Below are 144,179 nucleotides of genomic sequence, written 5' to 3' on the forward strand. Positions count from 1 at the left end.
TTAAAGGACAAAAATAAAAAGATTCCAATTAAAACCATTATCATTAGCAAAGAATTAATTTTATGTACAATATTTGGATGGCACCAAAGAGGCCCTTCTACTCTTTTTTCGCCCTTGCATAGCATAGTTTATTCTGAAAGGAAAAGGTGTGATGGGTATGTCTATATTATGAATAATAATGTTCATTAACAGGATTATTTTCTCTGCCCTTTTAACCGTTATAGGGTCTTATTTTTTTCCATCTTAATCCACCAGTCTGGAACTGAATCCATCTCTTTTTTTTGTCAGAATACTCAGCATTTTGAAGATACTATGTAATGCCACCTTTATCATTCCATATTTTAAAATATAGTCCATGGGGGGGGGGTTTGTGGCCCCTAGATGCTCAACACCACAACTACCAACTATCTGAGCATAACCAATGATGAGAGATGCTTGCATCTATAGTTCAGCATCTTTGGAATCATGGATTATTTGTCCTCAATATAAATGAACAGCATTAGCCCTGCAGATAGCTTCTTAATAGTTTTGATATCTACTCAGATGCCATTCTAAATGAGCTGCTTTATTTTGCTTCACCTACAAAATTGATCTACAATATATAATCCACCATAATGTGAACGTGACTTGGCCATTTCAAGAGGTGTACTTCTTCTGTCATGATTTTGAAAGAGGTACTGTTCATTCTCCTACATTACTGGAACTGACAGCCTCCCCATAATGTGCAAAAAAGCATCTTTACTTATGGACACCAACACCTAGCACATGGAACTAGTGGCAAGGAATGCATTCATAGAGTCTGGTCTCATCCCTTTAAACCAGTGGTTCTCAACCTGTGGGTCGGGACCCTATTTGGGGTCGAATGACCATTTCACAGGGGTCACCAAACAACGCAGTCCGCCATTTTTTCCCCTTTTCCTTAGCTGTGCTACTCCCTTTTATTCTATTGGCTTTTGAAAGCCAATAGAATAGACTCTCTTGAATAGAGTCTAATTCTATTGGCTTTCAAAATCCAATAGGAATTGTCCAGGCTGTCTCTGCCCTGCTGAGCCCACCAAAAGTCCCATTCTGCAAATGGTGCTGCACCAGTTGAGTAGTCCTCGACTTACGACCAGTTGAGTAGTCCTCGACGTATGACCGGTTGGGGGTCACGGCATTAAAAAGGTTGAGAACCACTGCTTTAAACTCTTAGAATCATTTTACCCCACTCTGTCAATCTCCATGCGGATTCCACTCTTGTAACCATCAGTGTGCCCAACAAGCCAATCAGGGGTCTATCTGCCTGACCAATGGGGGAATGATCTCCCATGCTTTGGTTGCCTTCCTCAACAAAGGTTAAGTCAAAAGTTTAATTCAATTTAAAAAGCATAAGGAAGTGGTGCTTTGGGACTGCGGGGCCAGGTTCTTGCCACGATCAGATATACTAAGAGTTTGCACACTGTTTCAAAGTTTACAATAAAGCTTCTCAGGTTCTTGTTCAGAAAGCAGGAGAGTCTATAAGGAAATCAACATACAGTCAGTATTTCCAATATGAGTTCAGGGAATTTAAATCCACATACCCCCCCCTTTGCCAAAAAATTAAAAGGTGAATATGGATTTTGAATTTGTATGGATTTTTGTGCAGCCTCATGTAACAGGATGAGAAGCTATATATGAAGGTGGCCATGAGGAGGCTATGCTGTGATTCAACTTTCATTCTCCAAAGCTGCTTTGAGGTATGCAGCAGCAGAATAATTATTTAACATAGTCATGGGTTTTTTCCTGTATTGAGCCTAAAGATGCAGCTGCTTTAAGGAACTTAACTCCAAAGCACCTTTTTAGAATCAAACGTGCTAGATGCATGTGCATATTTAAGGTACTCATATTTTTCTTGTCACATGATGGAAATCCTTGCAAATATATATCTGGCTCCTTCCCACTGGGCTTCACAGATTAGTGGACCTCGATAACAATATGATTACAATTTCTAGTCTCAATCTCAGGTATCACAGCAACCTAGTGGATACATCATCCATTTTGCTTCTGGCTCAGCGATGGGGAAACAGGAAAGTGCAGCAGAAAATATATCAGCCTATCTTAGCCACTAGAAATCATGAGCACGCAATACACTTTTCCCCTGGTAATGTAGCTTTATATAGGGATGCACAGGGAATCTGGGGCAACTAGAAATGTTACCTATTAGCCAAATAATCTTAGTTTTATTTGCATCTAATTCCTCAGGTGCTGCAAGTGCAGTTAATACATTAATGATTGCAATGATTTTCAGTAGGGCTATAAGCAGTGGTGGGATTCAGCCATTTCGCACCACTTCGGCAGAGCCGGTAGCTAATTTTTTGTTGCCTAGGCCCAGAATGGACTTCCGGAAGCGGCACCCACACAGAGAACCGGTTGTTCACATATTTGAATCCCACCACTGGCTGTAAGTAATCTCTATTGCTTCTCCCTGGTAAATTAACACAGGAAAAGCAATTGATTGTGGAAACAGAGGCTTAAGTAGATCAGAAAATGACAACTACATACAAAATTGTCTGCTCAATTTTGAACTCGAATCAATTACTCCCTCTAGTGGCTTTCTCTGAAAGTATTAGTTAACATACAACCAATAATACAACTGTTTGTAAACCGTCTTGCATGCATTCATGCATATCATACCTCCAACTAGCACAGGTCTGTGGACAGTGTCAAACTAATATACATCTCTCCCAATCAATACTCAGACATTTAAAATTATGTCTTTGCTAGTCTGCATGGGATAATTTGCATTTTAGATTTAGGCATGGACATTCTAGGCTTGAGCATAAATCTTTAGTTGTGCTGATATTTATTTTTTTATTTATTTATGAGACTTATATACCGCTTTAAGTGCAAGCACTCTCTAAGCGGTGTACACCAGTAAGCAATCTATATATATATATATATTTACATTGCCCCCAACAATCTGGGTCCTCATTTTACCTACCCCGGAAGGATGGAAGGCTGAGTCAACCTTGAGCCGGTGTGATTTGAACCGCTGACCTGCTGAACACAGTCAGCTAAAGTGGCCTGCAGTACTGCACTCTAACTGCTGCGCCACCTCGGCTCATTTAAAATTTAGGATTTGTCTCTTTAAAAGGACCAACTGTGGAAGGCTAAGAAGTCTGGTTGCAGCTAAGAGTGTTTTATGTCCAGCTGCAAGCTATTTCTCCATTAGGGGCTTATGGCATCTTTTAACTAAAACATGCTCGCTGTGGAATTATAGGAGTTGAAGTCCACACATTTTAAAGTTGCCAAGGTTGAAACAGGATTATCCAGTCAACACTGTGCTACAATTAAATAGGGGGAACGTCAGTAGAAAAGGAGCAGGATTTTGACTCCATCAATATTTTTGGTAACCATTCCATCTCATTTTTTTTTATTCTCTGTGGATACTTTTGTCCTAAGGTTAATTCATTGGTGAGTCTGTAATATGAAGATTTGATAAGTCTCCCCTCTACTGTCTCCTCCACAACTCTGATACAAATGTTAAAGAGTAGAGGCCCATGGATGAGTTTTGAGGCACTACACTTGACATCTTCCTTAATGAATATTGTACAACTACATCTTAAATAAGCACATTACAGTATTTAAATAAACTTATTTAATATGCTGGGACTGAACTATGTCAGATTCATAAATCAGGCGCTATACAATTGGATATTTTATTTTTTTCAAAATAATTTGCAACAACAGGTGATATGCAATGAATTCTTCTGATTGCAAAAGTCTTATTTTCATAGTCACATTGCTTTTAAATGAATATTGAAGAGAACTAGCGATATACCTCTGACATTTTGAGTTTCACCCAAAGTATCATAATTACATGGAGGTAACATCTTAGTCATCCAATCACAATCTTCACATTTTTGTAAAAGATATACTGCCTTTGATGAAATATTTACCAAATTGGAGCTTCTATATCGTTGTATTATAGGTATTTCAACAATCCTATTGAAGTTAGAGATTCAAACCTTCTTCAAATTCATGGAGAATTTTAAAAAATGACCTGGAAGTTTTTAGTCAGTATAATTGAGTACTGACTAAGTTATAGTCAGCTGAGAGAGACTACAACCGTATATTTACTTTGTATGAAGAAGTAATTCAGATGAAACTACTAAAGGTCTTTCAAAAAATGTACAATAGGTTTGGGTGTGATAGAGGAAGCTAGATTTACAGATATTTTCTTGATTACAACAGGCCACAATTGGTTTAATAGTGTTGAATCCATATTTAATGAGTGGGCCCATTAAAACAGAGTTTAATTTCCTTAATACGTCTGGGAACTGCAAGTTAAAGGCAATGAACATGAACTATTAAGATCAACATTTTTTTCCAGCAAAAGTTTTGTACAGCAGCCACATCCAATCTCTTTGATGTCATCTAGTAGTCATCCAAATTTTTGAAGCTCAGTTCTATAACCCTGAAGTTTATTCAGTTACATGTTCCGATACTGCATTTTCCTCCTCCTTGTAATTCTTACTTGACACTTGCTGAACCTCTAGGCCAGGAATGTCAAACTCGCAATGTCACTTGACGTGTCGCAACATAATGCTACTTTTTTCCATTGCCGGCAATGAGGTGAGTGCAGTTTTGGCATGATGCATCTGGCCCGCGGGCCAGCAGTTTGACACCCCTGCTCTAGCCCAGTCCTGAACACTGCTGAAAGAGAATGAGGCTTGGGTTGCTCCCATAACAGCAGTTCCTGTTCTCTTGCTGACTGATAACTTCTTCCAGATCAGCATTGTGAAAAGAAGAAGCAACAGAGCTAAAAGAGAATTAGACTCCGCAGTGAACCTCCACTGATCTGAGATTTCCCTGCTGCTACTTCTATCTGGCATAAAAAAAAGTGCAATCGAGACAATTTAGCTATATATGACTTTTGCTCCCTACAGCCACAAGCTGGCCCCATTTTGTAAACTAAGTCTTAGCTAAACACATGCTTAAATTCCTAGTTATGATACATACGGTGGTAGTGGTGGCGAGTATGCAGCTTGTTTGACAAGAACAGCTGATCTGCCTTGAGTCACTTGCTGACAGTTCCTTTCTCACAGAGCATGATCAAGACTTGGCTTTTCCTACCTCTTAAGACCAAAGAGCAGTAGAAACTAGCATATTGGAGCAATCCAAGTAGAAGGCAGAGCTGTGGGGGCTACCTGGCTTCTGCTTTTGTATCCTCCTCCCTTCAACAAAAAAACCCAGTGGTTTTGAGATTAAGGATGCTCCTGAATCATCAGAATAAAACCTGCTGAAGCTTTTGTATGTGAAACATAAGCAGTGAGCGATTTCATTGCCTATGTACTTAAAATGAAACAAAGCAGTTCTACATTTAAGAGATAGTAACTTGTGCCTTATCTTACAAATTCCTGCAGTCTGTTCCCTGTGCACTTGCCCTTACGGACCCTAAGGATCCAAGGGGCATAGAACATAATAACTTAGCTACAGACTGATATTAACTGGTCCACAGAATAATGCCTATTGCGTGGGACTGATATTCCAGGAACAATTTAAGAATGCTGGTAATCACCTAAGCTGTTACCTTCAGGACTGTCTTGTTTTGGTTAGAATCTACCTGTCTAGGTAAAATGAGATGATATTGATATCCACTCCCAAGAGATCAAGGAGGCAGGGAGCCACAAAAACACCTTCTCAGCAGTAGCAGTCTCTGTGGAATTCTCTGCCCCCCCCCAAGGTGAGGATAACTCCTCTATTTTATCACTGAGGAAGAGGAAAATAATCCTGGTATAGATCACCAGAGCAAATCTAGAACGTATAAAGGCACTTCAGATTTATGACTGAAATACGAACAAGAAAGGATATTTTATAATGTTTGGTGGAGGTGTAAATAAACAAGGAAGTTCTGGGTTCGAACACATATGCTGCTTTAGAGGATTTTAAAGATTGAGACCAGAGGTTTTCTTTTGGGATTCATGGACAATCAGAAAAAAGTCCACGGAACTTTGTTTTTGTGCATGATAACTGCAGCAAAATTGTTGTATGCACCATGTTGGAAAGACCCAACACCATCCACAATGAAGGAATGGCTGAATATGATGGAAGTTGCTGAGATGGCTAAATAGACTTTTTATCAGAGAAAAAAGACTCTACATTTCTACCTTTACTGCTGACTGGATACCCCTTAAGGACTTCTTGTGTAGAACAGAAAAAATGAACTTATGATTTATGGTTTAGATCAGGGGTCCTCTGGGCTGTGGGCTGGTACCAGTCCAGGCCTGTTAGGAACTGGGCCGCACAGCTGGAGGGAAGCAGTGGGGGAGTGAAACTGCACAGATATGGGATTTAGGTTGTGTGCTCCTCCTGCTGGTCTGTGGAAAATTGGTCTTCCACAAAACCAGTCCCTGGTGCCAAAAAGGTTGGGGACTGTTGGTTCGATTATTAGACAGGATAGGTTATAGCAAGAGAGTTAAATTGTAACCACAGAGTCAACGGGTAATTTTATAATTGTACTTAAAGCTGTACTTAAATTGTACTTTAAAAAAATCAGTAGCTACTTTTTTCTCCTTCTTGCACTTTTAGCTTTCTCAATTTATTTTCTTTTTCTTTTATATTAATATGTATTAGATTTTAATCTTTTAAAAAATTCTTTAATAAAACGATGGAGAGTCCTTAGTAATTGACATCAGTGGAAGATAATTTCGTTTAATATTGTAAGCTGTCTAGATTCTAGGGAGTTGGTATACAAACTGATGTAATGCATACATACATTCTAATAGGAAAAGTGCAACTTCTTTCCAATATTAACAGAAAGGAATCAGTGTTGAAAATACATACATTACGTCATAATAGTAAGGAATATAACCCTGACTGGTTAATTATGTAATATTTAGAACATATTTTTATTTGGTGAGTTTAAACATGAAAATATCTGCCAGCTTTCCTGTGCTCTAGAAAAGTACAATATTTGGCAGTGTTCCCTAAAAGGCCTTTTGCCACTGGTTGTCCTAGTAGGTGTGATCAGTTAAAAGAAACAAACACCCATTTCTTAAGTCAAAATAATGAGGACATTCCATAGTCCTGCAGGACAGAGATGACCTTTGTCTTTTCTCAGGGCTTCTGTACATATTTTCAAACAAAGCAGGATTTTGAAGCTACCTCTCTTTTTATTTTTTTAAACAGCCAATGGAATTCATCATGAAACCCAAAGGCAATCTTTTAAATAAGAAACTGGTGCTTTGGTTTATGATCTAAAATAATATTAAAGAAACTGAGCTAGATTGGAATTCTGATGTGTCAAGTTAGGTGTCCATAAGCTCATTTAAAATGACAACAGTTGTGAAAATCAATACTTAGCATCCTATATTAGCAAGTTTTTTCTAAAAAAATGTACGGACCTCTCTCAAAAGTCCAAATTCTTATCATTACTACAGGGAAATCCTAAAAATGAGATTTTACATGGTACTGTTGACCCATCTGAGATCCCTCCTGGTCACTTTGTTGAGTAAAACAGGACTATTTACAGATTTCTTTAAAAAAATGCATTCTAACATTTATACTAATCCTCCTGTGGTGGAATAGAGTACTGCACACATAACAATTTTAAAAAATGGGTATTTCATTATTTAAGCTAGATCAAGAAAACACATTTAAGTAGTCTGAATTAGCTTAAAAAGTAAACATGGCTTTGGAGTGTATCACGCAGCAAACCTGACTTTCATGTTGAATTTCTTACTGTGGCCAAGAAAAAATGCTTAGTGTTTTACAACGCCTTTTCTTTCTGGAAGCTGTATAAAAGACATAAAAGTTTATGTTGATGAAATATGCAAACAAATATAAAAAAGAAAAAAATCTCGGTAGCATTGGTATACCTAAACCATGAATAATATTTTGTTTGGAAACTTTACAGTTCTAGATATAGAAACATAAAATTTGTTGTCAAAGAAGTCTAAAGCAAAAGGAACACTAGCCAGAACTATGACAATATGTTTGTAAAGAATATACTTTGAATTATGAGCAGTGATTTTTTTCCCCATAATATGTCAGAGACAAAAAAGAAAAGAAAAAGGAAAAAAGGGGAAGAGAAACGGGATTTAAAAAAATACAATTACTTTACAACTTTTTCATATAAAAATCCAATCCTATCTTATATCGTGAAATTGAAAAGGCAACTAATAAACATAAATAACAACACTAAGCAATCACAAGCAATGAGTCATCAATCTGTAAATTATAGCATACACACATTGAAGGAGACATTTTAATCACTTCGGATATTTGCTGGCTGAACAATTAACAGGTAATGAATGGGGCAAGCCTTAGAAATGCTAGGCGATTATCTGTTAACAGTCATCTCCGTACACAAGAAAAATACACATGCCTTCTTAACAGCCAAGAAAAATTGCAATTTATTAAGTTTCAAAGAATCTTCGTACTCTTGAAAGCAACTTCTGGTGCATGTTTTAACAATCACATTCTATGAGGAGAAATAACATTAAAAGCCACAAACTTTTAAAAACTTTTCATCTCAGAGTTACAGACATCTTGAATTCAAAATGAAAGGCAAAACATTAAAATAAAATAAAAAATAAAAATTCGACAGGAATTATTTTAAAAATGTCCATCTCCAATTTCAAATGATTGTTGAGTTCTTTTTCTACAATTCATTATTAAACTTTAGCATGGAAAATTGTATTGACTATTTCAATCCGCACATAGGCACATATGTATTTTATATATAAATATGTGTGTGTGTGTATTTGTATGTGTGTTAAAAGAGATATATATACACAATACATATGTAGAGTGCGTGTAATGAGGATGAGATGCAATCGCTCTGAGAAAAGAGTATTCAGCTAAATACACTACGAAAACTTGAGAAAACACAAGTCTGGAACCCAATCTGTGCATAGTTCATGATCCTCTTTAAAAAAACCAGCTTTTGTTGATTTGCAATTTTGCAGGACCCTTTTTAATTCGACAAAACCATTAAAAAGCTAACCTTTAACAAAACAAAACGTAATGCACAAGTTTCCTGATCCAAGCAGTCAGGGAGCACAATGTTCATATAATTTTTAAAAACATACTCAAAGGGTATGTTATTCCATTGTCTTTCTTCCTTTCAAAACAATCAAAAACATTGATCATTTTTTTAAACATAAAGCAATTTTTAATATATAAAGCACTCTTCAAACATCTATTTCTTTTGAGTCCATTATTTGGTAAATATGTAACTGCTACACATTAGATTAGGTATTTTTCTTCTTCTCTTACTGTCTTTTTTATTTTTATTTTTTTTATTTTTTTAATAATATCTTCAGTGCTAGGAGTTGGGTTTAAAAAATACATGAAATGGTGTGGAGTTGCTCCTCGGGAAACCCGGCTTTCCTGAGACATCTTCCACCATGTGCAAGATAGTGATCACAATATTTTCGCCACTCTGACGAAGATGAGGAGAAAGAAAAAAAAAAAAAGAGTACACAGCAATGGCCAAAGAAAAGGATCAACAACAACAACAGTAACAACAACAGTAACAACAACAAACACTGTTCAATCCCAGAGCTCTGAAGTAGCATATCTTCATTCTGAAAATAGGTTTCTTTATGATGGAAGTCTTTTTTTTTCTTTTTTTTTTAATTCTTTTTTTTATTTTAAAGTTTGAAGGAGAAAAAAAAAAGGTTTGTAAACAGGCGGGAGCTGAAATCGTAGGCTCCTCCAAAAGCAGTCAAAAACCTATGTCCAAGTGCTTGTTTCTGTTCCAGCTTGCAGGGAACCATCCACTCTTTACAAGTATTTATGGCCACAGTTCAACAAGAGTATTTTTTTTCCTTTTTTTTTTAACTTTATATTCCGAATGGGAAAAAAAATGGTGCAATACTCCGGTAATTATTTTCTTGCATTAGTCCACAATAAAAAGCTGCTAAAGGTAGATATACATATTATTCTCCAGAGATACACACTGTAAGTTTTTAAAATGCAGTAAGAGTCCTTGAGTAAACATTTACACGTGAATTGTCGCCAGCCCCTCCTATCAGTTTTTTTTAATTTTTATTTTTAAAAAAACAAGTAGGATTAGCTACAAGGAGGGCTGTGGACACTCAGTGCAAAGTTAGAAGCTAATAACAATTAAACATTTGACCGATAAGCAAATCAAAAGCATATACTGAAAAAGAAGGAAAAAAAAAAGGTCACACAATTTGTTAAGTTGTACACCTGGCACACGCACACATCCATACATTCATACATCAGTTCAACTTGTCCCCAATGCATACATGTAAGAACCAAAAAAAAAAAAAAAAAAAAACCCTAAAAAAAAAAATCCGAGAGCCTGTTCTTTTGTTTTCTGATACCAACCTGGAAGTGTAATAATAGAAAGTGTTCACATTTTGTTATTGGCCTGCTGGATTCAAGTATAATTGCATGTTTGATATGTTAATTTTTTTTCCTTTCTTTCTTCTTTCTTTCATTTCTTTTTTTTTATTATTTATTTAAAAAGAAGACCTTTGAACTATTTGGGGGGAGAATTAAAAAAAATGACACAAAAAGTAATGAAACAAGTGTAATGTGCATAGGCAAGACCCACGGGAGTAGTGGACCTGGATATTCCACCCCACCTCTCGATCCAAGTCATCCAGCCAAGGGGGTTTAAGATTTGTTCCCCAATAGCTGCTGACAAGCTGGTCAGATGCCACCCCCACCCCACCCCCACTGATTACTGGATCCGCCTCTGGTAATGTGCATAATTATCACAGGCTCATTTTAAATAGGCTTTCTCACCTCCCCTTCATCCCAACCCCAACTTCCCCAAGTTGATAAAATAACCCTTTCCAGCCCAAATTCTGAAAAGTGCCCTTCATGATAGAACTAGTCTAAGCAGCTTGTATACGTCTTTAAAAACACCATACAAACATGAAAATAAAATTAAAAAGCCGTTGGAAAAAAAAAACCCACACAAAAATCTATCATTAGCACATGACACTGACCAAAGGGAGCCCATACTGTTAACGCAAACAGTTCACAAGGGACTCCCGCAGAGTTTCATAGTCAAGATTAGACAGAGGTACTAAAAAAAGGGCTGCCAGTCTGATCTATTAAAGCTGGATCCTTCGTGCTGCCCTGGACTGGAAAGGGTTACTGGTTTTTTTTTTTTTTCCTTTAGTGCTGATGATTGTTACTTCCATTTTGTTTTTCTGGCATCCTAGATGGATTCTCCGCTGAGAAGATCCCCTGGAAGCAGAGTATTCAAAGGCGTTGGGCTTCCGATAACCCTGCCATCATCGGTGCTGGGAGGTCCCCAAAGGCTGCTTGAATACTGAGGGACCCCACCCCAGAGCAGATCACTGCTCCCTTTCCCACCAAGGCAGGGGGTATTCCAGTGGCCTGCATCGTTGCGCACCATTCCATGAGAACTGCTTGTGGAGCCCAAACGTGTCTGAGTGGTTCCAGTGTTGGGCTGCCAACTGGAAGTAGGGGGCAGTGGCTGGCCTTGTGCTAAAAAACGGTTCACTTCCTCCTCTCCAGCAAACTCAGCCAAGATGGTAGTGTTCCCCAAAACGCACCTGAAAACACAAAGGAAAACTGCTGAGGCATACTTCCCAGGACCTATGCATTTGTTCTGACGGCAGTGTAGACATTTCCTTAGATACGACTTAAGAGCTAGAACATTTGATTGTGAAATAACCAAATATTACAGTGGCAAACCTAACCGGGAAGTTTTGAATAGGGGATGTAACATTGTGGACATTTAGACTGATCCCTGAGGATGACAGAGGGAAGTCTTAAGCAGAAACAATCTTGGTTTAGTTTTTTTTTTTTTAAAAAAAAATAGGATTGTAAAATAAGATTCATTAGTCACATAATGCCCTACCGTTCTATATGCCATCTTTCTTTGTTCAGTATTCGTGCTTCCTTTTTACTGTCTAAGGCCGGGATAGGCAACCTTGGCTCTTTTATGACTCGTGGACTTCAACTCCCAGAATTCCTGAGCCAGCCACGCTGGCTCAGGAATTCTGGGAGTTGAAGTCCACGAGTCATAAAAGAGCCAAGGTTGCCTACCCCTGGTCTAAGGCAATCATTAAATATATCACAAGCCCCAAGTGAGCATGCCATTCTTGAAAAAACAGTAAATATTGAATAACATAACATACATGTGCAGAGACTTCTGAGCCTTGGTTGCTTCCTCCTTGGAACTGTATCGGACCACAGCATTCCCTTGAGTCAGATTCAGATGGAATGTAATAAGAGGACCATGTTGCAAGCATAGCGTACGCAGTGTCGAACCATCAATCTAATTGGGGAAAGCGGGGAAAAAAAAGTGAGAGCGATTTCTCTCCTCCCCCCCCCCCAGTTTGGCATTGCTATTTTGACAAAGGAAGAGTAACTCCTTGGTAAAAAGTCAAAAACGTATCTTAAACAAACAAACAAAAAAATTCAATAAAACGAAGTAGATTTCTCCCAGATATTTAGTGTATTGATGAAACCACTATGCCATCCTTCACTCTCCCTACCTGAACAGGCACACCTACCACTGAGCTATTTCTGGAGCATCCCTTCAGGGACATGTTACTTTTCTTCAAACTCTGCTGCCTACAGATTAGAATGTTACCATTCCTAGTTGCCCTCAGAAAAGTGATGGGAGGTCAGAGTTCTGATGAATACACTTTTGAGTGGTACCACCAGCCTGGAAATAGACACTGAGGTGCTTCTTGTTCAAGAAGCCACCATTAGTCTCAGACAGTTTGGAATCCTGCCAACAATTTCAAGCTTCCTTTTGTTGTGAACGTTGTTGAGAAGGTGGTAGGGTTCCAGTTGCAGAGGGCGCTGGAAGAAATGGATTATATGGGTTTTTTCAGCTGGGTGTCAGGCTGAGAGTACTATATTGGGAACACATTGTTTGCTTTTGTCAATGATCTGTGGACGACCAACATTGTGTGACCTTCCTGATGCTCCTTGATCTCTCTGTTGTGTTCAGAACCACTGATCAAGGAACTGTTCTGGAGTTGAGAGTGGGAAGCAAGTGTTACAGTAGTTGTCCTTTCCTGAGAGCCAACTCTGGTTGCTGATGACGGGAGGGAAGAATTGAAGCCAGAAGGTGCTGGGACCCGCAGGGCTCAACTCTCTTTCCTCTACTCCTTTACAGATGCATGAAGCCACTGTGAGAGGTTATCTATTGACATGGGGTCAGGTAGCATCAGTTCACTGATGATACTTGTCTACTGAGGCACTGGACTGAGTAGTAGGTGTGATCCAAGTGCTGAACCATTCCCTTGATGCTCTTATGATCTACATGGGGAAGAACATACACAGTCTCCATCTCCACAAGGCAGGAGTGACTGTGAGTTCAGAGGCCTGGTGAGTCTGAGAATATTTTTGGTTCTACACAGAATTGAGCTCCCTATTTTTAATTGGTTCACCATTCGAGGATCTTCCTAAATTCACTATTCTTGCTCAATGAGCAAATGGCAGCCGTGGCCAACAGGACCTTTGCATAACCCCATCTTGTTCATCAATTTCTACTGGAAAGTACTCTGCATGAGGCTGCCCTTGAATACCAACCAAAAGCTACAACTTAAGAATGCAGTTGCTGAAGTATATGTTGGTGTTCTTCCTGTTGCCTGTGTAACATTTTGAAAACTGCAATGACTAGTGGTGGTCTGGATTTGATTCAAGGTGTTGGTTGTCATCTTTTAATCTCGGCTTGTCATCTTTAAAGGCCTACAAATGACTTAGGATCTGGTTATCTTTAACCGATTTAACACGATCTGCTAATCCAGTAAGGTCAGGGACAGAGGGCTTTCTCAGATAGTCTACTCTTCAGAGAATGTAATCATTAGAGAGCCTGAACCTTCGTCCTCACTATTGCTGCCTCTCTGCTATAGAGTGGCCTCCTCCCTGTAATTGCAATAATCCCAGCCCTCCATAAAGCCTTCAGTAAGTGAGGTGCAGGTGGCTCCGATGCAGCCAGTGCTTATGCCATTCTAGCACTTAATGAATAAAAATGTCAAGTAGGTGAATCCTACAACTTGCTGCTTTAAAAATAAAATGCTTAAAATAGAAAGCTCCAAGAGTTAAGCTACCAAAATTTCACACACACCAAGAGCAGAAGGGTCTAAGAATTTACACGTACAATGCTGAGTATTTTGTATGGCTCTTCCTCTAATTTACTGTAAATTCATTTACCTGGGGAGTGAGGTTACGGAGAACTAGCCAGCTACTTGTTCTTCCTGAGGTGTCAGTACTCCAGGCTGAGCCTACAACCCAACAAAGAAAACATTAGGGAAAGCCCAACCTAACAATTGAAAAAGAAGAGGAGCAGAAGGTACAGGACACAAATCCGATGAATACATTTTTCTAGAAGGACTTCTAACAGGAAATGTATTTTGATCAGAAGATTTAGCAAATGTCTGCTAGCCCTCCTTTCTGACAGATGCAAAAGACTAAAATGCCTCTGCACCACTGAAAGGTGCAGAACAGGTGCATGAGTAAAGCTTTCTTGAGTTTCTCTCCTTCGCTCCCTCCATGTCTAATTCTTCACTGAGGAATTTTGCTTGTCATAAACAGAAACAATGCATAATTTAGGTTTCTCCAATATGATAGTTTACAAATATGTTGGATCAAACTCACAGACTTTCTGGGGATTGTGAACCAGTACGTCTGTAGGATAGCCATGAATAAAATATACATAAGTTTTACTTCCCTATAGACAGCAGGGAGAGAGAGCTTAATGGAAAGCTAGTATGTGGCTACAACAATTAACCTTTTGATTGATTCATAGGCAGTTGCCAAATATCTATTAGCATGCTTGCTATTACAAATGACATTTTAAATTTTGCTTGTATACATTGACTATAAACTTTATCTTATGAGCACTAAGGTTTGAACAGAAAAAAAGCTGAACTCTCTACAGTAATATCCCATGCTTGGAAACCTCTGAGACTTGCAGAAATACACTGAGGATGGGCAAAACATCCATTCCAGCAGTCCTTTGAGAGTGATATAGGCTGACTGATTGACATGAGAATAGTCAGGAACTGAGTAAAACCAGAACAGAATGTGGAAGAGGGAATGAAAGCATGCCTTACCAGATGAAACCCACAATAAAATTACTGCATTTCAGTATAGACTTAACTCATTGACTTTTCTATAGTGTATTCTAAGCCACGCATTATATATCTCTTATCTATATCATCGATATCTATCTATCTATAAAAGGTAGTCTTATTCATAGGTATGTCAGTATAGGATTGTAAAACAAATTAAATAATTCAGACTCTAAACAGAAGGTAGATGCATCTGAACTCAGTGATTGACATTGACAATATTGCACTGTCATACCGTAAATGCCGGCGTATAAGGCGACTTCCGCGAGCGCTGAAATCGGCGCCAAAGACGGGGGTCGTCTTATACGCCGAGTCGTCTTATACGCCGGAAATACTGGTAGTTTCCGGCGTATAAGACGACGTTCCAGGAATGCGGCCCGGCTATAAAGACGGGGGTCGTCTTATACGCCGGGTCGCCTTGTACGCCGGCATTTACGGTACTTCAGAGCAGGGGTCTCCAACCTTGGCAACTTTAAGACTTGTGAACTTGAACTCCCAGAATTCCTCAGCCAGGAATTCCTTAGAAGCAAACCAGCCTTGAGAATCAAAGTAAAGAATGCTAAAGTTACTTTTATTATAGGGTTACATCTTCCCCCTCCCTGCTTTTATCTATACAAGAACAGGGAGGATCAAGACTGATATGTTTTCTCAAACTACACTTTTGATTTACCTGATTCTTGTCTTGGTTGTGGCCCTTCCTCCTGTTCCTCAAGGTTATTTTCACAGTCTATTACATACACTAATTTTTAGATCAACATTTTCCACATAAAAAGTCTAAACACAAAGTAAAATTAGTTGTCCCTTTTGGCCCTAACATGGTTGATTTTGTGGAGAAAAACTGGATGAGAAAGCCTTATGGATGCTGCCTTAAACTCTTAAAGGAAAGGCGGATATAATCTATGCAGTTAAGTCAAAAGAAAAAAAAAAAAAGAACTCAGGAATACCAGAGGAGTAAGAGCTGGTCCAACCCAATGGGCTGGCACCCCAGGTAGATGATGGCTTGGTGTTCGTTAAGCCTGGAGGTGGCCTTGTAGGAGCTGTAGTGTTCCTGGGAACCTTCCAGAGTTCATGTGACAAAGAGGCTTGTGTGTGAGAAATTGGACCAGAAGACCAGGTTGATTTGATGTCTGATAATTTACCTGTAATAGAGAAATACAATTCATTTATTTGTCAGAATGTGGAGTTTTTGGACAATCTGGGATCTCCAGGTTTCTGCTGTCTATATATAAACACAGTGAATTTCAAGCAAACAGTGGTTCATACATTGCTCATCTTTGTTCATTTTGTTGTTCTTAATACCTTTTTTCAGTTTTCTGCTATGTAAGTTTCATTAATCCATTAAAAATTCTCAAAATGGTCTCCATAAGGCTCTAAAATATGAGATTCATCTGGCATCAAAACTTCAGAATAAATCCAATTATTTACCAGTCTCAAGCATATAATACCATTTTACTCTCCCAGCCCCCAACAGAAAAGGAAAGAAGCTGCTCATTTTCACGAAGTATATAGAAGCTACTTTGTGATCCACAAAGATCTTTGGGAAAGGGTCTGTAACTTTTAGTTAACAGTGTATGCTTCACAGACACAACAACTGGCTTGATTCCTTTGGCTACCGAAGTGTAGAAGCTCAGCAAAAACAAAGTATGTTCTACAAACCTAATTCCTGAATTACAGGAATAAAACTGAAAGAGTGTTCCTCTCCCTATTAAAAGAGAATGGGAAAGTGAGGATGAAGGATAAGCATGCATAACACGAGGAAGGCAGATGAGGAAGATTCTTCAACTTGCTTCTTTTACTATTTTCATTTATCCACTTAGATATCACAAAGAAAGAAGAAGAAAGAGGGACATCTCTCAAAACTCTCACCGGGGAGTCCTTATGACAGTGACTTATTCCTGTAATCATATATTTCTGACTAGTTTTTACCATCACTATCTCAAGTGTGCGAACTTGAATTTCTATACCAAATATAGTAAAACATCTGAAAGATGATTAAGGCAACCAAGTAATATATTAAAACAGCAATCATATGAATAAACCGTACTTAGATGTCACTTAATAGAAATACAGAGTAACAGATTATCACTGAAATATTTCCCAAAGTCTATAAAGGAAGGTGATTGATACACAGCTTAAAACTGCGATTCTAAATACAGTTTCTGATAGATTATATCTAGTGAACTGTGCTACAAGTATTGAGTTTCAATAAAAGGAACCCTCCCATTCTATGCCCACCATCTAAGCATGGCTTCTCCTATTATTTTTCTCAGTTCTTAGCCTTTTATGAAGTACAAAGCTGTAGCTTATATGAAGTAGGTTGCTGCCAAGTTGTTTATTTCTGCATTTCCAGAAAGATCAATTATTTGTACAAAACCAGTAAATTCTGAAATTAACTTTAGGATCTGAACCAAGTTTCACCCAAAAGAGAAAAACAGCCACACCAAAGGAAAATGCATCCTAGACAAAATAAATGGCAACTATTTCTTTATTTTAAAATCTTGAACTGATGAGTCAACAGAACTTCCAGATTTTTATTGTTTAACTGACAATTTTAATTAAATCTTAATTTCTTAAAATTTACATTTTAACTGGAATTAAGGGTTATGATGAGTCTATAGAGATTCTCAACCATCCAGGCCAAGGTGCTTTTTTCAAAAGGCAATTGATCTTTTTTGACTTTGAAAAAAACCTTTTGGAAAAAGCACCTTTGGGAAAGTCTGTGGAAGGGGTTACAGATACCGTAAATGCCGGCGTACAAGGCGACCCGGCGTATAAGACGACCCCCGTCTTTATAGCCGGGCCGCATTCCTAGAATGTCGTCTTATACACCGGAAACTACCAGTATTTCCGGCGTATAAGACGACCCCCGTCTTTGGCGTCGATTTCAGCGCTCGCGGAAGTCACCTTATACGCCGGCATTTATGGTAGTTTGAATCAGTGAAGGTAACAATTATAAAGGCTCATGGGATGGAGACAAAGGCACAGATCTATATGTTGCTGGCAATGGGGGTTTCCATATTTTTTTCCAGGTTACGATGAAATCTAAACCTTTGAGGTAATTCAGTCTACAAACTAAAATAAAACAATGTTATGACAACAGATTGCAATTTTGAAGGATTGATGAGATGTTAATTACCTTGTTTTTAGTGAATCAATTACAAAGGCATACAGATAGTCCTTGCTTACAACCACAATAGGGACCGGAAAATTCACTGTTGTAGTGCGGCTGTTAAATGAGGCACCATGTGACCACATTTTATAGCCTTTTTCTGCGACGGTCATTAAGCAAATCACATGGCTGTGATCTGCAACCTTCCCTGATAGCTTCCCCATTAACTCTGCTTGTTGGAACCCAGCTGGAAAGGTGATTGTGTGACATAGGACAATACAACCATTGTAAATGTGTGACAATTGCCAAGCACCCAAATCACGATTGCATGATCGTGAGAACACTGAAAGAGTTGTAAGTCATTTTTATCAGCACTGTTGTAAGTTTAGGACTACCTGTAGTACAGAACTATACTACTGGTAGTATTTTGGATGGCTTCCAGAAATTTTAATTCTAGTTCTAATTCTTTAATTATTCCTATTCTTTAATTCTGGGTCCCCTCCTGGAAATTGGTGTGTGTGTGTGTGTGTGTGTGTGTGTGTGTGTGTGTGTGTGTGACAAATTAGCTATGACTAGCAAAAGTCCCACTGAAAGATGACAAATTCACAAATGCACAAATACAACAAAATTCTTATGATGAACAAGATTATTGTCTGTTATTCTTGTTTTACACAAAAAATATACATTATGATCCCACATCATATATGTCGCTTTATATTGTTGTTTCCACAATGTAGGTGAGTCATATTTTTCTTACTGTTAGGTACATGATGCCTCTTTTAAAGATATTTTTAATCTTTCCATGCTATCTAGAGTTTCTTGGTGATTGAGGCAGCTAAAAATAAGTACACAAAGAAAATGTGATAAAAAGCACGAACAAGAGCACTATGTCAGAGTTTAGAGACTGACAAAAGCGCACATAATAATAAAGTGCGTTGCTACTTTCAAGTATCCTTCTCCCATGTTCTCCTTATAAGTCTCTGAATTCCTACTTGCACTAATAGCCTAAGAATAAAATAGCTGCCAGCACCTTGAAAGCGGGCAGGTGAGCACAGAAGCTGCAGACATTCAGCCTTTCACAAATTGATCGTGACTCTCTTCAAGACATAGTGAGAGAAAGGAAGGGAGAGAGGGCACAGAAGAGCAATAGGCATTGTCTCTTTGGATCAAGTCATTCTCCCAAAATAAAATGCTCAATGTCAGATAGGTGGTGTTCTTTGCTGCATAACTTCTGCTGGCAATTGTGTGTATGCTAGGTATATGAAGAAAGGGTTTATGTCCTGAAATTTTAACAGAAATTAGCACTATACTGAATATCTGTTTCTCATGCTGAAGCAATGCATAGCCTGGTATTGCCAGTCGCATATATATATCCCCATTACAATGTAGGTGAGTCATATTTTTCTTACTGTTAGGTACATGATGCCTCTTTTAAAGATATTTTTAATCTTTCCATGCTATCTAGAGTTTCACTACTGCTAAATTTTTAGGACAATTATTTGAACAAAGGAGCCCAGTATGCAAAAGAAGCACACTTTTTGTACCGACATCACTGCTGCAAAGAGCAGAGGCCTTGTGAAAACCTCCTATCCCACGGGCCTCTTAGGAGAAAGGCCATTGGTCATACCTGCAATGCTGCTGAAAGAGCTACTGTAGCCGGAGGCACTAAGTGGCCAGGCACTCGATGAAGGCAGCGTGGCATTCTGAGATGATGTTGGGGATGACCCTGCAGAACCAGCAAAGAAGCAACTAAGAAAGATGGGCAGAATGGTGTCTACATAGCATATGCAATTCTCACACCATCACATGCAAACCAAAACCATGCAAGGGAAGATGCTAGCCCAGCCCTGCCTTTGACGTCTAACCGTGAAAAGTTACAGAGAGCAGGATCCAATGTACAGTAGGGAGCTCACTATCAAAGAACAACACAGTGAGAAAGATGACGGAGTTCGTGCAGAAATATATGTCCCTTAACTGTTCTTAACTCTGTTCATATTCAAGATAATGATATTCACTGACATTGTATCCACAACTTATGAATTGCATATGAAAAAATATGAAAATGAAGCTGTGTTAATTATGACGAGCCTGCCTTGTATTCTATGGTAGGTATTTTCCGAAGAAAATGCACCTCTCTGTCCCATTTGCCTTGAAGAATCCCTGCAATGAGCACCATTGGCCAATCTTGTCCCTCGACATTCCTGCTGAAATGGGTGTTCTAGTAAGCCTAGAACACCCATTGAGTGGTGACACTCAATATTATATCACAACACGGTAAATTTATGATTGCTGTATTATGCAAGGAAACACTGAAAACCAAATGTCAGATTCTATGCAATAGATTTGTTGAAAATCGTCCACCTTTAAGATGATCACTCTACTACAAACCATCTGGAATTCCAGATCTGTTGTCATGCTTGTTTCAGAAAGTGACACAAATGATTTCCCAATGCATATATGTGCCTTGGCAGAAAATGCAAACATGATTCTTATACCCATGTCTTCTGCCTTCTGCCTGAGCACTTCAAGAAATAAACTTTAGTATAAAGTCTTTCCAAACAATCCAAACTAATAGTGCGCAATTTATGATTGTTACTTTACCAATAAAAACATCTATTCTAATAAGACAAGAATGAAAGAAATATCACTTTCACATTTTAAGTAGTTTGCAAATCACAAACTACTGTCAAAGATCAGAAATAACTGTGTCTGATTTAGGGGATATGAAGAAATCCTTTGTTTGAGATTCATGGTCTGCTTATGAAATATTATTATAAAATCTGTGATTGTTGCACATTAGCTGCAAGTAGATTTTGTTTTGAATTCCTCAAACTTTGAACATGTATGAAATGTTTGTTATATGTATTCTAATTAATTTTAATGGCTTTTAACTTTAACATTTGATGTCTTGAATATTCTGTTGAATGGAAAGTTAGAGTATAAATTAATAAATACATTTTCCACAGAAAACAGATGGCATCATATTCTGCGGAAGCAGCATCTATAAGCACAGGATGCTATTAGGATTCAGTAGAAACTTGTTTTATTCCCACTTCCCACTGCACAGACCATGATGGAACATTAAGATAAGTGACCTATTTCTGCATTTTCCCAATATTCCCATCCATGCCACCTTGTCTATACTATACCTAATTCTAATCATAAGTAACTGGTACTAAATTGTAGAGAGAAAGTGAGCTACAGATAGATTTAAAGATGCTCCATTCTCCCTCATTTATCATGCTGCCTAGGAGAAAGTTGTCTTTTGCATACCAATGCCGTAAATAGATAATATTCAAACTATATAAAAATCAGAAAATAAAAAGTGAAAACCTAGATTTCATTCCAATTATAATATAATTAGATTTACACAATTACATCCAGACTTCAGGTATATAATGATGTGCTTACTGCTGGAATTTAAAAAAAAAAACACATAAATGTATATTTTTAGTCTTTATTTCACTTTAATATAGTTAAATACATAAAACCTGCTTGGAAATCTTGTCCAGAGTATCCCTGTCACTGTGCAAATGTTCTGGATCAGGAAGTAATGGCCAAAGAGAGCTTTTGCTCCATTTCATTGGGAGTAAAATAATTGTGCAGCTGAATTATGAATACCCTCTTTAGATCTCTTCTATATCAACAGAGGGAGGCAAAAAAGGAAGACCTTTCCCCCCCAACTGTACTCTAAAAATCTTGAGCATAGATCCTTTAATGGGTCACATGCTTTTAGGAATCTATAAGGAAAGTTATCAACCTGCTAAAAGGATCTCTGTGATAGTGAATCTCGCTTTCCATATTTTTGCTTAGAGAAAATTTGGATCTATAAAAAACTAACAGGAATAGTAAGAGAACTGTTTTCCTTTGCTAAAAGTATTGGAAAAAGGATGCTTTCAAACACTATGCATGTGTATTACATATTGTACATCTTTTTGTGTATCAGAAAAGGACACTGAAGAGGAAGCTACAGTACTTCACCTTCCCTCAGTTTGCAACTGGTCCTATTATTAAGAAACCCTTCTCTTGAATGTTACAACAAAATGTTTTCAGAGATGGTAGGACAGAAAGACTTTTTTAAGTGTCTAGGCAAGCTCGCAGCAGGCTCTGATATTGCCTGGTGTCAAATTATATGAGCTTTCTAAACAATAGAACCTAAATTAATGTCCCCCAATATTGATGGTCTATCTGGCATAATTTTGTTGATACTGGTTGGCAATGGTTTTTCATGACTTAATCTTGTCTTCTGAATCCAAAAAACTAGAGGTTGGCAAAGTTTCTGTAAGGTTAGGTCAGTCAAATATTCCCTATATGAGTCTCTGGTTTTGCTTCAAATAAAAAAAACATCTTTTTTCTTGCAAAATTAATAAGAACAGTATGGTCAAATATTAAAGGATTTCAACAGTCAAGGAAGATGTTCTTGATTCCTTTTTTAAAAATAAAGTAATAAAGTAAAAAACAAAATAAATGGTGAAAAAAGTAAGGTTCTACATTTAGGCAAGAAAAACCAAATGTACAGGTATAGTATAGTGGGTACCTTGCTCAATAGTAGTAACTTTGAGAGGGATCTCGGAGTCCTAGTGGACAATCACTTAAATATGAGCCAGCAGTGTGCTGCAGCTGCCAAAAAAGCCAACACAGTGCTGGGCTGCATTAACAGAGGGATAGAATCAAGATCACGTGAAGTATTAATACTACTTTACAATGCCTTGGTAAGGCCACACTTGGATTACTGCATCCAGTTTTGGTCACCACGATGTAAAAAAGACATTGAGACTTTAGAAAGAGTACAGAGAAGAGCAACAAAGATTATTAGCGGACTGGAGGCTAAAACATATAAGGAACGGTTGCTGGAATTGGGTATGTCTAGTTTAACGAAGAGAAGGACGAGGGGGGACATGATAGCAGTGTTCCAATATCTCAGGGGCTGCCACTAAGAAGAGGGAGTCAAGCTATTTTCCAAAGCGCCTGAAGACAGGACAAGGAGCAACGGGTGGAAACTAACCAAAGAGAGAAGCAACCTAGAACTAAGGAGAAACTTCCTGACAGTTAGAACAATTAACCAGTGGAACAGAAGCGGTGAATGCTCCAACACTGGAAGTGTTTAAGAAGAAACTGGACAGCCATTTGTCCAAAATGGTATAGGGTTTCCTGCCTGAGAAGGGGGTTGGACTAGAGGACCTCCAAGGTCCCTTCCAACATTATTATTATTATTATTATTATTATTATTATTATTATTATTATTATTATTATTAAATAAAATAATGAGTTTCATGAAAGCCTAGGGTGAAACGGAAGGCAAAATACAAATCCAAAATGGAAATGAGAAAGTTTAATAGGTATTTCCCATATCTTCTTCCTGATAAAAATATTTTCCTAGCTATTATAAGGTTTGGTTGTTGTTTTTTTTGCTCCATGAGAAAAATACATAAGAGCTGCTCTTCACAGTACAAGTAGCAGTGGCAAGAGGAGGCAAAAATGAAAATAGTGAAAAGAAAAAAGTGAGAAAAGATTAAAATAGAGATAATCTAAAGCCCTACAGTTAACATTCTATCATTCCATTCAGAAACCATTAAAACAGTTTAAAAGGCAACAGAAGAAACTCTGACTGTGGATGTCTTTCTAATCTATTTGCAAATTTGGACCCCAGTAACTATAATTCAACAGACCCAAAACAGCCCAATGCAACTCCATCACAGATCTCTGAATTCAGGGATAGAAAGAACAAAACTAATGTGTAGATATGCTTTTATGCTCACTTTCACAGAGGGCAGATGGATCAATTGTATAATTTTTTTCAGATCAAAGGGCAACTTGACCTTTGAACATATGCAAAGATCCTCTTGCAAAAGGTGATTGGGGCTAAGGTCAAACTGATTGAGAATAACATTTAATATATTTTCCTTGGAAAATATTTATTTCCCTTTTTTAACACATTAAAAATTAGGCTTTGGGGCATCTCTGAAAGGCTTGGGAACCGTTTAAAAGGTTTGTGAAAATGTACATACTGTTTTTATCTACTTCTGAAATGTTGGGAAAGTGCTAAAAAACAACAAGCATGCATTTTTCAAATTCCCTCGATCAGCCAAAAGGTAGGCAGAAAAACACAATTAGACACTGTGCAGGAAGTGTCAGAAGCAAGGAAAAGTATCACAGGACATAAAGAAAGGAAAAGCACCAGATATTTACAAATACATGCACATTAATTATTCATCAAGGATTTCAAATCTACGTTCCCCTGTGTCATGTCCACAAAATTCACATGTAATTCATAAAACAACAAGTTAATTTCAAGCTTATCTTCCTTCCTTCCTTGAGCAGACCAAAGACTTACAAATTTAATTTGAACAGAAAATTCTTTCTGGCACATTCTATCTCACAAATACAATATGATTTTGAACTATAAAATAAGGCTAGAGCTTCTATTCTCTTTCTGGTGCCTGCAAGCCACCAGTGCATATAGATTTTAAGAGTAATCCCCGCTCCTCAGTCACTCTGAAATATAGCAACGTATTTTATACCAAGAAGGGAGAATGAATAATTCATGTCACAACACAATAGCACTCTTAGAAGTATTACAAGTTTAAAATAGGCAAAAAGTTCTCTGCAAAATAAAGCAGCTAGCCTTAGTTTTGGTTTCTCCTTGATTACTTCCATTTTCTGAACAAAAAAAGAAATGTGTTCTCTCTTCAGGTCAGTACACACTGTAGATATCTAACATGGTTCTACAGGATTTGGACATATAGTATGACCTAATACCATCATATTTGAAAGAGATCAAATAAGAAAGTGAAAATCTCATTAGAAAAGAACCGTAACATTTTATATTGCCTTTATAGTTCTGGGATCAGAATTATATCTTCTCCCAATGAGAGTTATTACCTTGATTACTGAAGTAACAAGGTAATTGCAGAATATTAGCTTAGATCTGAAAGTATGATTCTATGCTATACCATACAAGAACCGTAGTGAGAGATAAATCTTCACTAAATCCCAAGGAAAACAGAGCAACTTCCAGAGAAAAGAAGTTTAAATGAGCTGTATTAATTTTCTTACAGAATGAAAGCTCCAGAGAGGAATAAAAAAAAAAAAACCCTTTCCATTGAATCCCTTGTATTTAAAAGAGACAAGGCATCAGATATTTCAAGTCCTAGGAAGTACAAAAATATTGTATTTCAACTTTTACAGTAGTTGTACAAGATTGAATATCAAACTAGACATGGCAAGAAGCAACAGCATTTTTTCCCAATTTCTTCTTTTCAAATAAAAATTAAAAAAGTAATTTAGCTTTATGTGCTGTGAAGTTAAACAGACAAAATGGGGCTTAAAACCTATAAATGAGTATAACTTTTTTTAAGAAAAGAGGTAGCCAGGGAGAATTCTTAGTGTACAACCTAACCTACCCCTGCCAAAGAACAAAACAAAATAAAATAAAGCAAACACCCCAAAATCAGTTACAAAAGAAGGGCCTCTAATCACACTATTTCACTGATTTAGTCATCAAAGCTGTTTCGAGGTTTAACCAATTGAAGATGCACACTGCTGTATAACTTGGTAATTCGGAGCCTGAACATAGTTTGGCATGTACTCTAAAACCACGTATGTTAGAAGAGACGCAATAAATGCAATAAGGACAAGTAACTGCGACAATACCTCCACTCTTGAGTAAGTAGCGATTGACATCCTGTATAGTGGTGTTAATTGTAGGACCTGTAGGAACACTTCCAGGGGTAACATCAGGATCATTTTCAGGGTCAATATTTTGTAATCCTTTCCATGGTACTCCAGGATGAAATTCTGCTTGGCAAAAAAAAAAAAAAAAAAAAAGATGAAATTAACATTTTATTTCTCAAGAGTCACAGAAAATAGAGATTTATGGAGAGCCTCATCTATAGAAGTTTTGGTGGGTGGATTTTGCTGTAAATTTCAGAACTACTACACTGCTGTGTGTTGTTACACCAGTGGGATTCCTGACATTCTATATGCTTTGTCCAACAACAGCATGAGATAAATAAAGTGTTTAGATAACATTTCAAAAGAGCATTTATTCATTTCATCCAGTGGATCCTGACAGAAAAAATAATGAGGAAGTGGAACATAAAAAGAACGCCAGCGTATTTTGAATGCTAGGTGAGGAAATGCGTATCTTTTGCCTGAAAAAAACAAAATACATACTACATTGGGTTTCTCAACAACTGTGCATTTCAGGAGACAAAGGACAACTTTGTAAGTTACTTCCAGACAACATTTCTACAATACTTATTGGAGATTACCTGGTGGCCAATTGATGCTGGAGCCATTGGAGATTTTATCATTATCAGATTTGGCACGTGACCAGCTATGAGGAACAGCTACAGGAGGACTGGCTGGTGATTCACTATTTTGAATAAGATCATACCGGCCATAAGAATCATCAATGGAGGATTTTCCTGGAGGGCCAATACTCAGACCTCCAGGGATAGCACCTGGAAATGGAAGAAGAGCAGGCGATAGATTATAAGCTTATTAACAAAATTAAATGTTGGCTGCTTTCCTATTGCATCTCATTATCGAAAACAAAGGAAGCTACACTTGAGTCACAAAAGGCAGCATGATTCTGTGCATTTAAGGGAAAGATAGAAGATTAAATTAGGAAGAGTCAGAAGATTACTACAAAAGAGTCATCCAGTTAAAACCAGAAACCTTTGTAGGATACAAAAAAGACAATGGGACTTTGCTAACCACTCAATCTGTAAATAACACTGGTATTTCTTTTAAATAATACAGTAATAACTGAGTTTCAGAAATATGATTTTGTAACAAAACAAGCAAACAAATAGACATTTCAGTGCTTAGGTTGAAATATAATGATTCTGAATATTATACATTATTTTAAGTGTAGTTATAGATGCAGCTGTTGTAAGCTGCATACAATTTACATTAATAATGGAAGCACGGTTGATGGTAATCGTCTGTTCTCTAGGATGCATTTTGGAGTTGTTCATTTAAGTGAAAAAATAAACCTTCTGTGAATATTTCAAAACATTTCTCCGGATTTCTGAGGAAATTAAATTAAATTTTCTAACAATGCTAAGCTAGGCATGATTGCAAACTCCTACTGAGTTCAATAGGGTGATTCTCAGGAAAAAATATCGTAAAGATCCTATCTATCTAAAATTTTAATTTTCTGATTTATTCCATTCTATTTTTTTATTATGTCAAATATTGTGCCAAAGAATATTTAGAAAAAGAGATCTGTGACCAATAAGTTCTATGTATTTATAAAGCATATGCATTACCATGCTTGCTAGGGTTCTGGTCAAGTGGAGAAGCAGCACTGGAAAGATTATCCATTGAATTGGGGTGTGTCCACTGAGGAAGGCGAGACTGGGACTGAGAAGTATCCTTCACTGACAAACCACCAGGAATGTCCATACTGTTTACATTCATGTTTGGGTTCAATCCAGCTAAAAGGAAGTGGATAAACTGTCAAAGCTTTCTTAATTCTTGGTATTTAATGGCAATTTATATTTCTGAACATAAGCTAACATTATATGTTTACTGATAAGGAGGAGAGGAGAGGAGAGGGGAGGGGAGAGGAAAGGAGAGGAGAGGAGAGGGAAAAAAGCACTAGGAATAAGAAAGAAAATCAAATATCATCTTAGCTCCCTTCATTACTTCTAATAACTCAACATACAGATGTAAAAGGAATCTTTTTTTTTTTTTTTTTTGCTGTTATGGAGTTTATTTTCTATCATTCTGCGATCCTAAATTTTCATACTACAGGATAAATCTTCCTGGTGTTATACGAACAAGAGAGTAATATTTCCTAAGCGATAGGCCTGTAAGAGGTAGAGGATATATGGCCTTTGCACATCTTTTCCTAAATCAACTTTGTAGATATTGAAAAATATATGACAAAATGAAGAACACCAAGGTTAATGGCCAAGATGATTGCCACTTTTTAGAATTATTCCAATATATAGGATCAAATCACTTGCACAGTAACATTAACAAATTCAGTATCAGCTAGGAAGTCCAGGGAAATATTAAATATAGTATCAGAATCTTTCAAATGCCACTAAGAGGTCCACTATATTCACCTCTTCCAAGCTACTTTAATTCTATAAAAAAGTCTAAAGCTGGAAAAAAAGTGTTCAAATACAGGACAGCTAGCTGAAGTCATTCAGAAATGGATATGTATATGTACTGAAAAATTCATGGTGATTTTTTTATCTGTAAATGTCATCACATTTTATTTCTTCTCTGTCTAAAAATGGTTGTTTTATATTAAAGAAATACTTGGATTGGAAACCAATAGAGAATTCATAGTTCTATATTTGCTAGATTGAGAAGTTAAAAAAAATATTCACCCATGACACTTTTATAATGCTGGCAAGAAAATGGCATGGATCCAATCCCTAGGGATTGAGCTCAACTATAGTACATCTTTATTTTTTTAAGACATGATCTATTCTAGAAGGATCATGGGAGATCCAGCATCTTTAGTTGCTGCACTGCTATGTCCTGGATTAAGTAACTACATCACCATAAAAATGCAACAGGAACATGGAGAAGAGACTAAAGGAAGACAGAATGAAAGAATTAGGAATTTTAGTTATCCATGAGCAGGCAATTGGACAACTTTTTGATATTATGGACTGTAATTCTCATAATCTACATGATCAAGGACTGGTCGGAGTCAAAATCCAGAAAAAAATTAGAGGACACCAGGTTATCCGTTCATATTTCCCAAATAGAAAGTTTTGTACTTGCTGACACCTAGTGCTGCGAATAGAAATTGTCTACATTTTACTCTTCTACTGACACAAAATAAAAGTTGCATCTGATAGTGAAGAATGAGGCAAAAAGACTTGGGGACTAATGAGGGGGGAGGGGGAGGGAAAGAATAATATTAGTAAATTATGATTAGTAAAATCCTTTACAAAAACCGCACTTACCAAGGGGGTAAGGAGCAAAGGTGTTCGGTGAAGACTGTTGCTCTTTGGTCTGCAGGTCAGATAGGCCAGGAGCTTGGGGATGGGGTGAAAAGTTATCCATGGCTGATTTGCCTGCAGAGGGGTGCAAAGATAGGTGTGGAGGGGGTGGCTGCTGCTTCATAAGCAGGGCCTGGGCCAGCTGGCGCTGGTGCTGCTGAATTTGCTGCTGCATGTTATTGATTGTACGTGCAACCTACAAAATAATAATAACAACGATTTTAAAAACAGCAAACAACACAAAAGATTATGATTTTGTGCTATGAGCCAAAGAGCTACACTAGCAATAAACTCATTGGTGAAACTGAAATCTGCTATTACAGGTAGTCTTCAACTTACGACTATTTGTCCAGCAATCATTCAGTTACAATGGTGCTGAATGGACTTATGATTGGTCCCCAAAGTTATGGCCTTTGCAGTGCCCCCCAGTCACCTGATCAAAATTCACGTGGTTGGTACCTCACACACACGGGTGCTTCAGCTCTCCCCATCTGCCTATCACCCCGCCATGTATGCCCTTTTGACCACCTGCATTCCATGCCCCCTGGCACCCTAGCTGACCTTCACCGTCTCCCGCTGCTAGGCATGCTTGGTGTGGCCCTACAGTTTTCTTCCCCAGGTCATGCGTGGCTGTTTTCTCACAACATCTGGAGCAGATAGCCTTATGTGGCCAGCAGTTTCATACAAAGGCCAGGCCAGGCATTCCTCATCACTAGTGGGAGGAAGAAGATGGTGAAGATCATTTGAGATGGCAAAGGGCAAGGTGGCAGGAGCCTTGGAGTTCAAGGTAGAGCGGTTGAGTGTTGCTAGGCTTGCTGTAACTTCCCAGGATGGCAAGAAGCCCCCTTGTGCCACCCTGCCGGGCTGGGTTGGACTTTGCACTGCAAAGGGCTTCAAGATGTAGCTTAGGGATTCTTGTAGAAGAAATCCCTTCATGCCATGCTGTTGGGCTGGGGCTGGGCTGCATACTGTGAAGGGCTCTGAGTTGTGCTGTGCCTTATGGATTCTTGCAGGCTCACAGCCATAGCATGCCAGGAAGCCCCTTTGTGCTGTATTGCTGGGCCAGGATTTGGCTGGGCTTCATGCTGCACTGAGGCTTTTTGCAGTCCCAGAGCCTCAGTGTACCAAGAAGCCATAAGCCACAATATATTCTTTCTCTGTTCTGCCTGCGCTCATACACATGGATGCACACACCCTGTACCCCTTTTTCCCAGGCTCACTGCATTCCTGCTGCACTGCAGCAATCCCTAATTTGTGCATAGCCTGTGTCTCCCCCCCCCCAATAACACTCCTGTATACCTTACAAGGAATTCTTTTTGCTTCCCACTTAATGACCTGGACGTCTAGAGTTATGATGTCAATGAAGACTGCCAGGATTGTCATAGTTATGTAATATGGTCATGTGACTAGTGCTTCACAACTGCATCACTTAGCAATGGAAATTTCAGTTCCAACTGTGATCATAATTTGAGGACTACCTGTACAATTATGGATTTATTCTTGGATAAAAGTATGCGGCACAGAATGTTTGTTCTATAAATATTCATTGTTATATACCATACAAAATTCTTTAGTGATGGTATATCTGGAACTGAGTGAAACCTACTTGCTGCTCCTGTTGTCTGATGGGTCCGGAAACATTACGCTGAGCCTGTAACATCTGCTGCTGGATTTGTAAACGTTGGTATGCCTGAAAGATACAAAGAAAGGAATCATATGGTCACAGAACAATACTTACAGTGTATTAATCAGCATTTGAATAAGTTTACTACTTTTGCATTCTGTTGCCATTCACTGAATGGTGCTCCAAAAATCTTAAAATATCCATTGCACGTATAATAGCCACACCAAAGTGATTGCAAGTCTTTAATCTATCTATAACTCTATAAACTAAATGAATGCATGAACCATTTAAATGATAGTTCTGATGGTAAAAATATGCCTGCCTTAAGGCATTTATTTTTTTAATTGCTCAAAAAGATCAAAATAGCAGTGGGATAATTTTATTGGGTATGGTGATCCCCTTTTGTCTATAGTGGCCTAATTTTGCTTAAACAGACCTAAAAATGAACATATTATTTTAAAACATTTGTTAACCATCTTTAGACTTCAGGATAAGCTTACCATTGCCTTTGATCTAACATATACTGAATATAACTTTCTAATTCAGCAAGTCCTTTGATAAATACTCTTGATTCTAGGCACCATTTACCTTTTTCTTTGCCTTTTTGTATACCTCCTGCTTTATTTGGAATTTAGAATACAGATGGATTGACTTGGAATTGGCATGGCTCCTAGGATCATTCCTCATGTTTTTTGCCTAATGCAACTTTTATGAGTGGTTCATCTCATTTCAGGAAAATCTTTCCTTGATCCGCTTTCATGATTTACTCATAGAACTCTTTTTGCCTTAAGGAAGTTTTATTATTTAAGAAGCCACCTAGGTCCAAAGCCCGTTTCTATAAGTGATTGTGTTTGGGGCCACAATCTCCCTTAGGACAATTTCTGATGCTTTGTGGAAATTATATCCTCTATATGACTGTGATGAGGAAGTAGATTACAGAGGATAACAGAAACTGTTAGTTAAGATCTCAAGACAATTATAGGTAAAGAACTATTTTAAATTCTACTTTTAAACCGGATGGTTGTGGCACTAGCTTATTCTCTGCCCAGTTTCCATCATTGCCAAAGCCATTATCCCTCCCTCTCCATAGGTGCTTTTTCAAAAGGCAACTGGACTTCCTTTGTTTTTTTCTTGAAGATGTTTGGCTTCTCATCCAAGAAGCTTCTTCAGTTCTTGCTGAATGGGTGCAGAATGGAAAGATTTATATTCCTTGCAGTCATCTAATTGTTAGCACTCTTTCCGAGAGTCGTTGAGGCTACTTGGAGGTTTGGAATATAAATCCTTCCATTCTTCACCATTCAGCCAGAACTTTAAAGACTTCTTGGATGAGAAGTGAAACATCTTCAAGAAAAAACAAAGGAAGTTCAGTTGCCTTTTGAAAAAGCCCCTTTGGGAAAAAGCATGACCTGGTTGATTGAGAATCTCCATAGACACTTCTCTCTACATCTTTTAGATCAGGATTATAGAATGTCAATGCCAGTCTATAATCAGGCAACAGGAATTCTTTATTTTTATTTGATTTATATCCCAGCTTTGAGGTTTAGAAAATATGAGCTTCTCTGAGAACTGAGTTCCGTGAACCGATGAAGAAAGTGTACTAATCTGCATTATGTATACCACACCAAGGAATGTGTGTTTGAATCTGAATGGTGGATGCCCAGCAGAATACATGGCAATTAACAACAAATATATTTAGTTTTGAATCTGTTTCTTTCTTGCTGTAATTTTGGTTAGGATCTGAAACTAACAATGAAAATGCAATTAGTTTCCGAACTAAATCCATTCCCTGAGCTATTCATGTAAGATGCTGGGAAGCTTTACTGGTTTGCTGCCTTAAGTTATATTTGCTAACTAACCTTACAACTTAAGAGTCACAGTCTGAATGTATAACCATGTTTTAAATATTTAGATGACAAGAGTCCTAAGAGCTTGCAGAAATGATGAACACTGTATGTTTTATATACAGAATTGCATTTTTCCCTAAATTAATTCAATGGCATGGCTTAAGATTCAGCTCTTGATGAATATCTAATATCTTAACATTTGGAGCAATGTGACTTAATATAATGTAGTTTCTGTGCTCTGAATCATATTAAAAAAAACTCTCAAAAGACAAATTGATCTAGTGCAGGGGTGTCAACTGGTGGCCCAAGGGCCAGATGCATCATGCATAGGCCACACCCACCCTGGCTCCACAAAGGCAAAAAAAACGTCATGATGCGTCATGTGACGCGATCAAGTTTGACACCTGTGATCTAGTGGTTCAGGTACCAGACTAGAAACCAGGAGATTGTGAATTCTAGTCTTGCCTTAAGCATGAAACCTGGCTTAAGCATGAAACACCCCTCCTCTCTGTGTCCATTTTACCTTATAGAGTTGTTGTTGTGGGGAAAATAAGAGAAGGATATTAAGCCACTTAAGAGTTATTTATAAAAATAATAAATACAGGCTAAAACATCTAAGCAAAATAATGCACAATTATAATTACTTTGAGAAGAAGTCATGCATAACTCGTAATGATTAACATGTAATAGATAAAATTATAGGGATCGAGTTTTGGTAAAGAGAAAGGCAATAAAAATACAGTGAACATTCTGAGAAACACTAGTGGTACTAGAGGATGGTTTTGGTGATGCTTCTGCTTATATGACTCAGACGTTAAAGTGCAGAAAAATCTGAAAATAATCAGCAAACTAAAAGTGTCAAAACAAGACAGGAAGATAGTACCTTTATTAATTGTATATGATTTTTTTGTTTTTGTTTTTAACTTACCAGCTGCAGCTGATAGAGCTGGTTCAACATCGTCATATGCTGAGGATTAATTGGCGAGGTTAATAGTGCAGGATTGAGACCAATGTTTTTTGCTGCAAACTGCAAAAGCTGTGCTTGAACCTGAGATAGAACAAAACAGTTTATTGCTATAATTTACACAACTGCTATCCTCACTCTCCAGAATTTAAGCAAAATACGTTAATGGCATGTGATCTGACTTGCTTTTCTGTTTATTTTTGATAAATATATAAAAACATCAAGAAATTGATAGTAACTGCTTGTATCAGACAAAATGAAATATCATTCATGAAAATCGAACTGTTAGCTACTCAGAATCACTCAGCTGAGTGATCGTATACATGTGTAAATAAATAAATGGTCATATTATGTAAAATGGGTACACACAATACAAACATTCAAGTTACAATTATGTTTTACATATCGTGCTGGGATAAATAAAATTCTATTTTTTGGTCCATAATGCCTTTCACAGAAATATGTGGGTATTGCATAACAATAAATAAATAATAGTATATTGTACTTGTTGCATATCATAATTAGAGTTTCCTTACTTAAGATTTCTACTTAATATGTATTGAACGTGGTACAGAAATAGTCACTGCTAGAAATATAACAAATCTTTGGAAAACTGAAGAACTGAAGAAAACAGCATCCTGATTGCTTCAGGAATAATCAATTGATTTAAGTGTTAGTGGTTAATGCCACCTGGATTTCTATACTCCTGGCTATCAATAAAGAAATTCTCCCAGTTCTCATTTAATTTAAAAAAGAGTTTTCAAATTTTGATGTGATGTTTCTTCCTATTTAGTTCCAAGGTAGCCACGAGATGTGCATGTCTGTCTTATCTTCAACTGTACTATCCATTGGGGGGGGGGTGTTCTTGCTATTCTCTGAGCTTGCTTGTTTTCTTGCAGACATTTCATTACCCAAACTAGATAACATCATCACTGCTAGTGATGTTAGCACTGATGATGTTACCTAATTTGGGTAATGAAATGTCTGTTAAGAAAACAAGCAAGCTCAGAGAGCACCAAGGATCCCTCATGTCAACCAAGAGCTACAAATATTCTTCTTTATTTGTACCATCCTTTCTCCAGTGCAGCTCCCATTAAATTCCAAGAGAAAGTATCATGAAAGATATCGTCTCCTGAGGCCCTTTTGATAACGGTAATACTGTCACTGCTAACAGGGGGGGTTCTGCCCATCAGAAATAACTGGAGATCTCTCTTTCCCCTAGAATAATCCACCCAATTTCTTCTCCACAAATTAGCAGTGACTTTTGATCAGCCATTTGTGTCCAGCTCTGTTGCCTATAATGCTGTCGATCTCCACCAACCTGAGGGGAGAGAAACTGAGGCACTTGAGCACGAAGACTAGGCTGGGATGAGTTAAGAGGTTGCACTGGCGGTTGCTGCGGCTGTTGCATGGTCCTGGCTTGTGCTGCTCCGCTATTGCCAAACATACCTAGATTGCCACTCGGTATCTGCAGAACAACAAAATTCACATCTTTCAGAAGTGCATTTTATTTGGTGGCAATTATTTGAACTGTTCTACATGTTACCGAACAGGAGCCCTCCTGTACATTTGCTTTATTTTAATCTTACTTGATATGCAAGCTACTCTATTATTTAGTGTCAACAATATTAAAAAGATATGTGTTCTGTAACTGCATAGATGCTTTTTCCTTTTTCCCTAGCTGGCAATCTATGTGATGTTTAGAACAGTTATTATTCCTGGTTTGAAACAGTAATGTGCTGAGTTACAATTTCAGATTTCTCCCAAGCTAAATGGTAATCTCTGTATCTTTTGATTGCTTTACTGTAGTAAATTAGTACAAAGTTTTCCTGTCTAATTTACTGGTCAATGGTATCTTCCACTTGATCTATTGTGGGTCCAAAATTGAGAAAACAAGTTTTCTGCCTCATTTGAGAGAACAGGAAAGCAACTTGCTGAGCTGGCAATAGACAACTGATAGACTTGACCGAATTTAGTTAATTTACTCCATCCAGGCATTCTAATGGATTTTTTCAGGGAGGAAATGCTTACTTCAAATGGCAATGGCAGACAGATATGTATGTATGTATGTATGTATGTATGTATATGGATCAGCTTGTTACCAATCAAGTTTTTAAACCGTTTGGGTTATTGCGAGAGGAATCTGGATTACCTAAAACTGTGAATTGATATATCAGTTATATATGATCATTTTCAATTACACATTTCTTCCTTTCACAATTTGGTTTAAGTATATTGGTAGTGTTTAGAATTATTGAATTATTGACAGTAGTAATAATTTTGAATTATTCTAAATCTATAATACTTATATAATAATTACTGAAATAGATATGACATATGTGGAAAAATCCAGGTATATAAATTTGGAATATATTGATTAATATATTAGAAGGTAAAGGGTTAATAGAATATTGGTTTTTTATTATTATTTTAACCACCAAAAAAAAAAAAAGATTCTGTCATATTTACTATACTCTGAAGAGTATGTTTTTAAATGACTTATGTTTTCTAAAAAGAAAATTTTCTTTTCAATGAAGGAAAGACTTTGCCCACCCCGTGTTTACAATCTTGGATCACTAATATACGTGTACTTTAAACAATCTCTCGATCAACATAATGGAACGACCAATCAAAATTACTGTCTGCTCAAGGTTTAATTATGTGTTTTAAAACTGCTTTTCATATATAAAATAACATGGCTTTGTTGTTTCTTTTTTTTTGCATTTGTGTTGATAATTGTGAGTTTTGTTCTTTTTTTATTTTTCTTTTGTTCCTCTCTTTTGTAAAATGAAGCAATACAAGTAAAATAAACAGAGAAGTCAATGTTTCCCACATTCTAGTCCTTATAGATTTAGACAGATAGACAATAGAGTGATTTCCTTCTAAGTACTTTTGTTTGTTTTTAGTTTTAGTACAACAATTTTGATGAATGTGTGGAAATGGTACGAAGGTACCACATTTCTTTTATTCCCTCCCAAAGTAGCAAAGGTTTCAAAATCATTTCTTACTGTGATGACAATGATTTTATGAGTCTATTGTGAAAATGTTTCAGAATGATTCCTCTTATGATTCTTCTTATCTAAGGATTACTATCTTGCCCTTCTTTCAGAATACAAAATGTTTAACAAAGTTAAAAGGTAAATCTACAAAATACAATACAGAGAAATCAAATGGAATAAGAAGTCAGTGCTACATTGCACATTGTAACACAACAGTATAAAAGGACTCATAAAAAGAAAGAAAGTCTTCATAGCCTCCATATAAGCTACTGTGGACAGAATCAACTACAGTAAGTGTTCTTTAGAAGACTATTCCAAAAACCTGGTACTACAATAGAGAAGACTCTATTCACCACACTGGTAATGATGATTCAGATTTTCAGGTTCTTTCTTTCTTTTCAAGGTATTTTAAACTGGATGGCTAATTTCTTCCTTGCTAATCCTAAATCTGTGCAAAAGAGTCAGTTACTTGGACCACACAGAAAGTTAAGCTGAATATGCTCTGAGGCATCTTCCTTGTACATATTTTTTCTTAACTGTCTCATATTTAAGATTAGCAAAAGATACCTAAGTTAGAGAAGGAAAGAAATATGTAATATTAACGGAAATTGCAAACTTCTTAAGTGATCTGCTGCTTTCAGATCTGCTGCTTGTTTTTTAAACTGTTGGTTTTGCTTGTTTTCTTTCTATGTTACATTTCAGTCTTATCTTGTACTATTTTAATGTTGTGTAAATTGCCTTTACTTGTATACTTGTGGGTACACCCATAACATCTTGGGTAGGAAGTTAGTAAACAACAATAAAAACACAAGTCCTTAACATGCTTCCTTTTCTTAGGATGCCTTTCTCACACTTTTAGGGTTTTTAAGTGAGCAGAACTGTTACTTTTAATTGGGCCTGGAAATAATAGCCCAGGACAGTGTATATCAGTGTTTCTCAACCTTGACAATTTTAAGGCATGTGGACTTCAACTCCCAGAATTCCACAGCCAGCATTGCTGGCTGTGGAATTCTGGGAGTTGAAGTCCATATGCCTTAAAATTGTCAAGGTTGAGAAACACTGGTGTATATGAAAATAAAAAAACTTATAACTTTATCACTACAATCATCTTCAAGCACTAAGGCAACTTGATGCCTTCCATGATGGTTTACCGAGTTACAACTAAACTACATGGAAGGTTCAAAGATTGTCTAATCCTGCTCTAGATATCAGCTTACTATGTAGTTTTTGGCTGACTCAATTTAACACATTAGCAAGTATTAAATGGACCAGAATCAGTATGCAAATTGGCATAATGCATTAAGCAAGGGGATCCCATTGTAGTGCCTACAGGTATCATAGTACCTGCAGAACCTTACTGAGCATAATGCTAGGGAGTTTGCTCCCCCCCCCCAAATAGTCTTAAAATATTTATCAAACTGAAAAAAGCAAATAAATAAATAAGAAAGAGGCATGCTGCAGAGCAAAACATCAGCTACTGGGACATTCTTTAAAAAATAAAAAAATAATTGGTAGATATGCAGGGAAAAAGTAAGCAGTAGAAGTAGAATGGACTTCACAGAGATCATCCTGTAGGTGTGGAAGTAGCGCAATGAAAAATGAAAGGGGAAGACTGAGAATATGTGTGTTCACATGTGCTCACATATGTGTGACTTTTTAAAGTCAACAGTTTGTATTCTGAGAAAGTGGTATTTTGTTTTGCAAAGAAGTATATGTAATTGACAAAATATGTTTCTCAAGAACTGAAAATATATTTAAGGTTTCTGAAAGGACTTATAATACATTCTCAAAATTCTAAATCTGCTCAGTTGCCTAACAGAGCTGAAGACCCCATAAACAATGGCGTGAATGGAAATATTCAATTTCTCTGGTGCTGAGAACTGATTTCCTACTCAGGATTGGCAGCATTGCCAACTCTACTGACTGGATGAATTAAAAATAGAAACTGATTTAACCCCAACTAGTAACCAAATACTGTAGTCAAGAAAGCTGGCTTGGGGACAAAATAACCTTAACACAGTAAACGATAATTGTCTGAGGAGGAGAAAAGAAGAAAAGAAGGATTACAAGTTGGGAGAAGTGTGATTTCTGTTGTCATGCAAGACAACAGAAAAGAATAGCACTATTCAGATATGCGGTGGAAAAGCAGCAGAGAAGAAAAGAAATAGAAGCAGTGGTTGAGGAGTTGTGGAGAGAAGCAGCAGCAGAAAGGCAAAGGCATAATATTCAGCTAAAAGACCTCTGTTTATCTCCTATAGTACCGTAAATGCCGGCGTATAAGGAGACTTCCGCGAGCGCTGAAATCGGCGCCAAAGACGGGGGTCGTCTTATACGCCGAGTTGTCTTATACGCCGGAAATACTGGTAGTTTCCGGCGTATAAGATGACGTTCTAGGAATGCGGCCCGGCTATAAAGACGGGGGTCGTCTTATACGCCGGTTCGCCTTGTATGCCGGCATTTACGGTAATAACCTCATAGGTCTAGATGCCAAATTACGTTTGACTTAGACAAATTTACTACTTACATTTGAAAAAAGGATATTGAAATAGGAAAAAAAACCCATATTCCTTTTACTAAGACACCAACCGACTTTCACACAGTTGTCACTGAAAAGGTACCTTACCTGTCTAGAAGAATTCAAGTTTTGCATGCCCAGCCCTGAGGCAATCCCACCCAGGGTCTGATTAGGGAGTGCACTGTTTGAAAGGGGGAGCTTCAGGCTTGGTGAAGGCAAAAATGGTGAAGTAGTGGGCTCTTCCACTAGGCCGCCATCCTGATTGAAAAAAGAAAGGGTGAGCTGTGTGCAGTGTCCAGGTACAGACAGTGCACAAAACAGTTTCCCATGGAAATATAAGTGGAACATGGATGAATAAAAGATCAAAATATTGTTTAAAAAGGCATGAGGAATACATAATGAAAAGTATGGAGTGGAAGGAAGAAGAAAAAGAGAAACAGAATTAAGATACTGTTTGTCTTTACTTTTTGCTTTGAAATTTTTAAATACATAATTGTAAATATATAATCATTCTCAAATATGAAAAGCAACAAACTCTTGCTGAAGCACTTTTAAGACAGGAATTACATTGCAAATATTATGTGCCTCACTTGCAACAACTGCATACTCCCCCCCCCGCAAAACAAATTACTATTTCTATTTTTAATTTCTACTTTCATATCAAGTTACTTTCTTTTCTATTATTTTTTTTAAAGCTATCCCAAAGATATACAGTACTTCTGAAGAAAACTAACACTGCATTTTTGCAGCATTACTATTTTGGAACATAGTCACTTTGTGACATTAAGAAAAACTTCAGACTACCAAAATGTTAGTGATCTCTTATTTAGCCTCTGGCAATATGCATAATCATCTGTAGTTTAGATAAATTCTAACCTGCAAAAAAGCTGTTAGGAAAATACATTCTACTGGCACTCTATACAATTTCCTGTTCATTGTGTGAATGAGTAAGACTTTAAAATTAACATATTAGCGCAGTACTGAAAGCATTGTAAAACAGTAAAGTTCTTTTTTTAAAAATCAGTAGTTTAAGAAATGGGAAAGAAGACAAGGAGATTGCTATGACAATTCATCTCAAAGTAGGATGCCTTAATTTAAATACTATATAGGATTTCCTGGATAAATTGTCAATTGTAGTCTAGAGCATAAACACTATTATATAGATCTCACTGTTCAGGTAAAAGGACTGAACATAAATATTTAGGCTTAATAATGGTGCATAATTCTCTAGGTAACTATCTACACAGCAGGCTTGTCTCAACAAAAACCAGGATATAATTATGTTTCTAACAATGACAGATTTCTTAAGAAGCTGAAGCAAAAGATACTTTTATTTCAGTTTCAGTGATGCACATAATAATTCTGATCCTTCGAGGAACAACCAATAAAATCTCATCAACTGCCTACTTACTTTGGAGGTTTCTTTGTCCTCCAGACAGGGTGGAGGGGAGAAAAAGTAAAAATCAGAAGTCATCTCCAACAATACAATATAAAGACTATAACAACCACTATGTAGGACAAACAGACAGAAGATTAGTACGGTGTGTCCATAAAACCAATTAGCAGTCAGAAGACACTATGAAAATTCCTTAATCTTACAACCCATAGACAGATTTAACCATAGTTTCAATAGGGAAACTGTAAGCATCCCAGACCAAGCTAAATTCCAGGGAATTCCTAGAAGCTTGACATTCAAACAAATCAGCCATCAAGAGACACACAGTGATAAACTACACTTACACATCATTCAAAAAAGAAAATAAAAAGCTAAGAAGGAAACAAAAAGATGAAAACACATTTTCTTCAGCAACCAATATCCAGATAAGCAGGGATCAATACCAGATAACAATCAAGCAAAAAACAGTGCCCTAATCAAAGGACTAGTGAAGAGAAAGCCACATCCACATCAACAACAGCAGGACAAGCTACTGTATATAAACAGTTAACAAACTCCACAACAACTAGCATTGATGATGATGGTCATTGTGTCCACAGTAAAAAAATGACAATAAAGGTTATCTTATCTTATGTTACCTAATCAGGTAATAAGCAAACAACCAAGCTCAGAGCACACCAAGGACTCCACGGTTCAACACGGAGCTATAAATATTCTTTTTTATAGGAACTACTTGTACAGTTTAAAGTTAAAACCAGCAGTTGGTTTCTACTTTGGTTTGTAGAGATAGTATACATTATAGTTTACTGGTTTGGTTTACGTGTTAAGCTATGATCTGCCTCAAAATTAGAGGAACCATATTCAAGAAGAATGATAGAAAGGACTTTGAAATATTTGCCTCTATTCCAAAAGGAAGTATTCAGCAATAATAATAAATAGGTGAATAAGAGCAAATGTTGAATACAAGTGCTCTCTCCTTCCTCTCCTTTCCTTCTGATATGTACAGATAGTCCTTGTCTATGACCATTTGTTCAATAACTGTTTAAGATTATGGTGGGGCTGAATAAAGGGACATATGAGCCCCCAAAATTCAGGTGCTTGGCAGCCTTCCCACACTAATGACCACAAGGGTGTTTAATTCCCAATGCTCACCTATCACCACACCATCTATGTTCCTTTGGGCCCCAGCACTTTGTGGCCCCTGCTATGCTAGCTGACTTCCATTGTTTTCCTGTTCCCACATCTGATAAGCATGTCCAGCCTGGCCCTTCACAAGACAGCTACTGGCTACACAAATCTTTTCTTCGGGTTATGCTTAGAGGTTTCCTCACGAGACCTGGGGAAGATGGCCTCATGTGGTTAGCAGCTGCTTCTTGGCCATGCATACCTTATCAGCAAGTGGGAGCAGGAAGATGATGAAGGTCAGCTGGGGCAACAGAGGGCAAAGTGGCAGGGGCCTTGGAATGCAGGGTGGTAAGAGCGACTGAGGCTAGGACTGGGCTGGGCAGCTGGGGCTTCTTGGTGTGATACAGCTCTGGGTTTGTAAGAGCCCATGAGCTTCAATACAGCGTGCAGCCTAGCCCCAGCTCCAGTCCAGCCCCAGCCTAGCAATGTGGCGCAAAGGTCTTTGCATGCCACAAAGCAGGCTCTGCACATTATAGAGCTCTGGGAGCTGGGGCAAGTCATTATGCCTAAGCCATAGTTCAATGCCTTCAAATGGACATTGGATTTGCATACTTCCTTTCCTAACCACCTTAGGAAATTGCTTGTTAATAGCTTTTGGATGGCAAGATCCTTAGAAGGCCAAGTTCCATTACACCGGGTGAGTTTCCTTCTATCCTTGAGGAAAGAAGTTCCATGCAAATTTAAGGACTTTAAAAAAAATTATTTTTTTGTTTTAAATGAACAGCAAAAGGGTGACTGGAATGTTGATTTTGGAAAGTTATAAATGGATTAAGGGGCTAAATGGACTTGAAATACAAGAATATTTCCTCTAGATTGTTTAAAATTTTACAAAAATATTTATGAAGATTTTGAAACTAACTATAAGAAATCTTCCCATGGGAAAGTGTTTATTGGGGGGGGGGGAGAAAGGTAATAAAACGGGAATTTTACTGCCATTAAACATAAATGAATGCTAAATACTATCTACAATCCACCAAGCTATTGAGCTGAGTAACAGCCTATCTTTGAGTCTGGATGGTATCACGCTTGCACAGATAGAGCTGGTCTCCAGCTCAGGGTCTTCTCCTGGATTCCTGGATTCTGTTTGAATTCCAGGTGTAGGGTATGACCACAAGGACCTGTGCATATATGCATCTTCATGTGGCCATTCAGGCCATCACTTCATGGTGAATTATTATAATGAACTCTACAAAGCGTTCTACATATTCTAATTTTTTGATGCCTGAATATCCTATTAAGCCGGGGAATACCATCCAACTTAAAACCTGAAGCATGATAGAAAAGAAGTATTAAACTTGCTCTGTACTTTGCAAACAAAGGAGTATCAAGAATACATGCGCTTCATTAACTTCCTAAAAATAATTATTTTACAGTTAACCTGGATTATCTTCTCACTATTCACTCAGATTATCAGGGAATGCTCTATGTTCCTGAAGCAGGGAAAACAATGTTCAATGCCAATTAAATATAAAAGATCTCTGACATTCTTAATAAATCCCGACAGAGGTTCTCCCCCCCACTCTGCTCCCCAGAAGCCTCAATGTTTCTTTATTATCAACCAAAATTGATGTTTATTTAATGCTGGAAAGCCCTAAGGGAAGACCCTGACATTTTCTAGTCATATCTTCAAGGTCTTTCAGCTCAACATGCTTAACATTCTGCAAGGGTATCCATCATGCTCCACAAATTGCAGCTTGCATGACAGTAACAGGTTCAAAGATTTCTTCCAGTTTCTTGAGTCTCAAATAAGAACAGTATTCGGTATCCTATATTTCTGCTAATCACGGGTGTTCTACTTTGTAAAACTAATGCTTACATCCAACATAACATGGAATGTTGTTAAGAAGTTAACATATGGCTTTAAACATAATCTCATTGGTAAGTGCCAATGTAAATAATGGCAGCAAAATTTATAAAAGCTAATTTGAAAGGTACCCAAAACTCCGAAAGAATTAGAATTTAGCACATTTGATGTCTTTGTTTTTATCAACTTTTCATAAGAGCAACGTGAAATTCCAATTAGGTCACATACTGGAGAAATTTAATTCAATAATATGATTATGAATCTTTCTATTCATATACCTACTGACTACATGCCTATTAAAAATCTATACTATTAAAAGGACTTAAAGGCCAACTAGTATCAAAATAATTTGTTTAAAGCAAGCTAGGGAACACACACACACATACAACCCCAAATGGAAAAAAGGCAAAAGTTCCCTTAACTTAGTAGTCAGAAAATATGACTATATGCATAATTTATAGTAAAAAGATTGTTCACATAACATATTTATATAGTAATTTCATGGGAAAAAAATAATGTCTTTTGCAACCACAACAGTTAAATCCTATTTTAAATTCAGAAAGAGTTTATGATTTTTTATATTATTTTTATGCCTTAATTATAGCTTCCTAAGATTAAAACATTTTCTTCCTGTTTTTAAGGAATAGCTGCTCCTAGATTTTGGTCCTTCTGAAACAATGAAAATTACTATGATCAGAGATAGATTTTTGATGTGCCTCCTTCCTTCAGGGTTGGTGATAACTGGGGAAGAAAAGGTCTTGCCCTCAGCCTCTATGTGGGGTGCCATAGCATTCAGCGCTTTCTTCTCTCCTCTTGAACATCTACATGAAGCTGCTGGGTGAGTTTATCCTTTGCCATAAGGTATCCTCAGTTTGCTGTTGACACCCAATTACAGTTCTCTATCCCGGCCAAAATTAAGCAATGCTGGTGTTCGGAGGCTGTGAGGATCTGGATGGGGCACAGGCTTCAGCTGAACCCTTCAGTTGCTTTGGATTTGGGGCCCACTGATTCCAGGATTATACTATCTTTAAAGCTGCATGGGGTTGCATTGCCTCAATTAGACTATATTCACAATCTGGGGGTCTTCCTAGACTTGTGACTTCTGCTAGATGAGCAGGTGGCAGCCATGGCTACAAAGACATGCCTTTACACAGCTTTGTCTTATGTTTCAGTAGTGCTTGTTCCCAGATTGGCAGGCCTTGCTCACAATCATTCATGCCCTTATCATTTCCAGACTGAACTACAGGATGCACTCTACCCTTGAAGAGTATCTGGAAACTTCAGCTCATACAGAATGCAGTGGTGTGAGTAGTTATCTGCATCTTTAACAGCACGTTATACTTCTGTGCTGCGTGCCCTGGTTGCCAGTTTGCTTCTGGGTCCAATTCAAAGTGCTGGTTTTAACCTTTAAAATCTTTCCTGGCATAGGACTGGGATATTTGAGGGATCATCTCTTCCCAATCACATCAGCTTGCCGATTAGATCTGGAAAAGGGGTCATACTCTGGATACCATCAGCTAGCAACCTACATAATAGTGGGTCCCAGGTGACATGCCATCTCTATCATGGTGCCTTTTTATGGAGCATTCTTCCCCTTGAAGTTAGATTAACTTCATCTCTTTTGACATTCTGGAAATGTCCCAAGACCTGGTTATATAATCAGGTCTGGGGTTCCCAGGGAACTGTAGCTATGCTCAGATAGGCTAGGTGATTATTCTTCCTTTGCTGAGGATCTGTATATTTTTTATAATATTTATTTTTAATCTGGATTTTATATTTTTTATATTTCTTGTAGTTCAACTATTGTACACATTTTGTGAGATAAGTGGCTACACAAATTTGACAAATAAATAAATGAAAGATAAATCCAAAAGACTATTTCCCTACTCTAAAAAAGATTAGGTTTTAAATTATAGATAGAAAAGAAAAAGTCATTTGATTGTTTTAACTTGCTGAATCATGCAAGCCCTTCTTGATTAAGGCATTCTGTTGGTTCCTGTATTCTTACTACAGCAAGTTAACAAGTTTAAACTCATCTTCTATTATTATTATTTTTTAAACTCCAGAATGCTGCCCCTACCTTGTCAAGGAAGGTGGGGCGGTCCATGGAAGACTCTTTGGAGATCAGTGGTGGGCGGCAGCCAAGGGGTTTGTTGACCATTCCATTGTAGTCAGCTACTCCCATTCCACGCTTGTCCATTTCCACCTTCTTTTCCAGCAGAGCACCTGTAAATGGTAAAGCAAATATGAAAATGTCACAAGAAAATTAGGAATCTTTATCCAAGTCAAGATGAAATTACGTTCATATTGCTTTCACTACACTTTTCTTAGTATTATTTTAAAACTTGAAATTTAAAATAAACACGATCTTTTAAAAGCACTTAATTAGTATAGATTTATAGCCTACCCAATTCTTACAGAAAATGGTTTTAAAATAATGCAGCTTATTTCACTGAAACAAAATAATCCTCACTCATATCTAGATCAGTGGTTCTCAACTTGTGGGTCGGGACCCCATTTGGGGTCGAATGACCATTTCACGGGGGTCACCAAACCATGCTGTCCACCATTTTTTCCCTTTTCCCTAGCTGTCCTACTCCCTCTTATTGGTGGCCACACCCACTTGGGGGTCACCACAACATGGGGAACTGTATTATGGGGTCACGGCATTAGAAAGGTTGAGAATCACTGATCTAGATCATTTACAAAAATACTTACTCATGGCCTGATCTAGATTCATACTGTTACTCTTTAAGGCCTCTTCTGCTGGCTCTCTCTGCAAAAATAAGAAAATGTGTTTGTTGCTAACTACACAAAACAGAGTTTATAACTACATATAAGAACATTTTACAAGCACCTCAGGTATACTCTCCTTCATATGTTAATAGGTCATAATAATTGATATTTCAACAGTTAATATTCCGAAGTTTGCAACTAAAGTGGGGGAGGGAGTGAGCCTTGTGGTCAAGCAGCAAGTTAATGTGTTGAAACAGCAAACGAAGCTTTTCAAAGCAAAGAGATACATACAAATGATCACCTGCCAAGATCTGCAGATCAAGAAATGATTAGGTAGAAATGAGTAAAAAACTGGCAAACTTAAAGTATCAATTTTAGGTTCAACCACCATTTGGAATAGGAAATAGCCGTGGTGCCGGCTTTCATATTTACTATGGAAAATATAAGTCCCCCAGTCCTCTTTCAGTTTCAGAGCCTGCCTACAAATAGGAAATAATTGCCTATAAATTGAAAATAAGCAGTATGGTTGCCAATTGTTTCTTTGGCAATGATATCTCATAACTTCTGTCATGGATTCCATGTAATAGAAAGAATCTCACATACCTCTGAAATGGCCAGAGCATCTGGCCCATTCTGAACCATCAAAAATGCTTAAATTGAAAACTGTTGTGAACTAGAAAAATTCAGCTCGGAATTGGGAAAAATCCTTGATATGATAATTACACAATTACTGATTTAAAGTCATTATCTTGGATTTTACCCATATTTCCAATAACGTTTTACCATCCATTTTTAAAGTAGAAATTTTCCAAAGAGTTAAATATTCATAAATGTCATTATCAAAAAGTAATCTATGTCCCAATATGGCCTACAATTTCTCATAGTCTGGGAACAACTGTACTTTTTCATACATGTTGTTTTAAGAACTTGTCATAATTGCAAGAGGAATAAATAATAACATTCCAACATAACCCATAGAGGATGATATTTCACTAAATTTTAATTTGCAATGCTAATAAAATATAATCTCAATGACAGTTTTCAAATCAGATAAATTAAAGCCACCATCCTCAAATGGTAATTTCAATTTAGCTAATGGAAACCTTGGTGGACTACTATTGCAAATAAATTAAGTAGCCTGTCAATCTGAAGAAAATGTTTATTTGGTATTCATATTACGATACCTCTAAGGACATAAATAAAATGAAGAATATTAATTTTAATAATATTAATTTTATCCTACAAACATAAGGGGATTTTAGCTTCTCTATTTATATCCCATTCATTTTTTTAAACAAAAATTTTGAAATATTTATTCCCATATCATATATTTAGAAATATTTTGAGAAATTTAAAATGAATGTTTTTTTGATACTCTCTAAGCTTGGTTCTTTTCCTGCAGTCTTAGGTACATCCAATAAATCAATAAATATAATTTTACTAAACAATTACATTTTTAATAAACTATGATTATAGGTGGCCATAAAATTTGCAAATGTATTGTACCATTCCAGTGAAAAACCACCTGGGCCAGGACCTTTACTGTTTTGCAACAATTGTATAGAAATATGTAATAGAGACAGAGGCGCTTTCAGAAGTTAAATCCATAACGTATCCTTATCAAAAATCAAGAATATTTTAAAGTAAACACTACTGGGATATTTCAAAAATGGACCAAAGAACTAGAAAGAGCCAAAATGCCCCTTCAATGGCTTCGTATTCTTATAAATATTAAAATGGTATCAACAGATCTGAAATTAAAGCTAATTCATAAAAAGAAGTATATTTACAGTAAATGAGAACATCCCAAAGAATATACTCAAAAACATCAGATTTTCTTGTTGAAGATGTAAAAAAATTTAAGGGTTCATTGAACATATGATACTTTCTTGAAATATTATTTAATACACATAAGTAGATTTATAGGGAAACCTTTAAATGTTAAAAAAGTTAATGTGATGTTGAATTATTCATCAAAGCTTTAGAATCAGACTATCTATAAGGAATTATGACTGTACAGTGCATGTGGGATGTCTAAGAGTAATAACGAGAAATTGAGAAAGTGAGATTATTCCAGATGTTAGTTTTTAGAAATGTACAACTTATCTGTTCTGGAAAAGATAATATTTTCCACCAAAGGATGAGGGCATCTGATTGTACTATAGTATTATATAATATTTTATAATATTTTCAGTAATTTGGTGACTGTAAGTTTAATATAAAGACCTTTTTCATTTATTTGTTTACTTTTAAACTTTAAGGATTGCTTGGTTTAAATTGGCTCTTGTGGTGTTTCTTGATATTCTATCTGTATCTTGCATGCTTTTAAAATAAAGAATACTAATAATAAAAAGACAAAAAGATCATATGCAATAAAAATAGCAAAATCTTGCAACTATAAATACTAGACTACCAATAAAAAAATCCAAGCTGTATACCACACTCTAGCATAATCTACTTCAAATAATCTGCAGAACAATGGGTTTAATCAGATTTGTCCATACATCCATTCCACTGGTGCTTTAATTTTTTTCTATTTATCTCTCCTTCACTTCTTTTTTCATTCAAGCTTTTGGCAAAGGAGAGTGAAACTGCTCACTTTATCATTCTTGCCAATTTTGATCTTTTATTGATTTTATTGTAATTTCTTTTATTATTGTGGCAACATACAAGTTTAATAGACCAGAGTAGGTATTTTTATCCACCTATAGCAGTGGTTCTCAACCTGTGGGTCGGGACCCCATTTGGGGTCGAACGACCATTTCACGGGGGTCGCCAAACAACGCAGTCTGCCATTTTTTCCCCCCTTTCCTTAGCTGTGCTACTCTCTTTTATTCTATTGGCTTTTGAAAGCCAATAGAATAGACTCTCTTGAATAGAGTCTAATTCTATTGGCTTTCAAAAGCCAATAGGAATTGTCCAGGCTGTCTCTGCCCTGCTGAGCCCGCCAAAAGTCCCATTCTGCAAACGGTGCTGCACCAGTTGAGTAGTCCTCGATTTACGACCGGTTGAGTAGTCCTCGACTTACGACCGGTTGGGGGTCGTGGCATTAAAAAGGTTGAGAACCACTGACCTATAGAGTCTTTCCCAAGCACCTGGGATAGGGAGATGTTGTTTGATAGTGTGAAAGGTATCCTTTGCAACTGATTGATGGTGATTTTGTCAATGCTGATGGTATTGAAGTGGTGCATCTGATGTTTTAGGAGTGCATCCAATCCCTTCTTCCTCTTTCACAAATTTGGGATAGAATATTCTTATTACTTTGGGAAATATTTTTAAACTTAATTTCAATTTACTCAATTTGCTAATACAGGCAGCCCCCAGGTTAAGAATGAGTTTGATTCCTAACTCTCTCATTCACTTGAATTGGTATCTAAGTCGTACTTACAAATGGACTGTCCATTACTACAAATGATGGACGGCATTCACCTTCCTCAAGCCAATGAACGGCTGAAGCTGCGCAATGTTTTAAAGAATTGTTGAAAACAGGCTGTATATTTAAAATGCACAGCTTCAGTAGTTTATAAAAATATTGTGAAGATTCAGCGGTTCGTTGGCTTGGGAAAGGACAGTGTATCTGCCAGTTTTAGTAATAGGCAGCTCATTCATAAGTACAGGTTGTCCATAAGTCAGACGTTCTTAAGCCAGGGACTGTCTGTACAAAATCAAACAAAATATATTAACATTGGACATATTGAAGGATATTTTCAAACAATGGAACCAGAAGCTAATTTTATCTATATCTGAGAGGACAAGGATTATCTGATTTGATTGTGACTACTTTGAAAGTGGATTTAAAAATGACACGACTGGAAGAATGACATGGGAAAAAATGTTACACTGGATATACAAAAGAAGGTGCAAAACTAATAAATCTTTTGTTTCGTAACAAGTTACTAATTTACATTAAGACTTCCTCAGGCATTCTACAACTGATAACAAAAAATATCCTCAGGGGTCTTTACTCTGACTTTTAAAAATCTTTTGAAAGTAAAATACAATCCTCGGAGAGGATAGGATTTAATTTTGTAAAAGGAAACTGATTCTTAACAAGTTACATGCTAAACAATTTTACCTTTAACCAGCTTTCTGCCAATTTTCCCAGAATGAAAATTAAGAGCCTCTAATCCCAGACATCTACAAGATTTATTGCTTTCATAAAAATGACAAAAGCAGCACTGTGACCCAAGCTCAGTGTCCTTCAATATGTACAACAGGGCTTCATTTGGACAAAGGGGACAAAACTTGTTTCATACTGGTTTCAGCTTTTGAAGTTATCCCCTTTCTGTCCCCCACTCCATGCTATTGCCTCTAATCTCCTAAATCTGCTCTGTATCTTTTTCAAAACTTATCAGTTACATTTCTGTCATCTCACCTAGAGTCTGATCTTGATGACATGTTATGTATTACTTAGAAGAGAATCAATTTTATGTTTAGAGTATGTTGCAATTTGAATACAACTTACTGGGAAGCCCATGTCTGTAAGCTGTTTTATCAGACGATTCATGATCCAGGCCTCATCTTGCTTACTAGGTGTCTTCATGCCCTAGGAAAATGAAAAGAAGTAAGAAAACCAATTCTAAAAATATGTACTTAGAAACAGCCTATTGTATTTAATGAACTTTACTCTAGCCCTGTTCTATGTAGCTTGCAAATCTGGACAACTATTAGAGGGTAGCAAAGAAAATACTGAGTTTTTTGTAACTCTAATAGTAGCCCTGCCTCATTTCCTCCTAAGTAGATGCAGAATTGCAGCCTAAATATTTATATTTCCCTTAAATTATCACTAGGGCCAAGTTTGAATATAGTTACTATAGTATATTATTTTGAATATGGAATAGTTTTAACCTGGCAGTAAATAGAAACTGCAGTGGTTTTTGGGTCTACCACCAGGTTCCTCTCTTCTGCTGCTATGGAGATGTTTTTTTATTAATCTGAGCAACCTATCACGTGAGATTAACAATTTTTGGAGACTTATAGGTATTAATATAAACTTTGAGGTCTTAGTAAACTGTAATTAATGAACAAATGCAGTAAATTATAGTTTAATCCCAATTTCAAATTAACCAGCGTTTGAAATCCCTCTGTTAGAGGAAATGTTTCTTTAAAGATGAAGGCAGATACATCTTATTGGAAAAGTAGAAAATGGAAAAGTGGAAAACTGAATTTGCAAAAGCAAGGCATGCTGCATTTTGTGCATCTGACAATAAGTTTTGAGCTTTTTATTTCAGTGCTTTAAATTCATTTTATTCATTTAATGTATTTAGTTATTCTGAAGCAATGTACAAAACTACAGAATAAAAATTAAAGTATAACAACATTACAAGATGAATACAAAAATAATAGAAATTGGAGGAAATGGGGGAGGGAAATAATGTTCCATGGATATTTCTTGTGGGGGAGAATAGTATTCTATGCTTTGATTGTTATTTTGTTTTATTCACTGTAAGCCAATAAGAGTTGATTGATTAAGGTGGGGCATAAACTGTATCATAAATGTAAATACATACAGAATCTATGAACAACTAAATAAATTACAGCCCCCCCAATCATCTTAGTTAGTCTATCAGTGTCCTATATTACTTCACAAGATCAAGATTTCAGTGGACACCTAAACTGTGTTTGTATATATGTTAATTCAAGAATCAGAATACTAAAATTAGTAATATTTCTTGAATAATCTTCCCATAGGTTTAACTAAATAATTCGTATTTTATTAGGTTTATGAGCCATGCCAGTCACAAACAATTCTCCTCCATATATCAAGATGTAATATAACAGTGAGGCTTCCTTGAGAGATAAATGATAATTTCAATATTTATATTCATCCAAATGGGCAAACTAAACCCATAACTGATATGACCTGCAGTAGTGGGAAATGTTCGTATTAAAGATATAAAGCAGGCAGTATCCGGCAAGATTCCGGTTATTATTTATAAAGCCCCTAATAGCCTGGGTCCTTGCTAGTCTTGGGCTCTTCTGCTCCAGGTAGAATCTGCCCATCAAAAAGGTAGGGGTTAAAAGAGCATGCTGTAGAGCCTTCTCTCTTAAGGTGTGATTGAGGTATGGGACTCTGACCTTTTCACCTGTACCACCCTCACTCTGGAACTCTTGTCTGCTGAGATGTGACTACAGGCAACTGTTTAGTAGTCTAATTCTTTTGTATTGATGTGATTGTTGTAATATGATTTTAATAAAAGCTTATGGTTCTACAGAATATATGCTGCTTAGAATTAGTTTTGTTAAGTATATCTACTTTGGAATACCAGGCCCATATAACAACATACAACAAAAAAAACACCTGGAAATAATGGCTATTATTCTTCTATAGAATAATAAAATATGCTGGTCTATAACAATAATAACTGAGTTATTCAATAAAGAAAGCAGTATCATTGCTTGAATCATTTGACTGTTAAATTGTTGGTACTTGTGACCCAGCTGTTTCAGTCCTACCTTCTGAAGTCCTTTCTTAGGGATATTCCCCCAGGAGCTACAAGAGGAATTGCTCTCTTGTGAAGCAGTATTATTCCACATATCTCCTTCTTCATCTTCCCACTGACTTGTACTGAGATTTACTTCATCTCCACCACTGCCCCAGCCTTCTTGCATAGAAGATTTAGAAGCTATGGGGGAAAAAAAGGAAGATTTAAGTAAGCTTTCCTAGTCTCTTTAAATCTTGCCTTCTCTAATCATAGCAACACCATATTTTACTTTACTGGTATAAAATTGGAGAGTCTACAGATGAATCAACAAAAACAACAACAATTCTAAATGCCGACAGATCTTTCATCTTCCACAACGTAAAAGAATACCTATTTAAATTGAAAAAGAATGTAAAAGCAAGAATATTTTTTCTTCCACCTTAGCCAAGCCAATCAATGAGCAACACATTTTACCTGGTTTGCACAGTGCTGGGGCAGCAGCTGGTGCGCTCACTCTTCCATATGTCCCTGCTGACTCAGCAGAGTTATCTCCCCACCCTGTACCACTGCTAGGGGGCTTCCCCCAGGCTGACGTGCCATTATCAACTGCAGCAGAAGGGGAGGACGGTTCTCCCCATGAAGCTTCAGGCTTTGCATGGACAGCAGGCATCTCTCCCCAACCTGCTGAAATCAGAAATTAAAAAGCCATGTTGAAAGCAAAACACAGAATTAAGTGTTAATATGACATGTTTAATCATTTTATTTGAAAAATTATGGACAACGTGAAACAAGCTCAGACAAAGTTTAGTCACCTAAGATAAGATTTGCTTTTCTTAAAAGAAGATTCAAAAATCACTGCATTACAGTAAGAATCCTTTGCTAAATCTTTTCCCATTCAAATATGTTCACAATTTACTAAGTTATAAAAATTGTAACTTTTATAACTTATAACTGAGTTATAAAAAATATTAAGCTTCCATAATAAACAAAAGCATCTACTCATTCATTTGGATGACTGAAATCACAAACATTTTCTAATCCACTCAAAGTAAAATTCTAAAATTCACCCTGAGAAAAACAGTGCTGGCTTCATCCATAACTTTTAAAAGGGCTTTTAAAATACACTTTTTCTCTCTGATTTTTAATAAAAATGTTTTTTCTATGCTATGTGCTACTCTTAGATATTTGATGTAAATTTTACAACTATTAAGTTTAACACACTTATTTATATCTATATATTATTTATTTGTATATCAATTTTATTATTTTTATAAATAACTCAACATATTTAACGCTCTCCTCCTCCTATTTTCCCCACAGCAACAACCCATGTTTCATATATCATGAAACAATAATTTTTAACCCTTATACTGTCTATTTTGAATAAGCCAGTCTGATAACAGGTTTTTCTTTTAAGGAAGCATGTTTAATTTTATTGCTATTTGGGTAGAGAATTCAAACATCTTGTAGTCAAATATATAAAAAGGCAAGTTATTTCTACAGAACGAAATCTCTTCAGTAGTGTACATCCCAAAATTAGGGTGGTGGAAGGAGTTCAAGACCTTTGCCCAAATCTTTGTTTATCCATCAGTTAGAAACATTTGGACAAGTCCTTATCCAAGAATAAAGGAATGAGTTTAGAAGTTTATCACAAGGATAATAGGGTCTACCTAGCACTTTATACATTAAAACTGGTATGGAATACTAAAACAATCACAACAAGAAACCCCAGAACATGGTTGACTGTTTATTTTCAACCATATGGCTATGTTGCATAATGTGGCCTTAAAAAAAAAAAATTGGTACAGACGTAGAAAAGTTTTGAAAAATTGAGGAAAGAAATGAAAAGCAATGCAATAGGGAATAAGGGGGCTTATGGGGAAAATGCAGAAAAGAACGTAGAAGAAAATCATAACAGAATAGATATAGATAGGAGCGTTTTATAAAGTAGGAGCTCTGAAGTAAGGAACAAATATTTATATATGGATTTGAGGTTTCTCCTAACAGGACTTGATTTATTATATAATTATATCCTGCCATAATTACATTACCATTCAGGAAATTAAGTACAATTAAATATTATGAAAGAAGCCACTAAAGAGATAGTAAATACTATGTAAATAGACAAACTTCAAGGAAATAAAATAGTGCAAGTCTGATAAAATAAATCATAATTCACAGGTTACTTTGCCAAATAAGGAGCTATAAAGTGGAATTTCCACTTTACAGAAGGAAAAATATGAAAGGTTATAAGCTACAGATTGAATGGATTCTTCTCCAAAACAGCATAGCATTAGTTTATAAGGGATTTTTTAAAAAATATTCCCCTTTAAGAACAGTTACTGGGAAGATATTAAAATGTTCTAATAGGTATTATTTTAAAATTATTATTATTTTAAAAGCTTTTAGCTTCTCCACTCAATACAATAATAACATTGGAACATCTATTCATTTGTTAAAGAAAAAGATGGGTTTCCCAGGGTTCTCTTTAAATTCAATAATTATTAAAAACAATCAATCTGTAAGGTATAAATAATCACTAAATACATTGTGTATTGAGCCACATATTATGTAAATTATTGCTTACAACAAGGGAGTTCATGTCATGCCAAATTAGTTATAATTATATGACAACAATAACATGCATTAAGACACTCATTGTTTGTAAAGTTCTCCAGAGATCAAACTGAATGCAAAAAAATTGCAAAGTCACAATGATGGTTAATATGAAAAATCTTAAATAATAAGTTGAGTATTGCTGATATTTAAATCCTGGGGGGGGGGGAATCCAAATTCTATTAACGTTTTAAGAATAGCTATGAATATTTACACTATTTAGATATGCTATAAAACACTACAACCAAGCAAAAAAAAATAGGCTTTCATGTCTTTTCATTGGCTCAATATGGAAAATGACAGAACCCCACTGAAGAGGGAAAACTGCAAGATACTGGAAAGTATACAAATTATTCAGATAAAATAAATCAAAGCTGAATTATTTTATCTGGAAAATTTTTGAATGTAATCTAACAAACTAAACTGATTCATATAGCAAAGCATTCTTGCTGATCCAAATAAGAACCATTCCATAACAATTATTTTAACTTCCTTACAATCTTCAGGTTGACTTCACTGTAAAAAGCTATACCTGACAGTTTGATGATATAATAGGACAGCTTTAACGGTTTTTAAAAAGGTAATTAATGGAGACTTGAATGAACTAAAACAAGCAACACTGCATTTATACAATGGTAACCTAAAAAGAAATGTAACCTTACAGATAGTTTCCTAACATTAATAGAATCAATTAATAGAATACAGAATGCTTAATGATTAATATAGTTCATATTTGTTTGAATATGACTAATATAGTTTATATTTATTTGAATATTCTAGGAGTATTCTAGGATTACTAGATATAAAATAAAGTAATAGTATTCTTAACACAATATATCCTATTCTATTGTAATTTAATAATGCTACTTTATTTAGGAATTTTTAGGAAAAACCAATAAAATACTATCTCAAATAAACTTGAGGAAATACCCAATCATCATTCAAAGACATAAAATATATGTCAATAAAGTTTCAAGGAGTCTCATAATTAAATCCCATCTCCATTACTATAGTTTTTAGTTCTCCATTCAAAATGATGTTAAATGATCTTCAAAACCATCCACCCAGCCTGATACATAGTATCAGAAATGTGCTGTAGAAAAGCCTAAGCCCTGTCCCTTCACCATGCCAATAATCATTAAATAATATATTTAGTAAGACTAATATAAAATCAAGGTCACATAATGTTATTTCATCAGTATACAAACTGGAGTCTGATGATCCCCCAAAATGTCAGCACTTTTGTAGCACCAGCTACACAATCTGAGGAACATTCATTTAAACAACTAGACAGTGGATTAGGGAAAGTGACACTGCTCCTGCTCATCGAAATTGCTTTTGTTGTGATGGCAAGTAGTGCCCTCATAGGGTACTTTAATAATAGTTTTAGCTGTCTTTCCTTAGACCAGGAGTAGGCAACCTTGGCTCTTTTATGGCTCGTGGACTTCAACTCTCAGAATTCCTGAGCCTTAGACCAAGACTGGCTAAATATAGTGCCTAATTTGACATAATGGTGGCACATATTACTTCAAGATTGCTGAACAGACAATGAAGGGCTGCTGATGCTATATCAAAGGCTGTCTGATTTTACAAATCTTTGGAGAAATAAGAAATTGCTTTCATGAAGCACCAAAGAGTCTTCAGCTTCAGATGTAGCTATAAAAAGAAGCCTACAGATATGAGTGTGGATAGCTATGATGAAATTTTGGGGAGGGGGTTGCCCTTGAGGAAAAGGGTTGTCCTGCAGCACCCAGTGATTTTCGTTAACAGGAGATAATCTACGAATGTTTACCACTTTGACTTTTACATCTTCTGTCTTTTATATACTAGCTTGATTAAATATTTTATTTCTCCATGTGTTTACCAGAAACACATTTTTGCTTTTTTCCCTACACACTGATGTTGTATATATGTTATTTGCTTTTGAGCTACTGAATACATGTGAATCTTTATCAATTCATGGAGATTGCAATAAGCAAAATAAATATTATATATATATATATATAAAAACTTTGTAATCCATCAGCTTAGGCGATTGGCAGAAAAGGTTTCTTCTGCTGCCCTTACTGGCCTGGAAGTATTGTTTGTGGTGAGGGAATATTTTGATAAATGTATGTAGTTGCCCTAATCTGATCTCAAATGCTTAAGCACATATGCAGCTTATTGGCTTGATCCTTATTCCTTTGATTAAACTATTTAATGCTTACTTAATATGATTTATATTCACTTTTCTGCAGACATTCCATGGACACATTTCTATTTTATTCCAAACTATTAGGTATTTCATACAATTACAAAAATACAAACTGAAAATTCTCCTTCTCAAGCTTGATCCTTTTATTCCAAGCAGAGTACAATACTGCAGCTGCCTATACTCCAGTTCCACTTGAGTAAGTAAATAGATATTTTAAAACTGAAAAGTAATTGGAAGAAGCAGTGGCTATCACATCTAATCAAAACATATTTAATCATTCCTAAAGATATGGCACCTCATATTTAAGAGAAATGGGTAATTCCTATTTATAATGGATGAAATGGGAAACTGTTTGCTTTAAATATTTGTGCTATCTCCTCTGCTTCAAAGGAAACACAGAAAATGGCACAAATACATTTTAACTAAAACTAAATAACAAAGAGTTGTTATGAGCTGAATTCTTCCTGTAAGGGGCTAAAAAGCTAAAACCTGGAGAGAAGAAGAAAGGATTTGGAAGTTTTCATTATGATATTATCAATGTTTTTTGCTGCTATTGTTTATTTAATATAAGTGCTTTCCAATATTACCCTGTAAAAATATTCTTATAAAAGCTAATGAGTTAAAAAAAGTTGACTCCAATAATTAAGCAGATTTTAGGCTAACAATAACTGAAGAAATATTTCCTTGGGGGGGGGGAACTACACAGATGTAGTACCTGATTGCACTACCAGATGCAGTATCTGATAATGACAATCAAAGACTAAACAAGAAACAAGTCATACGAGAAAACAGAACTAAGAAAAGAGGAGAAATAACACAAGTTATGAAGAGTATTTTAGGATCAGTTATGTGAAGTGCTGATGGACTATTATGGTCATATGAAGTTAAATTGAACTGTCAATCTATGGCCCTAAACACATTTATTTGGTTTTATGTATTCTGAAGACAGGAGTTACTAGTGTCTCTACCCAATATGATTTCTTTGCACTTTTCTACTTTTTCTTAGAACAAGGAATTTGTGATGCTTTTTTTAAAAAAAGATGACAGTATTTCACAGATTCATTTTGTTGGACATTGTTTCAATTTTTTTTACAATCCTGCTGATCATTTAAATCTATGTAATTACATTGCTTTCCTAATTCCAGCGACAATCCAAAACACACTTGCCTGAAATTAAGCTTTACTCAATTTATTATTTTATTTTGAGCAGCTATGGATAGAAGTATATTGTCAGCCTTTACCTGCTCAATTTTTGCACTTTGGTTGAAAAATAAATCAGTTTCATGCAAGCAATATATTGGCAACCATATTTATACCTTGTATTTTCATCTTAAATATTAACATATATGTAAGGCTGAGTACATAAGTTAACAAATATTATTACTGCATGCTAAAAAATCAAAATATGTATCCTACCTGGACCAAGCAGAGGGGACCGGTTTGACTGGGCACTTGACTGGTGCGGTGGCTGAGGTTCAGCCATGTTTGTGTTGATAGTGGTGGTAGTGGTGGTAGCTGTGGTACTGCTCTGGATTACAGGATTGTTTCTGTCCCACATATTTACAGTCTTGTTGTTATTGTAATTTGGATCACCCCAAGCTGAGGTACCATCATCTATCTCCATCTTGCGCCGAATGGAGGGTGGAGAGGGCTCTTCCCACCCAGTTGCTTCACTGTTATCTTTCTGTTTGGCTGGGAGTGGTCCACCAACCCATCCTGATCCAGTCTGTTTAACAGAAGCAGCTCCTCCCCAATTACTCACATTGTTGTCCTGGGATTTAGAAGCCCAATTTTGTTGGGGACCAGATTTTAAAGATTCCCCCCAGCTTGTACCTGTATTAACTTTGCTATTTGTGCCATTTCCCCATCCACTGGTCCCAGAACGTGTAGTGTCATTCCAACCAGACCCTGATCTGTTGTCAGCATCCCATCCAGAACCATTCTTTTTCCCATCTCCCAAGTGTCCAGGGATGGATGAGGAATCAACCCAATCTCCACCACTTGAAGTCCAGCCTGGATTTGATTTCTGTCCCTCTCCCCAGTTTTGAGATTTGGGTTTCTGAGGTTCCCCCCATGTAGGCGACTTGTCCTCCTGATTTGTGGCCCCACTCCAAGTGTGGCCACTTTTGGCAGCAGCAGCATTATTGACAGCAGTTGAATTTGTTAACTCTCCCCATCCCCCAGGGCCGTTTGGCGCTTTGTTATTGTTATCTCCCCAACCTGTATTAGTTGGAACAGATGCAGGTGGAGAGCTGACCCACCCAGATACTGAAGAGGTATTTGTACTGTTCATGATGGACCCATCATTCTTGCCCCCTGCATTTGAAGGCTGCGTAGCTGCACAACCCCAGGCCTCAGTTCCATTGTCGTTCTTTCGTTCAGACCTTGGAGATTCTTCAAATTCCCAGGCAGTGTTTTGTTTTACAGGCGTCTGTCCCCATCCAGTGTTGGAAAGAACCCTTGGGTCAAGGTCATTCCTTGGCAGTTGGACTTGTCCTTGGTCTATTATTCCCTTGTCTCTTCTTCGACACTCTCCAGGGCCTTCTCTTCCAGTACTGCCTTCATTTTGACTTCCATTGCTATCATTACTTCCTTCACTACCTGTGTTGCCAGTTGCTGCAGCTTTGGCCCAAGAGTTTATTTGATCATTGCCCTGCTGCATGGCAGGATTCTGGTTGTTAACAGTAGAGCTATCCCACCCTGTTGATCCTTTTCCACTGATGTCATTACTGGAATGCTGGTTTGGGGGTTTGCTCCATTCACCATTAATACCATTGCTAGCGCTGCGGTTTGAATGTCCCCAAGCACCAGAATGCATACTACCAACGCTATTGTTGCCATTGCCCCTGCCCCATGCTAAGACTCCAGGACTGGCAGGATCCCACGCACTTGTTCCATTCCCTTCCTTTTGCACAGCATTGCTGGATCCATTTTGCTTAGCACTTAATGCTGAGTTCACAGTGTCTCCATTCCCCTGACTGAACCCAGAATTGCTGTTTCCTGTGGCAGGATTATTTGGGGATATTCCCCACACTGAATTGCCCATTCCTTCACCACCACCCCCACTGACTTGAGAAACTGATGTCCCATTAGCACCAGGAAGGCTTTGCAAATGGGGTGGGATGATGGCCCCCATGCCAACAGCCATGCCCCAGTTTGGCAGTCCATTTGTCTGCATTGCATTGATAGGGTTTGGTGAAGAGTTCATGGGGTTAGTGTTATTTGGTCCATCAGTGTTAAGGTTCTGAGGTTGTACGCTGAAAGACACATTCTGAGAAGTGGACGTTTGTGGTTCTGTGCTCTCTTGTGGCAACAAGTTTCCCCAAGCACCTAAGGTGCCTGCTGGGTTCCCATTCTGGTTGCCCATGTTCTGACCTATGGCACTGACTGGACTGCAAATACTGGAAGGGTTGCCTGCTCCCACAGTTCCCTCATGTCCAAGTACAGGCCAGGCAGCTGGATTGGCATTGGGGTTAAGGTTAAGATTAATGCCAGCATTTGAGTTGGAAGCACCCCAGCAATTCTGACTTCTACCATCTCCAATCATGTTGTCCATCTTTCCATCCCCACCACTGGCAGAGCAGTGAGTTAAGCCAGAGTTAGAATTGGTGGCAACACCCCACACTCTGGTGGAGTTTCCATTACCATTTGCTCCCCCAGCTCCAAGGGCACTCTGGTTAGAAGTGCTTTGGATGAGTGCTCCATTGGTGCCATTATTGCCATTGGGTTTCTTTGTATGTCCAGTGAAGTTGCCTTGGGCACTCCCTGTAGCCATGCTACTATTCTCAGAGCCACAGTTGGAGGCAGAGTCAGTGTCTGTAGTACATTCTGAGGCAGACTCAGTCTCAGTTCCTGTAATGGAAGGCCACGCTTCCTTGTCAGTCCTGTCTATTATCACTTTATCCCAGCCGCAACTGGGTTCACTTCGGAAAGTGGGCTGCTGTCCCCAGTGAGTATTCTCATAGTTGTCTCCCAATCCACTGTGGCCAAGGTCTGTAAAATCAAATATTATGCAAATTAATCTGCTGATAATGACCAAATATACAAGTATGGCTTATAACAATATTTTCACACACATTTCCAATCCCAAAGCCTGTCGTCACATCTGAAAAAAAACAAAGCCTACATGATGGCATAAAAGATATGTTTTAGAAAGGTGAAGTATAGATTTTTCTGTATATTGAAATATAGTCTTCCATGGTACAGTAATGCACTAAAAATTCCAAACTATTATAAAATAACTCTTCTCTATACTAATACATCCACGTTTTAGATACATTCAATACTTAGATACCCCTTATAAGACTCAACTAATAAAACCAACTTTCTTAACCTATACTGTGGGGCACTCAAGCTCATATATTTTTCTATAACTTACAGAAGTTAAAAGTAAATTATATTAGTTTTTATCAAATGATTTTAATATTTCAACAGATTTATAAAGACAATCAATTCTTATAAGACTGTATAATGTGCCTTAAATCTTAGAAAACTTATTGTTGTATCGCAGATATTTAGGACTTGAACTTAGAAGCAATAGGCCTAATAGATCCAACCATTACAATGATGTTACTTTCCAGATTTTTTAAACACTAACATTAAAAAGATAGAATAATTAGTTGTTTAATTGAAAATTAAGACTTGGATGTAATGCTTAGTATTTCATGTCTTTAAATGACATTGCAATGTGAGCAGAAGGGTCAATAGAATCTTGACCCATGAAGAAAAAAAGGGCAAGCGGTCCTCTTACTTAATGTCTTAATCTAGCAAAGTATAATGCTAGCTTTTGAGACTAGGAAAAGCAAAGAAACTAGAGTAGTAGTTTGAACTACTTGCAAAGAGTTTAGGGGAGGCTGTTCTTGTATGTATACAGGACATTTTAAATATTAATAAATTAGCTATTTCTAATAACATTTTTTCTGCAATGTGAATTACTATTAAATGTAAACTACATTTTCTGTAGTTGTCAGATATTAGTTGGGATTTTGAGAAAAATCTCAAACTAAGAAAAAAAATTGATATTTAAGCTTCAATAAACAACTGGTAATTTTTTATTTTTTTAAAAAAACAGCTTGAATCTTATAGGGATGAAGTGATAAAAACTATATCTAAATTATGATTCATTAAAATGAAAACTTAGCAGAACAATACTCTTTATACTGAACAATTAACTCAACATTTTGTTTCTTATTTATTTAAAAGACCAGTTAAGGCATTTTAAAAGGCAATATTCTAAGTATATAAAGTAGATAAATAAATAAAATTTCTATAGCAGAATAAAAACAAAACTTAGGTATCATAATGTGGATATTCAGGATGAAGACAAAAAAGGTTTTTTAAAATACACAAAGGATCTCTTTTAGTCTGTAAAAGTTTATTTATTATTAAGAGGCTCCCCCTGATTTCTATAGCACATATAACCTGAGGGTCAAATTCTTTTTTGAAAGTGTTAGAAATCTATAAGAATTTGGATTGGGTTTTTTAATAATAATAGATGAAGTATTTATCTCTGTGTTCTGAATTTTGCAACTATAAACATTTAGGTGGAAATCACACGTTCATCCAACAAGAAGTACTGTATAAAATCTAATATTCTAAGATGTGCCAGAAATACTAATGCAGATCTGAAAGAGTTAAGGGATAGCCCAAAATAAAACAGCTTCATTTACAGACAGAGTCCAATACTAAGCCACACAACTGGAAAAACCTAATTTTCTTTTCTTTTTCCTTCTTTTTGCCACGGTATGCAACGAAGTATGCTCCTTCTGAACCTTTAATGCATTCAGGAAAAGAGCTGAGCAGCATAAAAGAGAACATTCTTCATTATTAGATAATGAGTACTCTGTGAAATACTAACACTCCCAAACCAAACAGCAGTAGATAACAACAAATAATAACTTCATTTTTCTGCCTAGCGCAGCATATCTATAGCAAGCAGCTCTTTCTCTGAGGACGCCATTTTATCAAACCTGAAAAGCAGCCAAAAGCTTAGGACGCTGTGCTGCTGCTGCCTCTAAAACATTATGTAATAAACTGATTTAACAGAAGCAGATGCTATTTGCCCCCCTCCCTTTTTTTCCTCTTGTTGCTCTAAAGGGGCCAATGAGTAATAAAATACCTGACGAAAGGTGACGCCCAACCATCCTAGAAGACGCTACATTGTGTACAGAGCTGCCTCTCCTTCTGCATCTAGGTTCGCCTGGACTCTCAGCTTCAATATGTCTGCTGTGTTGAGAGTGAGCCTCATCCTGTAGAGCTGCCAAGAAAACTGCTCACTGCAAGTGTGCACCCAGACAACCTGCAAGCTTGCTCAGGCCTTAGCTCTGCTAGCCTTGGAAAATGTTCTTTCTATACAGGCAAACTCTTCTACTCCCCCCCCCCTCCAGCATATAGCCCCCTTAACTCTGGGTAAGACATCAACAGATGAGGATTTAAAAGCTTGATTATCTAATTGCAGCTGACATTAAACCGATCTTGCTTCCTCCTTAAATTCTTTCAACTGTCACAGAACATTTTCAGTTCGAAACCTAGCCACAATTAGCACGGTGGCTGCTTTTCTTCTGGTTTTGAAAGTCAGCCAAAAGAACAGCCGCATATTGCTGATTGGCTACATGCAAATACATTCCTGCCTCCTTCGTATTTCCACTCTCCTCTTCCCATCCTTAAAAAGAAGAAGATGGGCTATATACTTGGCAAACAAGCACCAGTAATGATATTGGAGGGAAAAGCTGACATAAAACTAGGTAATTCCCCAGAGCCTTTAATTGTTTCTCTGCTTTTATCAAGAATGTAGAAAGTGTGCAAGTGCATTAAACCCCACAGGTTTAGTCTGTGAGCATGTGGAATTGTAACTACACGCCTCGGAATGACAAAACAAGCTGCGGTGCTTTTTCCCTTCAATATTTCCATCTGTTCTACCATAGAGCCGGAAAGATTTGTTTTCTAGTTAAGGCTTTTTAATTTTGTTTCTCATCTTTTACTAAACACTGGGTAATTTTCATATGAATGATGATACCAACATCTGATCCAAAATATAACATTTTCAAACTAAGATACAGAGAAATAATCACTGTTATCTCACTGACTTGGAAGGAAGCAGCCCTGAACCCCTCCGCTTAAGATCAGAAAAAAGAAAAAAACCTTTTTATCTCATTCATATCTCACTAAGCACATGTAGGTGCATATTTAACTTTCTGCAAACTTAGCTATATTTTTTCCCCTTGTTTACGGATCAAATTATCATTATTATCACAAGTTAGCAGAATAGTTAGAGATACTTTCAAAACTATGCAAACATTATTGTGAAAAGACAGAAGTGCAACTGAACAAGATTTCAATAGTTAAAATTGCAAATATTAACAGCAATAATTATTCTGCATAATGTAACAAGACTAAAAATATTCTGAAATTTGCAAGTTATATACATTTGAGCATATGATGGATAATCTTCTAAAAAGAGATATTATTTATCATGATATCTCTGGCTATATAGATAGTCTTAATTTAACAAGCACCTGTTCAGCAAATATTCAAACTTAAGGCTGCACTGAATGAGTGATAATGATGGCTCCTTGCAGTTATGGTCTTCACAGTGTCCATAAAGCTACATAATTGCAATCCAGACACTTGTCAATTACTTTGCAGCATCTCCCGGCCATGAAATCACCATTTATGACCTTTGTTGCCTTCCTCCAACAATGGGGAAGCCAGCAGGATATTGCAAATGGTAGCCATGTGACATCACACTTATTGGTGGTGTAGGATTCACTTAACAACAGCAACCAGAAAAGCCAGAATTGCTGTTGCTAAGCAGCGAAATCACGTGACATTCCTTTTTATGATTATGTTGCTTAGCGATGAAAAGTCTGGTCGCAATTACCATCATTAAGCAAGTACTACAAGTTATAGCTCAATCATGAATTTTGTCAGTAGTTATACTGCTTTTTCTTGGTACCAAAGATTCATGGATATGGTTTTTGTATTTCATTCAGACCTTTCTATTACTTCATTTTTTTTTTCATTTTTGCATTCTACATTTCATGCATTTGAACCAAGAGAGTATATATAATTCAGTATGTTTCCTTCACTGGGGTGAAATAAGTACATTAGGGAAATCCATGTAGAAACCAGAGAAAAATTCCAATAAAAAAAACAAACAAATATTATATAGTATTAAAGTATTTATGCTGTCATTTCCAATAAAGCAAAGGATGACAAGGCAAATATCTTATTGTCAAGTCAATTTAATTCTGTGTATTAAACAAACATTTGACCTCTCTTCCATTTACAAAAGTTTCCCATGGTAAGTTTTTGTTGGCAGCAATGCTAGGAGGATGTAAGAATATCTTTCACAGCATATTTATTCCTGGATTCTTATTTCTAGATTGAACTGAACAGTACAATTGTTGTTGGTTGGATATTTTTGAAAATGAAGCTAAAAAAATATTTTAAATACTAACCATGTTATTTTCATTATTTAAACCACTGGGGAGAGGAGAGATGAGCTATGATCTATATCTAGCCACTGCTGGAAGAATCCCAAGCACTTATATACAATTTTCTGAAAATTTCTTGTAGATTTTCTAAATGCTTGCATTACATTGCCCCAGAGTATCAGATCTTTATATGGGCCTTGCTTTTACATAAAGGGAGTTTGAAAGAATGTTGGCAATTATTTACTTCAGGGCTTTTCAACCTTTTCACCCATTGTATCACTTTTAGGATATAGCAACATCCGAGTACCACCAGTTGCCTAGCAAGGTGTCAAAAACCTGACCCCCCCCCAAAAAGGAAAAAAGTGATGAAGTACAGGTAGTCCTCAACTTACAACAGTTCGCTTAGTGACTGTTCAAAGTTACAATGACACTGAAAAAGTGCCCCCCAAGAACAGCCGAGCAAGACACCTGCCTGCCTACCCAGCGGTGCTCTTCCTCCTGTCCGAGGTTTTCATTGTTGTGAGCATTTCTGTTGAGGATTGGCAGCGGGGATGTTTGGTTTCTGTTGAGGATTGGGGGGTGTTTGGTTTTTATTTCCCCCATCTGCTGCGTGGTTGCAGCAGGTTTTGGTCACTTCACATGACCCTGGGACACTGTAATCGTCATAAATATGAATCAGTTGCCAAGCATCTGAATGTAAATCACAAGACCCTGGAGAGGCTGCAACATTCCAGCTGATCGGCACTTCTTCTGGGCTCAGCAGAAGCGCCAGGATCAGCACTGAGCTCCACCTGGAGCCTGGCACTGATCCTGGCACTTCCACTGAGCCCTGACAGCCCTGCAGCTCCAGACATCTCTCGCTCAGGCTTGTGCAGTGCTGCCACCAGTTTGGCTCGTTCCCCTCCCCCGCTACCACTTTTCTAGGATGGTCGCGTACCACCTGCCAGGTGCCAATGTACCACAGGTGGTATCCGTACCACTGGTTGAAAAGCCCTGATTTACTTATTTCATAAAATCATCAAATACACTATTTATATGCTTATTTGTATGATCAATTAACTGTTCCAAAGGATTTTATATAGCTATCCGTCTCAGTGTGACTATGGGGAGCTTAAAGAGTTCAAAACACATGTGAAAAACAATAATAACACCCCTCCCCCCCAAAACACCCCATACTGAAGCACATTTACAATAATTAAAAACTATTCAAACCTTTAAAAAGCCCATAACCAGTGAGCGATAAAGACATGTGATAAAGAGATTTATGGTGGAATGTGAAAGGAATTTGGTACCAACTCTTCAGACCAACAAACTTCATGAAAAGGCATAAACTTCTGTGAGCTGTAACTCACATCATCAGATGCTGTAGTAGAGTTATTTATGGTGGAAGTCTAACCAAAACATAATATTTTTCATAAAATGTGTTGGTTGGAAAAATGCCAATAGAATTCAGTTTTATCACATGAGGTACTTAATAATATCACATAATGATAACAATCATATAAAAATCAAATATTCTGAAACCAATGATTGTATACAATTAACCTTCAAAGACCTTCAGAAAGAATTATTCTTCAGAGCATCATAAAAACAGTAGCCATCTTTTCCACAGGAGGGAAGTCCTCCCAAAGAAGAATACAGACAAACAAACAACCTGGAGCAGAGATATATAGCTAGGCCTCATTACTGCATCTGTGTGAAAAAGTACTCATGCCCTTAATTTCTGTAACAGATTGTATCACTTTTAAATGTAATAACTGCAATTAAACACTTCCTGTACTTGGTTATCAATCTTTCACACTCCTCTATAGTAACTACTTCATATAACTTTTGACAATTTTCTAGCATGATGAATTCCTCATTTTAAGCCAGCCACAATATTTCTTTAGAATTTAGATCTGAACATTGATTTGGCCATTCCAATTATTATTCTTTTTCATCCATTTTCTTGTCAACTTAATATATCTGAGAACTTTCTCTTGCTCATGTACTTCAATAGATGGGTTAAGGGAAGAACAGATTCTTTTTTGTAACCTTATGTGGAGAAAAATTAAGTTTGTTTGTACTTGTGATGAAAATTGGAAGTCACTTAAATATTATTAAATATGTTAAAGATTTCTTTTCTTTTCCTATTTGTTCCTTTTTGTTCTTTTCTTTTTTCTTAATTTTGCACTTTCTAATCTTCCTTTATTTTTCTTTTTGTTTGAGTTTAGTTCGCAATGTCTTTTACTATTGTTATTAAAATTTTCAATAAAATTATATTTTAAGGAAGATATTTATTTTCAGTAGAGCATGATATTCACTAGGACCCATGTAGTAATGGCAGGAACCAAAGTTGTGACATTTTGGTAGGATAGGCTAGTGCAAATCACCCTTCTTATTTAATGAAATAATTGTACATATGGTCCCAGTTATTCTCTTAATTGAATTTATTGAACTGCTGGAGAGGCGGTGGCAATCAATGTTTCCCATTAGTATATCACGTTTTATGAAATAAAAGAAACAAGCATCTAATGTTCAAATACTGCATCAGTAAGACAAGCTTGGATAACATTCAGCATTAAACATATTGAAAAATGCAGAAAATCCAAACTGGATGAATATTTTATTAACAAAATATATATGCCTCCTACTTTTCTAATTTTGTGTGTGTGTGTGTGTGTGTGTGTGTGGTGTGTGTGTATTTAGATTGCTAACAAAGAATAAAGGGAGAACTGGAATAGCTATTTCGAGACATACCCTTCTGAGATTTGAACCTGGGCTGTGTGCATGTTAGGCAGTTGTATTAACCTCTAGGCCACAGGCTCTTTCTCACTTTGTCAGCTGTATGTATGTACGTACGTACGTATACATACATATATATATATATATATATATATATATATATATATATATATATATATATATACACACACACACACACACACACACACACATATTTGTTTTCTGAGGTTTTCGCGGGTGTTTGTATGTAGGTCTTTGGTTGTTCGAGTTTTCTCCCGCGTAAAATTGGAAGTGTCTTGGCGACGTTTCGACGAAGTCACATTCGTCATCTTCAGGCTGGTGTTTTCAGCTTCTTGCTTTGAGCAGCAATGTGTGGTCTTAGCTGTTTCTTCCTTTTAACTGCCAGTGGGGTATGAACTGATTGGGTGGGAGCTTGGCTGTGTTCTGATTGGGTGGAGGTGTGTTCTGAATGGTTAGGGGCTTGGCTGTGCTCTGATTGGCTGGGGGAGTGTTCTGTTTGGTTGTGCTCAGGTTAGTCTGAGTTGCAGAGGGGTTTAAGATTTTGGGGTTAGGGAGTCGTTTGTCAATAAGGGCAGGTTTCCAAATGGCTGGTAGGTGGGAGGTATCATCTCGCTTGTTCATGCTGTGTGGGCGTTTTTCTATCTCGATGGCTTCTCTGATTATTCTGTTATTAAAATGTTCACTTTTGGCAATGGTTCTGGTATTATTTATATATATATATATATATATATATATATATATATATATATATATATACACACACATACATACACACACACACACACACACATACATATATATATATCTTAAAATCTAAAATGTATTTTTATTTTATTTATCATATTTAGAGACCACCCATCTCTCTCATAGAGTGACACTGGGTGGTGTATACATAGACATAAAATATAAAAACTATATATAAATATTTATCATAAAAAGTTTTAAAAATCCAAATAAATAAATAAGATATTTAAAATTTAAAAAAAAGGCAGGGAAGGGACATCAGGGCACTAGCCAATCTCCTGGTGTCTAAATATGATAAATAAAATAAAATGTGACTGAAATTAGAAAAAAAGTATAAATAACTATAACCCCACTAAGTTCTTCAGATGCAGTAAACCAAGAATCTCGTAAACAAGACTTGTACTATTACACCCCATTGCTCAAGTTTTGGAGTATTTTAAAATCATACCTCTGCTCAAAAAATAATTTATTTCTCTAGAAAAGTCATTTATAACACTAAACTTGATTTGTTTTACAATCATTCCTAACAAAAGACAGCTGTTATATCATACACTTCTTGAAAGAAGATTAAGACTTCAAGTGGACATAAGGAGCAGAAAGAGCAGGTCAACTTCCAACCCGGTTAAAACCGATTAGCTGAGCTAAAAATATATAGTTCCCTTGTGAGATAAAAAGGTTGCCAATTAGCTATCATAGTTTTCATAATCTAAATACAAAATTTAGTCAATTATCAAAGGTGAATTCTTGCTTTTATCAATAGAATACCATTTCAATATAATGCATTTATTACATATTAAGGCTACATTTTCATTTCATTTTTTCATATTTTAACATTAATCAGTTGAATTTCTGAAGCTGGTTTAATTTACTTTTTGTTTCATAGTTTTGCATTCTGAGAATATAGTAACAACTGAATTTTTATTTCACAGAGATTATAACACTTCAAGAACAAAATCAGTTAAGAGAACTGATAGTATTTTTCATTTCTAATGCAATTGGTGTGTTAGGCATTAGCACAGCATACTTTGAACAATCTAATGTTTATACTTATATAAGTTTTATTGTGATGAAAATGAACCTACGTTGAAATTTAGACTCCTAATTATACCAGCTTGTAAATGGTATAATATGTGACAAGATTTAGAGATGCTAATGCATTTATCATAACCAACAGACTATGGTGAATCAGATTCCTGTGACATAGCATGCCGTAGAATAGATGAATTATTAAGTTTCAGAATTCCTAGCTAAGCATCACTAGCCATAACAACCAGGAATTCTGGAAATTAAAATGCAGCATCAATAGAGGCAACTGGCATAAGGATCCCTGTTATAATTATACTTTTTGCCTTCTCAGTGAATTGGCAACTAAGGGATATCAGATATTTTGTGTTTAAATAGGTCTGAGCCAAAAACACCACTGCAGTTACAGACATTGTCATTCTGAAGAAGTTGAACTCAGCTGAACTTTATAGTCTGAGTTAATTTTCAGACTAGCCTTCCTAAGCTAATGACCTCCAGATATTATGGGATCCCAGAATTCCTTGCAATTCCATCACATCTGGAGAGCTCCAGTTTGCTGATATCTAAATATAGTCATGATGTTATCTGAATATCTGCCTTTACTGTATTTTCATATCTATAATACATTGGCATAATATGCAAAGTAATATTCATAATAGCCTGAATGAAGCACAGCTAAGTTGCCTTGAAAGTTAACCACACACAATTCATATTTAAACTGTTCTAGATACTTTACTTAAAGAATGGGTACATATGGTATAATGCTATGATTATTAATCATAAATAATGCACATACAAAAGCATATATTTCACATATTAAAAATAAATATGCATATGTTTTATGTATTAACAAGTTGGGGGGGGGCTCCTTCTGCACTTGTGGTTCCTGCTTAAAGAGCATGTGGAAGCTGTGGCCAGAAGGATCTCTGTACAGCTTCATGATGTATCATTTATGTCCATTTCTAGACCAGGGAGCCCTACTCACAGTCACTCCTAATTCAACTACTACTCTATATGGGGCTGTCCTTGAAGAGCATCTAGAAGCTTCAGCTTGTATAAAATGTGGTGGCATGGGCAGTTATGTGCTGGTCATTCAGCCCCTGTGATATCTCTGCTTTGTGAGCTATACCAGCTACCAGTATGCTTCCAGGTACAATTCATGTGCTGGTGATCACCTTAAAGCCTTTCATAGCTTGGAGTCAGATTACAGACAGGACAACTCCCCAGTAGTGTGCACTTGCCCTTTAAAAGAAAATCTGTAGTGGCTAGGCTATCCATCCTGTTACCTTCAAAAGAATAGGCATGTTCTGGGTCCCATATGCAAGAGAATGCCAGCTGGTGGGATCCAGGAAAAAAACATTTTCTGCCATAGCTCTGATGTTTTGAAATATCACTCCTCCCAAGGTCAGATTTGCCACAACCCTACTGGCCATTTGCAAAGCATTAAAATTCTGATTCTGCTGTAATACCTGGGGCCCTCATAGTGTGGGTGAGCCCATTTCTTCGTTATACTGATTTTGGAACACTGAATTTCACAGTTGCTATTTTTGTATTATTTATAATCTACTGGTTGTTGTTTTATTCTTTTTTTTAAATCCTGTTTTAATTGTTAGCCAACCACAATCATACATAAGATGGGTGAACATATAAATCAAATAAATAAACACAAGCATGACATTTTATGTTGTACCTAAATTATTTTATTATTCATGTAGTTTAATTATTTACTGGAAAAATAAAAGATCACTGTCACTGCCTCTTTGCTCTGTCCTCTTTTTATTTAAGCGTACATCCCGTTCTAGCTTTCTCTTTCCTTCTCCACTTACATATTTAAATTTCAGAAGCGTCAGCACTTACAAATCTATGGGAGGCTCTTAGCCAAACACTGATTTCATTATAAAGACATGTAACTCTTTAATACACAGCTAAGGTATTAAGATCATTTGGTTTTAAAATTAAGTCTTATCTGGTTTAGAATCCAATTCAGAACCCAGATGACAGGTTTATATTTCCATCTAATAAAGTTTTATTTTATTGACAATAAAGTAGCTTATTCTGAATTGTTAAGAGTTAAAAAACTAAATTAAAATATACAATGTTGTTGTTGTTAATTGCGAAGTCGTGTCCGACCCATCGCGACCCCATGGACAATGTTCCTCCAGGTCTTCCTGTCCTCTACCATCTTCTGGAGTCCATTTAAGTTCACACCTACTGCTTCAGTGACTCCATCCAGCCATCTCATTCTCTGTCGTCCCCTTCTTCTATTGCCCTCAATCTTTCCCAGCATTAGGCTCTTTTCCAGTGAGTCCTTCCTTCTCATTAGGTGGCCAAAGTATTTGAGTTTCAACTTCAGGATCTGGCCTTCTAAAGAGCAGTCAGGGTTGATCTCTTCTAGGACTGACCGGTTTGAATGCCTTGCAGTCCAAGGGACTCGCAGGAGTCTTCTCCAGCACCATAGTTCAAAGGCCTCAATTCTTTTGCGCTCAGCCTTTCTTATGGTCCAACTTTCACAGCCATACATTGCAACTGGGAAAACCATGGCCTGGACTATACGCACTTTTGTTGGCAGGGTGATGTCTCTGCTTTTTAGTATGCTGTCTAGATTTGCCATAGCTTTCCTCCTCAGGAGCAAGCGTCTTTTAATTTCTTGGCTGCAGTCCCCATCTGAGGTGATCTTTGAGCCCAGAAAAATAATATACAATATACTATGATAATTGAACTACTATTCTAAAACTACTCATCAACAAAGATGAACCTTATTACATATATACATGTAGTCCAGGCATGTTAAACTCGCAACATCACATGACGTTGCGTGACATTTCAAGACTTCCCTCATTGCTGGCAATGGGGTGGGTGCAGTTTCGGCATGACGCATCTGGCCCACAGTTTGGCATGCCTGATGTAGTCCTTGACTTACAACCATTTGTTTAGTGACCATGAAGTTACAACGGCACTGAAAAAAGTGACCATGGCCGGTTTTCACACTCACAACGACTGTAGCATCCCCATGTTCATGTGATGAAAATTCAGGCGTTTGACAACTGGCATGTATTTATGACAGTTGCACTGTCCCAGGTTCATTTAATGACCATTTGTATCCTTCCCAGCTTGCTTTTGACAAACTGCAGTGATTCATTTAACAACTGTGCCAAAAAGACTGTTTTATTGGGCACAACTCACTTAACAACTCTCTTGCTTAGTGACAGAAATTTTCAGTTCCATAGTGATCGTAACTTTTATGAGGAAACTGATCAAAATAAAGCACATGATATAGGGCTGCAACAGCAACAGTTAAAAGCAACTTTGCTGTTGTAAATAATATATTTGCGAAATACTGTATTCTGTTCACAGTAAAACCACAAGGTAGCAGTTATTAAGTTCAAAGGGGAAAAAAATAAAATTAATGTTAAGAACATAATATAAGTTTGATATTCAACATAGTCAGCTTAGCCTAGCCAGGAAACAAATGAACAATACCAGGAAAATAAGGAAGTACAGATATAAAATTGAAGAACTTGAAAAATGGTTTAAACGTAAATTATAATAAAGACTGGAATATTGTATATATTCTTTTTCTCCCTCTGGGAGAGATGAAAAAAATGAAGAAGACTTTCCCCTGCTCTTGGAAATACTTATTAGTACTTAAGAATTCATCTACGTTGCTATGGCAAACTAGCAAGGATGTGCAATCAGAAAGGGAATCAGTTTATACATAAACTCATTTTTAGATATTTCTTAGCTTAGAATGTTTAATAGCATGCTTTGCTAAATAAATCACAGTAGCCATATTTGTACATGATGGAAAATCATAATGGAAAACCATAATGAGTAGCTACGCATTCTTAGTCACATATTATATTAAGCCCCAAACAAACAAGCCCCAAACAAATCAAGCTACAATATGGCTTGGTGAACCAGGACAACATATTGTGTAAGCGCAAGATTCAGTCCAATATAAATGATGCCAGAGGACAAAACCATAAGCACCACTTCCAAATCCCGTTAACCTTTTGCTGTTTGCTGTCTTGAGTGCTTTTTTGGCAGAACAACCAACTTCTTAGGCCAAGATATTATAACTCATGAATGTAAGAACAGCTCTTTAAATCACACAATTGACTATTGAATCTCTTATAATTTCACAGAAAGTTCAACCAAATGCCAATTGAAAGTCTTCAAGCAAACATGAAGGAAATAACTTTTCCTTAATATTGTCTGCTAGTAACCAGTACTGAAAGATACAGTATTATGAACAGAACAATTCTATTAGGAATCAAGATTATTAACCAATGCCTTATAATTGTCCTATATTCTTACGATCTTGCCTAAATCCTTACTAGTCTTCCAAAGTCAACAGTGTCAACACATTTTGCAGTTGCAAACTCCATAATTTAAGTTTGCAATGCATAGTATTCTCCTTCTCTCCTGCAACTCTTAAAAAGGAACTTTAAGACAATATATTGTTAACGTACAGCCTAAAAATTAAATTTTAAAGCATGGCAATACTACTGGTCTCCCTCTATTTGCTGAACCAAATGGCTGATATTCTTGATCATTCTGAGTGCTGTTTCATATGATAGAAGATGCTTTCTCCTTTCACTTACTTGCTCCAAATAAGTCTTGCATGTAACATTGCTTGATCAATTTCAGTAGACTTTTCAGCTCTCATTTTCTTAGGCTATTCTTAGGAACAAATATACTTTGAGATCCACAAGTAATTCCACTCATCTATGATACAAACTGGACTAAAGCCCATTAACTCTCACAGAAGCCATTCATCAGGCTACAATATCTCATAATACATTTAGAGTATGCATGATTGCCAACTCACGGTCTGACATTTCTTAAAGCAACAACTGCTAAAATCATGGCTTACTTTAAATAACTAATAACTTTACACTCATTTTTTGAGAAGCCAGTTTCAAAGCATTAGCAATATTCTCTGTTAGTTAAATTTTCAAACATATGGACGTAATATCATTTAGTTTTGAAAAAAATATATTAAGACAACACTATACAAATTATTCAGCATTAAGTCTATATTCCTAGCATTCCTGCTTTTGTATGTATCCATACAGATGGATTGATAATTTATAAAGTCTGCATGAGCTACAATAGCATTTCTCAAACAGTAAGTCATGGATATAACTATATATACTTTATACACAATTTGCATGATGCATGTTGCATCATGTATACAATCATATTTTGATTTCAAGCACAAAACAAATCTCTATGAACATGGGAGCCATGCTTTGCATTCAAAACACTCAAAACAATGCTTTTATAGTCTACTCTGATGTTTTCAACTTTGATTTTTTTTCTGCCTCTTCTACAGACTAGCTCAGTGATGGCGAACCTTTTAGAGACCGAGTGCCTAAACTGCAACCCAAAACCCACATATGCATCGCCAGGTGTCAGGTGGGTATGGCCCATTGGCTGAATGTGGCCAATTGGGTGGGTGTGGCATTGGGTGGGCATGGCTGTGGTGGTAACGGCAGACTGGGTGGGACTAAAAAGTTCAATCAATCAATTCCAACTTTGCAAGATCTTTTTTTTCCCGCGAGAAGTTGAAATTGACTGATTGATTGGACTTTTTTTTTTTGCATATGGCGGCAGAGGCCTAAAGCGAAAAGGTTTTATAAAACCCAGCTAAAGGCCTAGGACTGGGACGACGGCGTGCATACCCACAGAGAGGGCTCTGAGTGCCGCCTCTGGCACCCGTGCCACAGGTTCGCCACCACTGGCCTAACTCAAAGAAGTACACAGAAAAGTCCTTTAGTAGATTATGGCAACAAGAGGCCCATATCAACAAAGGATTCCAATGAATCTCCTGTTTAGTAAGATACCAATATTTCTTCATTCAGGTCTTGTCTCTATATTGTCCACCTATACCAGGGGTCTTCAAACTTGGCTCTTTTATGACTTGTGGACTTCAACTCCCAGAATTCCTCAGCCAGCATGTCTGGCTGAGGAATTCTGGGAGTTGAAGTCCACAAGTCATAAAAGGGCCAAGTTTGAAGACCCCTGACCTATACTTTTCAGGTGAAACTGTTTCTGTAACAGAGAACAATGTGTCTTCCTTTCTACATGACTACAGTGTTTTATATCAGAAAACAACCACTATGAGGTAAATATTAACTATTTAGTTGAACACCTGAACAACTGTCCTGCCTAAAACACATTTCTTTCAACCTTATCACTCACCTGTTGGGATCTGAGTCTTACTGGGGTGGTGATGTCCACCTACTCCTGGCTGTGGAGGAGGACTTGTTCCTACTTGTCCGGTACCTTGCGCTGGGCTTGTGCTGATCAGAGTTCCAGCAGGCAGAGGCTGGCCTCTTTTTAAGAGCTGCTTCTGTTCTTGTTGGCGGAAGCGTGGAGGCACCTCACGAGGCAGGTATCGGGATGCAGCTGGCTGCTGCCCATTGGCAGATGCACGCTTGCCATTATTATTGTTGGTAATAGTGCTGGTGGAAGTACTGGTACTGGTACCGGCAGGTTGGGGCTGGCTTAAACTGGTCTTAATAGGTTCTGGCACTAAAAAAGTAAAAAGTTAAGAAAATATTATGAGGGAGAATTAAATATAACTCTTCTTAAATGCACCTGAAATTAAAATTCATCAACATGCTCTTTGGTTGAATAAACAAGTGAAGTAATCAAGCATATGACACAGTGATGGCGAACCTTTTAGAGACCGAGTGCCCAAAAACTGGCCCCGCCCCACTCCATCCCCCACTCCACCTGCCCGCAGGGCCACTACCGCCTCCAGGGCCCGCCGCAGATCACCCAGGCAGCCCAGTGCCATGGCGGCCACACCCTCTGCCTGCACCCCGCAACATCAACTGTACGGGATGAGGTGTGAAAGCAGAGTCTTGTCTACGCTGCCTGGCTGCCATGTCCTTGGCTGCACTGCTCCATGTAGGCCACGCTCGGGGGTGACTCTCCTCCAGGGGGGCTGCTGATGAGGGGGTCATGGGGGGAGGTGAGGCTGGGGCAATGGCATGTGTGCCACAGAGAGGGCTCTGAGTGCTGCCTCTGGCACGCATGCCATAGGTTCGCCACCACTGATATAATACTTAGGAAGCAGAGTTTGATGTACATAAATGTTACATGCTTTAGGTCTGCTCATGTAACTGAAAATTTCTGATTGAAAATTTCAAAACAACATTTCTGGACATCTCAGTGATTTCTAAAAGTTTATATTAGATATTAAAATTGTTTTTCTTCATGTCTCCAAGTGTATGCTATAATGAGCTTTTTTTTTTCTTCTGATATCAAGAGCAGATCAACCTTGGGAAAACATACAATAAGGAAACACTTCAACAATATCCCAGTGCCATCATAACCTCAAACGGTTGTTAAATGAATACTCATAAGTTGAGAACTACCTACATGGAATCACAACTGCTGAAGTTAAGGAACAGAAAAGTGTGTCAGTTTTACTAGTCTTAATTTCTTTTTGCTCCGTTTTTAAGAAGCAATTTTCCATAATAATAATATACTGAATAATTTTTGGAGTAGCAATTAAGGTGCTGGCCTAGAAACTCGGAGATTGTGAGTTCTAGTCCCATCTTAGACATGGCAGTTGGATTGGGTGACCAATCCACTTTACAGGATTGCTGTTATGGGGAAAGTAGGAAGAATGAGCAGTATATATGTTTGTCACATTGATTTTATATATATATCTACACATACACATACATACATTTTACATTCTACCATGATATAATTACATAATAAATTTATTTACAAAACATTTTAATATCCTCTGTACAGTCCAGCAATTTATAACAGAATTTTAAAGTAATATAAATTGGTTATTAAAATGTACTAAGAGAAGCATGAAAAGTAAATTACTTCAAAAGAAAAACTCCACTAAATACCTATTATTTACTTGCCCCATGTTTTCTCTGCGCATTATTAAGGCAAGCAGCAACTGAACTGCTTTCCATAGTCAGGACAATGAATCAACGAGTAATATTTTATATATCCAACAATCTCACTTTTGTAGCTAAAGAACAGCAGAAGAGGCCTCTAAAAGGAGGTGTCCCCCTCCTTTGCCATCTGGTGTTAATGATTTTAGTTGCTAATGATTTTATTGGCTGCATTTCTATTATTGATATTTTTAATGTTTTCAATGCTATAACGTTTGTAATCTGCCCAGAGTCATTGCATACGAGATGGGTAGCAAATAAATTTCATAAATGAATAAATAAATGCTGGCCAGAGGGAAGGCCACACACGTTTGAAAGCAGACAGTCCTTAAGATATCCCAGTCTTGCATTGTTTAGAGTTCTTAAGGGTCCAACTACTACTCTGATTTAGAACTGGAAACAAATCAGTAATTAACATAAATTGCATACTGCAGGGTTATATGCTCCATGTACTGAGATCTTCTTACAAGTCTTGCTTTGGGACTATGAGCAGTGGTGGGATTCAGCCAGTTCATACCACTTCAACAGAACTGTTAACTAATTTTTTGTTGCCTAGGCCCAGAATGGACTTCCGAAAGCTGCATTCAGACAGAGAATCAGTTGTTCACATATTTGAATCCCAGCGCTTACTATGAGCCAACTGATGTTATTTTGAATGTTTCCAGGAATAATGAACCATAATTCAGTACAGATGTAAAAGTTAGTATCTTCAAAATGAGCAAATCATGGCCTTGGTACACACAAAACTAAGTCAAAACTGTAACCAAGACTACAGGCAAATTCATGCGATCCTACTATTTTCTTAACAAATTACAACGAAGCTTTAATTTTGCCTTTCACAAATGCCTTAATTAATTTCTAATTGTAGAAATCAGTCACTTATACTTAAGTGGAAGCAGAGATGCCAATCTTCTTTTCCTTGCTACTCAGAACTACCACAGAATAAAAAATAGCTTAAATTTCCTACAAAATTCACATCAACCTTTGTGTTTTACATTCTTTTCAACTTCATTTGTAAAACTCAAAGTGACTGTGGTGAATTACATTTACATTACATTTGGTGAATTACATTTACATTACATTACATTACATTTAATACAGACCAGGAAGGTATACACTGGGAATATAGATGAAACACTGACTTTGTTTAAATCTTTGCAGCTGCTCAAAACTAGAAACATTTCCTGAATTTTTAACTGGAATAAAACCAGACCCTGATCCCCACCAAGGTAACATTATCCAAGAACCTGCCTCCAGAAGTGGTGAATGCTCCAACACTGGAAGTTTTTAAGAAGAGACTGGACAGCCATTTTCCTGAAATGGTATAGGGTTTCCTGCCTGAGCAGGGGGTTAGAATAGATGACCTCCAAGGTCCCTTCTAACTTTACTACTACTACTACTACTACTACTATCAAACAGAACAAAGATTCTACTAATACATTTGGTTTCTTTTACCATAACCTGCTAAGTCAAAATATATAAAAATAGATGAAATCATACAGAACTTAATGGGGCAATACCATATCATTCACTATATCCACTACTGTGAAATTGAACAACTGATGCAGAACATTTTGCAGCAAGAATTATACTTCTGATTTTTTTTTAAAAAAATCTTATCTTATTAAAGCTATAAAAACATAGACATTACAGGTGAGGCAATGCCTTAGAGATCATATTATCAAATCCCATGTTCAGTGAGGGCATCCACTACAACAGCATGCTATATAGTGGGCTATCTATCTAAACATTTTAAGCAAAATCTATATACTACCACAACTCTCATTGTCATGAATCATGACCTTTAACTGGACAAAGTGGTATTATCACAGGACAACACTTTTTGAACCAAAGTGCCACAAATGGGCTAACTTATAGAATGTGTCCAAAGTTTGGGACCCATAACTCCCGAGGGACTGAAAATTGGGAATGTTGTGGCTCCCTCAGTGCTACTGGCTGCTATTGTAGTCACATGATCTTCCTTTTCAATGCTCCGTGACAGTTTCCCAGCCATGCTCACAATTCCTCTCTCTGTGCCCCACCCAGCAGCAGCCACTTACCTGCTTGCTGGAGACAGGAAGGGAGGGGAAGGAAGGGAAGGACTTCCATTGCTCCCTGCCAGATTACCCCAAGGAAACTCAATGGGAAAGCCAGCAGTTGTTCTTACTCCCACTGCTTCTTTGTCCACCCTTGGTCATTCTGTTTCTCTGTTTAGATAAGGAGATATTTCTGAAATAATGTCATAATGGGGCATGGGTTGTCTAGTAGATTCTATCACCTTCTATAGAAAATACAAGCAGAATATAGGTATTTTCTAAAAACAATTGGAGATGAGGAAGGTGTTCATGGAGATTATTTACTTATTACACTTCCAAACAAAATGTTTTTGCCTCATTTAAATAGAAAGGTTTAGAATATATTCATATGATTGTTACTTGATTAATACTTATTTTTATCTGAGTTGAAGTGTCTTTATGAACTGATCAGTTAGACACAAAGGAGCTGCTCTTCCAGACATTTTTAAAGCAATACTGTTTGCTCAACACATCTATAGTTTGTTAGAATTTAAATTTTTACATACAAAATGTTTTGGGTGTTTCAGCTATCTTCACATGATTAATCCGTCCAAGTATTATATAGCAATTATGCATTACATTACATTTTTACCATTACAAGCTTCTGAGGCTTTTATTTCAAACAAAATAAATGATTACCTGATACAATTGTCAGATTACAATCTTCTCTTCTTGTGAAAGAAATTTGTTAAAGACAGCACTGCTTCAAATGTAAGATACTGCAGGTGCTCATTAGCTAAAACAAAATATTACAAAGCTATCTAAATGGTGTTTTGGGACACAGACAGGGAAATACATGCCTTCAAATACTAACAAATAAATACTAATCTTGCCAGAAATAATAGGACCAAACACACTGGGGTTTACACCAGTTTCTACCCCAGATCAACCAAAGGTATAGACAAGAAAAGGTGATATGCAATACCAATTGTTTCTGCCAGTTTTCAGAATGGCTTAAACGGGAGAAATTTTTCCCAAAAGAAAAACCATGAGTATTCTTGCTACGAAAGTCCAAGTACTACCCAAAGACAGACATTGTAGTTGTTGGCACTTGAGAGTCTTTAAAAATAAGGTATGGAAATATCTCTATCGAGTAAATAAAAAAGCATACCAATAACTGGGGAAAAAAAGCCCACATGGCTGGCTTGAGAAATAACTTAGATATGGCAACAGGCCATCTGCAATTATTTTTATAAAGTGTTTTGCCTATAGGCAATCTGGAAAAACTAAATATCAGATGCACAACAGGACTGAAGATTAGATGGCAAAAAAAATGTGGGGCCAATATCAAAAACATAAAAATTCCTCAGTAGGTAAACAGAAATTTTGCCCAAATAAACTCTTGTTATCTTTTTAGAAATAATTGCCATCTGTTTTTATGATATAAGAAATATCATCAGCATCGTGCAGGTTATTTAACTTTTCTTCTTACAGTTTTAAAACCATTGCTCATCTTCTTCCAATCCCAGCTTCTCTTAATATACTTTCAGCACATACATCGATAAAATGAAATGCTCATCCATTAAAAAAAATTACATAAATTAAGGAACCTGTTTAGCGCCCTGGCTGAGTGGAGAGGGAAACTAGCCCGCTACATGCACCAGTTGAGCTGCACGCACGAGCGATACAGCCAGCTACTCACACAGCCCAATTCCGAATAGGCCACGGCCCAATAGTGAGCCACGGCCTGGGGGTTGGGAACCCCACAATAGAAGATAGAGTAGAATCACTATTAATGTCTTAGATAACATTTGGAAGCTATGGTTATCAATGACTGTTATTTAGAATGGATATATCCAGCGATTTATTTCTGACTGCCAGAAACAGAAATAGTTGCTAAACTATACAAAAGGGTGGGTGCCATTGCTCTCATGTCTGTTCCCCAAAAGAACTTCTGAACCGTGCAGGAACAGAAGGGAAACTTTCTGCCATAGGGTTTTAATCTGATCCAATATGGTTGATAGCAATTAAGCTAAAGTATGTTTCTCTTTTAAACAATAGGAAGCAGAAGCTGACATTCAGCTGAAGTAGATAATAACACACATACATATATCTATGTATAAAACAACTGAACTTCTCCACAATATTTGCAGCACTGACAATTGTATTAGTTTTGTCTCCTCTACACTATTATACCAATCTGTGTCTGAAAAAGAAAAGATTCTATACCCTTATTGTTACTGATATAGCACAAACTAAACTTATATTTCAATCTCAGGACAAAAAGAGTCTATTTTCTTATCAACCTTATAATGGCACAATGATTAGTATATTAAAATATGTAAATTTATTTAAATGTAATCAATCAGTTAAGAGCTATAAAATAATTAAAAACTAATCAGTTGACAGCAATGGTTAAGAATAAAGAGGTAATCAGTTACCAACTTAAAATTAATGACCTTAAAAATTGTTTTGTAGGACTAATATTTTTCAACCATTTATAAAGAAGTTTTTAATGTATTCTGATAGTATAAAAACACAGGCTTCTTTCATACTCATTAAGAGATTGGGAACTACTACATAATAAAAAGAAGTGTGCCTATCAAAAATAAAGTTCACCTGATTATAGAATTTGGAATAGGGCCGTTCAACTATATTACTAAGATAAATAAAATCTTACAGATCACAAATGAATTGGATCCATGACTTCCTATGCTGTACATATCAAGAAATGTACTATAATTATTTGCAAAAGGTATTTTAAAGTAATAAAGCATTAAGTTGTAACATATACTAAGATAAAATCATTTGCATGAAATTTCATAACACCCACTCTTAGCTAAACAGCAGTGGAAATTTCCTACAGCATTGTGGGAAATTGCCAGCAGATTTGAACAAATATATTAACTTTGCAAATATTTTCTTTATGATACTAAATAATTTTTATTAAAAAGATCATTCCAAAACTATATATTGCTTGGTTGTTGTTTTTTTTAAATAAATTGGTCAGGAATCAATTGTGACACAAAACCAGAGTAACATGAAAACCACATTGCTTTGGATTTTTCTAATAAATATCTCCCACATTCCCAACAAAGCTAATTGTTTGCTACTAATAATCCCATATTTAAATTTAAATTTCATAATCCAATGTGAAAGAATTTTTTTTATGTCAGAGACATCTCAACTCCGTGCAAAGCATTAAGGACTTCCATATAATGTCATTAATGTAATGAATGGGATCAATCACTCAGATCTTATTTATTCAGCTTTTAAATACATTTCTACAAAGATTAACATGGAAATAATAAAATAATAAGCCTCACATCGATTTCTTGGTCTTTTGGATCCCCAATTTCCTCACATCTAAGACTGTACAATGCTTAATTGTATGTATGTTGCACAATGTACAACCTTTTTGCTCTCAAGTTGTCCCACATCGCCCACCTTGCCCCACTCTCCAAAAATATCAATGGTTCACTAAGAAGGGAAAGAACAGGAGCACTGCAAGAAGCATTCTGGAGATGGAACAGTTAAACTCAGCAATGCATTCTTAGCCACTGCAGTGACAGGATTTATTTACAACTTCCATTAAATACAGCAAGCTCCATTACAAAGTGCTGTATGTGAGAAGAATTTTTGATTATACAATGCAAGCGCTTCACTGCATTAAACATAGCATGCCAGTGTATTCCCCCTACCCACCCCCTGTAATTGGTTTGGGTCATTGTTTGATGGGTTTATGAATTCATTACAGGAAACAGATGGATCACATAAATCAGAGCTGTTCATCCAGCCAATCAAATGGCCAATTTTTCTCTTCTGTTCTCCTTCCCCCTTCTCTTCCACCTTAAAGAAGCCGCTTCCTTCATGCACAAAATGGTGTATAGAGAATGTAGAGAAATAAGTTGTTAAAGCAACCTTGAAACAGGAAATGGAAGCAGGAAACACCTTTTAAATGGAACTACGCTTACTATGATCGCTATCACCTATCAAAGCCTGATACAAAGAAAACTTACCTAAGTTCTCCTGAAACACTAGAACTCAAGCATAAAAAGCAAGATACTTAAGAATGCACCAAGTTCTGTTTTTAATGGCAATGAAAGAGTTTCATATTGGAAAGGCTTATTTTAACCCCTCAATTCCCATTTTCAAATGGAGAGTTTTTATTCAGAAAATTACTTCCTTTGTCTATTAAACTCTCAAGTTTGACAACAGTGACATCTGCTGGTAAAAGTGAAAGTACCACAAAGGTTGTTATACAAACATTAATATGTTTAACATAAGCAAACCTTTTATCATCCACTATGTGGAGGGAAAAAATCTAAATATCCTATGTTTTATATTAGATAATGAAATAATTTTAGTTGTATGAAATTTCATTGTATGAGTTATTTTACGGGGGAGAAGGAACACGCTTTGTAAAAATAATATTTCAATGGCTACTTTCAGATTTCTGCTGCATTTTTCAAGTCCCTTTTTTTAAATAAATAGGACTATTAAACTAACTCATAACCACACTGACCTAATTCTCAAGGGGTGGTGGTGGTGTCTAGTTATATATGAGTGGTTGGGGAAATAGAGAACATGATCATCAGTACATGGTCTTTGTAGATATTATTATAAAATCAAAGGGCTAGAAGAGACCTTGGTGGTCCTTCTAGTCCAACTCCCCTGTCCAAGGCACAGGATTCCTTATACCAGCCTGGGCAAATGGCTGTCCAGTATTTTCTTGAAAACCTCCAGTGATGGAGCACCTTCAACTCAGGGAGGCAACCTGTTCCACTGTCGTTCTCACTGTTAGAAAATTTCTCCTTATTTCCAGGTTAGATCTCCCTCTGATGAGCTTCCTCCAGTTGCTTCTTGTCCTGTCCTCAGGTGCTACTGAGAATAAATCAACACCCTCTTCTCTGTGATAGCCCTGCATGTTCCAGAAGACGACTATCAGAACTCCCCTAAGCATTTTCTTTGTTAGGCCAAACATAACAAATTCCCTTAGCCGTATTTAATCTCCAGATCTCTTATCATCTTTGCTGTACTTCTCTGCACTCTTTATCGGACCTCAGCATCTTTTTTGTATTGTGGTGACCAGAACTGAATGCAGTATTCCAAATGTGGCCTCACTATACAGTATAGAGTGGTATTATCACTGTTCAAGATCTTGATATTATCCCTCTGGTGATGCAGCCTAGGACTGCATTGGCATTTTTGGCCAATTGACTTTATTTGGGAACAGCTATGTACTAAATTTTCTTGAGCATTTTCAGTAGAATTTTTGGGCTTATAAAGTAGACAGGGGTGGGGGGAGTCTACCTACCAGACAATTCCTACTTTCTTTCCCAGGCTTATCCTGCTCAAACTGCCTGAAAACAGCAATTTCAAGAATTGGGGATGGGGATAGGGCTTGAGCATGGGAATGAGAATATGAAACTTCTGAGGGAAAAATTGCTTTGATTCTCACCCTTAAACAGCAACATGTGAGGGTACAAATTAGGTGTCAGGATGGGAGTCTACAGAAGGAGAGGGAGACTATTCTAATTAGACTTTAGTTTTTAAATTCATGTACTTCTAAGTTTTAAATATTCCAAACAAGGTTTACTAACGATATTAGCGAAGTGTTTTTTTAAGGGCAATGTGATAGATAGATAGATAGATAGATAGATAGATAGATAGATAGATAGATAGATAGATAGATAGATAGATAGATAGATAGATAGATTCATGATGAAAATTCTGAATATATTTAGGTATCATGCTAAACTGGGGCATGTATAGCAAAACACTTTCAGTGGATTAATTAAATTATTCAATATAACATTCACATATTCATTTTAAGAAGAACCATTGTTGCCATGAACCCAAAAAAGATCCAAATAAACTGATCCAGCAAAATAAAATAAAAAGACCAATATGCTATAAACTTAAGTTTTAAATTTTTTAGAAAAGATTACTCTTGAAAAATTTCCAGAACTGAACATTCTATACATATTTTTCAAAAAGCATTCCCTATCACTTTGTACAAATTATACAAATCACTTGGATTTGTCTCTTATTGTCCCTTAAATGTAGGACTACACTAAGAACAGCATTTCTTTCACCTTAATCTTGAGAGCTTTAAACTTTTGCTTTTACATATACTTTTCTATGCTAACCATCTCTCTCAAAGTTGTCCTTTTAAAAATCAATTATTTTTACATCTTTTCAGAATCCCTGGAGATCTACTGTCTTACTGTCTATATTGAATCTTAGTAGAAAATATGGAACAAGAATTGCTATCTTGGTTTAAAATATACTGACTCCTTTCTTTGTTAGCTAGTTTAGCTTTCTTGATAACACACTTCTATTGCCTCATCAATAACTGTCCTCATGGAAAAATGATGCCTATATTTGACCCAATCCTGAAAATGCTGATATGCAAGGAAAGATCCTATATTATACAAAATACTAAGATATACAGTTCTTATGCAAATGTTTGTAGGGTAATAGTATTTTTACAAGTACTTACATAAGAATTGCATTACCAGAATACATCTAATAAGGTAGTTCTTGATTTACAATCATTCATTTAGTGGCTATTCAAAGTTATAACAGCACTGAAAAATGACTGTTTTTCACACTTATGACTACTGCAGCAGCCCCATGGTAACATGATCAGAATTCGGACACCTGGCAAGTAGTGTGTATTTATGACGGTTGAAGTGTCCCAGGGTCATGTAATCATCTTTTGTGACCTTCTGACAAGCTAAGTCAATGAGGAAGCAATTCATTTAACAACCATGTTACTAATTTAACCAACTGCAGTGATTCACTTAACAACCATGGCAAGAAAGGTTGTAAAATGGGGGGAAACTCACTTAACCATTGCCTTGCTTAGCAACAGAAATTTTGGGCTCAGTTGTAGTGGTAAGTTGAGGACTACAGAGGATGTAAAGGGGATTTTAGAAAATACCTGTGAATGGAAGAAAAAAGTATTTATTTTTCAGTATAAAAGAACATACTAACAATTATGAAGTAATCTGAGGATTCCTTTCCCTGCCTCTATTCCTTTTGTAAACTTTAAAACTGGCTCCAATATGTCACAGTGTGATTATATCGGGTCATTTCAACGAATACTATATGAAGAAAAAGACTGCCCCCCCCCCAAAAAAAATTCATTCCATTTTCTCTCATTTTGCCTATAATCCAAATTTTATCTGGAACTCTATAGCTAGCCACAAACACTTCTGAGGACTTTATAGTGGCTACCTCCATGCTATCTGAAAATGTATAACATCAAAATGCATTATAATGCCATGCTTCTAAGGAGGAAGAAAAAGGTATATCTACAACCGAGTTGTTGAAATGTCTCTGAAAATTGCTCTAATGCAACAATTTTGGAATGAACAAACGCCTAACAGCAACAAAGAACAACACATTTATGTTACCTGGTTATATATTTCACGCTCTTTAGAACTATTGTCCAGAAATTTAATTTTAACTTATCATTTTGAATTGAACAAAAAGCAATATTAATAATCCTGATTAGTTAATGTCTATATTAAGTTGATTTTCACTCCTTTCACTGCAGTGAGTTTAATAAAGGAATCGTAGTGGCAGTCATTTGCTTCCATTTCTATGGTCTTGAAATATACAGTACTTATAATATTCGCTGGCTAGGGAGCCAAAGAGAAGCTATCATGGAGAATCTTTGTTTCAACATCATGAAGAAAGTAAAAAAATCTATTTAACTGACTCTCAAAGTAAAAGGACAATGTGAAACATTCAGAAAAATCTCAAGAGTTATTTGGGAACTTTCAACTGTATCTTAATGAAATCTGGACCTTTGGAATTAAGAACTCTGCTGAGGACTAAACTGGCTGGCAGTCAATCTACAGATTAGCAAGAGTTGCTGTTGTACAATATATGAAATCAAGTAGTTCTTCAGCTTATATGAGAATTGAAGTTTATTTTTGTACCTTTGTGGAATCATAGATATATAGGGATGTGGGATACTATTTTTGGCTTGCATACAAAATAAGTATTAATTGTAAGGCTTTTTGAAAGATATGGTTTTGTCCTGGGACTCTGCAATGCGTACCTGTGACAGAACTGATTACATTAATTTGTTATTGGTGCTTTTATTTAAACTTGGCTAATGATTATATTTGTGCAGGGTGTTTTATACTATGTTTTTGTACATTATTATTAGCTGTCCAGAGTCATTAATTTGAGAAGGAATGGAATGGAATGGAATGGAATAGAATAGAATAGAATAGAATAGAATAGAATAGAATAGAATAGAATAGAATAGAATAGAAAACATAAATACCCTGATCATATCTCTTAGCCTTAGACACAAGAGAGTATGCACTGTTAATCACCCAGCTTTAAGAATGAGAATTGAGCCTGCCTTTCTCAGAATTTTTTTTTAAACTACTGAGTCAGAGAATATCCTTTTTCTGTTAGTAAAGAAAATGTTTCCTCTTAATTATTTTAAGATTAACTACAACATTTTGCTGACTTCTTTTTTTTAAAGACTGCCACTCTGGATAATATATTGCTATAACATAGTTACATTTAATTATGATTACATTTTTGTTTACTGTGTACCACATTGGATGCAGCATTCACTTAACACTCATACAGATACGATATGACTGATAGAGTGATCTGAAAAATGACTTTACAGACTCATTATATTATCTGAGTGTTCTGGAGTCTCCCTGTTGTGTGACACATTTCATGATAGACAGTTTCACTATATTTGGGTCAAATTGTAAAGGAAAGGGGAAAAAACCCTGTCCTCTGAATTAATGACTGTATATTTACAGTATATGGCATTCAGACTAGGAACATGAGAACTGCTGGCTTCAACTTAGAAGATTAGAATTCATTTCAGGGGCTTTACCTTTTAACTAACCCCGATATGATACCAAATGAAGTTACAATTTACAAAGCAAAACAGAAATAATTATTCCCCCCCCCCACATTACATCCTTAACAGCAATTCTCATTATTTGTTTCATTTTTGCTTGCTTGCTTTTTGCAGACCATTTTAGTATATATTCAACATATCAAAAGACTGCTTAGATTAATGAATTAAAGCTTAGTTATCTCCATTCATACCCATTCCTACACTTTGTACTCAAAACAAGCATGCAGAGAAAAATGAAAAAGTCATGAACAATATTTTTATCTGAACATATTGATATTTCAATATGTTATGTGTACATAAACTCTATAATAATTCCCACTTTCCCCTCATTCCACCTGCACAGCAAAATGTGGAAGGAATTTAGTTTTGATTAAATATTCATTTGTCTCTAATCTTTCAAAGGCTTAACTTTCCTGTTTTTGTAAGAGAATATCTTTGCTCTAAAATAGTCTGGAATCTCCTGCAGCTGACCATCTACATTTAGTTATTTGTTGCAGTCAGATTATATAAGAATAAGGACTACATTGCCCATGAAAATCTGATGATGAAAAATAATGTTAGACTTGTCTTAGACTGAAATCAAATTCAACTATTGATCCCTATTTACACTTGTCAATTTTTGCAATCAGTCTGTCAGATGTTGAGACCTATTTTGGGGGCTATTTTAAGATCTAGTAGAATGAATAAGGCCTAAAATCCTCCAGTAATTCTAAAAAAATAACTAAATCAGTAGGACCCTAAGTGTTGTTTTCAGATCTGAAACAAAGAAACTAGAAGGGAATGGAGTTCTCCAAATCATCATGAGCTTGAAATTTAAAAAGTACTTCATTTTTTTTTGTCCCATTATGTAGCAGTAGAATTGATATCTTTAAACAAAGGCTGGAGAACTGCTTTTCCAAGGACAGGTGGAAGATGATCTTCCTAATAGGAGATGCTACTATTCTACAGGCAATCAAGATCCTAGTTTCATAGTGTGGCCCAGTACTGTATATTTCACACAACTAACTGACTGTAACCCATAAATTCTGTCATTACAAGATTGAGTTACAAGTGACCATTATCCAATTTAAGCCCACTCTAATACACTACATTCCATGCTAAGACAAGCTAAGCAGTAGCCAAATCCTCCATTCTTCAACCTGAGCTGTATTATGTATACTAGCAGACTCTGTGCTATTACAACAATTCAAAGGATTCTTAAGTGCAGCAGCGTTCAGCTGAGGTCAGTAATCTACTTATTTGAAAGTTCAGCAATATGATCAATACAGCAGCTATATATACCCATGTTAAGCCAGGGATCTCAGCCTTCAAAGGGTAATGTCACTATTATTAACAATTTCAGCATGAACAGCACCTATGACCACTTAGACAGAATCAAAACTTGATACAGCAGTAGTCAAATCACAAGCTTCGGATACATCCTGAAATTATGTGTATAAGTACTCTTGGCAGATTCAATACTACCTCATAATCAACTCAGCCAGATTATAATGGTATAATGGTACTCGGAGTATATTTCAACATTAAAGATAAATAAGGACAGATATAACTGAATTTGGGGATCTGAATGAATGAAAAGGGGCGTTGACTTACCTGAACGCCTTTTCTCAGCACGGAGATGGATAATCCACGCAGTGGGTTGAGACTGTATTCCTGGCCAATCAGATCAGTCAGCCAAAGTTGCCACGCCCCGTCTTGGACCATGATCCTTTAGTCTTGACTCGAGCGCAGCCATTGACTGACAGTAAGACGTTTTGGCTCCACTAAATATACCCTATTATTCTAGTCTATAAGGGTGGGTGTGGATTATCCATCTCCGTGCTGAGAAAAGGCGTTCAGGTAAGTCAACGCCCCTTCTCCAGCACTGGAGATGGATAATCCACGCAGTGGGACATACCAAAGCCTATTGTCCCTTGGGTTGGGGAATAGACTGGTCCCGTGTGCAACTTTGGTCTAGCACCTGCTGGAGAACCCTCCTACCGAAGGAGGCCTCTGCAGAGGAGTACCTGTCGATTTTGTAATGACGAATGAATGGAGAGGGCGAGGCCCAAGTGGCTGCCCTGCATACCTCTTCAATAGAAGCCTGCATGGCCCATGCTGCTGAGGTGGCAGCACTCCTTGTGGAATGGGCTGTGATATGCTTGGGGACTTGCAAGGACTCCGCCTGGTATGCCCCCGTGATGCATGCCCTAATCCACCTACCGATGGTAGAGGACGAGACCTTCCGGCCCCTAGTAGCAGGGTGGAAGGATATGAAAAGCGCTTCCGAGCGTCGGAATTCCGCTGTGCGTGAAATGTAATGTCTTAGTGCCCTGCGTACGTCCAAGGTGTGCCATTGTTGTTCCAGGGGATGAGCTGGGTTTGGACAGAAGTCTGGTAGGACTATTTCCTGTGATCTGTGAAAAAGGGAGTTGACCTTTGGAATGAATGAAGGGTCTATTCTTAGGACTACCTTGTCCCTGTGAAAATGGCACAGGTCCTTCCTCATTGAGAGAGAAGCTAACTCGGATATCCGCCGAGCTGACGTGATGGCTACCAAGAATGCTACCTTATGGGTCAGATAGCGAATGTCACATGTTTTGAGTGGTTCGAAGGGCGCTCTGGTAAGAGCTTGTAGTACTCGTGGTAGTTCCCACGATGGATACCTGTGCACGGTTGGCGGTCTGATGTTTGCAGCCCCCTTGAGGAAGGATCGTATTAAGGGATGCTTGCCCAAGGATTCACCGGGGCTGGCAGAAAGTATAGTTGAGAGGGCGGCGATTTGCCTGCGCAGTGTGTTTGGCGAGAGGTCCCTCTCTAGGCCATCTAGTAAAAATTCTAGGATCTTGGGAATTGTGATCCCTTCGAGTAACAATTCCTGTTTAGAGCACCATGATTGGAAGCTTCTCCACGTGGCCTCGTAGATATGGTTCGTGGAGGGGCGCCTTGATGCCTGTATGACCCTAATTACACCCTGTGAGCAAGCCCCCTTGGCTAAAATTGACCGTTCAAGAGCCAGACGGCTAGTTGTAGCCATTGTGGCTCTGGGTGGGAGATCTCCCCCTGCTTGAGGGAGATCCTCTCCGGAGGAATCCGCCATGGATTCGTGCGGGAGAGACTCCTCAAGTCTGCGAACCAAGGTCTCCTTGGCCAATAAGGGGCCACAAGGATTACCTCGGCCCTTTCCCGCAGAATCTTGCGTACTACCGCCGGAAGGAGAGGTAAGGGTGGAAACGCGTACAGGAGCCCCCTTGGCCATGGGCTCCGTAACGCGTCCGTCTGCTCTGCTCCCTTGGATGGGAATCGGGAGAAGAAGCGAGTTAGGTGGGCATTGGAAGGAGAGGCAAAAAGGTCCACCTGGGGAAGCCCGAAGCGGTGACAGACCTCCCTGAAGATCCTCGGGTGTAGTTGCCACTCCGAGTGATCTATTGTTGATCTGCTCAACAGATCTGCTTGGATGTTTGCCTCCCCCGATATGTGGTCGGCCTTTATGGAGGCCAGATTTTGTTCCGCCCAGGCCCCCAGTAGGAGGGCCTCGGCTGAGAGCGAGCGAGAGTGTGTGCCCCCCTGACGGTTTATGTGGGCCTTGGCTGTCACGTTGTCCGTCAGGACCAGTACGTGCCTGCCTTTTATGCTGCTGTGAAAATGCCTTAACGCTAGGTGAATAGCCCGCAGCTCGAGCCAGTTTATGTTGTGTCGGAGATCCACCGCTGACCAGCGGCCCTGTGTCCACTTGGTCCCCAAGTGGCCTCCCCAGCCGAATAAGCTCGCATCTGTTGTGACTACTACTCTGTCTGGTTCCCTGAAGGGGGACCCCCTGAGGAGAGCTGGAGATAGCCACCACCTGAGGGAGTGTCGTACTCTCAGAGGTATGCCTACCCTCTTCCGGGATGCACTGATTTGTTGTCTCTGAAACGGGAGCATGAACCATTGCAGTTCTCTTGAGTGCAGCCTTGCCCAAGGAACTATTGCTATGGTCGATATCATCTTCCCTAGCAGCTGGGAGAGGCAGACCAGCGTCACTGACTGACCGCGGCTTACCTGTTTTACGGCTTTCTTTATGCTGCTGAGGCGTTCCTGTGATAGGTACACCTTGCATTCCTTTGTGTGTATGACTGCTCCCAGGTGGAGTATTCTCGTAGTTGGGGTTAGATGGCTCTTTGGAAAGTTCACCGAGAAGCCGTGGTCCTGCAGCATTTTTATCACTAACTTTAGGTCCGCCCGAGACTGCTGGGCGGACGATGACTGGATTAGAATATCGTCCAAGTAGCACTGGACTCTGACTGGTACGTTTCTTAGTTGTGCTGCCAGAACTGCCAGAATCTTGGTGAACACCCTGGGCGCTGATGACAGGCCGAATGGAAGTGCCCTGTATTGAAAATGGTGCCCCCTGTAGGCAAACCGTAGAAAGCGGCGGTGAGCCAGAGAGATAGGGATGTGCAAGTATGCCTCCGTGAGGTCAATCGATGCCAGAAAATCCCCTTTCCTTACGCTTCCAAGGATGGAGCGTAGTGTCTGCATTTTGAATTTGCGGTATTTTATGTAGAAATTTAGCCTTTTCAAATCCAAAACGGCTCTCCAACCCCCCGAGGGTTTTGGGACCACGAAGAGGATAGAATAAAACCCCTGGTCTCTCTGGTTCATAGGCACCGGCTCTACGGCCCGTATGTTTAGAAGGTGCTGAACGGCCTCGTTCATGAGCCTTCTCTTTGTTGGGTTTGTGGGACAGGGGCACGGGCGGAAGCGGTTCGGGGGCTTTGAGAGAAATTCTAGAGATAGACCATGACGTATGGTGTTCCTGACCCATACGTCCGTGGTGGTCTCTTCCCACTGGGGAGCAAACCCTGCTAGTCTGCCCCCTATGGGAAGGTCTGGGCGGGAGTCATCTGGTACGGCGGAAGGGGCGGTTGTTCCCCCGAAAGGGCCGTCTTCCCTGTGTTTGCCTATGTCTTGTGTTCTGTCTGTCCCCCTGTCTTTCCCTATCCTGTCTAGCTTGGAAGGGTTGGGAATTTTGAAAGTAGTTGACCCTGGCTTCCGTACGAAAGGATTGTTTCCTTCCCCAGGAGCCGGGTCTCTTGTCCTGCCTTTTAAGCATGTGTTTAAGGACCTTGCGCTTGTCCTTGTTCTCTGTCAGGTATGGCGTTAGTGCCTCACCAAACAGCTTTGCCCCTTGGTACGGAGCCGAAGCCAATTTCCACTTGGATTTGGTATCCGCCTGCCAGTTCTTTAGCCAGAGGATGCGCCTGCTCGTGTTGTTTGCCGCCATTGCCTTGGCTGAAAACTTGGTCGCTAAAGTGTTGCGTCCGACGCATATTCCGTGGCCGCTACCATTTTGCTGAGTTCCTGATGAGTGCGTATATCTTCCATGGGAACCCGGCCCTGTAGCTCACGGAGCCAACAAAGTGTGGCTCTGGTGAAAAAGGACGCGGAGGTAGACGCCCTGGTAGCCCAAGCTATTGCCTGGTGCGTTCTCCTGTAGTTGGACTCACTCTTTCGGTCCTCGGCTTTAAGAGCCTCAGCAAAATCTCCTGATATGGCCGTGTCCGATATCAGGGGACCTATGGGTTCGTCCACCACCGGCACCTCCAATGTTCCCTCTAGCTCCCTTGCTACGTTAAATAGCTTCCTCTCCGCATTGCTAGGAAGCGGTAGGGAGGTTGGCGCTGCCCACTGTTTCCTTATTGTGTTTAGGAACATGGTCGGGCATGGTATGCGGTGTTGAGTGGTTACCTTTTCGGCGAACGTCGGCTCAGCCTCCGTGTCAACTGTGACAGGCTCCGCTGGTGTCCCATGCCCCAGATGGGCTGTGGCCTCAGCCTTGCGCAGAATAGTAACAAAAAGAGAAGGGTTAAACAGGCCGCTGAAGGACGGCCCTTGAGGTGAGGTGTCCTCCTCCTCCTCAGACATTTGAATCCCTTGTGACGTACCTGGCTGGTCCAGGTAAGCTTCCTCAGAGACCGACGAGTCTGAGACGGAGGAGAGGTCCTGATGGTCCTCCGTTTCCTCCCGATGCCTCGTTCTAAGTCCTAGAGGCTTGGCTTTTGAAGTTTGAGCCCTGGCCTCAAATGCACGGTCCACTGCCTGTGCTATTAGGGTAGCTAGCAGATCCCCCGTCAATGCAGGAGGAGTGACCATTGCCTGCGACCCTGCAGGTGCTGTGGTTAGCATGGTCCTCGGGGTTTCCTGTAACCTCCGTGGGGAGGGGGATCGGGAGAGCGATGAGAATTCGCCTATCCCACCCTCTGTTTGGGACTGTGATGAGTTCCCTAATGACCAAATGGCCCGTGGGGATGAAGGGAGACCCAGCGGTAGATCAGGACCTATTCCCCCATTCTGCCTATTTTCAATTCTGGCCCTTTTCTGGGCTCTGTCGAACTCTTTTTCTAGGGCTTGGTGTCTTCTGATTGCCTGTTTGTCAGCCTTCTTTGATGACTTCCTTGCAGCCTTTCTAGGGGCTGCAGAGGATTCCGAATCCTCTGAAGCAGGTGCTCCAGAGGATGAAGGCGGGGCTCCAGTGGAGGGAATGATTGCTTCCTCCATTCTCCACTAACGCTGGGCCGCGATAGGGGGGACCCAGGTAGTAGGAGAGCTCCAACTTTGAGTAAGGACAGGCGCACTACTGGGGGCGTCTGGAACTCAGGAGCAGACTCTGCCAAATTGTCAGAGTTAGTCACTGTGCACGGATAAGAACAGGCACGCTAATGGGAATGCCTGGAACCCGGCTTGACTATGGTGGGTAAGGACAGGCACGCGACTGGGGATGCCTGGAACCCACCACTAAATCCAGAGGCGTACGGGCCACTAATGGGGGACCCGAAGTCTGGAAGGAGCCAAAGGCAACTAAACACAGTTAGTTATGAAAGGTTCTTATTTACTTTAGGTAGAAGACACCAAGTCCTGGAACCAGTAGCTATGTGTCTGATTTGAATGTCTCTGAATGAATAATAGATGCTTTAGTACCCCAGTACTGCTTGCCTATTAATTCACTCCAGCGGCTGAACCTAGCTTTCTTAAGGAACTTTAACTCCCCTGTTTGGACAAAAAATATGGCCGCCGCTGCCAGGAAACTACTGCGCATGTGTTAACAAGGCTGCCTATGCCACGTGCGGTTGTAACAAAGAGCTGCGCGTGCTTCCAGCTGTGCAGACAATGGCGCCTCGTTTAAAAAATCCTGAGCAGCCTGGAGTGAAAAGACTGCTCCTTCGCACGCCAGCTGTTTCCCTTAATCAATCTCCCTCCCAGCATGCGTCCCCTTTGTCCTCCGCTTCCCTCGCTAACTGCTTGCCTTTCTGTCTTTTTTTTTTTTTTTTAAACGCGAGGGGTTGCCCGAGCCTCCCCGTTTGTTTAAGGCGGCTGCCGGCTGCTGGAAGGTGGCTGGGGTTGGTTAGGGAGGGGAGTTAGGGATTTCCCCCTTTTAAGTGGGGGTGGTTTCCCCTGTAGGAATCTGACTTCCTGAGTTTTACAATTTAGCAAGGAAATTTTTGAGTGGTCAATTAAATTGAATTAAATTATCTCTAATTAACTTTTAAACTAAGCAATTTCAGCTACTAGAAAAAATCCCCCCTAATGGAAAGGAACTATACCTGCCCAGGAGCCAAAAGTTGTAGATGTCTCTGCATGGCCAGATCAGTCAAGACTAAAGGATCATGGTCCAAGACGGGGCGTGGCAACTTTGGCTGACTGATCTGATTGGCCAGGAATACAGTCTCAACCCACTGCGTGGATTATCCATCTCCAGTGTTGGAGAACATGTTAGAGGAAAATTAGTTTTGAAATATTGGAGGTTTTGAAGACAACATTACTTATGTTTAACTAATGGCTGGGGATCTATGTATATACTTATACATACATATATACATACATACAAATTATTTATATGACTGCCCAACTTGTAAACTGAGATTCTGAGTAGCTAAAATGGAATTTAAAAACAGACAAATAATAACGCACAATAGCATAATATAAAACAGCACAATTTGAAGTCCAAAATACAACATGTGGAAAATCTATTTTCCGAATGGGCTCACCTGACTTTCCAATCCAGTGCTGCTCAACAGAGCTGGTGTCACAACAGAAAAGGTACACTTCCTAGGCCCCACTAGATGGTATTGTTTCATGGAGAGGACCAATCAGAAGTCTACCTATGCAAAAAAACAATCAGCAACCTGCTTCCAAAACCAGCCAACCAGGAACTGATTCTCTTGGAATTGCTTCAAAACAGACCAATCAGAAGTCTACCTAGATTAGGAACAAATCTGGAACCAGTTTTCTTGGACTCCTGTGACATCAGCCAATCAGATACCAGCTTGCTGCATTCAAATACATAGCCCATTCAGCCTGTATTCAGTTGCCTATGAGCTGCCAAGAAGTACACTACAAAGCAGCTCATTCTGGCTCTGAAGATGCCAATCACAGGTGTTGACACAACACCAGGGCATCAAAAAACTAAAGTATGGCCATAGAGCCTGAAAGCAACTCACTGCTTCATACCTAGTCTATTGGATCCCACAGATAACATGACACCATTCCATGAAGAGCTTCAAAGGCAATAATCATCACCTGAAAGGAATCCAATGCAATTCATTAAGTAGCGGTAATATAGACATACTATGGCAGGGATCCCCAACCCCCAGGCCACAGCTCACTACCGGGTGGTGGCCTATTCAGAAATGGACTGCGGGAGCAGCTGGTTGGTGCATGCACCTACAGCTCGACTCCAGCCTGCCACTTGCATGGGCCAATTCCCCTCTCCCTCCTCACCAAGTCACTAAACCGTAAAGGTTGGGGGACGTAGTACTATGGTATACTCATTACTAACATGCTATTGCATCCTGTACTGCAGCTTTGGTAGACTTTGTTGAAATAGTCCAATTGGGAAGTGACTGCAAGTAAAATTTCCTGATGCAAGAATGGGAGCAACTGGCACAAAATATGGTGCCACAGTATGTCTGTGTAAAGTCTCTCTTGGCCATGACTGTCACCTACTCTTCAATTGGTAGCTGGATACCAATTCTTTCTGGAGGAGTGAACCCTATCCAGAATTAAAAGACAGTAAGTCTCCAAATCCAAAGGGCTCTAAACTCACATCTACTAAGTATTGCTGGGTTTAGTCAAATCCTATTCCTCATCAAGCCCTCCACAGCCCCTAGGTATTGGGAAAGTACTTTGATGGCAATACTTGCTCGATCCTTTTTAGAGATATAAAGCTGTGCATCATCAACATAGTAATAATAAACCAATGCCTGTAGGTAATTTCACCTCATGTTTTCTTGTAGATGTTAAACAGGAACTGTAGTTAACGCCCTGAGAAAGTCTAGAAAGCAATGAACTAAGGCTAGATGTCTCCCATCCTACCTACATCAACTGGAACTCACTTGGCAGGGAACAGAACACTGCACTAGATCATGCCTCATTTCCAATGCCAAAACTAATCCAAATGTATACCATGATCATTGTTATCAAAGGCCACAGAGAGACTGAGGACCATCCTATTTTGGTTCTACCAAAGGTCACCCAAGTGTGATCCGTGTCACCTCTGTGCTGTATCCCAATCTGAGCTGAACTTCAAATTATTGGTTTCTTCTAGAGACCTTTTAAATAATCTTTCCTAAAAAAAGAGAAACTTTGGATGCAAAAAAAAAAAAAAAACACAATTGTCTAGAACTGTTGAATTCAGAGACAGTTTCTTTAAGAGCAGGTGGAGTCTCTTTAAGCTCCGGTGGAACCACTCCCTTCCTAATGGTTGGATTCACCATTACCTGGATTTATCCATATGTTGTCTCCAACAACAGCACAGCTATGGACATGTATAGAAGCCCTGCCCAGCTACCTTTACATAGCTTCACATGTTTAACATGAAAAGATTAAAAATGGTTTATATGCATTTTACTAAAGAAGCTTCCTAAGATTAAAACCCATTCCCAAGTGTTAAGAAACTTGGAAACATGTTTCATTTGAACAAACTTGTCCATTTCTACAACATCTTTGCAGTTTATTCTAAGCATACTTGCACCCAGTGAGATATTATATATGTGACTTTCTTAGATGCATACCCATGTTTAATGTTCCACACATTGCAGCAAATAAATATGTTTGCATTCTATATGTTAAAATTGCTGTTCAATTCTGATCACTTAAACCTAGTACTGCTGCAGGAAAATCTTTGGAGTTCTCTGTTTCCAGCCTTTCTGCCTTTAAGTAACAGAAGCTTTCAAAATATATTCTAAGCAGGGGCACTATTCAACTGATATAAATCTTTCTGACAGTGAGGACAATCAATCAGTGGAACAGCTTACCCCCAAAAATCGTGGGCACTCCATCACTGGAGATTCACCTGTCTGAGACGGTATAGGTTCTCCTGCTTGAGCAGGGGGCTAGACTAGAAGACCTCCAAGGTCCCTTCCAGCTCTATTCTATTCTATTCTATTCTATTCTATTCTATTCTATTCTATTCTATTCTATTCTATTCTATTCCTACTTCTACTTCTACTTCTACTTCTACTATTTAAAAGACGGGCTAAAATGACAAAATAATTTCCTTCTTCAGATGGCTAATCCATTTTTAAAGCAGACACATTCAAGTGTCTAAAAGTGAAAAACTGGAATGATACAGTAGCAGGAAGAGTCATTAATTCATCTAAATCTTAACAGAATGTTACGTCTGTAGGGCTATCATATATTAATGGCATATATGGGAAGCAGCATTTAAATTATTCAGGAACACTGGGAATGCAGATCCAGCAGTTTTTGTAATTCTCACTGCTGTACAAAAAAAAGGAAGGAAGAAAGCATCCTCTCTTTCATCTTCACTCTCTTTTTCTCCCATATATACAAGCATATATACACTCACAAAAAGCTGGGCCAAATCAGTTCTACAGTCACCGAGCTGATGAAAACTAGCAAGACTCCTTTCAGTTGTTACACACATAGCAATGAACCCTTCTGTGCACATATATTCACACTTTTACATAATGAGACACGCCTTCAAAGATATGTATGCTAAATCTTCCAGGGCAATTTTATCAATTATAAATGCATAAACAATGGCTACCTCAAAAAACACTAAAGAGACCAAAATCAAGCATAGAGCAAACAGAATCCATACGTCTGTGTTTACAGACTAACAACAACTGTGCCAATGTGCAGAGCTGGCTTATTCTATTTATTGTTTTAGTTGACAGCTCTTGCTTGAGCACCCATCACCATGGCAACAGTGAGCACAACTCACAAAGCACCCAAACGAACTCAAGAGCTAAATTAACTTATTGCATGTCACCAATGAGAAATGACTGTTCAGAGGTAATTTTCTGTACTAATATGTAATAGAGTTAACTCTCTAAATTGAATTAAATTAATTAAATGCCACTCCCAGTAAATCAGTTTCTATTACATCAATGTTACAATGAATTAAATGTTTTATTAAAACCACTAATAATATTATGCTATTACTTCATTCATTCAAAATTCTTTGCAGTTTAGTTCAAGACACATGCTTTGTATTAAGCAGCAATATAACTAACAAATCAACAGCATTTATTACAGCTTTGCTTATATCAATTTATGATAGGAAGTGAAAAACTTGATTTCAGGGAAGATTTTAGGTCAGTCATACACTATTACTGACCTAAATGTAAACAGTAAGAACTATTTCTAGAAGTATTACTATTTGTAACTGGACCAAGCAGAATAAAACTCCTAATTTGTAAAGCAGAACCCAAAATAAGGATACAAATAAAGTAGGTATTAATGGTCCCATTTCTGGATAAACTATAGATATAAGCAAAAAAGTATTAGCCCCTAAAATGTTTTATTTCAAATTACATACAAGCATTCTAAACCACCACAGGCCGAACTTAAGAATCACTAGTATTTGGTTCAAAGCACAGTCATCAGAGAAAAAAAAAACACAACCCAACATTCTGGATATAAAGAAGTATTCAGAAGCAACTGAAGGATCATTTACAATTAAGACTTTCCCAGAATCACAGAAAGACGCAAGATGTGGGAAATATATGGAGGAAAAGCAACAATGCCCTAATGTAGCTTATCATCCTGTCAATGGGAAAAAAAGAGCTGCCTCTTGAAGCCTTCTTTATGAGTAATCAAAAAGAGGAACGCTTTACAAACAGCAGAGGGAGCACTCCATATTCTTAGTCTGATCACTGTTTCTATGGAGTTTAGTATTGCTTAAAGGGAAAATGCAGTGATCCTTTTATTAAAGGTACAGAATAGTAGATTCTAATCCTCTAGGTTTTCCTCTAAAAATTCCAATTTTTCCAAGGATGTTTTGAGGTCGTTTGATCCTTTAATTTTTCCTATCTAACTGAACAGCTCTATAAACCTGAAATTTCCCTCAAGCATATGAGTATCTTCCCCTTATTTTTCACTATTTTTATTTTGGCTATAATTCTGCTGATAACACTAAGCAGGAATATTAGCAGGAACGGTGAGAGGAAAGTTCAGTTACAATGTTTTTAATGCCTGAATTTCAACAGAACAAAACTTTTCCAAAACCAAAGTATTGAAACAGCTAAAGAAAATGTGGCAGCAGATTCAGGAAAAACAATTTTGTGATAATCATCATTTTATCATGATTATTATCTATTAAATTTACACTATATGCTGCCCAACATTTTATGCTATGGCACATAAAAATATTTTATATGACAATATAAAACCAAGTCTCTTAGCCGAGTTTGACATTTCAACTACTGATGATTTAACAGATATATAACCATGTAAATTTATTTGCAATAGTATTTAACTAATTTGGCTTTACCATCTTGTGGAATGCTTTCCCAGCCTGTACCCCTGTATTCTCTGGAGAACTCTTTTTTTCCTTCTTCCATTTAATCATGTTCAATTTTCCAAGACTGCCTGGAGAAGTCACTGCAGTTTTCTTGGCAAGGCTTTTCAGAAGTGGGGAAAAAAGTGAAGAGTTATCCTATCCAAGTGCTAAATTGGATCAGCTTTCAAGCTTAGACGAGGCCAACCAGGTGCTTCCATCTGTTGAAATTATGATGTTAGTAAAAAGCAAATAAATATAAATGTGTATAGGTGTAACACACAAAATATCATGTCTAGGGACTGAAATTGGTAACATAAAAAATGCAGCCACTGGTATTAAAATTGTCCTACAAAATCATGAAGAAAATGATACTTACTAAAGGATAGAGCCATCTGATCATTCCTGATGAAGATCATATTGCATCAAATGTGCAAGTGAAGTATATAATCTATCCAGAAATAGTTCTGATATTATGACAATCAGCTGAGACTGCTATTAAGAATAGCTCGAGAACATTAGTGACCAAAGATTCGATAGCCATACTTCAAATAAGATTTATCTATTTAATTTCTATGGTTGCCCATCTCAACTGTGTCATTCTGTGAGGTGTATATTTCTTATAACAATAAAACATTTAAAAGTAATACAAACAATGCAAAAATAGGTAGATCAGCAGCCAAGGCAATTATCCAATGTAGCAGCAAAGCCAAGAAATGGGGCCCTGAATACATTCCAAATCCCGACAATAAGTTCTTATAAAACAATAGGTTCTAAACATTTAGAAGTTAAAATGTAACAAAAATGAAAAACAGGATAGAAAGAGATGGAGAGAGGAAGGAAGGAAGGAAGGAAGGAAGGAAGGAAGGAAGGAAGGAAGGAAGGAAGGAAGGAAGGAAGGAAAAAGAAAAGAAAAGAAAAGAAAAGAAAAAAAAGAAAAGAAAAGAAAGAAGGAAAGAAAGGGAAGCAGAAGGACCTGGAGCTTTTGTTGGAAAAACAAAGTAAGAATCCTTGTATGATTATGCCTACAATAGGTAAAATATCTTCATGTCTTGGATTGAGGGTGATAATAAATTAAAGGAACCAGAAGTCTTTACTGTGTTTTTTTCAGTCACAGTTATATACTGATGAATAGCATGAGTTTTATGCTAAGTGGGGGGAAAAGAAAGCTGGGAGGCAAACAATGTAGCAGAATCATCTTAAAAAATGGAGGGCTGTTACTGAATCCAGCTTACCACTAGGCAAAGAAAGGGCATGTTTGTTGAAGCCTGATTGGCCTGTGATTTTGACCTATTCCTCCCTCCTACAGAAGCCCTGTGCATTATATCTGCGCTGTTGCTGGCATAGTACAAATTAGAAAAAAACAGGGAAACAAGATACAGAATCTAAAATCTGAGCAATAGTTGACAAGGTTCACCAGCTGATACAATCTGGATAGGTGTTGAAACACAATATGTGTTTTGGGTTCATTCTGGATGATGCATGGGCGAAACCACTGCATCTGGTACTGAAAATGGCACAAGAGAGGAATTTGGTTGATCTACATAATATCTGTTTCTCAAGTTTCTCTCTAGATTATAAATTTGTGCTGAGGACTTGGTAGTTAAATTACTAGCTATGACCTTGGAAGCAGTCATGTTCTTTGGATTTCAAAACAACTGGTAGCTTAAAGCCTCAAATATGAGAAATGGTCCCAAAAGAAGAATAAGTAATGGAGGCACTGAGGCCAAGCATTGAAGTAAGTGACACATTCAAAAGTTATCAGAGGCATACAGAAAGCACTACTGAAAAGAATTCCTTCTACCTTATTGTATAAGTTTTTGGCTACAGGAACAAGAATCAGTCAGGTAAGGAAGCACGTAAGTGGAAAGTGTGCTACCTCATTGAATTGAAGAACTATCTGTGTCACAATAATTAAATTAAAAGACATATACATCACACAGTTAAATAAAAACAAATACAAGTAACCTGACAGAAGAAAAACAGGGGAAAGATAAAAGAATGTGTTTAAATGTTGCATATTTTTCAAAATGCTACTGATGTGATAATACTTAGAAGAGACTGGATAGAGCTCAGACAACCAATAGTGATATGCCTCCCTTCCCCTGCGCCTGTGGATAGATAGGTAGATGAGTGCCAGTTTTGTGTAGTGATTATGGGTTAACCAGATACCAAAAAACCATGCGTTCTAGTCCCACTTTAGGCATGAAGCCAACTTGGTACATTGGACCAGTCCCTTTCTCAGCCTAGGAAGGAAGCAATGGCAAACTGCTTTCAAAAACCTTACAAAGAAAATGTCAGGGATTAGTCTAGGGCAGGGGTGTCAAACTCGCAAAGTCACGTGACGTGTTGCAACATATCACAACTTTTTTTCTGTTGCTGGCAATGGGGTGGGCGCGGTTTTGCCATGACGCATCTGGCAAAATTTGACACCCCTAGTCTAGGCAATTGTCAAGTGTCAACACTGAGTGAAAAGCAAAGAAACAAATAAACATAGGTAAATAGATATGGCACATCTGTTTTTAATTGAATTAGGAGCAACACATCTGCATGACTCAAATAAAATCTTTATTATAGTCTTTGGTCCAGAAAGCACAACAATAAAATAGATATTAATTAATGAATGTTTCAGAAGAAGTCCAGTAAGCCAACGATGGGCAAATGTAGATCTGCTAAAATATCTTTTATTGCTAAGCTAATTAAACAGGCTGTGGGACATGAATAGTTAGTTCATCTTCCAAGTAAAGGCAGTGACAAAGGGGCTACCACTTACTTCACCATCTTGTGGTAATCTGCCCTTAATATGACCTTTCAATATTCAAAGCAAATTGATTTCAAGAAGTCTACAAAAGGCAAGAACGAAGAATTAGATTTGTAGATGTATTAATTGTATTTCTTCAATGAGACAGTTCAACTACAATACTCATTATTTTAGAGGAAAGTTAAACAGAACTCAATGGATTTACTTTTCAGTAGACATATATAGAATTATATTTTTATTAAAGGGTTTCTGCAGGTTTTGTGGACTTCCTCAAGCCTAAACACACTGGATTTTCCCTATACTGAATACTCCCTCTTATTTTTACTTTTTGATTTATCTGCAGTTCCATTAGCATTCAATAATGGGATTTATTGTTGATGACAGTAAAGTTGATTTCTGAATTTAAAATCAATCAAGTACTACAATGCTATCTGTGATATATGATGTGCTCTTCTTCAGACTTTGGTTAATAAATTCCAGTGCATACATTTGCCACACAAGGTCTTCTTGCTCAAAATGACTCCAAGTCCCTGGTTTATATTTTCAGTTTCATGCAGTATTGCTTAGTCCTAACCACAATTTGAATTTCTGATATGAAGCAATGCTGTTTATGCCATATAAATGCTATGTTTTGCATTTTTACAGGATTATGTAAAGTACAGATCATACAGAATCTACATATAGGACAAAGAATTTGCTATTATATTTTATAAAAACAGATGTGGGGACTAGATGAGTATGTAAGAATCATGGAAAATGTTTCTCTACATTTACGTTAAAATAATACCTAAACAGTAGTGAAACTTTAAATTTTAAAAACAAGCTTCTTTTCTGCTCAGTTTCCAATTTCACTTTTTGGACATGGCGTTAAAGTCTCTGGCAGCATCTCAGCTATAGTGATTTTGATGCAGGATGAAGCAAATTTATTTCAAATTTAGTTCAGAACTTCCTATGTGACCATCTATCATTCTGATTGACAATCTTTGTCACAATTTTAACTTGGGAAGCTTTCCACACAGTTGACAGAAAACCCAATTTTCTTGATTTATATGCAGTAGCAATGTTTATCTCAATCCAAAGGCAATGGAACATGAAGGAAAAGGAATCTGCTTATTAGGCCTAAACTAGATCTATTTCTCTGAGGTACGACAGGGCTAGAAATATTCTTAGGCAACATATTTAGCACAAAGAACAACAAAAGGGTTTGGGCAGTATCTCAAAATTTTAAAACCTAGAGTTTTAAATAATTATTATTTCTGAATACCAGGAATCAGCCTGTTACCTTGCTATTTTAACATTTCCTAGTATTGGGCCCCAATACTAGGAAACATTTCCCAGAACATGCTTGAATGCTCTACCATCTGCTTTTTTAGATGTAGATTAAAACTGTAGTGACCTTTTTAATGAATGCAATTTCCCCCCTATGAGTCCTAGAACTACTGAAATGAATGAGCTTATTATGCACTATTATTTTTAAGAGTTACATGACATGATTTGGTTTTACATTTTTACTGTCTCTTTTTGGACATGAAAATGATAGTTATGTTTTTTCCTGTTATCAGATAAATAAGGTAGTAAAAAGATAATAAAGCCAACAAAAAATTATTGCAATTTTGCTGTTATCTACAAGTTGGCTATATATGAGGGTGAAGGTTCATTCTCCGAGCTTGTGGGTTGGTTTCTGAACGTTTCATTACCAAGCTAAGTAACATCTTCAGCAGAGTTTAGGGGATGTCAGTGGTCAGTGAACAAAGAACACTGACCTGATATCCCTTTATTGAAGATGTTACCTCGCCTGGTAACGAAACGTTCAGAAACCAACCCACAAGCTCTAAGAATGAATTTTCACCCTCATCCTACACCTGAGCTACAGATATTCGCCACTAGTGGCTATATATTCTATGTCCATACCTCATGCAGTTTAAGTATTGTATTGCTGGGCTGGAACTGCTATAAAGTTACCAACTTGCTTAAGAACTCAATTAAAATCAGTACCAGGATTGATTTGCAGCCCTTTTATAATCACAAAATTGAGTAATAGTATGAAACATGTTCTTGTCATATTATTATATACTGTATCATGTTCTTGCTATAATAGCCATGGAAACAATTTAAATCAATATATATATATATTTAATTACCTTTGGTTTTTTGTTCAGCAGCCTGAAAGACAAAAACAACAAAATACCAGTTAGTAGCCAGATTTTTTATTGAAGACAATGTGAAAAAAAAAATTAAAACATATAGCCTCAACAATTAGTCATAGCGTACATAGAACATGATCACTGTGTTTATATAGTCTTCCCAATTTTTGGTTTGATGTTCTGAGCAATTTTGCAGGAAGATCAGCAGTAGATAAGCAGTTTATTTTAATGTCAGCCCATATGTTAATATTTTGTGTGTATGTGTGTGTGCGCGTGTGTGCATGTGTGTTTTAATTTTTATTTCATCTATATATAGCTTTGGTTGTATTTTTACTACTAGTGGTTTTTGAATCATTGTAATATATTGGAATGGGATTTCTCTGTTGGTTATGTAAATATAGGAGTGTTTTCGGAACCAATTTAGTGTTCTAAGGATAAGCAAAACTGAATATTGTTGATTCTGGACTTTCTAGCTTAGTGATATACAAGCTTGAATTTTTCAGGAACCTTCGAGTGTAAACTTCACAAACTCAAGAATTAAGCAATTAAGAAAATATCAGGCTGCACACCTTTCCTTCACCACATATATTTTATTCATAACTTCATTAAAAAGTATAAGCTTAGAATATTTTGTTACAAATAATGAAAAGAACACAGTAAACATGCAGGTAATTTATACTGGCTCTAGTTTATAGCGATCAAAGTAAACTGTAGCTTTGCTACCAGAAAATATTGAATATACGGTATGTATACTAAGGTGACATATTATGAAATAAAATACTTCAATATATTTACATTGAACTCTTCAAATTAATTACACATGTATTTGAATAATTATACAAATTAAGTTATAAAAAGAATCTAGACTGTCAGTGATTTAATTAGTCTAGGTAATGAAATAGGTACATTAGTGGGTATATACCTGTCCATATGCGTATGCCTACATACAAAATTTAGTTTGTAACCATTCTAGGGCAACACAGAAAGGATATAACCTAAGTATCTCATGAATGTTTGAATGAATAAGTGATATTAAACATATTAATATTATAATGAGCATGATTTGGATAGTTTTAAATACATAAAGAGCTTGAATGTATTCAGAGGAGTTCTGGATTCCCTCTGCTGCTTTAAATATTTCAAAACTATTATTATGTGAACAGAATGCAGAACAATATTCAAAGAGAAGTCTGTTGCCTTCTCTCTACCTTTCTTGAACTATTACATTAAAGGCTGTTTTAGATGTTTGATTTTATCAAACATTCTGATGATAATTTAAACTGCCACATTTTCATTTTAGTCTATTATGTTGTTTTATTATTTTACATTATACAGTTATTTTTTGTGTTACCATATGTATGCCAATAAAGTAAATTATTGTCAATAACTTTATGGTAATTTTACCATAATTACCTCTATGAGCACCATCACCATGCCACCAGTTTAATTTCAGGACCAGTTTCCATAGCAGCTTGTAGCATATCAGCTCTTAGGCAAATTGGTACTGAAATTAAAGCAGCTGATGGTGGCATAGTTATGGTTATAGAGGTAGTTATACTACATATAAGTCCTCGACTTACAATCAGAACTGAGCCCAAAATTTCTGTTGTTAAGTGAGACATTTGTTAAGCCCCATTTTATGACCTGTCCCAGTTATTAAATGAATCACTATTGTTAAATTAGTGACACGGTTGTTAAGTGAATCTGGCTTTCCCATTGACCTTGTTTGTCAGAAGGGGATCACATCACCTGGGACATTGTAACCATCATAAATATTCAGCAAAGCATATTGATCACATGGCCACGGGGATGTCGCAATGGTTGTTTACTGTGAAAAATGGTCATAACCACCTTTTTCAGTGTCGTTGTAACTTTGAATGGTCACTAAACAAACTGCTGTACGTCAAGGACTACATGTATACAGAACTCTGATGGAACACAACAGCTGAGGCTGAGAAGGATTTGAAAGTCTAGATCTCAACACTACCACTGCAAGTATCACCTTTGTTCTGGAAGATTCCCCAGTACTTTGTAGTAGGCTGCCAACAAGGACAGAAGCTACTGATGAAGCTTACCTATTCTTCCATTCATCCAGAAAAAAAATTCCACTGAACTAACCTCATATATACCGAAACAGACTGTCATTTCAATGTGAAAAAGAACAACTCTAAATCCATCCCCATTAAAAGAAGAAGAAAAAAGATGATTTGGGTTATAAAATAAAATGATTTTATTTATTTATTTAATTTGTTGGCCGTCCGTCTTACCATATGGTAATTCTGGGTGGCTTACAGATATAAAAATACATCTACATTAAAACAAGAGTAAATTAAAACCAAGATTAAAATCAAGGACATATGGGAAGGGCAGAGGCAGAACGGGGGGGGGGGGGGAGGTGAGATCTGTTATTAATCAATCAACCTCCACTGTGCTGTTCCCCTGTTGGGGCCACAAGCCACCTGGCATGGCCAGGTCTTTAAACCCTTATGAAAGAATAGGAGGTTGGGGCCAACCTCATATTGGGGGACAAGATGTTCCGGAGGGCAGGAGCAACAGCAGAGAAGGCCCGCATCCTAGACCCCACCAGCCGGAATAATCGGGCTGACAGGACCCACAACATTCCTCCTCTGCTGGCACGAGTGGGATAGGCCCATCGCAGTGGGATGAGAAGGTCCCATCCCTCAATATGATGGACGGGTCTTGGTAAAATCTTTGCAACATGTTACATTATGGAATAAAGCTTGTTATTATAAAGAACAATATTTTTTAAAAAGTAAGAAATTATTAACTCTTGCTTTTAATGAAAAGCAATCACTGTAAAAGTTTGTTATTGCCATAGTCCCTTCAGACAAATCTTCTTTGTTAGAAAGGGGAGAAAGGGAGAGGGAATGAATAGGAACTGGGAAAAATCTCAAATTGATCAAAGTAGTGTTAATGCCCAGCTCTGAGATTCTGATGGAACCATTCCCAAGTGCTCCTGACAATTCAGTATTTAACTATGACCCCAACACAGACTTCAAGCATGCAAGAATGTCAATTCAATCCTAAATGGCAAATTAAGGAAGGAGCGTGGGGGTGCTTGATAAAGTATATTGGGAGTAATGATCTACTTGGCAGTTAAGATCTACTCAGTAATAGGCTGTCAGTTCTAAGTAGCCAATTTCTTCAGTTACTGTGTTTCCCCAAAAATAAGACCCGGTCTTATTTTCTTTTGCCTCCAAAAGAGGCACCAGGTCTTATTTTTGGTGGTGTGTTTTTCCAGCACAGACAGCCCCGCCCAGCCAGCCTACTTCTTCTGCGCCTAAAGTAGCAGCTTCATTCTACATCTGAGAGTGGAACTCCAGCCTGCATTTCGCAGTCAAAGGCCTTGCAGGAAGGCCACTGCAGCCGAGAACCGAACTATGGATTCAATCCATAGCTCAGTTCTCAGCTGCAAAACCATTGCAGAACTGAGCTATGGATTGAATCCATAGCTTGTTCTCAGTTGCAGTGGCCTTTCAGAAGGCTGCGAAATGCAGACCTGTGGATGCCACAGAAGTGGGCCAGTGAGGAAAGATCTGGCTGCAAGGTAAGTGGGTGTGGGGGACATGGAGCAACTCCACACCCTGATCCCTGCCCTGGCTTGATTTTTAGGTTGTGCCTTCCCCCAAACTAGGGCTTATTTTTGGGATAGGGCTTATATTAGGCCCCTCCCCAAAAATCAAGCTAGGGCTTATTTTCAGGGTAGATCTTACTTTCGGGGAACACAATAGCTTTGATCAGCAAAACTTGAATGTGAATGAAGTTCAAGTTCTTCCAATATTTAAGCTTCTCCTGAGACCAGTCAAATATCAAAATAATGTTTATGACAGTCTAATTTTCAGACTTGGCTTGACATCTTGTACAACTTTCTGAAAAGCCTAATCTCTGACTTGATCTGACAGTTTTACCATTAACGCTACATCCTGTTGACTTAAATTCTGAACCAGACAGGAACCATGCTATTGTCTGTACTAAGTATTATTTGATTCTTGATTGCTTGACTGCACTTCTTATCCCTATTATGTGAACTTGGAAATGGGACTGACATTTTTAAAAATCTTAAAGATATACCAGACATTATACAGAAAATGATTGTTTCTGGCCCTCAAATCAGAATACAGTAGTGCCTTTATCTAAATACTATAGAAACTGAAAATTATAAAAGCTGAATTTGTAAATTAGGAAAGCAAAATCATCTGTGGTCAATATATTGTCCTAAAAAAATGTATTATCTGGAAAACAATATTTGTTAATAAGTAAAATCTACTAATTGCAGAATTTTATGAAATACTAAAAGCCACATAACCTCTAAGTTATAACCTCTAGCTCTTGTTATGTTGCTGAAATACATAATTCACCTGGGAGTTATTTCAGATGGTAATGTTTAGCTACTGTTCATAGACTACTTAAACTCTGCTTTAATAAAAACATTTGATCAGGCCAGAAGGAAATCTGCTTGTGGTAAAATATATGGCCTGAAGAAGTGAAAATAAGATCAAACTTATGCATAATATTTGGTAATTTTTACAAATAATGAAACCTAATTAGACTATTTATATTTCTCAATATATTTCCAACTCACACTAATGAAATTGGCTAAGTGTTAAATTATATAACTGAGATCTTAACAAACCTTTTTCTGAGCACCTTCCTTCTTTTTCTTTTCTTCCTGCTTTTTCTTTTTCTTTTCTTCCATCAAATGTTCCTCTTCTTGTGTTTGTTCTTTTTCCCTATTTGTAAAAGAGAATTGAACCTCTTTTAGACAATTATATAAATCAGGGAAGCCTGAATTACAGCAGACACTAAATTATCTGCCACCACGTATTTAAATTACTTCCATCACAGAATTTAAATCAACATCAATTTAAATTAACAATCATATATGAGATACTTCTTACATATTACACTGCTGCCGTTTATTTTACTTGTGCTTACTAACTGAACACTAATGAAACATTATAAAACCAGGTCTAATTACATCAGTGTATTTAAAAAATAAAGATATAAACCAGAATTGCTTCTGTGGCTCTCAAAATTAATGTAGCTCTAAATGTACGTCCAATGTATCTCTAAAAAAAATTAGAAGAAATCAAAAGGGCTATGAGCAATTCGCTGCAGAAAGACTGATTCTATATCTAACTCTGCTTTCAAACATTACATTTAACTTTAATTTTTATGTAAAATCTCTGGGTAGACTAATGGAATTGCTTTATAGATTAATATCTAATACAGAAAACAAGAGGTTAGGAGCTTTTTGATCACCCTCTTTTGGGAAGTTGAAACAAATATTCTTTGCCTGTAAACATTATCTACTTTTCCCCAAATTAAAAAAAAATGTAATTTTTACAAGCTTCTTCCCAATGCATGCTGATTACACATTCTGCAGTTTGTTTGTTTGTTTGTTTATCAATCAATCATATGGCTGCAGTTTTCTTACACCTTGTTTACAAAACAGAAAAAATGGATTAACAAACTTTTTTTCTTATTTACTAAAGCTTTCCTTTGCACAAAGCATCTCCTTAAATATTCACTTAAAAATAAAATAGCTTGATCATTAAATTATATCAAAAAACATTTAAAAAGGGACAATTACTCCAAAATCCAAAATGTACAAAGCTGCATAGAACAATATAATTTAATTTGGACAGAATTAGAGAATATATGTTCCGGTTTACTGTTTTATCCTAATTCTTGTGCTGTATATAAAAGCCTAACTTAAAAAATATGAAACAAAAACAATTACAAATTGGAATTGGATGGAAGTCAGAAATCTTGGTAAAAATCATAGCTGATTCCAATGTGCTGGAAATGTAAATCTTACAGGAAGTGTAAATAAAATAAAAATCAGAATGTCTATTGTAATTAGAAAAGGCTAATTTCAAAAATATAAAAAAAAATGGCTGTAGGAAGGAAGTTAATTGGAAAATAATTTTAAGAACTAGCAACAATTCATGTTTTATTGTAAACTCTATCCAACACAGTACTATCATTCCACTGATAGAACATCATCTGCAGAGGATTGGATTCTTTGTTCCCCTTCTGCCAGGTACTTCCCAAATCTTCTTTGTAAGTTATCTTTGTAAGCACGCTGTCTTTTATTTTAATTTTTGAATAATCATTTTTATTCTGTATTATAACATATATAAGGGCTTGAAAATAGGCAAGCATTTTATTATCAAAAGACAAGTTATCAGCTAACACTGGCAGAAAGATATTTCCTACCAGCAATGATTTCCCAGTCTATATTATACTATCCCAGAACAGATTTCAGGGAAACCATAGGTATCTATAGGAAATAAATGAATTTGTATTTTCAGATTGGATTAAAAAATGATACATGCTGACAAATTAATTCATAACTCACATTCTAGTTAATTTAAATAAAATAATTTTGATAAAATAATAATAATAATAATAATAATAATAATAATAATAATAATAATAATAATAATAATAATAATAATTGTTTAGATTAAGCTAAATCTTAAAAAGTATGCTGAATTTAAAAAAAAATTCTGAACAGAATATTGCCAAGCGGCTTTTCAATAGGTATAGTTACAGCTCATTTCCCAACTCTTTCTTGGCTGATAACAAAACTCTCTGTCTCGTGGGCATTGTGCCAGATTTTGTACATTGGCAAAATTGAGAAAATAGGCAGTCTATCATTCTTCTGCCAATTTTATTCAGTGTCAAATATCCAGGACACAAAAACCTGACCTGTTGAGATAGCAGATGAAACTTTTGACCCTGTACCACAGCTCTGAGCAACCAAGATCAATAAATTGTGAATTATGCTGTTATACTGACAGCAGCCATGAACTTAACTATAAATAGGAAATTAAAAAATGTTCAACTCCATTATCTTTCTATTCAATTACAGCTTGATTTTTCAAAAGGGAACAAGAACAGAATACAAAGAAATATATAATATGAAACAAGTTTCTTGTTAAAGATTGCATAACTAGGAACTTTAGGTGCACTTAGTTTTATTTATAAGATATGCAGTTTTTAAAATATTAATACACTTGAACTCAAAGAGTTTGGAAGTAAATGGTTAACCCCCTTTAACTTCAAGTGACAGTTTATCAATTCATATATACTATTTATGTGTTATCCAAAACTTTCTGGAACTAAGATTTTGGAAACAGTTTAGCTTCCCCCAAAAGGGCCAAATAAAAGGAAACACTGCAGTAACCAATTCTTTTTCATCTTGATATATCTTGAAATGACTGTTCCACAGGACCACACTGTCACCAAAGGAGATAAGTGACATGATCACTTTGTGAACTGATAGGATGGCATCACTTGATTCTTCAGAATGGCCAAAGCAAGAAAAATCAGTGATTGGAAAGGAAAGAATTTGACCGCTGGCACAGCTTACAACAGCAACTGGGACTGGGATTGTCATTGCTAAGCAATGTGGTCATAAAGTGTGACATCACATGACCGCATTGCTTAATGACAACAATCTTGGCAATTGTCAGCATTACTAGGTAGATCAAAAAGGAAACATAATCAGATGAGCAAATTCTACTTCATTGTAAAGCTAAATTACCAAATTAAATTACCAAATTAACAATTTTTTGCAAGTCTGAAAGTACAATTCTCCTGCTGTCTTCTTTATAGTCTGAGAAACTACAGAGTCTTTTCTAAGCTTCTTGCCCTGCCCACTATCCAGTTGAGAGATACACTGTCTCATATCTGTTTAACTAGTGGAACAGCTTGCCTTCAGAAGTTGTGTATAGGGCGATTGGTAGGAAGAGGATCATGGAAAAGGGAACTTATGCCCAAGAAATATGCAATCTACTTTTCTCTGCTGCAGAAAATGTGTGTGTGATTCATTCCACCTGCCTTAAATGACCTAATAGAATGCTCTCTGTGAAGAGTGCCTCCCAAGGGTCTTAGTTGTTTTTGACAACTTTTGCTCAGTTTCAGTTTCTTGCAAAAGTGATTGAGGAAGGAATTGGCATATCAAACCCTGCAATTAGATAAGCAACTGAGGGAGAAGGGAGGAGGCAAAAACTGTATGCCTTTGAAGTTTAAGAAACTTTTTCACAGAGGTTTAATGAATCCATGTAGAACGTTTTCTTACATTATTCTTACCCTCACATAAATACACATGCACTCACAAAATAGGATTGTTATTTTGCCCAGTCAAGGGAATTGTTATGCATCAGATTATCCATTAACAACAATTTCAAAAGTACAAGAAAAGATGTAGAAGAAGAAACAAGGAATCTTTTTGATAATATCTAGCAACTCCAAATCAGCACTTGGATATGCTGGCCATGTCCTGTATTCCTCAAAAGTGCCATATACATTGCTTGAAAAAGAACAACTTTAAAAAAAATTGCCTTTCTTATCTAGGAAAGAGAGATTATTCTCCATATTTTCAATACAATAGCATAGGGAAACTTTAAATCAAAAATCTGAAGGATTCTGAATTACATTGGCACTCTGCACGGTCATTTTGACTTTTGTTTCTATTGCAGGAGGGCCATTTGTGTCTTCTATTGACATAACAAATATTATTTTCATACATCAATTTCACACTGCATATAGTTCTCACTTAACAACACACAGTTGGGACTGGCAAATCCACTGTTGTGACATGGTCATTAACTGAGACACCACATGACTGTGACTCACAATGTAACTTTGCGTGCATTCAAAAGTTAATCACCATAGTTGTTAAATGACACATCACGTGACTGCAACTTTCTGGGTTAATGGCCAAACATAAAGAAACAGTGCTATCACTAGAGATACAATTTTTTGAATCAGAATTGTTGCTATGATAGGGCATGTTAATTTGCTGTTTTGTCAGGTGGGGAGGCTTCAGCATGGAGAAGACTTGAATAGTTTCTATTTGTCATGTGAGAGGTTGAGGTAAAAATGTGATTTTTTTTTGTCCCAAAGTTTTGATATTCTTGCCACATGATCTTGATAACTGGTGATCCAAAAGCACAAAGCACTTGAAGCCTAATGCTTCCATCCCATGGTGCCCACTTTCTGGGTCTCTTTACAATAGGCATAGAACACTGCTTCCATTAAAATCCTTAATGGGAGGCCTGCACATGTCTGATTATGCAATTGGACCTATGATGACCTGGAAGCAACTCATACCAACTGGCAAGAGTTAATGGCTAAATTTTCAGGAATTTGGCAAGCCAGTTCACAGCAGATTTGAGCTACAACACCCAGAACATCAGCCATTCTGTAGTTATCAGTACACCACTGAACTGGACCCTATACAAGTTCACAAAAGTGTAGGGTTGTGTAGAAAAAGCTTCTCCCATGAATTCTTGACAACCTTCAAACAGATAGGCAGCATGGTGGCCATAATCAGCAATCAAAATCTATTCACAATTAGTGTAAATATTGGATTTTAATCAGATTGATAGTATTTCTTTATTGCTAAATCATATGAAATGTATCTTTTGAGCTAATTTTTGCTTATTCTCTATCCAGGAGAAAAATTACCAGGTCTTTTGGATCTGACAGCATGAACTAGGTCTCATAAGTTTCATCTTTAGATTCAGTGCTTCAATCCCTCTCTTGATATTGAGAAGCTAATGAAAGTCTTGGTTGCCAAGGCCAATGCTCCATTCTGAATAGATTCTGGACACACTAGTGCTTAACTATACAGCAAATCCAGGCCATTTTATTTCCTGTGTCTGACACTTTTGGCCTTACTATGTTCCAAATAAGTGATGTGAGCAAATGGGCCAACTGTTAGCCCCTTAGTGTTTTCAACACTAGATCAGAATATAGCTCCCCTCCATACCTTTTCAAACTTCCATAGTATGAGCACTTTGTGCAATTCTCCAGCCCCTTTGTCTACTAATAAATCAATGTATTGTGATATAGAGATGAAAAGTATATTAAAGCATTTTAATGTGGTCTAAAAGTATTTTGTTATAAATAAGTTGAATACCTAGATCATGTGACCAGCAATGAAGAATTCTAGAAATTCTAGTACTGTAATATTTGGACCTCCACAAACTTTCTCTTTCTGGTCTAAATACTGGTGTGGTATTCTAGGGGCTTGACAAAGAAGGTAAACCAATATTTTCTGTGAAAAGGAAGCCAGGCAGAAAAAAGGGCACAAAACATTTAAAAGATACTCTTACCAGTTCCAGAAACACAAGTCTCATTGCCTATTATTCAAATAGCCACTTGTTACCTCCATTTTTAATTCATTCTTTCTGGGAAAGATTGTCAAGACTTAGTCACTGAGCACATTAGAGTTGTTCCAGTCAATAGTTCCAAACAGTGGGGGGGGATCAGCTAGCCAGTTGCTGCTCTGGGCTATGGCAAAATTTGGTTTTCTCCTCCAGCTTTTTTAACTTCTACAAAAGTTGTCGGAAAGATAATCTATCACTTCAGGCTGCAGTATTATCAGTATGCTAGATAGAAGAAAATATCAATATCTTATCTGTGTATCAGGAAACTGTTAGGGTCTGGATGGGACGAAACAGGAAGTAGTTGAATCCCAGCAAAAAGGATTTGAAATTCATTCCTCAAGGGCCTTTGACTGTTCCAGCATTGTCTCTTGATGTGGCATTGCCCTGAAACAGCAGGTCTGCGACTTGGGATACTATGTGACTCACTCAGTGCTTTGTATCATGGGGAGCAGGCCTTTACTCAGCTTCAGTTGGTGCACCAGGTACATCTCTACCTTGGGCAATACCATACACCTGGACTACTGTAATGTGACCTACTTGGGGCTACCCGAGATAACTTGTTTCACAGTAACGAACTGCATACCAAGATACATTTCACCCATATATATATTCTCTTTTCTTCATTGAGAGAATGCCTAATGGCTCTGATCTAGCTCTCTGTACATTTTTAATAGGCAAACCCTTAAAGTTATGATGCTAAGATTCTGGTGCTTTCTAAAACTTTATAAACATAATAGAATTATGTAAAATGGAAACAGAGCCATGCTAGATCAAACTAAAATGCTACTGAATGGACTACAGTATGCTTTTATAAATAATTTGGAAATATGCTGCTGGGTACATCTATTTACAACTGTTTAAAGCAACTACATGTTCTCCTTAAATTGCACTGTTGCCAGTTCATCATAGGGAAAAATTAGGCTGCTTAGAGTTATAAAAAGGTGTTACATGCATTCTAAAGCACCTTTCTGAAAGTAAATCTGATGGATCACACAATCCTTCTAGTTAGTAAACCACTCTATTCCTGCTGTTTCCGACCAGATGCATTTGGGAAGCATACAACTGGGATGTGAGTGAAATAACATTCTCCTTTTCTTTAACAGATGGTACTGAGAGGAATATTATTTCTGATAATGGAAGAAATATGCAATCATTAGGACTAAGCCACCTTATTCCCTCTATCTGAATTAATTATTAAACAATACTTATATTAAGAATAAATTCAAATGGAGAGAACAAACAACAAAAGGGCAATGTGACTATCTTCAAAAGGAAATTTCTCCAATCTTCTTTTGAAGACAGCCACAATGCCCATTTGTTGTTATTTTAGAATTTAGTTCTTCGCTGAAGTGAGTATCTGTTGAGCATGATTTCTTCTGAAAAGGGGCGTTGTCTTACCTGAACGCCTTTTCTCAGCATGATGATGGAGAATCCACGGATGGGTTTTCCTTACGTTCCTGCCCAATCAGACTAAGTCTGGAAAAATTTGCCACACCTCCTGCTGGGTGGATCTTCTCCCAGTTACGACAAAAGTGAAGCAACAGAAGACAGTCCAACATGTTGACTCCTCCTACCCCTGGCACAGGACTTGACGGACACTAAAGGGGTGGATGTGGATTCTCCATCATCATGCTGAGAAAAGGCGTTCAGGTAAGACAACCCCCCTTCTTCAGCATGAGGATGGAGAACCCACGAATGGGACATACCAAAGCTCCACTGTCCCTAAGGGAGGGAATCAGTCTGGGCCTGTGTCCCACTGGAAGACACTACTTGTTGCAATACCCTCCAGCTAAATGAGGCATCTGCGGAGGCAAATTTGTCTATTTTGTAGTGCCGTATGAAAGGGGAAGGCGAAGACCAAGTCACCGCTCTGCAGATCTCATCAATGGAAGCTTGCGTTGCCTAAGTCGCCGAGGTTGCTGTGCTGCAGGTGGAATGAGCAGTGATACGGCCGGGCATGGGTAAGGAATGTGACTGGTAAGCCCTGGCAATGGAAGCCTTGATCCACCTGCCTATCGTCGATGAGGAAACCTTCTGTCCCATGGAAGAGGGTTGGAAAGAAATGAAAAGTGCTTCTGATTTGTGAAAGACAGAAGTTCACTTGATGTACTGCCTTAATGCCCTGCGTACATCTAGAGTATGCCATCACTGTTCCAGACCGTGAGATGGACGAGGACAAAAGTTAGGAAGTATCACCTCTTGGGACCTGTGGAACAGGGTATTGACCTTGGGAACAAATGATGGGTCCAAACGAAGGACTTCCCTGTCACTGTGGAAAATACAAAGGTCCTCTCTGATGGAGAGAGCTACCAGTTCCGATATGCGTCTGTCTGATGTGACGGCTACCAGGAAGGCTACCTTCATGGACAGGAGCCGCAGGAAACAGTCCGTAATGGGCTCGAACAGTGAATAGGTAAGGGCCTGTAAGACCCAAGACAAGTCCCAAGAGGGATACCGATGGACCATAGGGGGTTTGGAGTTAATGGCACCCTTGATAAAGGAGCGCACCATGGGGTGCTGTGTTAGGGGGATTAAATCATCGCATGTCAGCACCGTTGACAGCACCGCTACCTGTCTGCGAATGGTACTAGGTGACAAGCCCTTGTCGAGTCCCTCCAACAAATACTCCAGGATTCTCAGGATGGTGATTGACGAAAGATCGAAGTGGGTCCTGATGCACCAGAGACTAAAGTTCTTCCATGTGGAATCACAGATCCTATTCGTGGAGGGGCGTCTGGATGCTTGGATCATAGAGATTACTCTCGACAAGAAGGATTCTCAGGTCAAAAGTCACCGGTCAAGTGCCAGGCGGTTAATTGGAGCCACTAGGGTTCTGGATGATGCAGGGCTCCCTGGCTGAGAGCAATGTGGTTTGAGGGGATTCTTCACGGGGAGGGGGAGATCGAAAGGCCTACAAGGTCGGCAAACCAGGGATGTCTTGGCCAGTGTGGAGCAATGAAAATGACCTCTGCCCATTCCTGGAGTACCTTGCGAATGGCCCCCGGGATCAGAGGGAAAGGAGGGAAGGCGTATAGCAGTTCCCTAGGCCATGGGCTGCGGAGGGCATCTGTCCTCTCTGCCCCTGGAGAAGGAAACCAGGAGAAGAACTGCGGGAGCTGAGAATTTGCTGGAGAGGCGAACAAGTCCAGTGTGGGGTGACTGAACTTGCACGCAGCCTCCGCGAACAGGTAGGGGTGCAGACTCCACTCAGAATGGTCTACTGTCGACCTGCTCAGAAAGTCCACCTGACAATTGGTTTCCCCGAAATGTGTTCCGCCTTGAGGGAGGGAAGGTTGGCCTCGGCCCAAGAATCCAACAACTGGGACTTGGTCATGAGGAGCTTGGACCGGGTACCCCCTTGTCGGTTCACATGGTCTTTGGCTGCTACATTGTCCGTAAGGACTAGGACGTGATGTCCCTCTACACTGTCTTTGAAGTGTTGTACGGCAAGATATATGGCTCTGAGCTCCAGCCAATTTATGCTGTTCTTCAGCTCCGATCGAGACCACCAGCCCTGGGCCAGCTGGGATCCTAAGTGTGCCCCCAACCGAACAGACTGGCGTCAGTCATCAGAGTGAGCCGGGCTGGTTCTCTGAACAGAGAGCCCCTGGCTACCGCTGGTGAGGTCCCCCAATGAAGAGATCTCAGGGTTTGGGGGGGAACTGAGAACCTTTGATTGGAGGAGCTCGTGCTCAGTCTTTGGAACGGGAGTAGGAACCATTGCAGGTTCCTGGAGTGTAGCCTGGCCCAAGGCACTAGGGACATGCAAGAGACCATCTTTCCCAACAATTGTGAAAGGATGGCCAGGGAGATGACCCATTCCCTTTGGACTTGCAGTACCAGGGCTCGGATACTGTCCTGGCGCTCCCGCGACAAATAGACCATGCACTGCTCCGTGTCTATGACCGCACCGAGGTGGAGGAGGCGAGTGGAGGGAACTGTCTGGCTCTTCAGGAAGTTCCCCGAAAACCCGTGATCCTGGAGGGTCTCGTTGCACAAGGCTAGGTCTGATTGAGCCATCTGGGAGGAGGTGAACTTGACCAGGATGTTGTCCAGGTAGCACTGGATTCATATCGGAATTAGCCTCAGGTGAGCGGCTAGCGCGGCCAAGATCTTTGTGAACACCCTTGAGGTGGATGAAAGGCCGAACGGGAGGGCCCTGTACTGATAATGGTGGGCACTGTAGCAGAACCTGAGAAACCTCCAATGGTCGGGAAGGATAGGGACATGTAAGTATGCCTCCGTGAGGTCGATGGACGTCAGGAAGTTGCCTGTCCTGATGCTAGCCAAGATAGATTGTAGCGTCTGCATTTTGAATTTTTTGTACATCAAATGGGAATTTAACCCCTTTAGATCGAGTATGGCTCTCCATCCTCCCGAGGCCTTTGGCACCACGAAGAGGATGGAGTAGAAGCCCTTGTTTAATTGTTCGGCGGGGACTGGCTCTATGGCCCTTATTTCTAAACGATGGTGAATGGCCTTGTTCATGAGGCTTCTCTTGGCCAGATTCCGTGAGATTGGACAAGATCTGAAACGATCTGGGGGTCTGGACAAAAGCTCTAGAGACAGACCATCCCTGATTGTATTGAGGACCCAAGCATCTGTGTTGGTGACCTCCCATCTGTGGATGAAGAGGGCAGTCTGCCACCTATGGGAGGACCCCCCCTGAAGTCACTTATGTCTACTAAAGGGGCAGCCTCCCGTGCCTCGAAAGGGCCACTTTGATTGGAATTGCTACCTAGGCCTAGGGCCAGGGCGGTCCGACTGGCGATCGGGTCTGGGAGGAAAGGGGCGGGGAGGCTAATTCCACTCTGAAGTTGACCCCGCACGGAAGGACTGCCTGCGGGAGTAAGGGTTGACCCGTCTGTCCAGCCATCTGGCGATGTGAGATATCACCTTGCACTTGTCCCGGTTCTTTGAAAGGTAAGGGTTAAGGGCCTCGCCAAAAAGTTTTCCTCCCATGTAAGGGGTGGTTGCTAGGTGCCATTTGTATTTCAAGTCTGCCCGCCACTGCCTGAGCCATAGGAGCCTGCGGGCTTTTACATTGGAGGCTATGGCTCTGGAGGAGAACCTGGCTGCATGTAGTGATGCATCTGCCATGTACTCCGATGTCACCACTGGCTTACCCAGGTTCTGGTGGGCGCGTACCTGCTCCGGGAGAATCATGGACTGAAGCTCTCAAAGCCAGATGATGGCAAAAAAGGAGGTGGACGTGGATGCCTTCACCGACCATGCAGAAGCTTGATGGGACCTGTGTAGAGAATACTCAGATTTCCTGTCCTCCGTATTTAAGGCCTCCGCCATGTCTCCTGACACTGCGGAGGAGGAAAAAAGAGGTGTTAAGGAATCCTCCACTACCGGAACCTCCAACATGTCTGACAAGGAGGGGACCACGTTGAAAAGTCTCTTTTCCATTCCCCTGGGTGTAGGGAGGTTGCCAGGCATTGCCCATTGCTTTTGTGCCATACTGCGAAAGAAAGCAGGGCAGGGGATATATCTCTGAGTGACGACGGGTTCTGAAAATAGTGGAGTGGAACCCTGGGAGGTGGGAGGCGGCTGTGTCTCTGGTTCAGGATCGATCTTAGCGGCAGAACTGGCTTTGAGCAGCAAAGATTTAAATAAAGCAGGATCAAATAGTCCTACAGAGGGGGGGAGGGTCCGGGGATGATTCTTCATCCTCAGAGAGTTGAATCTCCCCTTGCTCATATGCCTCAGAACCCAATTCCCTGTCCTGAGAGGACCAGTCCAAGTATAATGAAGCCTGGTATTTGGGGGCTTCTGTTTGGGAAAAAGACGGGGCCAATGGAACTGCTGGTTCATGCCGGGTCCTTTGGTAGAAAGAGGAGGCCATGCCCTGAGCAAAGGCCTGGGCCAATAGGGCCTGAAATTGCTGTGGCCATGCCCCCTGAGGCTCAGTAGGGCAAAGTCCAGCTGCCGTGGGCCTCTGGCCCGGGCGGATCCCTGGGCGAGGGAGCCACCCTTTGAGGACAGGGGCCCTGGATGGGGGATGCCCCTTCCTCTTGCATGGCCTCTCCCTCTGGAGACCAAGCTCATTGGGTTAGTGAGCTGGTGGGAGGGGGTTGTGGCCCAAAGAGTGACACCTCAGGTGGAGCAGGGGAGATCTGGCCCGTGTCACTCTAACATAATCTCTGCGCCCTGGAAAATTGTCTTTCCAAAGCCAGGTGTCTCCTGCTAGCCGCCTTTTTGGCCACCTTCCAGGGCTTCTTGCTGGAAATGGCCTTGGCCTTGAGCTTCCCAGCTGCCTCCAATTTGGAGGACTTATTTTTCTTCTTGGCGGGGGAGACAGGAGTGCCCTGTGTCGGCTGAGGCAGCCCATTGTCTGCCATTCCAATGAGATCTCTCAGTGGTGTGCTGAGAAAACCTCGAAAAATAGGAGCAGAGCACCTGTGTTAGCCGTGCGAGACCGCTGGGATAGAAGCAGCGAGCGCTCTGGATGATGGCGATAGATGGGCCAACTTAAAGGACCCAACGTCCCAGATGTTAAGAAAGGCTGGCAGAACCTGATAACGCTTCCACTGCGCTAATCAGGTACACGGTTGTGGCAACCAGAGGCCGGTTATGTGCCTGCACACACGTGAATTATTCTGTTGCGGCCAATCACCTGGGTGATCAGTGTCTGCACACAGGCCTAGGTGGTGGCGGCGGAGCCAAGGACAGGCCTGGCCACTATCCCCTCCATGGATTTTCACCCAATTAATTTTTATGACCAAATTATAATTAATTCAATATTATTATTATTATTATTATTAACAAATGGGGGAGGGGGATACCTCAGGGTCTCAGTACTTATGTCCCTGGGGGAAACGTAGGCCTCATGTGTTGTTTTCTTGTACCTGCCTCTCCCTATATGAGAGTCAAACAGGACACTCAAAATGGCGCCCGCAGGGGCTCCGAGGTTTGAGGAAAGCCTGGAAGAGACAAGAGGGCCCACTCGAAGGAATCAAGTGATTTCAGGCCTCCAAGCAGTCCGTGAGGTCAAGGGGACTTACTTGACAAAAAAAAAGTAATTTTCAAGCAGAAATAGAGCTGTGTGAGGCTTGTTGAGGCAAACGACGGCGCTCGACGCAGCTCCCAAAATGGCGGCTGCGACGGGTGCACCAGAGTTACAAGAAACGGGCCGAGTGGGTTGGAGATAATGAGGCTGCCCTCCCCATGACCCTGCAGGGCTCTTGCTGTCAGTGCAATCTGGCGCATCTGACAGACTCAGAGAGATCCTGCTACCGACGTAGAAAACTGTTTGGGACAGCTAAGGGAATAAAAGCACTGAGGGGAGTGGGGGGGGAGGGCAGATGGACAGAGCATGGCAGTGAAGAATACAGCTGCCTTGCTGTCCCACTGCAAGGAGAGGGTAGAGAATCCACGGATGGATATAAATACGACCTGTCAGATAAATTTGTACCAAGGAATCAACAAAGGAATCGTAACTGGGACACGATCCACCCAGCAGGAAGTGTGGCAAATTTTTCCAAACTTAGTCTGATTGGGCAGGAACATAAGGAAAACCGATCCATGGATTCTCCATCCTCATGCTGAAGAATTCCAGAATTTCAGATTTCACTAGATTACAAAAATAGATTTGAATGCATTTTTCATTATTATAAAAGTCAAGTTCATAAAAACTTTAAGTCCAACAGCTAAAGTATGATATTCATAAAGTCTCCTTTAAAACCTTAAATATTGAATATTACTACTGTCTCTAAAATGAACAATATCAGCAAAAAAATCAAAGAACCGATAGAACAGAAAATCTAAGTCTTATTTATTACTTGTAACACCAGATCCACTTAGCGTAGAATATGTACATTTTGTAAGTTTATTAAGAAGTTTTCTGGTAAGAAATATGTACTCCGTAAGAGCTCCAAATACACTTTAGCTTCACTGATGTTGCCCAAATGCTGTCAATTTTGTCAGAATACTAATATAGCATGGCTATTTGATGAGAAAACTTTATTCTGCCTTTCCCCCCCCCCCCATATGTACATTCTTTGCTTCTCTGTGGGCAACAAACTGCTAATGTAATCTTTATTCACTTGGAAATCAAAATATAATCAACTGTATATGAAAAAAACCTTTCACTCTCCAGACCTCCACATTGTATTTGCATTTTGAGGAAGATGAGATTACAGCAAAGAGATAGAGCAGTGATGGCGAACCTTTTAGAGACCGAGTGCCCAAAAACAGGCCCTGCCCCCATCCTGCCCACTCTGCCCCCACCTCACCCCATCCCGCTCCCCAACCCCTGCCCCGCCTGCCCACAGGGCCACCCACTGCCTCCATAGCCCGCCACAGATCACCCAGGCAGCCCAGCAGCGCCGTGGCAGCCACCTACTCTGCCTGCGCCCTGCAGAATCAACTGCACATGACAGGGCACGAGGGCGGAGTCTTGTCCCTGCTGCCTAGCTGCCATGTTCTTGGCTGCGCTGCTCTGCGTGGGCCACGCTCGGGGAGTGACTCTCCTCTGGGGGACTGCTGTTGAGACGGGGCCGTGGGGAGAGGCAGGGCTGGGGCAACAGCACATGTGCCCACAGAGAGGGCTCTGAGTGCTGCCTCTGGCACGCGTGCCATAGGTTCACCACCACTGAGATAGAGCATATCAGGAGTCCTTAGCCAATGATTACAGATCTGCTCATTATGAACCAGACTGAATTTCCCAAGACAAGACACGGGTAACAATAAATCCATAACAAAATATTAATTTTTCAATGCAAAAAACAGAGCAGTAGTCACATGCATTTTCTAATGCACAGTCTTCCAAAGAAAATCCCAAATGCAGCTACTTGAACTTACAATGTTGGGATCTCATCTTAATTTCAGGAAAGCTACCATGATGTAGCGCAATAATTATGTATAAATATCAATTTTGACATAATTCAAAGTCAAAAGATTTTTAATGCTAAACTGAAATAGAGTATTATAGGCAGTTTTGTAGATAATACTTTTATATTCTCTCTAGCATCATTTAACTTGATAGTAAACTTAACTCAGTTAACTTAATAATAGTTATGTTTCTAAATATAGTTTCTTGGCTTTTCCCTCCTCCCCCAGTGATATAAGTGGAAGAGAGAGTGCTCAGAAGGCTCATTCTTATCTAGGTTTATTTGGCTTTTAAAGCCAACTTGAATTAATACAACTATTGTACATGGTTTTCTTAAAAACATTTTAAAAAACCACTGTTTTTTCTAAATCACCTTCTTACATACACTTTGATATTAAATAAGGGAATAGTTAGATCTTTTATTGGCCATCCACCCTCAACAAGAGTATTCTTAAAATCGGATCTGCTTTTAGAGAATTAAGTAGCACATACAGTTAGAAACTGTATACCAATAAATAGCACACATTTAGAAGATGGTGTCTAAGAAAATATATTCTTTGTGATACTCTGTGGAAACAAAAGTTGTAACTGGAAGAAGCAGAATAGGAAGAGTATTAATGATATTGAACTATGGGGTTGGAAATGTTTTTTGAAAGTACTGAGAACAGTCAAGAAAACAAACAAATGGATCATTGAACAAATCAAGCCAGAGTTCCCACTTGAGGAACAAATGACCGGGCTCAAATTATCCTAGTTTGAACACATTATATGAGGACTTAGCTCCCTAGAGAAAATTCTAATGCTGGGAAAGATGGAAAGAAAGAGAAGAGAATGACTAGCAGCAAGGTGAATGGGCTCAGTTACAGTGGCAATGAATGCAATATTGTAAGACCAGATTGTTATGGAGAAAATCTATCTATATGGTTGCTAGGAATCAAAGAATGACTTTTGGTACATAATCAATCATGGAAATCACAATTAACAGTTATAACTAAAATCTACTATTTCTTGTTTTCTTATTACTATTGCTACGATATTATGAAAAAATGCTGCTCTTTTACTCTTTTATTGAATCTTGACAGTTATAACTTTCCTTGAACATTCTCTGAGAACGTATAGAGTATATATCTTGAAATATATATATATATATATATATATATATATATATATATATATATATATATATATATATATATATATATATATATATTACTTTTAAGCTGCATTGATGCTGGCAGCAAAGACGGTTATATGGTACAAAGAACCAAGCTCAGAGAGCACCAAGGACTCCATAGTTAAAACATTCTGCATCCAATTCCCTCCTCTATTCTCCGCTGAGGGAAAGGAGAGAGGGAAAGAGAAATATGAAAACTTACCTTACTCTTCTTTCTCACATTGCAGCTAACTTCAAAAAGTGAAGACTGATTGATCCCTGTCCACCTCAATAAGGATTTCAATGCAGACTGCATATGGAGCAGCTGGCATTTCCTTATAGGAATAAATGATAGCTAGTCAATTGGATAATAAAAGCAAAAGGTCTAATAAGATCTTTCTAGGAAGTAAATTATAATGATTTCAAGAAATAATTTTTATCCTCAGTTGCATTCTAGAAAACAGCCCTTTACAGAACTTTAAAACTCTAAGAGAATCAAATCAACATCTCTACAATGTAATATGGTACATATTAATACTGGTAGTTTCCGGCGTATAAGACGACGTTCTAGGAATGCGGCCCGGCTATAAAGACAGGGGTCATCTTATACGCCGGGTCGCCTTGTACGCCGGCATTTACGGTATGTGCTTTCTTTTTATATGTAGATTTTTTCCTTTCTAAATAATGAAATTAAAAATTTTATATCAATTATACAACCAAGAATATCACATGACTAATAATAGTAAAAAAAGAAAAGTACAAAAAGAACTCATAAAATATCTTTAAAATTAAATTTATAAACTAGCAGCTAGCAAAAGAATATATAAACATAATCGCAAATACACACATCTGTGCATCCCCAAAGGAGCCTCCAATTGTAAAATGTACGGGCTATAAATGTTAAAAATTGCCACTTTACAGAACTATTTTCTCTCCTTACCTTTTTGTGCATTTCCCCTCTTATCAATACTAAATTAACTTCACCTTCAAATTTATCTTTTACTTAAGGGCAACATTTATATCGACTTCTAAACTTATATGGGTAGATAAGACAAAGTTATCATTGAGTCAAACTTAATTTCAGGTAAATTCATGGAAACATCCACATATTATTCTTGATAACATTTTTTCCCCAAGATACAACTAATCCTTGCTTGACAACCATCTGTTTAATGACCATTTATTTATTTGTTTTCTGTCCATATCGCTGCAATTATAAATTTAATATTTGAAGTTACAGCAGAGCTGAATAAATGGTAGTTATAATTGGTCCTCGAAATTGCAGCCACTGCAGCACCCTGTGGTTACATAATCAAAATTCAAGCTCTTGGTAGCCCACTTGCATTTACAACTAGGCACTTCAACTCCTCCCACACCAACCCCCAGATGATCTTCAATATTTTCTTCCTCCTGCTGCTGGCCTGGGATCCAGGTGGTTGTGGTGAGCACAGCAAAGAACCTTGTCTGTTGATGAGAGTTTACCTAGCCTGGCTAGGAAGGAGGCAGAGGGGTAGAACAGTGACATGCAGAACAGTCTCCAGAAGAGACAGTGGTAGCTTGTGCCCAGTCACGTACATCCCAGGGTCCTTTCTTACCCAGGCCAGCAGCAGAAGACAGCAAAAATTAACTGGGGTGGCAGGGGACAGCACAGATAGGTGGCAGAGACTGGTGTAAAATACCTTGATTTGGGGTGGGGGGATAGCCTAGTGGGGAAGTTGAAGAAGAGGGAAGTGTGACAGGGCAGGAGAAAACATAAGGTCCTGGCCTAACAACAGTGCAATCCTGGGCAATGACCAACCACAAAGGGACTACTGGAATTACCATTGTTAAATGATACAGTCATATGATGTTTTGCCTGACAATTGCTTCATTTAATGATGGCAACTTGGAATCCAATTAGGGCTGTTAAGCAAGGATTCCCTGTACATTTTTTTTTTTTACTTCACTACAGGTACTCTATTTTCTGGTCGCTTTTATCCAATGCAAACCAGATTCAACCTAACCCTGTTTAGTTTTTTGAAGTCAGTGAATTCGCTAACTTTTCAAAAAATGCCAGTGGGCTGCTCAAGGATGCTTGGCAGGCTGTATGTTGTGCAAGCCTGCTCTATCTGTTTCTTGATAATAGAAGGCAAACAAAGGTTAAGCTGAAGTCTTTGACTTTGTCCAAACAATACACTAGGGCAGTTTGGCCATAGTTTTAATAAACCACAATAGTTGAGTTTAACAACACACTAAGCTATAAACTTGTTCCAGCTTTATTCACAGACTTAGTAGTAAATCAATCTTGAAATGCTTAACCTATAATTCAACTCTTTACTAGACTTGCAGAGGATTCCAAGACACAACTTAGTTAAATTAGAATACTTATTGTAGACAATTAAATCTCAAACTCAAGAATTGATTGCCCATTTCTCTGTAAAGAAGCAAAAAGCTTATATATTCATCTTTCAGGTTTTAAATTCTAGACTTCTTTCTCTGTCTTCTGAATTAACAGATATTTGGCAAGTTGCTTGGGTTTGAGAAACACTGGAGATGCATTTACATAATAGGCTGTGAACCATTAATTCATATTTCATCAAGTTCAGCTGACATTATGCGTTATCCTGACATATGACTATCCTGTTTTCTGTAAGCATCTTCTACTCAACAAATCAGCAACATCCAATTAAAAAGTTCCTATCTTATGTCACTGATTGTATAACTTTCTGTTCAGTTTCCTTTCAACACCTCTCTGAACTATTTCTGCTCCCCTTCCTTCATTATGATTATTCTTTAGTTCCTTACACTCCATGCAGCACCATATATTATTTAAAATAATGAAGCTGGTCATGTCACTTGTTTGCAAAAGCAAATAAAAATAGAGTATATGTCTATCCAAACATTAGAGTATGCTTATTAAGGGAACTGACACACTGATCTATAAAAATCCAGTATCATTGAAATCAATAAGTACACTTAACCAAGTTGTCACAAGGAATTCTACTTTTCATGTTGTGTTTCCCCAAAAGATAGAAGCATTTAAAAAGCTCATTTTCCCCATCTTGTTCTTTTGAAATGGCTGAACCATAACCCTGAAACTTTACAGTACATGTTCAGCCGGAGGCAAAAAGATTTTCACAGAATGTTTCTCTGCCTGAATGGTTTAAGTTTGCCAAATTAAATCGAAAAGAGGGTTTTATAGGAAATACAAGACCTATAATGAGGAACTTGTTAACATATATGAAAGTCTTACAGCATTTAAGGTAACTCTTAATTAGGTTATCTGTTCATATTTACATCATTTTATTTCAGTTATGGACACTGAAGCTTCTTCAAGCACGCCAACAGCAGGGCTGTGTGTATACTGCAATTCTGAAGCAGCAAAGAAATAATATATGGATAGTCCTCGACTTACGACCACAATTGAGCCCAAAATTTATGTTACTAAGTGAAACATTTGTTAAGTAACTTTTCTTGCCACTGTTATTAAGTGAATCATTGCAGTTGTGATGTTAGTAACAGGGTTGTTAAGTGAATTGAGCTTCCCCATTGACTTTGCTGGTCAGAAGGTTCCAAAAGGAGATCACATGACCCCGGGACACTGCAACTGTCATAAATATGAACCAGTTGTCAAGCACCTGAATTTTGATCATGGGATGCTGCAACAGTCGTTAAGTGTGAAAAACTGTCATAAGTCACTTTTTCCAGTGCCATTGTAACTTTGAACAATCACTAAATGAACTGTTGTAAGTCAAGGACTACCTGTGGTTGTAAGTTGATTCGTACCTGCTTCTTGAGAATCAGTGTGTCAATTCATGTGCATGTATGAATGGGTGTTTATCTAAAGAGTAGAAAATCTCTATTTGCAAGGGTAGCAAGAGCAGTTGTCACAATGTCTAAATGTCAGACTCATGACCAAATAATACTATTAATACTAAGTAATTGGAGTAGGATTATCAACACCCTTGCCTCTGTAATAGAACCTTATATGATATACAATAAGAGAAGTTAAGCATAGCTTACTTAGATTAATAAAACGGGTCACATAACTTCTTTTAGTAAAACATCTGCAATCCCACAATGCTATAATTTACGGTACATTCAGTGCTGCATTTGACTAATAATAGTAACACTTACTGACTGAACAAACACTATTCAAACAACATACTGTATCACATTTTTAATGACATCACTGGGCCAATATTCACTGTCTTTGTTAGAAAGCATCCTAATAGGGATAATCTGCTCCCTGAAGAGGTAGGTTGAAGCAGATGTTTCAATCAATGAGATGGCTATCAAGTGTAATTTGCAGGGCCCTTGCCTATGGGGGAAAAAACACCACATGCACAATTGATGCTACCACTGCAATCTCCTCTGTGCATCATGAACTTCATGCTTCAAGCAACAAGATGTGTGCAGAACTCAGTAAAAATCATGAGTAAGCACAAGACAAGAAACCATTGCCAAACACTCTGACCTCTATCAATCCATGATCAGGCAAATAGTATAAAGGACACGCAACATGAACATTACTCTTTTTAGAAGAAGTTGTAAAAAAAATCATACAAAGAGCAAGATATATAATACTCTGGGAGTTTCAAAAAAAATCCAAGGTGTAGGTCAGGTCATGTTTGCATTCACTATTCATGTACCCCTCATAAGTGAAACAATGAACATGAGTGGTATGCATAGAATTTTTTTAAAAAAAAAACTATAACTTTTCAGAAAAGCACATAGCTTCTTAGCTCAGGTTTGCTGAAAATCACCTGGATGATCCAGCAAGTTACTGGAACAATGTTGTTTTTTTTTTGCTAATAATGAGAAAATTTTGGAGAAAATGAAATACTATATTCCAACATAAGTATCCTAACTATAAAGCACAGCAGGCAGAGTCTGTTTAGGGCTGCTTCGCAGCTTCATAATCTAGACCAGGGGTAGGCAACCTTGGCTCTTTTATAACGTGTTCTTCAACTCGCAGAATTCTTGAGCCAGCATGGCTGGCTCAGGAATTCTGGGAGTTGAAGTCCACAAGTCATTAAAGAGCCAAGGTTGCCTACCCCTGACCTAGACAATCCTTCATATGCACTGAATGAGCAAGTGAACCTGGAAAGTATGAGCCAAATTATGCAGAGGAATGCAGGGGAACTACCTGGGTCATGGTCATGTAGCACAACAATAATCTTAAGCACAAAAGTAGATCTAAAAGTAAATCTGAGCAGGGATACACGTGAAAAAGAACTGTGTTTTTTTGAGGATCACATGCCCAAAAGAAGCAATAATGTGATACACTCGCATAAAATTTAAAAAAAAAATTGCAGGCTCCATCAACAGAAGTGTGATGTCAAGAACAAGACAAGACATTACTCTTCTTTCCGATATTCTCCACTATTTAGACTACACCTAGAATAATACATTGAGTTCTGGGCATCAGATTTCAGGAAGGAGATTGATAAACTGAGGTGTATCCAGAAAGGAACATCCAAGATAAAAAGGACTCTGGAGGGAAATACTTATAGATTATTTGGAGGCACTGGGTTTGCTTAGTCTACTAGAAGAGAAAGATAGAGGGAAACGTGGCAGCTGTTTTTAACTATCAGAATCCCTATCATGTAGAAGATGGGATAGAATTGTTCAGAATTGTTCCAAAACAAAGGATAAGATGCAATAGGTTCAAATTATGACAAACTACCACTATAGGCAGTCCTTGACTTATGACCACAGTTGGGATCAGGATTGCCATTGTAATTCAGGGCAGTCATAAAGTGAGACACCACATGAGTCCACGACCTATAACAGCAATCTCAGCAATCACCATTGCAATTGTTAACTTTACATATGACTTCCGCCTTTTAGGAAAAGGGGCGTTGTCTTACCTGAATGCCTTTTCTCAGCACGGAGATGGAGAATCCACCAATGGGTTTAGACTGTGTTCCTGCCCAATCAGATCAAGTCAGCCAAACTTGCTACGCCTGTCCTGGGCTAGGGTGCCCCAGTCTTGACGCAGGCGAAGCCACTGACTGACAGCAAGATGTGTTGGCTCATAACTCTAACCCTAGGCCTAAATAGCCTGTGAGGGTGGGAGTGGATTCTCCATCTCCATGCTGAGAAAAGGCGTTCAGGTAAGACAATGCCCCTTTTCCAGCACTGGAGATGGAGAATCCACCAATAGGACATACCAAAGCCTACTGTCCCTGAGGGAGGGGAGCAGGCCGGTCCAGTGTGATATCTCGAGGTATGACCTGTTGGAGAACTCTGCCAAAGGAGGCCTCCGCCAAGGCGAATCTGTCTATCTTATCATGGCGTATAAAGGGTGATGGTGAAGACCACATGGCCGCCCTACAAACGTCGATGGACGCCTGAGTGGCCCAAGCCACGGAAGTAGCTGCACTACAGGTTGAGTGGGCCGTGACACGTCGTGGAACCGGCAATGACTCAGACTGGTAAGCCCCCGCAATACACGCCCTGATCCACCTGCCAATCATGCAGGAGGATACCTTCCTACCCTTGGAAGAAGAATGGAAGGAAACGAAGAGGGCTTCGGAATTGCGGAAGACAGCTGTCCGTGAGATGTAGTAACAGAGGGCTCTGAGAATGTCCAGCAGATGCCATTGCTATTCCAGAGTATGCAATGGATTAGGGCAGAAATCTGGAAGCATGATTTCCTGAGCCCTGTGGAATAGAGAATTGACCTTAGGAAGAAAGGTATTGTCTAGACCACAGGTCGGTAACCTGTGGCTCCCAGCCTCCTCTGCCTTTGCAGAGAGAGACAGAGACAGAGAGAGGCAATTGCGCTTCTCTGCTTCTCTCTCTCTCTCTGTGTGTGTGTGTGTGTGTTTTGTGTGTGTGTGTGTGTGTGTGTGTGTGTATATATATATGTGTAAAAGAGAGTGCACTCACATTGTTCTCCGAGGAGCTGAAAAGCTTTCTGGGCGGAGCTCCTCCCTTTGCTGCGTCTCAGCAGGAAGGGCAGGAGAGAGCTAGCTAGCCCAGCTAGGCTGACTCAGGAATTCTGGGAGTTGAAGTCCATGAGTCATAAAAGAGACGAGGTTGCCTACCCCTGAGATTGTTGGAGAACAACTTGAAGCTTGCCAGGTGAGCAGCAGATGGGGGGGGGGGAGAAAGAGAGAGAGAGAAAGAGAGAGAGAGAGGGAGGGGGAGAGAGAGAGGAAAGAGAGAGAAAGAAAGAGTGGGGGAAGAGGAGTGGCAGACCAAGGGCAGAGAGGGAGGGAGAGAGACAGAGAGAGAGATCCTTTTGACATACCTGTGTGTGTATGTAATTTTATTCTCTTAAAGCATTCTCTCGGTGATCATTGTTTTAATAGTATGGATATTCCCAAGAGTCATATTTTTACTTTTATTTTTAATGTGTGTGTGTGTGTGTGTATACACACACACACATACACAAACACTCTCTCTCTCTCTCTCTCTCTCTCTCTCTCACACTCACACACACACACCTATAATAAAGATAAAAAAGGATATATGCAGTGTTATCTTCATTTTAGATTTCAAAAGGGTTTTGCGGCTCCCGGTGTTTTGTTTTTGGTGGGAAACGGGTTCAAGTGGCTCTTTGAGTGTTTTGGGTTGCCTACCCCTGGTCTAGACGAAGGACCATTCAGTCCCGGTGAAAGATACCATAGGTCATCCCTGGTAGAAAGTGCCGCTAATTCTGATATCCGCTGTGCAGAAGTAATTGCCATTAGGAAGGCGACCTTGTGCGATAAGTCTCACATGTCCCAAAGGGCAGTTTGGTGAGAGCCCAGAGAACCCACGGCAGTTCCCAAGAGGAGTACCTATGCACTACAGGGGGCTTGGTGTTTGTGGCACCCTTGATGAACGAGCGAATCAACGGATGCTGACTAAAGGATACTGCGGTGTCGGCAGGTAAGCAGAGTGGAAAGAGCTGCTATTTGTCTACATAACGTGCTTGGAGCCAAGCCCCTCTCCAGACCCTCCAAAAGATAATCTAATATTTTTGGAATCGTTAAGTCAGAAATGGATAAGTGATAGTTCATGCACCACGAACAGAAATTCCTCCACGTGGCCTCATAGATACAGTTGGTAGAGGGTCGACGGGAGGCCTGGATTATGGTAATGACGCCTGGCGAGCAGGACTCCTGGGATAAGATCCTGCATTCAAGTGCCAGACGGCCAACTGGAGCCATTGGGGATCTGGATGAAGAAGGGTCCCCTGGCTGAGTGAGACCCAGTCCGGGGGAATTCTCCATGGGGCCGCTATGGAAAAGTTCACCAAGTCGGCGAACCATGGTCTTCACAGCCAGTACGGGGCAACTAGCAGAATCTCCGTCCTCTCCCAAAGGAGCTTGTAGACAGCCGCCAGAAGAAGAGGGAGAGGGAGAAAGGCATAGAGTAGTCCCTCCGGCCACAGGCTTCGAAGGGCATCCGTCCGTTCTGCCCCAGGGATGGGAAACGGGAGAAGAATCTTGGTAAGTGAACATTGGTTGGGGAGGCAAAGAGGTCTAGTACTGGCAATCCGAAGCGGTGGGAGATTTCCCTGAAAATGCTCGCATGTAGACGCCATTCCGAGTAGTCCACAGTCGACCTGCTCAGGAAGTCTGCCTGTGTGTTCGCCTCCTCTGATATGTGGTCGGCCTTGATGGAGGCAAGGTTGATCTCTGCCCAGGAGCCCAATAGAAGGGCCTCGGTCAAGAGTGCACGGGATCGGATGCCCCCTTGCCAGTTCACATGGGCCTTCGCCGCTACGTTGTCTGTGAGGACTAATACGTAGCACTTCGCCACCGTGCTGTGGAAGTGACGGAGTGCCAGGTGTATGGCCCTAAGCTCCAGCCAGTTGATATTGTGCCGAAGGTCGGAGCGGGACCATCGGCCCTGGACCCACTGTGACCGAAGGTGCGCTCCCCAGCTGAACAGGTTGGCGTCGGTCGTAAGGGTGAATCAACTGGGTTCCTTGAAGTAGGACTCCCTGAGCATGGCCGACGAGAGCCACCACCTGAGGGGGCATGAGACGCAAAGCGGGACTCTCACCCTTCAATTGAGGGAACTGATGTTCAGTCTCTGGAAGGGGAGTAGGAACCACTGGAGGTTCCTGGAGTGGAGCCTGACCCAGGGTACGATTGCTATCGCCGAGATCATCTTCCCTAGCAATTGGGAGAGGCTGGCCAACATTACTGTTCGACTTCTGCGTGTCTGGAGAACTAACTCCCGTATGCTGACCCAGTGTTTGTGGGATAGATAGACCCGGCATTCCACCGTGTCTATGATGACCCCTGGTGCAGTAGCCTGGTTGTGGGAACCATATGGCTTTTTGAGAAATTTAGTGAGAACCGGTGAGTTTGGAGTAGTCCTATCACCACGTTGAGGTCCGACTGAATGGCCTGGGACAACGATGACTGGATTAGGATATCATCCAGGTAACACTGGACTCTGAAAGGCACCATTCTCAGGTGAGCGGCTAGAACCGCCAGGATCTTGGTAAAGACTCTTGGGGCCAAGGACAGGACAAACAGGAGTGCTCCTGCGTGAAAGGACTGTCTCCGTGTATAGGTGTTGGCTCATTTGTCAGAGCATTTAATGAGATGACTGAGGACCTTACGTTTGTCCTTATTCTCTGTAAGGTATGGATCCAGAGCCTCCCCAAACAGTTTCCCTCCCTGATAAGGGGCTACTGATAAGCGCCATTTAGACTTGGCATCAGCCTGCCAGTGCTTCAACCAGAGCATCCGGCGTGCAGTAACGTTGGATGCCATGGCCCTGGAAGAAAATCTGGCACTCTGCAGTGTGGCATCGGAAGCATATTCCATGGCCGCCACCAGCTTGCTCAAATCCTGATACGTGCAGATATCTTCCACGGAATCCTGGCCTGAAGGTGTCTAAGCGAGGGGAGAGCGGACCTATTAAAAAAGGATGCAGAGGTAGATGCTCTGATAGCCCACGCCACAGCTTGATGGGTCCTGCGGAACGTGAGCTCCCATCTGCCTTGAGAGCCTCAGATATATCGCCAGAAATGGCGGTGGGGGATACAAGGGGACCTAAGGGCTTATTCACCACGGGCAACTCTAGGGCATCAGTCAGATCTTGGGCAAAGTTGAAAGAGCCTTTTCTCGGTACCACTGGGGAGGGGAAAAGTGCCCGGGGAGGCCCACTTTTTCCGGACCGTGTTTAGAAACATGGGCAGACAAGGTATACAGTGTTGGATCGTTACCGGTTTGGTAAAGACCGGGTCCACCTCGGAGTCAGGTGTGGTAGCCATTGCTGGTGCCGAGCCATCGGGTCTGATATGAGCTGTGGAGCTGGCCTTGAGGAGCAGGGGAACAAAAAAGGAAGGGTTAAACAGACCACCGAACGCTGGTGCTTCTGGGGAAGGTTCCTCCTCATCTGACCATGGGACCTCCAGCATCATATTTGTGAGGAAATGATGTCTCTCAATAAGAGGACTGAGACGGGGTAGAAGGCGCGTGGTAAGCCACGGAATTCGACCGATGAATCGGGGGGAAATGACCGAATCCGGCCTAGGTGCTTGCGTTCTGGCAAGGACGCGCTCTACCGCCTGTGCGATCAGTGTTTGTAGGCAGTCGGTCTTCCATGGGAAAGGAGACCGATTCAGCTGCCCTGAGCCTAGCCGCGGTGAGGGTGAAGGTGGCTTCAGGGACCGAGAATTGGGCCCGTGGAGCAAGAGGCTGAGGACTGGGATTAGCTCCAACTGGGTTACAAGGTACTGGAGAGGAAATAAGTTCCCCCATTGACCACACTCCCTGGGCAGAGGGGGAGGAACACAGGGGCAAATCAAAAGGGGGCACTTTGCCTTCTTTAGCCTCGATCCTGGCTTGCCTTTGAGCCTTAGAGAACTCTTTCTCTAGAGCCTGGTGTCTCCTGCTGGCCTGCTTCTCCGCCCTTTTGGAGGTTTTTGCCACAAATCTGGCCTTGGTCTTGGCCGAGATCTTGCCTGCGGCCTCCTGATTGGAGGATTTGTGCCATTTTGGAGCCAATGAAGTCGGCAAGACGTCCATTGTGGGATTCCTGGTATCCTCCATTCTCATGGATAAGCTCAGGTGCACGATAGGTACCCCTGGTATCCAGACACCGCGGAGGCGGGAGGAAGAAATGGATAAACTCAGGTGCATAATAGGACACCTCTGGTATCCAGACCCCATGGAGGCGGGAGGAAGGAAGAGAAGGGCAGTAGATATGCTGGTAGCCCTGTCCCCCAGGTTACCAGGTTGGTGCTGTGACAGACCGGACGTGTGGGCAGCCGTGTGGCATTGCCGGCCAGTTGCAAAAGAGTGGCAACCCAGTGAGCGCGGTGCTGGGGCTTGTGGGACGGCGAAGTCTCCTATGCAATGCACAGTAGCCGCTGCCCACCTCTAGGTGACCAGGTGTGGAGACACCAATGATTAACAAGGAAAAGATATATCTAGATCTGTCTGAAGGAGCCACAGAGAAGGGAGTAGGCCTTGTTGGTGCTGGTCCTGCAGGCCTGTATGGCTGCGGTCGAGGTGTTTTGACCAAATGGTGGCCTTGCAGGTTCCCTTATGTGACGGGAGGGAGAACCCGGCCTACTGAGGGCAAACTGAGGCCTCAGGGGCCTCAAAATGATGGCCACAGAAGTGAAACAGCTCAGTGCAGGCCCCAAGATGGCGGCCTCTTGAAGAACCATGTATGGGTCACAAAATGATGGTCGCACACAAAATGGCAGCCGCACGAGGTAGATGAGGATGGGGATAGCTCTACTGCCACCCCCGTTCTCCCCTGGGCTCCCCCAACGGTCAGCTGTAGGTCAGGGAACGCTATGAGGTATTTCCTGGATGCATGCTGGCCTCAAATGGCCGTTTGCATCTTGCGCCCGCGTCGGAGTTGCAGCCACAATCCCTGACAGAAGGAAAAAACAAGTTGAAGAGTAGAGGGTTGAAAGGGATGAAGGCGACCCTCTGCAAATGTGCGCAAGCTACGAGCAGCCGCTTTGAGCCTGCGCGCGCGTTTGGACGCCAGGGAAGCAGCCGCAAGCCTCGGCAAGCAAAAAAAACCCTCAGCAACAAGGAGCTTCTGAACGCGTGCTGGCTTCAAATGGTTGTTTTCGGCCTGTGCACATGTTTGGGCATTGGAACTGCAGCCACAAGCTCCGGCAAGGAAAAAAGGCTTGAAATAAAGCAACAGGCTTCCCAAACATGTGCCAGCTGCAAACGGCCGTTTTTTGCCATCGCGCGTGTCCGGAGGTGAGGCTTGGCCGGGCAATGGGAGGCTGTGTGAGGAGTTGAGGGGCAGCACTGATCCCAGCGCTACCCAAGGGAGGAAGGTAAGCTGTGTTGCAGAGGGGAGACAGCTCCCCTCAGCTTCAAGCCCTTTATTGATGGGAAGTGGGGGGAGGAACGAAAGCCTCTGTTCCTACAGAAAGGCAAGTAGGTTGTGTTTGGGAATTGGGACAGTCAACTGAAAAAACAGTGCTGAAATACAGCACTGTTCAGAAGACTGAGGAGAGTGAAAAAATCCACCAATGGAAAATGTACCTGCCTAAGAGCCAAACTTGCACATCTGTCCTGGGCAAGATCAAGTCGAGACTGAGGCACCCTAGCCCAGGACAGGCATAGCAAGTTTGGTTGACTTGATCTGATTGGGCAGGAACACAGTCTAAACCCATTGGTGGATTCTCCATCTCCAGTGCCGGAGAACAGTGCAGCTTTATAAAGACTCAAAGAGCCAAATATATTGTACGATTTTGGGCACAAGTTCCATGGAGAAAGGTTTTTCCACAGACCAGAGAGTGCGTGGTTTTGTGTGCTGCCTGTATTCCACAGATGGGGCTTTGTTTATTTGTGCAGACCAGGGGTTGGGGACTCCGTTATAGGAAATATTCAGTGGAGAAACTGGGTCTGAAAAGGACACAGCAAAAGGTGAGAGGTTGGTATATAGTAGTGGCCAAAATTGTGGGAACCTTTTGGGAAAAATGTATTTTTGAGGTTTGATGGCTAATAACACCACTTTTTTTGGAGTAGTACCATAAAGTTATACATCATTGGAAACATAATATAATCAAGAATGTAATGCAACAAAGTTTGTTCAATTATCTGTACTATATTCTATGAATCGTTATAGCCAAATAACCAGAAAAAGGAAGCACAACTTGCTTAGGTTGATATCAGGTAGCTTTCCTTCATCTGATTGTAGCCAATGAGCATGAGTATTTAGAGAGCCAATCAGATGTCATCTAGTTTTGGCAATGAGCCAATCAGATCACAGTAGGATTCAGTTATTGATGTCATGCACTGAAGCTAAGAGGAGGACATTTGTCAATGTATTATATGTGATCGCTATCAAGTTGATAGGGTATTTTGGTGTTCTTTCATTTAGTGAGCTTGTAAAATGTAATAAGATTAATGGTGTAATGATGCAAAGAGTTGACTGGTTGCCCAGAAAGCGATGTAAAATAGTATTATTAAGTGAACAAGGCTACAGTTATAAAGAAATTAGAAGAAAAATTGGTGGAAACTTAATCAAAGGTGGCATTTCTTTTTTTTATAACAATATTTTATTGAATTTATATAGATAAGGAAAAATTAGAACAATGTAGATATGGTAAGGGAGGGGAATGGGGGGAAGGAAATAGGGAATTTAGGATAAAATAAGGAAAGGTACAATCACATATTTTAACAAACAAGCAACTGTCCGGATCGTAATAATGAGTGAATATGTTAAAATAAACTTAACTATAGCCATATTACAAACAGTTAATAAACAAATAAATTCATCTATTAAATAAACACAAATAATAAAATCTCAGAAAATCCTAACTATCAACATAGATAAAAATCACTAAATCACTAAAAATAACAATGTCATCTACCTATTAAGTAGAACTTGGTTAGAAATCAATCATCTATTCTGAGATGTTAGATCCTTTTCAAATTCTAACGTGTCTCTAACCGTTGATAAAATTTATCCCAAGTTATAAAATAAACTGAATCATCTTTTTCTTTCATCTCCAATGTTAATCTATCCATTTCTGCACACTCTAAGATTTTAGTAATTATAGTCTGGTCAGATGGTAGATTCTCATTTTTCCAATATTAGGCAAATACTATCCTCGCGGCTGTTAAAACATGCAGTATCAGGTAATCATTCTCTTTACCATAATTAGGTTTTAACATTCCTAACAAAAACAATTCCTGTTTATATTCTATCTGTATTTTCATCATCTTTGCCAGCCATCTATGAATCTTAGACCAGTATTTCTTAGCATTGGGGCATATCCACCAGACATGATAATAAGTGCCTGGTTGTTGCTTACATTTCCAACAAATATCCGAGACATTTTTAAACATTTTCGCTAAGCGAACTGGTGTCATACGCCATCTATAAAACATCTTATATAAGTTTTCTTTATATGCTGCCGCTTTTGTGAGCTTAATATTTTTATCCCAAAGTTTTTGCCAATCTTCTAAATCTATAGAATATCCAAAGTTCTTTGCCCATACTATCATTGTTTCTTTCACTTGTTCTTCTTCCATCTTCCAGTTTAAAAGAAATTTATAGAGATTCTTAATTAAGTTCTCATCTGTTTTTAACAAAATTTTATCTAGTGGAGTCTGTTCTTTTTAAAACCCTGTTGATTTTACATCTTTTTCGTATCTTGTTTGAATTTGCAAGTAGGACCACCATATCAGGTCAATACAAAGGTGGCATTTCTACTGTACACTTTTCCCAAAAGGTTTCCACAATTTTGGCCACTACTGTAGAGAACTAGGATGAACGAATGAATGAACTAGCTTGTTGGTGCAAGATGAGCAGGCTGGGGAGCGAATGAATACTTACTTGCTGGCGCTAGCTGAGCCAGGGAGCCACATGGAGTTAGGAAGAGAAGGCATCTGGGCAAATGAATGTTTGCTGGCATTGACTGGGGTGGCTGAAGTTTCCCAGGGGGTGGTAAGCAACCCCAGAGCCACACAATTCTGGGGCTGCTTGCCGCCCCGCAAGATAGGGCAGCAGAGAGTCAAAGGGATATAGAGAAGTTAGAGGGGGTAGGGGTAGTTGAAACATCCCTCCAGTCATAAGTGTATGGGGGCTGCCAAGCATCTGGATTTTGGTCATGTGACCAGGCACATCATAAGCCCATTTTTTTCAGCACCATTGTAACTCTGAATAATCCCTGAACAAATGGTCACAAGGACACATGTAGAACTACCTGTAGGTTAGATATCAGGTACATTGTTTTAACACAGCTGTTTTAAAATGAAAGGGACTGCCTTGAAAGATGGTAAATACTCTCAGGGACCTAAATTGGCCAATGGATTTGGAAAATATTTTCAAGATTCTTTCTAACCCTTATATTTAATATGTCTAAAATAAATGTGTTGCATTTTTAATTATTTAAAATTTACTTTGATTTTGTCCAACAAACATACACCACTCACATATAAACTGAGCTTTTCAGGGTGTCAAAATAGGTCCACACTGCTGTGTGGAGAAAAAAAAAAGGTTCAATCAATTTCAGCTTCTCGTGGGAAAAAAAGAAGATCTCGCAAAGTTGGAATTGATTGATTGAAATTTTTAGTCCCATTCAGTCTGCCGTTACCACTGTAGCCAGACCCAGCCAATGGGCCACGCCCACCCGGCACCTGATGATACATAAGTGGGTTTTGGATTTCAGTTTGGGCACTCGGTCTCTAAACGGTTCACCACCACTGGCATAGCCTATCCAACCATGACTTATCTTGAAAAGCTAAAGTGAATACAGTTCATATATAAACGGATCGCCAGAAGGAAATAATGCAGTAATGTAGACTAAGGGTGGAGAGTCAAAAACATCCCCCCCAAAGTTAATGGCCACTTCCATATTGCTGTCAAGAAAATTACATAAAAAATTCTATGTAATTCACTAGAAGTAATCTAAACAAATTCTTGACCTAAAGAAAGAGTAAAGTAGAATATCACCATTCTGTGATATTATCAGATACCTGAAACCTTTTAAATAAAATGTTTATTTAAACCTCTTATGTCAGGGGTGTCAAACTGCTGGCCCACAAGCCGAATGCATCATAGCAAAACCATGCCCACCCCATTGGCGGCCATGGCAAAAAAGTCATGATACATCACAACACGTCACGTGACGTTGCGAGTTTGACAGTGCTGTCTTCCATACAAGATACTGCACTCAGGTAAGTAAAAATCAAGATAAAACATTTTATCAATTGACCAAACTTTTAAATTTAAGCGATACTCTAGGTCAGTGGTTCTCAACCTTTTTAATGCCGCGACCCCCAACCGGTCGTAAGTTGAGGACTACTCAACCTGTCGTAAGTCGAAGACTACTCAACTGGTGTAGCACCGTTTGCAGAATGGGACTTTTGGCGGGCTCAGCAGGGCAGAAACAGCCTGGAGAATTCCTATTGGCTTTTGAAAGCCAATAGAATTAGACTCTATTCAAGAGAATCTATTCTATTGGCTTTCAAAAGCCAATAGAATAAAAGGGAGTAGCACAGCTAAGGAAAAGGGGAAAAAATGGCGGACTGCGTTATTTGGCGACCCCCGTGAAATGGTCGTTTGACCCCAAATGGGGTCCCGACCCACAGGTTGAGAACCACTGCTCTAGGTGAATAACTTCTGAAAATCAAGAAACAGTTCAGTTAGGCTTGCTATGTTTGAAAGAAAGGTGAAGGGGAAAGAGAAACTAATGAAAAGAATATCCAAGCAGCATTGCAATAAGTTATTTGATGTTTAAGTAAGAAAGAATAAAATGTAAGTTAAATATGTGAAATCCAAATCTGAATAGTGTCTCACTGTACATCTCAACATTTTACAAAATATGTTCTTAATAAAACAATCCACACATTTCTATCAGAGGTATCCAAGCTTTTTCAGTTTATGGTACTTTTAGTGTCTAAGTAATTTTTTCATGGCAAGCATAGTGGTTCCCAAACTATGTGTCATAGTGCTCTGGGGACAGTTAGGACAATGCCATTTATCAAAGAGTAAAATACCATAGCAGCACAGTTTGGGAACCATGGCACTATATTGAAAAGCAAACATAAACAGACATGTTCTCAATAGCTATCTTACTACCTAAAATTAATGGAAACCTGCCTGACAGCATCATTTTAG

General features: G+C 38.6%; 1 protein-coding gene across 6 annotated transcripts; it reads right to left on the reverse strand.

Annotated features, from left to right (window-relative positions):
- Positions 1 to 9,338: 9,338 nt before the first annotated feature.
- Positions 9,339 to 111,644, reverse strand: TNRC6C (trinucleotide repeat containing adaptor 6C). Of its 6 annotated transcripts, none has more exons than XM_039328075.1 (22): positions 111,588 to 111,644; positions 106,931 to 106,952; positions 76,607 to 76,939; positions 58,869 to 61,445; positions 53,117 to 53,323; positions 52,674 to 52,843; positions 50,683 to 50,763; positions 46,200 to 46,257; positions 45,562 to 45,707; positions 39,205 to 39,354; positions 34,904 to 35,050; positions 33,547 to 33,666; positions 30,757 to 30,840; positions 29,115 to 29,346; positions 27,453 to 27,620; positions 26,448 to 26,639; positions 25,828 to 25,971; positions 19,802 to 19,900; positions 16,010 to 16,204; positions 14,146 to 14,216; positions 12,114 to 12,253; positions 9,339 to 11,525 (listed from the first exon to the last, which is right to left on the reverse strand). In XM_039328075.1, exons 4-22 carry the CDS (start codon positions 61,225 to 61,227, stop codon positions 11,165 to 11,167), a joined length of 5,124 nt encoding a protein of 1,707 aa, XP_039184009.1. In that variant the 5' UTR covers positions 61,228 to 61,445; positions 76,607 to 76,939; positions 106,931 to 106,952; positions 111,588 to 111,644; the 3' UTR covers positions 9,339 to 11,164. The 6 variants fall into 6 exon arrangements, with proteins under 6 accessions (XP_039184009.1, XP_039184008.1, XP_039184013.1 ...); XM_039328074.1 differs by having other exon boundaries at positions 53,117 to 53,326; XM_039328079.1 differs by lacking the exon at positions 39,205 to 39,354 and having other exon boundaries at positions 53,117 to 53,326.
- Positions 111,645 to 144,179: the final 32,535 nt, after the last annotated feature.

This window comes from Crotalus tigris, unplaced genomic scaffold (genome assembly GCF_016545835.1).
Source record: "Crotalus tigris isolate CLP2741 ecotype Arizona unplaced genomic scaffold, ASM1654583v1 scf7180000024370.6872682, whole genome shotgun sequence".
NCBI lineage: Eukaryota > Metazoa > Chordata > Lepidosauria > Squamata > Viperidae > Crotalus > Crotalus tigris.

Excerpts from the sequence above, each read along its gene's own strand:
- TNRC6C (XM_039328076.1), bottom strand. The coding sequence starts at position 80,445 with ATGGAAGTCCTTCCCTTCCTTCCCCTCCCTTCCTGTCTCCAGCAAGCA. Across the intron at positions 39,355-45,561 it reads GCCCCACCTTCCTTGACAAG|GATGGCGGCCTAGTGGAAGA; the intron begins GTAGGGGCAGCA and ends TTTTTCAATCAG. Across the intron at positions 14,217-16,009 it reads GACCAGCTCTTACTCCTCTG|GCTCAGCCTGGAGTACTGAC; the intron begins GTATTCCTGAGT and ends GTTGGGTTGTAG.